Source organism: Plecotus auritus, assembly GCF_963455305.1.
Source record: "Plecotus auritus genome assembly, chromosome: 2".
In the NCBI taxonomy this organism is placed as follows: Eukaryota; Metazoa; Chordata; class Mammalia; order Chiroptera; family Vespertilionidae; genus Plecotus; species Plecotus auritus.
The window spans coordinates 188,077,157-188,221,335 of record NC_137771.1 but is presented as its reverse complement, the minus strand read 5'-3'; the positions used below and the strand labels follow the sequence as shown (position 1 = coordinate 188,221,335).

The 144,179-nt window shown below is 39.4% G+C and overlaps 2 protein-coding genes across 11 annotated transcripts; one reads left to right on the top strand and one right to left on the bottom strand.

Moving 5' to 3' along the window:
- Window positions 1–55,215: 55,215 nt before the first annotated feature.
- On the top strand, window positions 55,216–129,062 carry FXR1 (FMR1 autosomal homolog 1). Of its 6 annotated transcripts, XM_080651693.1 has the most exons (18): window positions 55,216–55,302; window positions 83,283–83,335; window positions 84,830–84,923; window positions 95,106–95,177; window positions 95,776–95,924; window positions 96,147–96,240; window positions 96,691–96,807; window positions 101,244–101,414; window positions 102,814–102,892; window positions 106,833–106,942; window positions 113,517–113,603; window positions 114,839–114,896; window positions 114,984–115,046; window positions 118,330–118,533; window positions 120,463–120,663; window positions 121,370–121,450; window positions 124,951–125,042; window positions 125,774–126,848. In XM_080651693.1, exons 1-18 carry the CDS (start codon window positions 55,252–55,254, stop codon window positions 125,942–125,944), a joined length of 1,947 nt encoding a protein of 648 aa, XP_080507819.1. In that variant the 5' UTR covers window positions 55,216–55,251; the 3' UTR covers window positions 125,945–126,848. The 6 variants fall into 6 exon arrangements, with proteins under 6 accessions (XP_080507819.1, XP_080507817.1, XP_080507820.1 ...); XM_080651691.1 differs by having other exon boundaries at window positions 114,839–115,046; window positions 125,774–127,462; XM_080651694.1 differs by lacking the exon at window positions 121,370–121,450.
- A 5,885-nt stretch (window positions 129,063–134,947) lies between these two features.
- On the bottom strand, window positions 134,948–141,228 carry DNAJC19 (DnaJ heat shock protein family (Hsp40) member C19). 5 transcript variants are annotated; one of them, XM_080651743.1, is made up of 7 exons: window positions 141,037–141,215; window positions 140,225–140,276; window positions 140,072–140,145; window positions 139,022–139,101; window positions 138,409–138,479; window positions 137,091–137,168; window positions 134,948–135,732 (listed from the first exon to the last, which is right to left on the bottom strand). In XM_080651743.1, exons 1-6 carry the CDS (start codon window positions 141,037–141,039, stop codon window positions 137,098–137,100), a joined length of 351 nt encoding a protein of 116 aa, XP_080507869.1. In that variant the 5' UTR covers window positions 141,040–141,215; the 3' UTR covers window positions 134,948–135,732; window positions 137,091–137,097. The 5 variants fall into 5 exon arrangements, with proteins under 5 accessions (XP_080507869.1, XP_080507868.1, XP_080507871.1 ...); XM_080651742.1 differs by having other exon boundaries at window positions 134,948–137,168; window positions 141,037–141,222; XM_080651745.1 differs by lacking the exon at window positions 140,225–140,276 and having other exon boundaries at window positions 141,037–141,168.
- Between the last annotated feature and the right edge of the window lie 2,951 nt (window positions 141,229–144,179).

Here is a 144,179-nt window from a genome sequence, read left to right as displayed (position 1 = left end):
ACCGGGCGAATATAATACTTTGCAATAGTACTGTACAACACTTATTAGTCTATCTACTATATATTTTATATATATATAAATATATATATGTATGTGTGTGTGTGTGTGTGTGTGTGTGTAGAAAAATATTGGAAGAAAATACATCACAATAATAATAATTATCTCCAAGTGATGGTAATACAATGATTATTCAATAATTTTCTGCATTTTCTACAACCAATATGTTATGTTAAAAATTTTAATCATGCAAAATGGCATTATACTAAAGTTGAGCAGGATCACTTCATGGGAAGGAAAATCCCTAAGCATATAAAGATAAATTACTTTGTCTATTTTCATGTTTTGATTTCCATTGCAGTGTTTTTTGCAAAGCCTGCTTCCTTCTCAAAGTTGCGAAGGGTTGTTCTTAGGCAGAAAAGAAATGCAGGCAGCACATTCCACCAAGGTGACACAAGGGGGTGCACAGGCCCTGCTTCCAAATGCTTCCCTTTGTCTTACAGGGAAAACAAAACAAAACAAAACAAAAAAACCCTTCATTGTATTTCATGACTAGTTAAAATGTTTTAATAGGCTTATATATACAGTCCTCAATGCATTTCTATCCTGAGAGATCTTTGAGGGCATGATCATCTGTGCAAAACAACTCTACTTCCCCACAGTTATTTCACAAGAAAAAATATTGCAGAAGAAAGAGAGGCCTGTTAAAGCACAATTAATAGAACTGGAGACAGTCTAAATGGCCTAGAAGAAGAGGTTGTTATGCAAAGTATGGTTCATCATAAACAAATTAGAAAATAACCATTAAAAATGATCCTATCTAATAAAAAAGTAGTATGCAAATTAACCATCACTCCACTATACCCACAAGCCATGCCCACCAGCCAATCAGGAGCGAGTATGAAAATTAACCCCGATCAAGATGGCTGTGGCCACAGAGAGAGCAGGAGGCTTGGGTTTCCCCGGCAATGGAGGAAGCCAAGCTTCCCACACACCCTGGCGGGCCCAGGCCTCCACTCAAGGCCTCAAAGTTTCAATAATAGAAGATAAATAAATCCCAACAAAAATGGTGGCAGCCACGGAGCGAGAGAAGGCTTAGCTCCACTCAAGGCTACAAAGTTTCAATTGTAGAAGATAAATAAATCCCAGATACCAGGGCCTCCACTTGGGTCACCAGGGGGCGTGGCCAGCCTGCAAACCACCACAGGCCCCTCACCCAGGTCACCTCATGCCCCAAGGGAACTCCCACCCTGATCCAGGACACCCTTCAGGGCAAACCAGCCAGCCCCCACCCATGCACCAGGCCTCTATCCTATCTAATAAAAGAGTAATATGCAAATTGACCATCACTCCAACACACAAGATGGCTGCCCCCATGTGGTCAAAGAGCCTGTCCCCATGTGGACACAAGATGGCCACCACAAGATGGCCAGCAGGGGAGGGACCAGGCCTGCAAGGGAGGGCAGTTGGGGGTGATCAAGCCTGCAGGAGAGGGCAGTTAGGGGTGACCAGGACAGCAGAGGAGGGAAGTTGGGGGGGGCCCAGGCCTGCAGGGGAGAGCAGTTGGGGGGACCATGACTGCAGGGGAGGGCAGTTAGGGGCAAACAGGCTGGCAGAGGAGCAGTTAGGCATCAATCAGGCTGGTAGGGGAGTGGTTAGGAGGTGATCAGGCTGGCAGGCAAAAGTGGTTAGGGGCAATCAGGCAGGCAGGCAGGCGAGCAGTTGGGAGCCAGCAGTCCTGGATTATGAGAGGGATGTCTGACTGCCCATTTAGGGCCAATCCCAGTAGGATCAGGCCTAAATGGGCAGTCAGACATCCCTGGAGGGGTCCCAGATTGAAGAGGGTTCAGCTGGGCTGAGGGACACCCCCACATGCATGAATTTTGTGCACTGGGCCTCTAGTATTGACATAAAAGGACATTAAAAAGCAATTTTTAAAAGGCAATTTATACAGTAACATGTACAATATGGTCTAGTTTTTAATTTAAATATATTGCATGCATAAATAGAAAAATCTTGAAAGATATATACCAAAATATTAAGTCATCATCCTTAAGAGGTGAGTGACAGGTGATTTTTGGATTGCCTTTTTGCAACATATTACATTTTATCATTTTTGTCTACAACAAATAAATATTAATTTTTAAAACAACAAGAATAAATGACTACTTCCAAATAAAAATACATTCTGGTTCTTGCGAACTTTGTTAATTAAATATGGATGTAAGTCACTACAAGTTACCCAGAGATATGGTAACATTACTGCCGGATTTGCTAAAGACATTTCCACTTTATGACTCTTTTTCTGGAATAATTATTAATAGCATCCCTTTCACTTTAAAAGTTTAAATAAGTTACTATACAGGTATGTTTTTAAATGTTTCCCAGGAAGTTAGCAAGACTTGCAGCTTTTCCTCTTAATGTCAGCAGAATGCTTCTAATCCAAAGAATCCTAATCCTTGTCTCTAGCAATGTGCTAAGATGCTAGGCTGGCCCAGAAACTCTGAAATTCCTTGGGCTGCATTAGGGTCAGGGTACATCTCATGACCCATCTGGTCAGTCAAGACAGAAAATCTTCTTGAGAACTAGCTTGATGCCTTGGTGGAAGTGCCCTCAAGATTGATTTATGCATCGAGCACCAGGAACCATCCATGGGACTGTGACGTGACACCCTACCATCACAACACCTCTGACATGTCTTTTGGGACAGAACCCTGGCACTACTAGGATAGATAGTATTTTCTTTTTTTTTTTTTTTATAACATATTTTATTGATTTTTTACAGAGAGGAAGGGAGAGGGACAGAGAGCTAGAAACATCGATGAGAGAGAAACATTGATCAGCTGCCTCCTGCACACCTCCCACTGGGGATGTGCCTGCAACCAAGGTACATGCCCTTGACCGGAATCGAACCCGGGACCCTTCAGTCCGCAGGCCGGCGCTCTATCCACTGAGCCAAACCGGTTAGGGCATAGATAGTATTTTCAAAAGAAGTAACAAACACCATTCAAATAACAAGCAAAACCGGAAAATGTTCTAAATTAATCTAAGGGTACTTCTGGTACTTAGAGCATAGAGCCCAGCCAAGCCACTCACAGGACCAGAGCCAAACCTGGAAAGTACAGTTTCTCTCTTTCTCTTTCCTGTTCTTTTTTCTTCTCATCCTCTTCCGTTCTGTGGGATTGCAAATCTCTGTTTCTCTGAGCACAGCATGTCATTTTTCTCACTCTACAGAAGTGCTTATTTTTCTACTCCATTCACACCGAAGATGGCCACCTTCAGTGCCCCTACATGTCCTCTCTGTTCTGGCAGCAACTAATTAGTGTCAGCAACTCTGGGTGCAAGTTCCCAATTCCCAAGGAACAGATTCTGATTGATTTCTATAAATTAATAGAGTCAGGTGTCCACTGTGGCTCAATCAATTATGGGTCGAATAACAGTACTAAAATGGCCCGCTTATATGGATTAGAGAAGAGGAATGTAGTCTGGGTAGACATTTCCAGGAGCATCTGCTAGTTTTCCCTCCTTCAGAGAACTTGGCAAGTTTCTCCTTTTCAATAACTTGCTCTGACTAAACAGGCAGAAAAGAAGGAGCTCTTAGTGACTCAAATCCACACCCCACGGGTACTGTGAGAAACTTCCAGTGACACTGTCAACCATGGTTTTCCCCCATAGCTGCTTCAGATTTTCTTAACTCTATTGCCAACTTCCAAGAGGACTAGGAACATAGTCCTTACCCACTTTCTTGCAAACCTTAAATCCTATGATGAGCAGTCAGGAAGAAGTCATGGGTCACCCATTTGAAGAGCAAACTCTTTATTCTTTTGCTTTTTCATCCGTTCACTCATGTAACAAACATTTATTGCATTGCTACCATATGTCAGGTCCTGTTCTCAGTACTGTGGGAAGAGATAAGATACAGTCCTTATTCACAGGCATTCACAATGTACTGAGAGAGTCAAACAGATAAAAGAATAATTATGTTACAATGTGATATGACCTACAACAGAAGTATAGACAAAGTGGGCTGAGTGCAGAGAGAAAGGGTTTAAATCACCCTTGGGGAAATCAAGAAAGGAGTCAAGCCTGGTCCATATGGCTCAGTGGTTGAGCATTGACCTATGAACCAGGAGGTCACGGTTCCATTCCTGGTCAGGGCATATGCCCGGGTTGTGTGCTCCACCTCCAGTGTGGGGTGTGCAAGAGGCAGCTGATCAATGATTCTCTCTCATCATGGATGTTTCTACCTCTCTCTCCCTTTCCCTTCCTCTCTGACATAAAAAAAATAATAGTTTAAAAAAACAACAACTCACTCCTAGAAATTTACCTTAAGGAAATAATTGAGAATTTAGGCAAAGTTAAAACTACAAGGATGGTCATCACCATATTGTTCATAGTAACAACCTATAATGTTCAACAATGTTGCCATAAAAATGATGATGTATATTTATTAAAAGGAAAGATGTCCATGATAAGTTTTCAAAATCAATATATAAGCAAAATATACAGAACAGTCTCAATTATGTTATATATATATATATATATATATATAACATTTACATTAATATCTAAATAAAAATATACATATATTTTAAATGTGTACAGGGTGAGGCAAAGTAGGTTTACAGTTGTGAGTATGCAAAACAGTTTATTCTTTTTTTTGTATTTTGTTTTTTTTAATAAATCTTTATTGTTCAGATTATTACAGGTGTTCCTCTTTTTTTTCCCCCCCATAACTCCCCTCCACCTGATTCCCCACCCCACCCCATGCCCTTACCCCCCGCCACTGTCTTCATCCATAGGTGTAAGCTTTTTGTCCAATCTCTTCCCGCACCCCTCACACCCCCTTCCCCCTGAGAATTGTCAGTCCACTCCCTTTCTATGTCCCTGATTCTATTAGTTTATTCTTGTATTATTATTTATTGTATTATTTTTCAAATTTTCCATGAATAACTGTAAACCTACTTTTGCCCCACACTTTAAATCTATGGATGTGTATGTTTTATTTTAATTAGGGATATATTGTATTTTTATATATATTTATATGAAACACTAGAAAGATATGCACCAAAATTTATCAGTGATTTCTCTAGCCAAGAACTTGAAGGTTGGATAATATTTCTTTTAGTTTAGCTCTCTTTTTGAATTGTTCTATAATAAGCTCATATTATTTGTGTAAGCAAAATAAAAATGAGAGTTTAAAATGCCATTTGTTATGATAATTGACCATTTAAGTACTTGTTTAAATTGACAAACCAAGAACAAGATCTCAAGGTGTGACATACATTCAACTTAAAATTACTTTGTCTTTATGTAGCAGTAATATCTCTGAAAGTTGTAAATTTTTATATCTTTGGACAATATTTTCATAGAGATTATTTACATATCCAAATTATCTCCTATTTCAACGAAGCTGAACAATCTAAAAAAGAGAAGCTCCAAGTCTGCCACTTACCAATAATTTGAGCTTTGCTAATTTAGTTAACCTCTGAGCCTCAGATTGATTATAAAACAAAAAAATTATAACCTCTCTTTCTATTTTAATAAGAACTGAATGAATGTACCTGTGCATACTTTATAAAACTTTATACTAATATTCAACAAATTTAACAAAGATCAGACATTAGATTCTTAAATTCTCCTTTTGGAGAATTTTTAGAACACCCAACATCTTTATAGACCACAAAGTTATGTGCAGTATGCTCTTTATTATTCAATCATATGCAACCCATGAAGCATTTCCAACTCAGGAAAACCATCTTGTTCTCATTAATAGGTTTGGCCACTGCTCTTACAGCTTTGGAGACCTACCATAAAGAAGAAATTTACCTTGCTAGTTGAAAACTGAAACTGATACAAGCTTCTTAACATACTTAGTTGCCCCTATAACAGCAATATGCTAAGCCTGACAAAATAGCCAATGATAATGCTCATGCTAATTTTTTTAAAGAAGAAAGCAGCTTTTTAAAAAAATATATGTTTTTATTGATTTCTGAGAGAGGAAGGGAGAGGAAGAGAAATATAGAAACATCAAAGATGAGATAGAATCATTGATTGGCTGCCTCCTGCATGCCCCTCACTGGGCATCGAGCCTGAAAGCCGAGCATATGCCCAGACCAGAAATTGAACTGTGACCTCCTGGTTCATAAGTCGACGCTCAACCACTGAGCCACACCAGCCAGGCTTCCCGGCACTTCTTGGAACATCATTATAATAGCTACTGTAAACACTTTGATAATTCCAACATATAAGTCATCTTGGCATCTGTTGATTGCCTTCCCTTTACAAGTTGAGAATTTCCTGGTTCTTTGTGTGCTGGGTAATTTTGTATTTTAACTGGAGCATTTTTTAATATTATATATGAGACTTTGGGTCTTCTTTCAATCCTAAGGAGAATGTTGACATTTTTGTTGTAGTAGGCAATCAACCTGTTCAGGTTGCAAGTTCCCATCTGCTTCCTATGAATTGTGGTTCCAATGTCAATTCCGTTTTCAAAGCCTTTGCAGTACTATTCTAACATGTTCCACATGTGCACTACCCAGTGGCCAGTCTGGGACCTGGGGTAGTGGCCGATTCCATAGTTCAGTTCTCAAAGCCTTTGATACTCTGTGTAAGGTCAGAGCAAATCATCATGGCCCATAGGTGAGCCCAGGAGTTCATACACCATTTTATAATATTATTCTCTTGAGCTCTCTTCTTTCCATAGACTCTGTGGCATTTTCCAGCTCACTGAGGTCCTTCTTTCTTGTCCTCTGTCCATAAAGCTAGGCCTTAGTTTTCTCAATTTTTTATGTACTCCCCATGATTATCCCTGCATCTGGGACCAAGCAGCAGGAGGACAGAGAAGAGAAATATGTGATGGAGATTTGCTGTCATGATCTTGGACCACATTTTCCCTAGGACTCCTCTCTTTCAGTGTTTCTGGCACCTGCCTCCCCACCACTAGTCAATGTAAAAGTAAATTGGTACTGAGCAAGGGCTTCTTTAAGAATTAATGTGTTTTAATAAAAAAAAAATTTGTACCATATTTTCAGTTGTATAATAGTCTTATTTATTATACAAAATCTCCAAATAATTTTTATATAACAATAAGAATTACTTTTATAATTACAAATAATAAATATTATTTAAAAATGAAATAGCTTTTCAGATTGTTAGGCGTTTTCTCCTAAATCTGTGATGCTGGTTTAATGTAATGCTGAAGTCACAGGCACATACCACCACTGTTCCCACACAGACACCTTCCTTCCTTCATAAGCTTGGAGCAACACATGGCTGAGCTCCAGCCAAAGCAAGGGAATCAAAGGAACCTTCTAACTTTGGGAAATTCCATGTTTTCTTTGTTCCTACACTTCGTGGCTGTTCACAGTGAGAGGTAAAAGGCTATGACTTCAGCTTTCAAAAAAACAACTTGGACAAATCAAGGTAAGTACAGTCCTAAACTCATCAACATGATGGAGTCCCTAGTCAATTCCTCCAGACAGAAGATGTCCTTGAGAAGAGTCGGGTATGAGCACAAAAAATATTATCATGAAATTCATGTCTAACTGCTTCTCTTTCCAATTTATTGTTGAAATTCAATGGGTTAGAGATATATAAACAGCTAATGGTTTCTTATGGAAACTAAATAATAAAAGTCTGCTTTTTGATAGAGAGGAAAATAATATCAGAAAATTGTCCTCCCTTTAAGAAAGGAGGTTTCTAGACGGTATGACGCTAAGTGAAATAAAATACCATATGATTTCACTTATATATGAAATATAAAGAATAAAATAAACAAACAAAAATAGAAACGGGCTCATAGTTGTCAGAGGGGAGGGTGATACGGGGACTGGGTGAAAAAGATGGAGGGATTAAGAGGTATAAATTGGTAGTTATAGGACAGACACAGAAATGTAAATTATAGCAAATGGAATATAGTCAATAATGGTCATGATAACTATGTATTGGGCATGTAGGTACTTGAAGCATCAGGGGAACCACTCTGTAAAGTACATGATTTTGTAACCACTTTGCTGTACATCTGAAACTAACACAGAATAATATTGAATGTAAACTGTACTTGAAAAAATAAAAATAAATTTAAAAAAAAATTTTAAAAAGCACCTGTAATCCAATCCCCATGTGACCACCTCAAGAGTTTATCCTATAATCCAAGCCTCGATTTCCTTTCTCCCATCTCCATGTAATCTTTCTCATGTTCCCTCCTTAATCCTAAATGCATAAAGGAAATTGCAAACTGTTATTCTGAGAAACATTTATCTCAGTTTGTTGAGATCTTCCCTTCCTGTTGTACCCTGTGTTTGGCTCAAATTAAATTTTTATAAAAATTCTCAAAAAAAAAAAAGGAGATTTAAATTAAAAGGAAACTGTAGAACAAAGCACTTGACTTAATAGTAGCTATTTTTTCCTGACACTTTGTTATAAGGCTCTGTGTTGATGAGTAAACTAAAAGGTATAGAATATTTATCATCTAAGGCAATAAATAAAAATATTTAGTCAATTCTGTATCTGCACAAGAGTAGTATTGTTATCTGAGGTTTTAGGTGATATCGACTGAGATAATATACATATGTGAAAAGTGACTAAACTAGAGGGACACTAAGTAATTTGGCATTGCCAGGGGCTGTGTGCTTGTAAGGGGCACAGCAAAATTTTTGGAGTGATGAAACTGTCCTATAATTTAATTGTGGTGTACTTTTGTGCATTTGTCAAAACTTGCATGAATATTACTTAGTAAACAATATTTTAAATGCCTGGCACATAGCCAACAAGAGAAATATAAAAAAAAAAGTTTTTGCTTTAGATAATGTATTATGTTCTAGAAAACGGAAGGAATGTGAGGGTCAGTGCATAAAGTTCATACTCAGATCTTGAAAGCCAACATGACCCATTTCACAAGCGTTTGGATGCCTATTTTCCCCCATTAATGAGCTACAGGAAAAGGGTTTTTAAGGGCAGACCCTGCCAGGTGTGTTTCCAGTTGGAAGGTAAAAAAAAAAAAAAATGAATTTTTCAAGTAAAATGACTCAGCAGAGTGTATTTAATGAGACTTTTTAAATTGAGGGCTGAGAGCTACAGAGTCATGACTCTGGGTCAATCACATTGGCCAGTGACATTTGAGTAAATGAAGAATGAGATTTTTCCACAGTTCTCGGGTACTTAGAAGGACATGCTCCCACAGATATGTGACTATGGAGAGGATAATCGAACATGAGGCATGTGGCAGCCACTGAGGTGAACAGTAATGAAATGGAGCCAAACAATAGAGCATTTTGCAAGCTTAAGTTTTTGAAATATTATAGGTTTATTCGATAAAAACTTAACATGTCTTGAATTCTTACATATAATTTTGTGAACTTTGCTAAGTGTTTTACATTTACTACTCAGAATAATCTATTACTATATTATGTAGGCTAAGAGGTTGAGTTACTTGCCCAAAGTCACAACATAAATGTGGCAGAGCTGAGATTTGAATCCAGTCTCTCATACTCCAAACTTTCTGCTCCTAATCACTCTCGTCCAATGAGTATTCGCTCAGTGGAAATTCCTTTGTTCAGGTCTTCTGATAGCAATATAATTTTTATTGAAGGAAAATATTCCTTTCGTTTATAAATTGTATATTGTAGAAAGACCTTATGAAGGAGGACAGATAGATGGAAAATTCAATGTATTTTAGATTTTTAAATAAGGGCCCAGGAGCTTATATCTTTAAATATGGCTTTTTTTTTTCTTTTTTCTAAGAGAAAGTAGCAAAACACTGGAGATTGGCTGCCTTCCCTTGAGGATCCTAAGGACTGTATTCCCAACATTAATACAGGGCACTCTGACCTTGCCCTGAAACTCAGGACAAGGCAGGAACCAAGGGTTGGAAAACTGAGCCTTGTAAAAATCAGATGGAACAAGCCAGAGCCTTGAAGGATAGCCGAGCAAATACTGAGGTCAGAAACCCTATGGGGAGACCTATTCTAAGTTCATGTCAACATCTGGAAATCAGACTCTCTATTTCTTACGACTAACAATGATCCTACACTTCTTGATGCCAATGTATGAGGTAATAAGGTGCCATAAGCATTCAGGACACAGAACCTTATTATTTATGCTCAATCTTGATTAAAGAAAAGTTCTGAAGAATCAGGCCTACTTTCCTTTGTTCAGGAAAAATTAGAGTTCATTTCTGTTCATTTCAGAGACTGCACTTTCTCTATTAAAGGAAACATGTTGAATTTGAACTTACCATGAATCATTCAATAAAATTGTTTTCACTTTCCTGAAAGGTAGTAGAAGTAGAGTCTATAGTCATTTTATTCCCTTCCTGATAACACATAGAACTTATTATTTGCACCACACACTCGCTCTTGAATATGCAGCTTAAATATCTCATTTATACTATTCTTTAATTTCCCATCTTTGTTAGTCTGGTTTTCTTAAGTCCTTTGTGGGAGCAAGAGTCAAATATTTATTCTGCAGTGAAATATATCAATATTTACATTAAGTGGAATAAATGGATTAAAAGTAGTCAGATCAAGTAAAATTTTACTACAAATTAGCTACAAAAAAGCCTTTTTTAAAAAAATTCCTTTTGGGTTTAGGAATTACAGATACCAGTTTATGGACTTATAACATGATACAAAGGAGTTTTATTTATTTACACTGAATAGTAGTTCTATTTTTAAATTAAATAAATTACAGCCCTAGGCTTAACAATATTCATATGCATATACACTTGTACAACTTGCAAACAGGTATTAAAATAATTTTCTATCTAAAGCCTTAAAAAGAGCATATATATATATATATATATATATATATATATATATTCACAACATTGGATCAGAGATTTGTTTTGAGAATGAATGTTGATACTGTTAGCAGGATAATAATCTATTATACCCGTATGTTACTTTATATTTTGTCAAACACTATTATATTTACTATCACATCAATCTTCACACCAATTCTGTAAAGTAAAAAAGTCAGCAATTATTGCTTTAAAAAAATCACCTCGATTTTTATCTGGTTACCAAAGGAAGACATTCTTGCAAATAATGTGAAAGATAACAGAAGAAAGAAAAAGTTAGGTCTTTCCCCTCATTTTACGGAAGAAACTTGAGAGTCAGAGAGGTTTAATGGCTGATTCTGGGTCTATCAGCTAGGAAGTGGTGTAGCTGGAGTTGAAATCTAATCTGACTCTATGGGTTTTATTCTTTCAACAATATCTAGTGAGCGCCAGCTGTGTCAGTCTCTCTAGTAATCATATTCACTACCCCACAGTGCCTCTCTGCTAAGAAACAAGAGAAAAGACACAAAACTTCACAGCTTAAAACACCTGCAGGAATCTAGATCTACAAATTTTTTTTTAATATATTTTATTGATTTTTTACAGAGAGGAAGGAAGAGGGATAGAGAGTTAGAAACATCGATGAGAGAGAAACATCGATCAGCTGCCTCCTGCACACCTCCTACTGGGGATGTGCCCGCAACCAAGGTATATGCCCTTGACTGGAATCGAACCTGGGACCTTTCAGTCCGCAGGCTGATGCTCTATCCACTGAGCCAAACCGGTTTTGGCTACAAATTTTAATAAGACCATAATGTTGGCAGAATGTTTATTTTCATTTTAAGGGAAATGTTTAATTTGCTAATTAAAGTAGAACTTTTCTTCCAAAAACTCTGTTTAAACTAGTTGGCAGGCACAATCATTTTAGTGATAGTTGGGGACCTGTGCCCTAACATAGATTGGAGCTACCTCAGGCCAGCCACTCCCATAAATGAACACACTTATTTTATAAGATGTGAACTTTAAGATGTGGAGCTGTTAGACCCTATTGATGGCTGAGGTGGGAAGAGATGAGTGTAAGCCAGTTTGGTGAATTACTGAGGGTATTTCCAAAGTCTTAGTCTTGTCCCTGATACTATGGAGAAATAGCTTTGATTAAACTTTTAGTTCCTGACTTTGGAAAACTGACTTTTAGTGAATTGACCTACAGACATTTGGTTCAGGTGTCAACTTGATGATGAAGGGCCTCAAATTTAGGTTTCAATGTAATTTCCAACTGAGTTATACATACAGTTTGTATTTGCTTTCCTGGGGCTGCCATAACAAAGTACCACAAATTGGGTGGCTGAAGCAACAGAAATTTAATTTTTCACAGGTTTGGAGGCCAGAAGTCTGGAATCAAAGTCTCAATAGAGTTGATTCCTTTAGAGGGCTGTAAGGAAGACTCTGCCCCATTCTTTTCTCCTAGCTTTTTTAAGTGCAGGTATTCCTTGGTTTATAAGTGGCATTCTCCCTGAATCTTCATATCATCTTCTCTCTGTGCATGTCTGTGTCCAAATTTCACATTTTGATAAGGACACCAATCATATTGGCTTAGGGCCCATTCTAATGACCTCCTTTTTATTTGATCACCTCTGTAAAAACGCTTTTTGCAAATAAAGTCACATTCTAGGGGTTAGGATGACTTCAACATATCTTTATTGGGGGTTGTGATGGTTAATTTTATGTGTCAGTTTGTAGGGTGTTTTTGAATGAGATTAACATTTAAATTGGTGAACTTTGAGTAAAGCAGACTGCTCTCCAAAACATGAGTGAGTCTCATCATATCAGTTGAAGGCCTGAACAGAACAAAAAGACAGACCTCTTTGAGCAAGAGGGAATTCCCCTATCCAATGCCTTTGGACTTCTTTTGCATTGTAGCCTCTTCATTTTGGAATTTATTTCTATTTTAATATTCTGGAAGCCTCAAAAACTGGAAATAGCTTAGGTCTTTCTCAGTCTCTGAGAGATTCTACCTAGTGTTCACTTCTACACTTAGTGCTTCTCCCACGTGCCAGGAAAGCCTTGCTAATTCTCCCCTATTGGTCTTATACTATCCTTCTACTTTCCCTACTCCAGGGCGTATTCATCACCTGCTCTAGGAATTCCTTCCAAATAAATGCCAGGCTTATTGAATCACTCTACAATTAATTGTACATATAATTCATGCTTGTGTAAGAAAATTTCCCTCTTTCTGTTTTCCACAGCATATTTCTCAGCCTCTTTTTACACTTAAGTGTGCCTTTGTGAAAAAGTTCTCTTTAATGGCCTATTGGTCAGTCTAAGGAATTTGAAGTCTAAAGTAAAAGGGGAGCCATTAAAGTATTAGAAGCAAGAGAATGAAATGATTCCATTTTTATTGGAAGAGTTCCTTTGGCTCTTCCATAGAAAATGGACCAGAAAAGGCAAAAATGGAGTGAGAAGACAAGACAGAAAATTCAAGTATTAATCCAGATGAGAGGATTTTAGCTTTAACTAGGATGGTTGCAATGGAGACTGAGAAAGAAAAAATAAATACTTGTTAATGGGTTAAAAATGAGGCAGGAAGGGGCTTTCAGTAACGACTTAGAGAAAGAGAAAGTTAAGCTCACCCAAAATAAGATAAATGCAAATGAGTTTATATAGTGAGATAACATTTCTCACTTTCTTGGGGGGAAATTCAAAATTTTGGTAACATACTCTGTTGGTGAGACTTGGGGAAACAAACACTACCATTTAATACTGGTGGGATAATGGAGGGATGAGGACACATATGTAATACCTTAATCAATAAAGAAAATTAAAAAAAAATACTGGTGGGAATGCCAACTGGCACCTCCTCTTTGGAGAAAAATTTAGCAAGATAAGCATTTATTCCTTGATTCAGTAATCCTATTTCTAAAAATCTATCCCAGAGATACACTGGCAAATATACAAAATTGACTCATGTACAAAGTTATTCATTCCAGCAACATTTGTCATAACAACCAATGAGTACACTGGAGCTGGCTTATACTGCTTACAAAAATTGATTGTTAAGTTTTCAGAAATTTTGCAAGGTATTTGTTAAACATAGTGGTTGTTTAAAAATAAATTTTATAAACTTATAATTAAATAAACTATATTTAAGAACAAAGGTAAAAAGTGCTCAGAATTCATCACTTATTATTTATCATACTTTATTATTATCTACTAGTAGCCTGGTGCACGGATTCATGCACATTGAAAGGAAATTAATTAGAAGAAATATTTTAATATCACTATTCACCCTTTCTCTATAATAGAAGTGTCAGAGATGAAAGAAAATTAGTAAAGTATATATGAAAATCCTATCTAATAAAAGGGTAATATGCAAATTAACTGTCACTCTGTCATAAATATGGCGGCGCCCATAGCCACAAGATGGCAATGCCCAGTCCCCTTAGCCTCGCCGGAGTCCCCCAGTCCTGGGGGGCTGCCGCTGAAAGTGGGCAGCGTAAGCGGGCTGACAGAATGCCTGCTTCATCGCCACAGCGACAGAGGGCCTCTGGGGGACAGGGGGCCGGCCTGCAGCCTCTGAGGCTGAGCACAGGCCCAGAGAGGAGACGGCAGCGTGGGTCCCTCCCAGCTCTGGTGGAAGCCATGTTCCCACCGGCTCCCAGGGAAGTGGTGAGCGGCCTACTGTGTGCGATATCGTGCGATGGGCTACTAGTAATATATAAATTGATTAATAAATAAACAATAACAACATGATATAACACCAACAAAGACATAATATAAAAACAACATTGATAAAAACAATGACTGACAAATTGATTAAAATTATTCTAATATCTCCCTGTATACCACATTAAGAGTAAAAACACTTTCAGAGTGCTTGACTAATTTCCCTTGTGATGAAGTATTTACAAGTTTAACTTCACATGCTCTTCAACCTTGAGAGAAAGCAACATATAATTGACCATGTCCAAAAACGGGTTCAAGTAGGAATATTCCTACTCTGGCTAGAGTTTGTCCTTGATTTATTAATAGTCATCACAAATGCTGTCATCACAGGAAACCAGCTTCGTTCAGCTTCAGAGGTTCATTGTGCCAATAGTTGGTCTTCAGACATATTCTGTCAATGACGCCACTTACTTTCAGCTTCAGAATGTCAACAAAAACAACCAAATTCATCCTATCTAATAAAGAGGGAATATGCTAATTGACCATCACTCCATCACAAAGATGACTGCACCCACAGCTGAGGCCAAGTTCCCATAAGGAGCCTTAATGAGCAATCAGCAGGGACCTGAGGCTATGCCCTCCCCCGCCCCCATGGGGCTAGATGGGACCTCAGGCCATGTCCCCCACCCGGCAGGGCTTGACAGGGGACATCAAAGTGCACTTCCCGTCCTGGTGCTGGGCTAGGAGACATCAGGCTGCTTCCCCAGCCCCAGTGCCAGGCCAGGGGACCTCGGGCCGCGCCCCCCACCAGGTGGGGCTTGACAGGGGACTTCAGGCCACACCCCCACTCGGCGGGGCTTGACAGGGGACCTCAAGGTGCTCTTCCTGTCCTAGTACTGGGCTAGGGGATCTCAGGCTGCTCCCCCCACCCCAGCACCAGGCCAGGGGACCTCAGACCGCACCCCCTGCCTGGCGGGGCTTGACAGGGGACCTCAGGCCATGCCCCCCACACAGTGGGGCTTGATGGGGGACTTCAAGGTGCACCCCCAGTGCTGGGTTGGGGGAACTCAGGCCGCACCCCCACCTGGTGGGGCTTAATGGAGGACCTCAAGGCACACCACCCACCCAGGTCTGGGCTAGGGGACCTCAGGCCACGCCCCCCATCCTGGCACTGGGCCAGGGGACCTGAGGCTATGCCCCCTGCCCGGCAGGGCTTGACAAGGGTGGGACTGGCTGGGTCTGGATCTAGCCCAATGCGGGGGGGGTGGCAGCTGGGTCTGGGTCTCACGCGATTTTGAGGTGCATGTGGGTGGGCAGGGACTTGACTCTGGGTCCCGTGGTGAGCCCCAGACTCTGACAGGAGGAAGGTTTTCATATACATTTTACTAATTTTCTTTCATCTCTGACACTTCTATTATAGAGAAGGGGCAAATAGCAATACTGAATTATTTCCTCTAATTAATCCCCTTTTAATGTGCACGAATTTCGTGCACCAGGTCGCTAGTGATCAATAATGACAGATGGAAACATGTGTGTGATTGGTGCCAGTGAGAGCTTTTATGTATCACACATGGGTGAGTCAACATTTATTTTTAAACTAGTCACCCGGTGCAGGAAATTCGTGCACATTAAAAGGGAATTAATTAGAGGAAATAATTTAATATTGCTATTTGCCTTTCTCTATAATGGAAGGGTCAGAGATGAAAGAAAATTAGTAAAATGTATATAAAAACCTTCCTCCTGTCAGAGTCTGGGGCAAACCACGGGACCCAGAGTCAAGTTTCCGCCCACCTACATGCGCCTCAAAATCTCGTGAGACCCAGACCCAGTCGGCCCCCGTCCCCATTGGGCTAGATCCAGACCTGGCCAGTCCCACCTTGTCAAGCCCCGCTGGGCAGGGGGCATGGCCTGAGGTCCCCCGTCAAGCCCTGCTGGGCGGAGGTGCAGTCTGAGGTTCCCCAGCCTGGTGCTGGGGTGGGGGGCACGGCCTGAGTTCCCCCGACCCAGCACTGGGGGTAGACCTTGAGGTCCTCTGTCAAGCCCTGCTGAGTGGGGAGCACGGCCTGAGGTCCCCTGTCAAGCCCAGCCAGGCAGGGGTGCTCAGCCTTAGGTCCCCTGGCCTGATGCTGGGGTGGGGGGCGCAGCCTGAGGTCCCCTGTCAAGCCCCACTGGGCAGGGGGTGCGGTCTGAGATCCCCCGGCCTGGTGCCAGGGTGCGGGGTGCGGCCTTAAGTTCCCTGTCAAGCCCCACTTGGTAGGGGGCATGGCCTCAGGTCCCCCAGCCTGATGCCAGGGCGGGGGGCGTGGTCTGAGGTCCCCTGTCAAGCCCTACAGGGGAGGGGTAGGGCGTAGCCTGAAGTTCCTGCTGATTGCCCATTAAGGCTCCTTATGGAAACTTGGCTTCAGCTGTGAGTGCAGCCATCTTTGTGACAGAGTGATGGTCAATTAGCATATTCCCTCTTTATTAGATAGGATTGCTAGTGCACGTCATATGTACCAGCCAGTCAGTTGGACGGTTGGATGGTCAGATGGACATACGGTTGGTCACTTAGCCTTTTATATATATTGATGTTCTTGAAGGTATTTACATGTATTATGTCTGAATGGCAGAAAAGCTATATAATGCTGTGCTATTGCACATCACTTCCAAACTTCACAGTCAGTGACATGATTTTAGTAGCTTGAAATCAGCCATGGTGGGAGTATTTACACCACATAGAAATTTGCAAATGCTCCAAATCAGAGCTTTTCCCCCTGGAGAAAGCTGAATGTTAAACCTTAACCAACACAGAACTGGAAAAATAATCAAACATCCATTAAAAGGGTTCTGATGAATAAACCATGACACAACTACTCAATAAAATACAACACAACTATAAAAGGAAATAGGGCTCTTTTAGCAGAGAGGCCACAATGCAAATAGGACTCTATAAAAGTGATCTTCATCCCTAATCAGTTGGGCTCAGTGGACAGAGAGTCAGCCAGGGACTGAAGGGTCTCCGGTTTGATTCCTGTCAAGGGCACCTACCTCAGTTGCAGGCTCCATCCCTGGCCCTGGTCAGGGTGCAACCAATCGATATGTCTCTCTCACATCGATGTTTCTCTCTGTGTGTCTCTCCCCTTCCCTTCCACTCTTTCTAGAAATCAAGGGGGAAAAATTCTCGGGTGAAGATTAACAACAACAAAAAGTGACCTTCAGAGTATATAGGCAAGTGAAAAAAACAAGTTGAAGAAAAGTAAATATAACATGCTACCTTTTATTAATATGCTACCTTCTATTACTAAAAAGAGGAAGGACACAATGACATGTATTTGCTAATTTTTTAAAAATAGAAGATTAAAGTAAACAAAATAAACTGATGAACAAAATAGAACCAGAGACACAGAAGCATGGAACAGACTGACAGATTTCAGAGGGAAGGTCGAGGTGGGGAGTGATTAACTGGGAACTTATATGCATATATGGATGGACAATAGAGTTCTAAAGGGCTGGGAGGGGCCGGTGCAGGGTGGAGGGGGCCAATGGGAAAAAAAACAAAGGGGACATCTGAAATACTTTCAACAATAAAGAAAAAAATGGCTGCATTTAGGGAGAGGGAAGAAAGGTTAAGAAAAACAGTAACAGATGATGGACTTCCTTGAATATACTTTGTTTGGTAGATTTTTTTGGCACCATATAAATGTCTTACATAATTTAAAATTACAATATTATTTAAAAAGAAATCCCTAAAAATCTGAAGCAAAATGAAACAAATCAATCTTGCAATGAGTTGCTGGGATAATCACATACAGAAGAATTATTTCAAATGAATTGAAAACACAATAATTCATTTGCTTAGTAGGATATAAACTAAGTAAGTAAATAAAGTATAAATTAAATAAAGTAAATAAAGTATAAAAAATATCTTGAACAATTTTCTGTAATCATATTGTTAATGATAACATTGGTTATGTTATTCTGAAACTATTTCATGCAATCTAGAGTAAGGAAAATTAGTAATTATGTTTATACTATTAAGAAACTATTTTTACAATAAAAATGACATAAATATAAAATAAAAGAAGTAAAAGCATTTAAATCTTAATTTTAAAATAATGTGAACTCATTTTCTTTTCAAAAATATTTATGTGTTTTCTAGCTCTGTACATTGAAGAAGCCTAGAAACAATACAACAGCAGTGAACACTCTTAAAATCCAGATTGTGGTCTCTAAATACTCCTTGAAGAAATGGATGATCTCAGTCCTGGAGCAAGAGATGTGTAAGACAATCTTAGAATATCTTAATATTCCAGAAAACAACCAGGCCACCAAAGACTGTTGAGGTTTGTTAAAAAGAGCCCTATATAGGTAGCTTAGTTGATTAGAGCATCGTTTCAATACACCAAGGTTGTGGGTTTGATCCTCAGTCAGGGCACATACAGGAGGCAACCAATAAATGCATAAATGGGTGGAACAACGAACCGATGCTTCTCTCTCTCAAATTAAATCAATAAAAAGGACTCAGGAGCTAAACTGAAAAAGCTTCTACTAGTCAAAGATGGCATAATTTAAGCACTAATAAAATAATTATTTCAATTAATTGAAACACATTAAAAACATTTTAAAAAGTTAATTGACCACCCATGGAGAATGATGCAGAATCAGTTCATTAGACTAACATCAGATAAACAAAGGAAAAAATAGAGTATTTTTTTCTTTCCTTTATGAAATATACTGCTGGGTAACAAAAGTTGTGAAAAAAACTTTCTCTTGGGATGTGGTAGAGTGGATAAGAGCATAAATAAAATAAGATTGGTCATGCTAATTGTCAAAACCAGGTATTCTCTTTATTTTTGTATATGTCATAAATTTTCCATATTAAAAATTTAAATTTTAAAAAATATGACTATGCAGTTTTTGTTTGAGCTGGGGAAATAAAGATGCCATTTGCTGACTTTACAAGGTGAGGCAAAAGTGGGTTTACAGTTGTGAGTACACAAAACAAAGGGTTTATTTCTGTATTTATTATTAATTAATTATCATATCATTTTCCGTTTAAGAAAGGGTTGGCCAATGGTATTGAACAGTGCTGAGAGGTCAAGGAAAATGCGTGCTGAAATTAATTCTATCACTGGTAGCAGGTTCCGCTCCTGACTCACATTACAGTTTGTTTCTGTCAGTATTCTTTTCAATAGAATGACTAATGGTGTGATTCAAAGTTGATAAATAATAGAGATATTTGCTTCTACTTTTACACATATAAATAAAAAACTTTACCTATAACATAGCTTGCCTTAAAATACATGAAATGTGCAAATCTCGACACTCAAAATATAATTTAGAGAGGACTTTTCTGTGGTTAGCAATAGAATTTCTTACTTAAATGATTCATCTTATGATTCTTTTATATGGTGATTTATCCTAACACATTAATGTGATTCAATTTTCAAAGCTGTCAGACATGACATTTTACAGACACATTTTCTGCATACCTTTACTATGATTTTTACATGTCACGGTGTTTGCTAAGATTAGGAAGTATTTAAACTTTCAGAAAGAATAAAGCTTAAAAGCTGTTAAGTACAAATTAGTGGCTTTTTTTTATTGCTCTAACATTATCTTCTTTACATTTTCAAATCTTATTTTCAGTTTCCACGAATAAAGTGTTAGCATTTATGTTCTTGGGTTCTTAGGGAGATTCTTCACCTTCCCAGGAAATTTACTTGTGATGTGGATAATAGTGAAGAACTCCATTTTCATCTGCATATTCACACTTTTTTAAATACACACTTCTTAAGAAATTTTCAAGTATGTTGCACATAGTGGAAAATGAGTTAGACATCTTCCTTTCAAATAATCTATTTGCAACTATCAGTGTAATGTTAGCTTAGGTTTTCACTTTGGTGAAAGAAATATATACCACCCAAAGTGTTTTTGGTTTAAATGCTTTAAACCTTAATAACAATACTAGAAAATGGGAAATGCCTACTTTCCCATCAATGTTTGTTTGATTTTAAATTTGACCTAGAGGTCAAGATACAATTATTAATAGTCTGACTCTAATCTGAAAAAAAAAAAAAACGTGAAAGAATAGAGGAAAATGACGTGTACTTGACATGAACTGCATAATCTAAGGAAGCCGAAGGAAGTGAAAGTACTACTTCTCTTTCCTAGGATCTTCAGGGAAAGAAAAGGAAAGAATAGATATATTGGAGCTGCCAACCACGAGCAGGTCCATCCTCTAGCACAGTGACAGTTACACAGTGGGTGTTCAGTAAATCAGTATAGAACAAACAAATGAATTTAAAAATGAATAGCAAATGAAGCTTGTGTTTGCACAAGTAATGAGGAGCAGGAGGCGGTGTGTTGAATAATAATAGCCAACTTGTACTGCATGGTTTTCATGTGCCCAGCATTGCAAATAATTTTAATAGCCAAGATGCATTACTATTTCCCATGTGCCCTACTACTGCTTGCCAGACTATTACTAATTGAAGCCGCAACAAGTAGCATTATTATCATCACCATCTCTCATTATTTCTTCTTACAAATGAGATCAATAAACCGCAGAGAGGTTAAGTAGTTTTCCCTAAATCACAAAGCTGGTAGGTGGTAATTCCAGGTTTGAACCGTTTGCATTCAAAGCCTGCTCTTTTAATCTCCAGGTCATGTTGTCTACTTTCTGTATCATTAAAAGCTGCCTATTCACTGCATTTGCTATAGTCCTTCCAATTCACCCAATTCCATTGGGTGCGCACTAGTACTAAACTTTCAAGGCTGTCTGAGAGCCCTATTTCTACTACCAGCAGCCTCATCTGCCACTCCTGGAATAGATTTGTCTTCCAGAATCACTGACTTTCGGAGCTGAATAGCAACACAGAGATCAGTGTAAGGTAGTAGCCAAGTATATGGGCTTTGGCCCCAGGCTAGATCCAAATCCGTGTACCAAGAATTTCTTAAAGTTCTGATTATAATCCCACATTGGAAAAATAGGCATGTATAGTGAGAAGAAAATAGTTGCATACTGGGTACCAGCTACTGACTACATTAGTTCAAGTTCCTAACGTTACTAAACTCTGGCCCAGTCAGCCAGACAGGGCAATCCTATCTAATAAAGAGGGAATATGCTAATTGACCATCACTCCATCACAAAGATGGCTGCACCCACAGCTGAGGCCAAGTTCCCTTAAGGAGCCTTAAGGAGCAATCAGCAGGGACCTGAGGCTATGCCCTCCCCCACCCCTGTGGGGCTTGACAGGGGACCTCAGGCCATACCTCCTGCCCCAGTGCCAGGCCAGGGGCCTGAGGCTATGCCCTCCCCGCCCCCATAGGGTTTGACAGGGGACCTCAAGGTGCTCTTCCTATCCTGGTGCTGGGCTAGGGGACCTCAGGCTGCTCCCCCCCCGCTCCAGTGCCAGGCGGGGGGTCCTCAGGCTGTGCCCCCCACCAGCTGGGGCTTGACAGGGGACCTCAGGCCATGCCCCCTGCCCAGCAGGGCTTGATGGGGGACCTCAAGGTGCACCCTCAGTGCTGGGTCGGGGGACCTGAGGCTGCACCCCCCTCCTGGTGCTGGGCTGGGGGACCTGAGGCTGTGCCCCCCAGCCTGGCGGGGCTTGACGGGGGACCTCAGGCCATGCCCCCCCCCAGGTCTGGGCTGGGGGACCTCAGGCCATGCCCCCCATACTGGCACCGGGCCAAGGGACCTGAGGCTATGCCCCCTGCCCAGCAGGGCTTGACAAGTGTAGGACTGGCAGGGTCTGGATCTAGCCCAATGATGGGGGGCAGCCGGGTCTGGGTCTCATGCAATTTTGAGGTGCATGTGGGTGGGCGGGGACTTGATTCTGGGTCCCGTGGTGAGCCCCAGACTCTGACAGGAGGAAGGTTTTCATATACATTTTACTAATTTTCTTTCATCTCTGACACTTCTATTATAGAGAAAGGGCAAATAGCAATATTAAATTATTTCCTCTAATTAATCCCCTTTTAATGTGCACGAATTTCGTGCACCAGGTCACTAGTCAATTCATAAAGCAGTGGATCCCTGTTCCTAATGAGTCAGCCTCGTTGTCAATGATTTCTTACTTCTGAAAGAGCAACTGTGTGGGAAATGGAGCAGTGAGAAGCTAGCTAGCCCATTCTCTAACAATAGGTGAAGGGGAAAAGTGAAGACCATAATACCACTGAACTTGGTCCAGCAGTTTTCTAAAGGCAATCTGCCTATTCCCGGGGTCTCCAAGATCCCTTCAGGAATCTGCACAACCAAAGCTAGATTTTTAATAAAACTAAGATGTTCTTTTTCTTCTTCACTATAATAATATTTACTGGTGGTGTAAAACCAATGGTGAATAAAACTGTTGGTCTCTCAGGAAGAAACAAGGCAGTTATACTGGTAGTTATATTCTTCACCATCATGCAGTCACAATAAAAAATAACATGTCCAGCCCTAAACAGTTTGGCTCAGTGGATAGAGCGTCGGCCTGTGGACTGAAGGGTACCAGGTTCGATTCCAGTCAAGGGCATGTATCTAGGTTGCGGGCACGTACCTTGGTTGCGGGCACATCCCCAGTAGGGGGTGTGCAGGAGGCAGCTGATGGGTGTTTCTCTCTCATCGATGTTTCTAACTCTCTATCCCTCTCTCTTCCTCTCTGTAAAAAATCAATAATAAAAAAAATAACATGTCTGGTTCACTTCAGAATATCCTTTATAAAGCAATAAAAATGGTTAACTTTACTAGATCTACACTTCTTGTAACTATTCTGTATGATGAAATGGAGACTATGCATAAAGCACTTGCTCAGCATACTGAGATACGATGGCTGTCTCTAGGAAAAGAACGTTATGCAGTTGAGTTACAAACAGAACCAACTTATGTTTTCATGGAACATCATTTTTACTAGAAAAAAATTCTGACAAATGATGAATTATCAGATTGGGTATTTGATCAACACTTTTTTAAGTGAACAAGTAAGCCTGTCACTACAAGGAAAACAACAGATGATATTTCTTGCCTCTCATTTGAGCCTTGAAGAGAATTTTGGAAAACTTGAGTTCACCACAGTGAACTTTATAATTTCTCAGCACTTAAAGGCTTTCTTGATGAGATTGGTGGTGATAGTAACAAAATTTTTTTTATATTGTATAATATAATGAGTCAACATTCAGGAGACCTAAATAAGTCAGTAAACCAATATATTTTTCCAATGATCAATGAATAATGTTACAAAACATGAATTAGGTAAAAGATCCATTTAAAGTTCAAAATAGATCAATAGATTTTAACACAACTGAGTGCACAAGGTTTATTTTATGGTTTCAGATTCTGCACTGCCATTAACCTTTAAGAAACTACCATCTGTAGTATTTGGTATAGTATAGTCGATAAGAAAATAGGAACAGACAGAATGAGCAAATTGCCTAATATCAGAAATAAGTTGCTGAGGGTCTGAGATTAGAAACTTGATTCCTAAATCCCTATCTCCCAAGAAAAGATTTCTAAAACTATTATCCCTGCTTTAGTGATAGTTAACATTATTAAGATTCTAAAGAAGGACATGGCCCCAACCTTATCCCTGATCACCAGAACTTAAAATTTAGAAATACTCCCCAAATTTTTAATGCTAAAACATTTTCAGGACTTTTACATTTAGTGTTTATATTTTAAGCATCTATTGACAAAATGCTACCAGGTATCATAGTCAGTCTTACTGGCAATATGTGGTATACATTTTGATTCAGGAGATTCCTTCCAAGGATCCAAATCCCACAAACTGGAATGCAAAGGTCTTTATCTAAAATTTAGGAAGAGCTAATAACAGAGGTAGCCATCAGATTCAGATCAACACAGAAGGCGATAATTGGCCCCACCAGTAGTGGAGAAATCTGAAGTGTGTGTGTGTGTGTGTGTGTGTGTGTGTGTGTGTGTGTGTGTGTGTGTGTGTGAAGTCTGCTTTTTCAAAATTTCTAGCAGCTTAGGTTTGGTGGGAGAAATGGGACTCAGTCTCATCTCCTTTGAGAAACTTGTACTGCTCTGGTTTTAACCTGTGTCTCACATATATCTTATTTCAACTCAGAGATGTAACAGCACCACGTTATTGCATTGCCAAGCCAAACCTAGATTTGAAGCAGACAGGAGCTGCAAAGTAAGAATGGCAATGTGTAGATATAAGGTGTTGTCAATGTCTGATCATATTTTGCCCAACATTTAGATGCAGAAAATTTCAGAGGAATCTTACACATCATCTAGCCAAGCCTTACTTTTCAAAGGTAAGGAAACTATAGCTCAGAAAAATGAAGTAGCTTGCTCGAATTTCTGCAGTGAGTTAATGCCAGAGATGGAACTGAAAACCATAGGCCTTCCTCTGTACCAGGACTTGATCACCTAATTACTGTTTTCCTTGATTGTCAGTTCCCTATCTCTAAACTTAGCTTGCCATTTTCCTAACCACAACATAAAGAATACAGCTTGTTAAATAGAATCAAGAAACCCTATTTAATTTCCAAAAGAGAGAAAGGCTTGTTAAATGCTAAGAAGTTTTATAATAGTCTAATCATTTGACACAGGTTCTTGGGTTTCAATTACAGGAAAATATTATTGCCAAAGTCTGCAAGTGCTATCCTAATTTATCAGATTACTTCCTTGGAAAGTGTGCTTTTGATTTGCTCTTCCGAAGAAGAACAAATGTGCAGACTTCAATGCTTAATAAAGTTGAAAGCTTCTCCCTGGGGTAACTGAAATTTCCATCAAAGGGGCAATGGACCTGGTGCAGCTGCAACAAAGAAGTGCCATATAAAGCCAAGTGGAAAGCAGTTATCCATCATTGGTGGTACAGGGTCATTGAACATGGTGATATTAATTGGAATCCATTGCACAGGACATTCCACTACATGCTGGGCAAATGACCCTGAAAGTTTTTAGTCTCTCTGGTGTGTAAAAAAAGTTCAGATGTAAAAATAATCATACGAATAGTGAATTCACTATCCTTGAATGAGCATAGCTACCCTGAAATCTAGGTGGCTGAAAAATTTCTTTTTAAAATAATGCCCTTTGAGTCCCATATATGCATCTTCTTTTACAATCATTTAAAATTTTTCTAATAATTTCACACAGAGCTTTAGGCATAGCAACATCCAAAAGAATAAAACCATGAAACATGGCAATTTTTACTTTTGTGCTTTGGGAAAACTCCGATTAAAAGATACAAGGCATTTCAAGTTGGAATTTCTTTATTGCTCCCAAAATGAATGACTTCTACTAATCTAACAGAAAAATTAGAGTGATTTAAGGCCAAGGTAGGATGAAACATGTTTCAGGTATGTTAGGTTGCAACCCTTATGCACTTATGATTTCAATTCTTATATCCTTAGATGCTAAGTTTGTTCCTGATTGCAGGTTGTGTGTAAAGAGCAATCACTGAATTTGTCTTTTAGACAACAGCCATCTCTGAATTTCATCACAGCCTCTTTATCTTACTCTTTAAACTAAATATTAAAAGAAAAGCCCACAATCCAAGATAATAAAAGCCTAATATGCTAAGTGTCCCATCGTCTGGTCATCCATTCAACCAATCAGAGTATAATATGCTAACGATATGCTAAGGCCGCTCATCCGCTCGCTATGACATGTACTGACCCAGGCGGCAGATGCTCTGATTGGTAGGTTAGCTTGCTGCTGGGGTCAATCCAATCAGGACTGAGCAAGATGGGCTGGACATGCCCTGGAGCCCTCCTGAGGTCTCTCCCCGGCTGATCAACCTCCCATATTCCTCCCCGGCCCTGATCATGCATCAGTGGGGTCCCTCAGCCTGGCCTGCACCCTCTCGCAATCTGGGACCCCTCAGGGAATGTTGGAGAGCCAGTTTAGGCCCGATCCCGCAGGCCAGGCCAAGGGACCCCATTGGTGCACGAATATGTGCACTGGGCCTCTACTATGTAATAATATCGATTAATAATAAACTTAAAATATCAGAAATATCATCAAGATATAGCCAACTGATGAGAATAATACCTTCATTGGATTCCCAAATTTTGTCCAATTTTATAAATAAATTTTCTGGAATAACAAATAATTGAAAATGTAAGCCCTAACTGCATGATGGCTGGAAGATGACTGTCCTTAAAAGTATTGTACTTCAAGCCAACTTTCATTTACTTGAAACTCAAAGCCTCAAAAATTTATGCACATCAATCTTTTCATCAAGCCATACAACACATGCTAAAGAGACGCTGAGTTTATATTATGTTCAAGTTCTGTTTTCTCCCAAGAGTCAACACATAATGGTGACTGGATTTTTTATTAACATGTTTATCTAAAACATAACATTCATAAGAAGTCCAAACATAGAAATCAACATATTTACAAACACATTTTCTTAAACTAATTAAAGCAAACAGAAGAACTATACTTTTTTCCTCTTCCATAACCATAACCACTAACCCCTCTATATTTACCTTTCTACCAACTGGTGAAATTTCAATGATATCTACCTTTCTCAAAACGATTACCTTTGAATCTGCTGGAGCCCCCAAAAGGTGGGCATTATTATTGCCAAGGAGAACAGGGAAGATATTCACAATCAGAGCTCATTCAATGTAGGAAAACTTGGATAGCCTACCTATTTCTTAAGGGTCAAATATCAATGAATATATTATTTAAGTAGAAGCAACATGACTTCTTGAGTCAAACTTCATTGGGCAGAATGGAATTGATGAAAGACAAATGACAGATGAAAGAGTATGACAGGCCACTGTGGGCCTTGCTTTCCAAGTAGTATCCTGCACTGAGCAACAAACAGAACAAGATTTAATGGAATTTACAAGATAGGCATGGTAAAACCTGCCAAACGCTTTATAATAAATAACTCTGGTCATCACTGGTTTCATTAATTATAACAGTAATAATCCAATGCAGTTATCACTGAAAAAGGATTAGCAGGGGAGAAACCAAGATGGCAGCATAGGTAAACACCTGAACTGCTGCCTCGCACAACAATTTCAAAACTACAACTAAAAGACAAAACGGACATCATCCAGAACCACAGGAAGGCTGGCTGAGTGAAAATTCTACAACTGGAAGGAAAGAGAAAATCACACTGAGACTCAGAGGAGCTGCAGAAGGCAGAGGTATGCAGGCGCACATGGAGAGGGCTGGCAACTGAGGACGCAGCTGTCTTTTTCAAGCGGGAGGGAGACAAAAGCTCCCAACTGCTCTGAACTCCAGTTCCGGGCGAGACTCTGGGGACCCAGGCTCATACGGGGAGAAACTGGACTGTCTGGAAGTGGGAAAAACTTGAGGGTGGCTTTCTCTCAGAGGTGCGTGTAGCAATTACCACGGGACACTGAGACCCAGGGGCCTCTTAGGGCAGGGCTGACAGGAAGCCATTGCTGTTTGCTCTGCCCTGAGACTCTGCCCCATCCAAGCTGAGCGCAGAGGCTTTTGCATATGAATGACCTGGTCCTTTGAATTCTAAACTTACCTATCAAATTGCAGCTGAGTCAGTGAGACCCAGAACATCCAAAAGAAGGACCAAGGCCCTGCAGCATCTTGCATTGCTTCACAGCTGGGCCTCATCTGGGCACCCCCAAAACCCAAACAAAGATGAGGAATCTGCAGTTCTCTTTGTAGCTCCTGCTGGGTGGCCTCAGGAAGAGGCTAAATTAGCACCTCCCTGGAGATCCAAGTGCTAGTGTACCCAGGGGTCAGAGTAGGACCATCCAGATTACAACTCCTCAGATCCATAAGGGACACACTCAGGGGCAGACTCAGTGAGCACCAAAGCCCCACTGAAGCAAGTCTTGTCTCATAAGGGTGTCTCTAGCACAGAAGTTCTCCCAGCATAGACACAGTTGATCCTCGCAGCAATTGGCCTGGAGGTCAATTCATCCCAGTGATACCAACAACAATCAAGGCTTAACTACAACAAGACTGTGAACACAGCCCACAACGGGGTACACCAAGAGTGTCTACCTCAGGTAACTGGGGAGGCTGAGCCACTGGGCCATATAGGAAACCTAGCACACAAAGCCAATACAGGGAAGCAGCCAAAATGCGGAGACAAAGAAACAGGTCACAAATGAAAGAAATGGAGGAAAGCAAACTACTGGATATAGAGTTCAAAGCCACAGTTATAAGGTTTTTCAAGAATTTTCTAGAAAGGGCCGATAAATGTAGCGAGACCCTTGAGGATATGAAAAAGGACCAACTAGAAATTAAGCATACATTGACTGAAATAAAAAATATTATACAGAGATCTGACAGCAGACTAATAGGATCCCAAGAATCAAGTCAAAGATTTGAAATACAAAGAAGCAAAAAACACCCAACTGGAAAAGCAAAAAGAAAAAAGAATCCAAAAATATGAAGATAGTGTAAGGAGCCTTTGGGACAACTTCGGATGTACCAACATCCGAATTATGGGGGTGCCAAAAGAAGAGAGAGAGCAAGATACTGAAAACCTATTTGAAGAAATAATGACTGAAAACTTCCCCCACCTGGTGAAAGAAATAGACTTACAAGACCAGGAAGCGCACAGAACCCCAAACAAGAGAAATCCAAAGAGGACCACACCAAGACACATCATAATTAAAATGCCAAGAGCAAAAGACAAAGAGAGAATATTAAAAGCAGCAAGAGAAAAATGGTTGATTACCTACAAGGGAGCACCCATACGATTGTCAGCTGATTTATCCACAGAAACTATGCAGGCCAGAAGAGAGTGGCAAGTAATATTCAAAGTGATGAACAGCAAGAACCTACAACCAAGATTACTCTACCCAGCAAAGCTATCATTCAGAATTGAAGGTCAGATAAAGAGCTTCACAGATAAGAAAAAGCTAAAGGAGTTCATCACCACCAAACCAGTATTATATGAAATGCTGAAAGGTATTCTTTAAGAAGAGGAAGAAGAAAAAGGTAAAGATAAAAATTATGAACAACAAATACATATCTATCAACAAGTGAATCTAAAAATCTAGTGAATAAAAAATCTGATGAACAGAATAAACTGGTGAATATAATAGAATCAGGGGCATAGAAAGGGAGTGGACTGACAATTCTCAGGGGCAAAGGGGTGTGGGGGGTGCGGGAAGAGACTGGACAAAAATCGTACACCTATGGATGAGGACAGTGGGGCAGGAGGTGGGTAAGGGCAGGGGGGGGGGTGGGAACCGGCTGGAGGGGAGCTATGGGGGAAAAAAGAGGAACAATTGTAATAATCTGAACAATAAAGATTTATTAACAAAAAAAAACTTTTATGAAAAAAAAAGGATTAGCAGGACATTAAATGAATCATTTTCATACCAAGTCATTATGTTGTCCATAGCACTTTATTCCACGGCTCTCTACTAAAATTTATGCGGCCATAATATTCTAGGAAGGGTGTGAGCAAGCATTATTCTATAAGTAGTCTAACTACAAAACACAACATTAGGTCAAAAGTTGTAATAGAAATCTCTTCCTAAGTTATCTACTTTCATAAATGTATATCACCTTGTATTCTCCAAACAGTTTATCTGTATGCACATTGGGTAATCAAAGTAGAGAATTTTCATCCCCAGACAGAGTACAAGGGTTTTAATACACTCATGTTATTACTGCTTTATTTTTCTTAGTGACTGATAAATTGTGACCACTTTACCCGCTCAAAATACTTACCAGAGAGATTTGAGGAACATTTGATGGTCCAACGATCTAAAAAATCAATGACTAATAATATAACATAGTAGGTTTAGAATCAGACAAATCTAATTTGAATTCAGACTACAGTACATATCAATTCTACAACTTAGATCCGGTTATATAAGTCTTCTAATCCTCAGTTTTTTAATTTTTAAAATGAAAATGATAATACTTTCAATATAGGGTTGCTATGATTAAATGTGATGACACATTTAAAACCTTTAACACCGTGTCAGACACATAGTAATTACAGAGATAAATGGTCGCTATCAGGACCTCCTCCAGACTTCATCGTTCTTTTGAATTAGAAAAAGACCTGAAGGTATCAAGTTGGAAGGCAGAGCATGAACTGAATTTTAGCCTTTCTTGGCCACCTCAGCCAGGTGCTTCTGTTCAGTGTACAAACTGCACAACTGTACTCAGAGGCCTTGGGAGCTACCATCAACTATAGCACCTGAAATTTCTATCCTTTAAATAATTCCTTGTTAATATGGTTTTTTCCCTCTCTGTAGGAAGCACCTACTATTTTGACATTCAATGAAAATAAGAAGGTGATGAGATGCATAGTTTCATACACATTATTTCAGGTGTCAAAAACAGAAAGATATCTGGAAAATTCTCCAAAATTTAGAAAGTAAGAACACACTTCTTAATGGATCAAAGAAATCAATATGGAAATTAGACAGTCTTTGCAACTGAAATAATAGAAATATAATATTTCAAAATTTATGGAATACACCTCAAGCAGTATTTAGAAGGGGAACTTATAGCATTAAACACTTACGTTAGGAAAAAAGAAAGGTTTCAAATTAATAACCTTAGGTTTAATCATAAGAAACTAGAAAAACAAGATCATATAAAGCTCAAAGTAAGCAGGCTAAAGGAAATAATAAGACCACAGCAGAAATCAATAAAATAGGAAACAGAAAAACATTAGGGATCAATAAAAAGAAAGGCTTGTTTTGTGAGAAGATCAATAAAATGACAAACCTATAGTCTGACTGATTGATCTGGAAAAATGAAAGAAGGCACAAATGACCAAGATTAGAAATGAGAGAGGTGAATTAACTTCAGATTCTACAGATATTAAAAGCATAATAAGGACATATTATGAACAACTCTATGCCATTAAGTTCAACAACCTAGATGAAATATTAAAATTCCTTGAAAGACACATACTACCAACGCATTTCTTTTGGAAATGTCATTTCTGCTCAGTAGGCAAAAGCAGGTTAGCATATAATGAAATAAAATAGAAGCAACATGGAAAATTACAGGGCATAGTCGTAATGATAGTTTTCAATACCTAGAAATTTTTAGTTCCTTTTTAATCAGTTCTTTAGCAAAAAAGCAATGGTAGAATCTGAGATTATAATTTTAAATATGTCAAAGATGTATTGGAAAGCATTGGACTTCATTAAAACCTAAAAAAGTCATTGAATTTTATATACTTTAATGTAAGATCTTAATTAAAAATAGTTTTAATGCGGTGAATAAGGCAAAGTAAATGATTTCTTGTATTCTCCAGAATTATCTTTTTATAAACTTGGATAAAATGACTATAATCTTCATAAATGACATGAAATAAATATCTATCCTATATAATAAAGAGGTAACATGCAAATTGACCCTCACGCCCTCACAAAGATGGCTGCCTACGACCAGGCTGGCAGGGGGGTTAGTGAGGGACAACCAAACGACTGAACAGCAGGCTGCATGGGGCAACCAGGACAGCAGGGGGGTGCAGTTGGGGGTGATTAGGCTGGCAGGGGGGGCAGTGAGGGGTGACTAGGACGGCAGGGGGGCAGTTGGGGGTGACCAGGCCAGTGGGGAGGGGCAGTTAGGGGCAACCAGGCCGGCAGGGGGGTGCAGTTGGGGGTGATTAGGCTGGCAGGGGGGGCAGTGAGGGGTGACTAGGACGGCAGGGGGGCAGTTGGGGGTGACCAGGCCGGCAGGGGGGCAGTTATGAATGACCAGGCCAGCAGGAGGGGACAGTTGGGGGAGATTTGGCTGGCAGCAGCGGGCAGTTAGGGGCAACCAGGCAGGCAGGCAGGTGAGCGATTAAGAGCCAATGGTCCAGGATTGTGAGAGGATGTCTGACTGCCAGACATTCTCCAAGGGGTCCTGGATTGGAGAGGGTGCAGGCAGGGCTGAGGGGACCCCCTCCCTGTGCACGAATTTTGTGCACCAGGCCTCTAGTATTATATAATGGGCTTCCACCAATTAACAAGAAAGATAAATGAGGCTGTAGAAAATGATCAAAGGATATGTATAGTGTGACAATTCAAAAGAAAAAAAATTAAAATGTCCATTAATTTAAAAATATTAAAATATTTCCAACTTTGCTAGTTATCAGAAACATACAAAGTAAAGCAATGAAATCCCATTTTTCACCTATTGCATTGACAAGTAAAAGACCTTATAAATAATAATTGCTAATAATGAGAAAATGAGAAGTTCCGTAATTTATTTTGTAAACATAAATTGCTATAGCTTGAGAAGAGCAACTTAGCATTATCAAGCAAAATTTGAAATGCACATATCCTGAAGAAAAGATAAAACCCATATGATCATCTCAATGGATGCAGAAAAGCATCTGACAAAATCAGATACCCTTTAAGACAAAAAATATTCAACAAACTAGAAGCAGAACAGAACTTCCTCTACCAAATAAAGGATATCTACAAATAAAATATATAGCTAATATCAACTTAATGGTGAAAGACTGAATGCTTTTCCTTAAAATTAGGAATAAACAATGTGTTTGCTTTCACCACTTCTATTTATCATTGTACTGGATGTTCTAGCTAGGGCAATTAGGCAAGGGGAAAAAAAAGACATCTGGATTAGAAAGAAAGACGCAAATGATCTATTTGAAAATGATACAATTTTGAATGAAAAAAAAAATTCTAAAGAATCCACTAAAAAACCACAAGCACTAATAAATTAGTTTAGTAAGTTTGCAAGATACAAGATCAATATATAAAAATCAATTGTATACACTAGCAATGAACAACCTAAAACAAAATTAATAAAATAATTTCATTTATAATAACATCAAAAAGAATAAAATACTAAGGAATAAACGACCAAAAATAGGAAGTCCAAGACTTGTACCCTGAAAATTACAAAACATTATTGAAAAAGATTAAAGAAGATCTAAATAAATGAAGACATATCCCATGATCATGGATTGGAAAACTTAATATAATTACGATGGCAATATTTTCCAAATTGATCTACAGATTCAAAATCCCAACTGCAGTTTTTGCAGAAATTAACAGGGTGATCTTAAAATTAATGAGGAAATTCAAGTGACCCACCCAAATCACCAAAACAGTTTTGGAAAAAAGAACAAAGTTGAAGGACTCACCCTTTTTTATTTCGAAACTTACTATACAAGCTACAATAATAATAAAAAAAAAAGTGTAGTACTTGAACAAGAATAGACATGTAGATTAATGGAATATAATTGACAGTGTGGAAATAAACCTTTACATATACAGTTGGTTGATTTTTGTCTAGCATGCTCCCCTACAGGTGATCAAACCAACACCCAGGTATGTGCCCTGACTGCATCAAACCTGTAACCTTTTGGCATACAGGACCACACTCCAATCAACTGAGCCACCAGACAGGGATCAGGCTGAGTCATTCTTAAAAATGGCTTTATGGTTCTTTAGAGACTATCCTTCCAACTGCAACTCCCATGACGTAAGTTATTATGTCTGTATTTATAGCTACTGATCCACCCTTAGCTGCTGCTGGATACAGCAGCCCACCTCTCAGAGTCTCTATTAGAGATCCACCACCTTCCCAGGCAATCTTCTTGGAAACATCTTGCTATGTGAAATTATACATTTTCCTTTTTGTTGAAGTCAATCGAGTCATAGTTTTAGGTTATCTGCAACCAAAGCACTTTTACTGATAATAGTGACTTAAAGGTTATTCTTCTCTTCATTGTATCCTGCTTATTTTGTGAAGTTACTGATAGTTTGTGCATTTGATTTCTCTTTAGGAAGTTTCAGTGGTCCTGTTTCAGATGCTCTAAGTTTAGTGCCTTCAGAGAATGCTGACAAAATTAATGAATTATAATTATGAATAAAAATTATAATAAAGAAGTATTTTTAAAAGTCTTAAGAGCCTATCCCAAAATAAAAGGCAACATCCCTAGACTTTTCTCCTTAAGCCTCAAGTAAATTATTTTTAATTGACATTTTATTTTTACTGTATTTTGAAAATTAGAATGCCCATATATTTAAAGCAATAACTATAATATACAGGTGTCCCCAAAAATGTAGACTCACTTTAACAGTTGATAGTTCAATTTTAATGTATTTTAATAAACACTGCTTTATAATTATTCAAAGTGTGTGTATACATCTTTGGGGACACTCTATATTTGCTTTAAAAACTGACAAGGAAACAAAAGAAGTAGAACAAAAAGCACTAATTTTGTACTCGGCTGCATGTTAAACAGACAATGAACCAATGTGAACCCAAATTTAACTGCTATTTTCAGATGTCTGTTTAATGCTATAAGTAACACATAAATATATTTTATTACAAAAGATTCAAACAGTCTCAAAGTAACTTTCCTTTTCATAAGTATTTGAATGCATACATACATATAAATTTAAGTAATTCACATAAATGGAGTCATTGTAAATATACTATTGTTCTGTGGCTTGCATTTTTATTTAATAATTAGAGGCTTGGTACACGAAATTCGTGCACAGGGGGTGTGTCCCTGGGCCTGGCTGGCGATTGAGGCATGAGTGTCTGGCGTGGAAGAGCAGGTCCCAGCTGACCTCTGGGCCCTGGGCAGCACCTGGGCCCCTGGGCTTCCACTCAACCCTCTCTGCCTGAGTCATCGGCCCCTACTCCCCTCTGCCACTGCTGGTTGCCTTCTACGGGGTGATCAGTGGGGTGATCGGGCTCTCACCTGGCTCCCTCAGCACCTGGGAGCCAGGCGGCAGCCCTGACCCCTGCTGCCACAGCTGGTCAACATCTGCGGGATGGTTGGTGGGGTGATTGGTGGGGTGATTGGGCCCTGCTCACACCTGCCTTGGCCTGGCGCTGCCCGGCTTACCTGCTCCAACATCCCACCACGGTCCCGCTCTCATCAGGGCCCACTGGGGCTGGCAGTGCCTCCACAGCCGCCTGCCGCCAGTGCTGCATTGCAGATGCCCGCCATGTTCTGTGCCACCCCCGGTGGTCAGTGCACATCATAGCAAGCAGTTGAGCTCCCAGTCAAGGGGACAATTTGCATATGAGGCTTTTATTATATAGAATTTGTTTTAAAATGTTTTCCAAGTCAGTATACAGAGCTCATTTTAACAACTGCATAATATTCAATAGTGGAGTGCATATAATTTATTTAACCATATCTATTAATTGATATTTAGGTTAATTCTAATTTTTGCTTATTACAAACAATGCTGCAACTATAAACATTCTTTTATTCATATTTTCCTATAGTATTTAAAAACTTAATTGAGACATATGTACCTGAAACAATAAAATATTCTCTGAATCAGTTCCATATGCTGCTCAAATTACATATAGACAATTGTGTAACAGGTTATAATAATGAATCATTTGAACAAACAGATCACTGCCTACATGGTCATTACCTAAAATAGTCTGCTTAATAAATGTCTCATGTCTCAAAATGGAACTGTAACACACAAGTTCATGAGCTGAGTAATCTAATTAGGAATGCCAGCTGACTTTAGGCATTGTTTGTTAGACCAAATTTTCTTCCTCCTTCCCCTTTTCTCCCTTCCTTCTTCTCACATTTGTGGATATCAGTTATTGATTAAATATTTTATATTATACCTTTTAAGTCTTGGTACTTCTATTACCCACTGAAGTATATCTGTATAATAATTATTATATATGGACAACTATTAAGAGGTGTTTCTAATTTTTACAACCTGTTAGAAGACTGAAAGATTGATTTTGAAAAGTAATCCTCTTTTAAGCAGTTACAGAAATATACTTGTCAAACTGTTCGTTTTTCATGATAAGGGAAGACTTGCATTACATTTTTATTGCCTAAAAGAAAACCCCGCCATGCTTTTCATGTAGTCTATATATAGATTTTTCTCATTCAGCAGAAAGGAACCAGATATTCTTTTTCACATAAGCTATCAAATACTCTTGTGGTTCATGGATCAACAAACCAAACAATGACACCAAATCTTCCTCACATATTACCACCTGCATTAGCAGTAATTCTTAGTTTAGCAACCTAAGAAGAATATTGTAACAGAATCAAGGTCTGGCGGTATCATAGGGTATTTTTAGATTATTGTGGGGTCATGATCTGCTCTGTTTAGGTGTGGATTTCATGTATTAAAATTCAATAACTAGTCTTCCCAACTTCATGAAGTCCTTAAGGCAAAATGCATAATGAAAATTTTTATGGGGTCTCAAGCAGTAACAAAGGATACATTTTAATTTTAATGCCAATGTAGTTTTCAGTAATTATTCAACTTGTTTACTATTGTGCCCTAGGTTTTCCTAGGCAGCCAGTTGTAAAAGGCTTCTGTGATTTGGCAGCATAAGAGCCCATAAAGTAATGAACACTAAGTCATTCCAATTAGCACACATGCCAGGTCAGATATCAGTCAAGTGCAGCAATAGATAACATTTCTTTAATGTGTAAGGAATTTCGTTAAACAAAACATCCTGCCAGGTTGAATTTAACTTAACTGTACTAAATAAAGAAAACTTTCAGAGACTTAGTAAATAGACTTCATATAAGGCAATAAATTTTACTTAAGTGTCTCAGTGGAGCCTTTTTAAAAAATCTTAATTATACTCTTTCAGCATTTTCATACTAACATCCAAAGGATTCTCTTCTTACTTTGACCAAAGATTGTTTTAAAATGTAATGAGTTATGCCCGACCGGCATGGCTCAGTGGTTGAACATCAACCTATGAACCAGGAGGTCACAGTTCAATTCCTAGTCAGGGCACATGCCCAGGTTGTGGGCTCAATCCCCAGTGTGAGCCATGCAAGAGGCAGCCGATCAATGATTTCCATCATTGACGTTTCTATCTCTCTCTCCTTCTCCCTTCCTCTCTGAAGTCAATAAAAATATATTAAAAAATAAAAGGCATCCAAATTGGAAAGGAGGAAGTAAAACTCTCAGTATTCACAGATGATATGGTATTTTACATAGAAAACCCTAAGGACTCCATCAAACAACTAGTAGATTTAATAAACGAATTTGACAATGTAGCACAACACCCAGAAATCAATGGCATTTTTATACACCAATAATGAATTATCAGAAAGAGAAACTAAACAAACAATCCCATTTACCATTGCAACAACAAAAAAAATTAAGATACTTAGAAATAAACTTAACCTAGGAGGTAAAAGACTTGTACTCAGAAAACTACAGGATGTTAAAAAAAGAGATAGAGGACGATGTAAAATAGTGGGAGAATATACTGTGTTCATGGATTGGTAGAATTAACATCATTAAAATGTTCACACTACCCAAAGCAATGCAATTCCTATTAAAATACCAACAGCATATTTCACAGAGCTAGAACAAATACACCAAAAATTTATATGGAACCAAAAAAAAACAAAAAAAAAAAACTGACCCCAAAAAGCTGCAGCAATCTTGAGGGAAAAAAAACAAAGTTGGAGGGATCACGATACCAGATATGAAATTATACTACAAAGCCACTGTAATCAAAACAGACTTGTACTGGCACAAGAACAGGCATATAGATCAATAGAACAGAACAGAGACTCCAGAAATCAACTCAAGCCATTATGCTTAATTAATATTTGACAAAGGAGGCAAGAGCATACAATGGAGTCAAAACAGTCTCTTCAATAAATGTGTTGGGAAAATTGGACAGATACATGCAAAAAAATGAAACTAGACCATCAACTTACACCATACACAAGAATAAACTCAAAAAGGTTAAAAGACTTAAATGTAAATTGTGAAACCATAAAAAACCTAGAAGAAACCATAGGCAGCAAAATTTCATACATCTCTCAAAGCAATATGTCTACAGATACATCTCCTAGGGCAGTGGTCGGCAAACTGCGGCTCGCGAGCCACATGTGGCTCTTTGGCCCCTTAAGTGTGGCTCTTCCACAAAATATCATGTGCGGGCGCGTACATACAGTGTGATTGAAACTTTGTGGCCCATGTGCAGAAGTTGGTTTTCGGCTCTCAAAAGAAATTTCAATCGTTGTACTGTTGATATTTGGCTCTGTTGACTAATGAGTTTGCCGACCACTGTCCTAGGGCAAAGGAAATTAAGGAGAAAATAAACAAATGGGACTACATCAAAATAAAAAGTTTCTGCATAGCAAAAGAAACCCTCAACAAAACAAAAAGTGAGCACACAGTAACAGGGGTGGGCAAACTTTTTGACTAGAGGGCCACAATGGGTTCTTAAACTGGACCGGAGGGCCAGAACAAAAGCATGGATGGAGTGTTTGTGTGAACTAATATAAATTCAAAGTAAAGGAGCGGAGGGGAGAGCAAGAGAACCAGATAGAACAGCCGGATCCAGCCCGCGGGCCGTAGTTTGCCCAAGGCTGGTATAGAAGAACATATTTGGAAATGATACATCTGATAAAGGATTAATATCCAAAATAATATTAAGGAACTCATACAACTTAACAAAAGGAAGTCCCATTAAAAAAATGGGCAAAGGACTTAAATATAGACACTTCTCCAAAGGGGACATACAGATGGCCAAGAGGCATAAAAAAAAAAATGCTCAAAGTCACTGATCATCAGAGAGACGCAAATGAAAATGACAATGGCCCTGACCTGTTTGGCTCAGTGGATAGAGCGTCGGCCTGCGGACTGAAGGGTCCCGGGTTCGATTCCGGTCAAGGGCATGTACCTTGGTTGCGGGCACATCCCCAGTACAGGGCATGCAGGAGGCAGCTGATCGATGTTTCTCTCTCATCAATGTTTCTGGCTCTCTATTCCTCTTCCTTCCTCTCTGTAAAAAATCAATAAAATAAATTTAAAAAAAAAAAGAAAATGACAATGATACCTGTCAGAATGGCAATCATCAACAAATCAACAAATGACAAGTGCTGGTGAGGATGTGGAGAAAAGGGAACCCTAGCACACTGCTGCTGGGAAAACAAACCGGTACAGCCATTATGGAAAACAGTATGGAGTTGTCTCAAAAAATTAAATTGGGAACTACCATTTGACCCAGTGATCCCATTTCTAGGACTATATATATACTAGTGGCCCAGTGCATGAAATTCGTGCACATTAAAAGGGGATTAATTAGCCCTAACTGGTTTGGCTCAGTGGAAAGAGCGTCGGCCTGCGGACTGAAGAGTCCCGGGTTCGATTCCAGTCAAGGGCACATGCCTGGGTTGCGGGCTTGATCTCCAGTAGGGGATGTGCAGGAGGCAGCCAATCAATGATTCTCTCATCATTGATGTTTCTATCTCTCTTTCCCTCTTCCTTCCTCTCTGAAATCAATAAAGATATATATTTAAAAAAAGGGGGGGGGATTAATTAGAGGAAATAATTTAATATTGCTATTTGCCCTTTCTCTATAATAGAAGTGTCAGAGATGAAAGAAAATTAATAAAATGTATATGAAAACCTTCCTCCTGTCAGAGTCTGGGGTGCACCACGGGACCCAGAGTCAAGTCCCCACCCACCCACATGCACCTCAAAATCTCGTGAGGCCCAGACCAGGCCACCCCCGCCCCATTGGGCTAGATCCAGACCTGGCCAGTCCCACCCTTATCAAGCCCTGCCGGGCAGGGGGCGTAGCCTCAGGTCCCCCGGCCTGGCACCGGGAGGGGGGCACAGCCTTAGGTCCCCCATCAAGCCCCACTGGCAGGGGGGCGCAGCCTCAGGTCCCCTGTCAAGCCCCCTGGGTGGGGGTGTAGCCTAAGTTCCCCCGAAACAGCACTGGGGTTATACCTTGAGGTCCCCTGTCAAGCCCCGCTGGGTGGGGAGCATGGCCTGAGGTCCCCTGTCAAGCCCCGCCAGGCAGGGGGGCGCAGCCTCAGGTCCCCTGGCCCGGTGCCGGGGTGGGGGGTGCGGCCTGAGGTCCCCTGGCCTGGTGCTGGGGTGGGGGGCATGGCCTGAAGTACCCTGTCAAGCCCCACCTGGTGGGGGGCGCAGCCTGAGGTCCCCTGGCTTGGTGCTGGGGCTGGGGGAGCAGCCTGAGATCCCCTAGCCCAGCACCAGGACAGGAAGTGCACCTTGAGGTCCCCCGTCAAGCCCCACCAGGCAGGGGGCATGGCCTCAGGTCCCCTGGACTGGTGCCGGGGCGGCGGGGCACAGCCTGAGGTCCCCCAGCCTGATGCCAGGGCAGGGGGTGCGGCCTGAGGTCCCCTGTCAAGCCCTGCCGTGTGGGGGGCACAGTCTGAGATCCCCTGTCAAGCCCCATGGGGGAGGGGGAGGGCATAGCCTCAGGTCCCTGTTGATTGCTCCTTAAGGCTCCTTATGGGAACTTGGCCTCAGCTATGGGTGCAGCCATCTTTGTGATGGAGTGATGGTCAATTAGCATATTCCCTCTTTATTAGATAGGATATCCTAAGAAGCCTGAAACACCAATCAGAAAGAACACATGCATACCTATGTTCATAGCAGCATTATTTACAATAGCTAAGATCTGGAAACAGCCCAAATGCCCATCAGTAGATGAGTGGATAAAAAAGCAGTGCTGCATTTACACCATGGAACACTGTGCAGCAGTAAAAAAAAAAAAAAAAAAAAAAAAAAAAGGATCTCTTACCCTTTGAGACAGCATGGAGGGACCTGGAGAGTATTGTGCTAAGCAAAATAAGCCTGTCAGAGAAAGACAAGTATCACATGATCTCACTGATTTGTGGAATCTAATGAACAAAATAAACTAATGAACAAAATAGGTCCAGAGACATAGAATCTCAGAGGGAAGGCGGGGGGGGGGGGGGGGGTAGGGGGGTGGGAGAGAAGAGATCAACCAAAGAACTTGTATGCACATATGCATAACCCATAAACACAGACAATAGGGTGGTGAAGGCCTAGGGTGGGGGTTGGGGGCAGGCTAGAAGGGGCCAATGAAGGGGAAAGGGGGACATATGTAATACTATCAACAATAAATATTTTTTAAATAAATAAATAAAATATAATGAGTTAAAATCAAATTTGCATTAGTACTTCCGAAAGCACTTACAAATTAAGGAAAACAATTTTAATTGCATTAGTATAGCACGGGAGGTTTTCATTCTAATTCTGATTCACTCTAAATAATCTTAAGTATTTCATACCATTTATTTATGCATAAGTATTCATGCATAAGTATTTCATACCATTTATTTAATAAACGCTTTCTCAAATTTTAATTGTATGATAACATAGTGTTTCATTATTTTTCAAGTTTTTGAAGTGTGAATTTTAAATGATTGTATTAATTACATATAAAAATAAATGACTATTCTATTCTTTTAATTTTACAGCATATGCAATTTATTTGATTCCTGCTTGGTGGTAGCATGGGACTAGATCATCAAAGGGAGAGATTCCATTCATTATTCATTTCAATGACCAAGGTTTGCCAAATATTCATCACTAACCCCTTAGCTGCTCCATTTTATAGTCAAGACATATGAGGCATGAAGATGTTGAGTAAGTTTCCAAAGCTCACATAATCTATTTATATAAAAGGTTAATATGCAAATTGTCCCCTTGGGAGTTCGACCGGGAGACTGGGAGTTTGATCACTTGCTATGATGTGCGCTGACCACCAGGGGGCGGCACAAAATGAAGGAAGGCCCTGGCCAGCAGTCGGAAGGCCCTGGCCAGCAGTCAGAAGGCCCCTATCGGCCCTGATCGCCAGCCAGGCCTAGGGACCCTACCCATGCACGAATTTCATGCACTGGGTCTCTAGTATTTTAGTAAACAAATCAGAATTAGATTTCTGGAAATTTCAGGATGTGACAATTTGCCAAAAGATCTTAAAATATCAATGCAATTACTGAAGACAGGAATGAATTATAGCTGATGCCATACAGCAGTAGTGCAGAAGCTCATTATATTTCACATGTGTCCTATGAGGGGAAAAAGGGCAAAGTATATAAACAGAATAAGAATACAAATAGCCTATTACAGTGGTCACGAGCCGCGGTTTGCCGCTCTGTTGACTAATGAGTTTGCCAACCACTGGACTAGACTAAATGTTACCGTGTAGTTGGAAGCTGTGAGGATTAGGCAATTGTGGCATATTGTGTGCAAAGAGGTAAAGGGTAGTATATGACAGTGGTCGGCAAACTCATTAGTTGCAGGGGTCCTCAAACTTTTTAAACAGGGGGCCAGTTCACTGTCCCTCAGACCGTTGGAGGACCGGGCTATAGTTTTAAAAAAAAACTATGAACAAATTCCTATGCGCATTGCGCGCCCGAGACGAGTCGGCTGCTAAGCAGGACAGGCAGCAGCACCCGGCGGGCCGGATAAATGTCCTCGGCGGGCCGCATGTGGCCCGCAGGCCGTAGTTTGAGGATGCCTGGAACAGAGTGGCAAACCACGGCTCGTGAGCCGCATGTGGCTCGCGAGCCGCGGTTTGCCGACCACTGGCCTATTAACATATAAAGTATGTACCCTCACTAAGAACTAAAAAAAAGTAGATATACTTAGGAATATGTGTACAAGGACACACACTCCCAACAGTAGTTACTTTGGGGAATCAGGATTATGGGAGGAAAGACTTTTCTTTCAAATGTAAATATTTTTGTTTTGTTTTATTTTTGTTACAACAAAAACTATGATAGTCAACAAATATTTACTAAACTTCTACAGTGTATGGGTACTGTATTTGAAATATATCAGTGAACAAAACAAAATTTCCTCTTGCTATGGAGCTTACATTCAACTTCTGTTCATTGAATTAAAAAAACCAGCTGAAGCACCTTTAAGCTTAATTCAAAAGCCACAGCAGAAAAATTTAACAGAGAATTGCTGTCTCAAACAATATAGGTGACATTGAAATGTATTTGTTTTGTTTGTTTTTTATTTTTAATGGCTACGAGAGAAAAAGACCTAAATGGAAAAAAGGGACAAAATAAACAAATAAAAACAGAATTTAGTAATAGGTAATATTGCAATATCTACACTATTTTTATCTTTAATACTAGTCATGTTTTATTTTTTTAAATATATTTTTATTAATTTCAGAGAGGAAGGGAAAGGGAGAAAGAGAAACATCACTGATGAGAGAGAATCATTGATTGGCTTGCCTCCTGCACGCCCCCTACTGGGGATCAAGCCTGTAACTCGAGCATGTGCCCTTGACTGGAATCAAACCCAGATCCTTCAGTCTGCAGGCCGACGCTCTATCCACCGAGCCAAACCAGCTAGGGCTGTTTTATGTTTTTAAAAAGTTATCTAAAGCACAAATCACAAAACTTAAAGTAAACCAAGAATAGGAGTTAGCCGAAACCGGTTTGGCTCAGTGGATAGAGCGGGCCTGCGGACTGAAAGGTCCCAGGTTCGATTCCGGTCAAGGGCATGTACTTTGGTTGCAGGCACATCCCCAGCAGGAGGTGTGCAGGAGGCAGCTGATCGATGTTTCTCTCTCATCGATGTTTCTAACTCTCTATCCCTCTCCCTTCCTCTCTGTAAAATATCAATAAAAATATATTTAAAAAAAAAAGAATAGGAGTTAGAGTTTGATTTCTGTATCTCACATTTGAGAGACCTTTTAGCTTTTCATAACTTGGATGTCAGATGACAGGAGGAAGAAATCTGTGAAGGAAATGAGAGTACATCAAAATACAATCTGAATTGGGGCTTTGAGTCTTAGCCCACTAGTTCAGCTAATTTGCTGAACAAGGTATTGTTAATATTCCAGAGCAGGGGCATTTACTGATTTGGAGCGGAATAAACCAAGAGGCCAAGTGACTGCTTCAAAATCTCCCTTTAATTAAAAATTGATTCCCTTCTTACAAGGGTGACTCATATATTTTATTTAATATTTTCCATTATCAAAAAGGTGGCTTGTGTTGTTCCACACATAGAAGGCACTGATTTTTATTTATGAGCACATACATATTTTTCAAATGTCTTTCAGATATGTACATGAAACACTGTACCATTCATGGTATGGTTTCAATCAGCTTTTATTTTTAAATGTTCTTAAATTTATACTTGAAGATTTTTTTCTGCTACAGGATACATTTCACTTGCATTTGATTTTGGATGGTACAATGAAGTTTTCAGAATGCTGTATATACCTTGTAGTTTGTCAGTTATACTGAAGAAAACACAAATTTCTAAGTACTCACCCATAACAACCATAGCTATATTCCTATTGAATACAATAAGTTATGCTATAGAGAACTATTGCACATATTAAGGTAAATTCTGACATACATTCATTCAACTTTCATTCTGCTAATCTTGGATTCTGAAATATATTCTTGTATATATTTATATAATATATGTTAAAATATATTATATATACCTATATAACACATATTTCCTTTGTACATTGCATGTATGTGGTTTTTTCTTAATTTATTTAACTACAAAAAAGAAAAAGTCAAAATAACACTGGTGAAGAATGAATTCTTAATTATTAGAATAAAGCAATCAATATTCTTGGTATTTAATATTGTTATTTTTTAAATGTTAATACTTGCCAGTTAAGCATTCCACATTTTAAAATCACATTTTCCTGGAACTAAGGAAATATTTTAAAGTGAATCAAAATGCTCTTGATTCTTTTACACATGATTCTTCTAAAAGTTTCCTGGTAGCCCTGACTGATTTGGCTCAGTGGATAGAGCGTCCGCCTGCAGACTGAAGGGTCCCAGGTTCGATTCCGGTCAAGGGCATGTACTTTGGTTGCAGGCACATCCCCAGTAGGGGGTGTGCAGGGGGCAGCTGATCAATGTTTGTTTCTAACTCTCTATCCCTCTCCCTTCCTCTCTGTAAAAAATCAATAAAATATATATTTTAAAGAAATAAAAGTTTCTTGGTAAAATCAAATAGTCATCCAAGAATAGTTGACACGTTTTTTGGAATTCTCTATATTTTTATTAAGTTGACTTTTGTTTTTATCTTCTCAAACCAGAAGTTCTATTTTATGATTTATGAAAATTGATATTGAAAATCTTGAATTCATGCCTAAAACTCTGAATTTATGCAACATAGGCGCATTAGGGCAGGTTAGAATGATTAATTTTGCTGTGGTGTTAGGTGTCAGAAAGAGTAGGTTTTTTCGGTGGCCAAGACATGGAGGCAACCAAAGTGTCCTTCCATAGAGGACTGGATAAAGATGTGGTACATATGTACAAGGAAATACTACTCAGCCCGCAAGAAAAGATGAAATACTGCCATTTGCAACAACGTGATGGACCTTGAGAATATTATGCTAAGTGAAATAAGTCAGGAAGAAAAAGCTAAGAACCACATGATTTCATTCATATGTGAGGTATAAAACTGAAACTCATGGAAATAAACAGCCATGCGGTGGTTGCCAGAGGGAAGGGGGTGGGGGGCTGGGGGTGAAGGAGACTGAATATATGGTGACAGAAGATGATTTGACTTTTGGTGGTGGGCACGCAGTGCAATATACAGATCTTGCAACATATAAATCTGCACCTGAAACCTATGTGATCCTATTAACCATTGTCACCCCAATACATTTAATTTAAAAAAAGAAAAAAAGGAAGAGTAGGTTTTGATTCTCTTTTAATTCTAAATTAATCCACTGTCAATGAAAATACACACAAAATAGTTACATGTTGTTTTAATAGTAGAAAGGAAAAAAGAAATAAGTAAAATTAGTGAGGACCTAAATTTGCCAGGAATTTATACGTGTTTTTGTTTTAATCCTTAGAACAGTATTATGATGTAGGAAATGTTATTTTCAACAATATAAAGATGCAGAAAAGTAACCTTTTTTAGTGCCACACAATTAGTAAGTGGTTGTGTGGTTCAACCCAGGATTTGTGACTTCAGAAGCTCAGTCTTGAACAACTATAACCTGCTGCCTGTTTGATTGGTTTTAATTTCCTTTGTCTCCTATTTTACTATTAATTTCCCATTTTCATCCTTCTTTCTTTTCTCCTCTCCCTCCTTTCTTTTTTTCCTTTTCCAATACAAATGGAGAAATACAAGAAAACAGTAAATATTACTTCCTTGTATTAAGAAAACTACATTATGGTTATCTTAGATATTTTACCTTATTTATTTTTAAAATTTTTAGGGTCAAAAACAGCAGAGTTCTAAAGGGCTCTGACACTTAGGAACTGGCAGGAAATAGGTGGCATACTCAAATTGGATAACTTGAGAGTTTTATTTTTTAAAATATATTTTTATTGATTTCAGAGAGGAAGGAAGAGGGAGAGAGAGATAGAAACATCAATGGTGAATGAATCATTGATCAGCTGCCTCCTAGGAGCACGCCCCACACTGGGGATTGAGCCCACAACCTGGGCATGTGCCCTGACCACGGAATCGAACCGTGACCTCCTGGTTCATAGGTTGACACTCAACCACTGAGCCATGCCAGCTGGGTGAGAAGAGTTTTAAAAAGACACTGTTAATAAGAAGAGGGTCATCTGACAGGTAACTTCGATCTTCAGTCAATAGATGCAAACAGATGTCAGATAGTGGAACCAGCTCCTATGGCTCTCTGCCCTCCTACCATCTCCTGAGAAGGCTCTCTATAGATGGCATCCATCAAAGCTAGAAGGCAAAAAAGCCTGCTCGTGTGGTCTGTGCAGTCAGTCTCCCAGGGCATGGAGAAAGCTGGAGAAGAGGGGAAAGAGGACTTAGAGAACCAAACGGAAGGTGTCCAGCACAAAGTGAAACTTGTGGTGAAAAGAGGAGGTGCAGCTACTCTAGCTAGACTATTTCCTTGTCTTCCAAAAGCTTTCATTTTTGCCAATATAAAAAAAAAAAAATAGCTTTCCTTGATTAATCCCATTGGAATTCATGTAATGTCTTCATACAAATGTCAAGGACATTCAACATTTTATCTGTGCCTGATTATCATATCTTTCATACATATCATTGTTCCTAAATTTCTGCAACATGTGCATGTTATGTATGTTACTACTGAGTCAGAGAAACAGCAGGCCTAGGGCCTCCTAGGTCAGATGGGTAGGCCCTGATACTAGGGTACCCAAGGTTGACTTAGCTGATCCCTCATCTAAAATGCCTTGAACCAACCACTTTCTCTCTCTCTGTCTCCTGCTCTGTTCTGTTTCATTTAATGCCACTTTGTTTTCCCTGCTCCTAGGGACAATATTTTTCATCATTCTTGTTCCCACAGTTCTCTAGTTAACTTTGCCTAGTTCACATTTAGGACACTGGATTATTCTCTCTAGAAGCCTGTAGCTTTATTTTTATTCCTATCAAACAATTTCTGCCTTATACAAAATGATTGCCTTAGATTAGTCATTTTATAACTTTTGTGGATCCAAAAAGTGAAAGCATAGAAGGCATGTTATCATAGATAAATAAAGAATATTATTAGCAACCTAACAACCTCAGTGTTTTCCAAACTGCAGGCCATGACCCATATGAGTCATCAACTAAATTTTGTTGGTAAATTCCAGAATTTTTTAAATTAAATAAAATACAATGAAATAAGAAGGAATAAGAAAAATATAGCCTAGTCGGTGTGGCTCAGTGGTTGAGCATTGACCCATGAACCAGGAGGTCACAGTTCGATTCCCAGTCGGGCATATGCCTGGGCTGCAGGCTCAATCCTCAGTCAAGGGCATGCAGAAGGCAGCCAATCAATGATTCTCTCTCATCATTGACGGTTCTATCTCTCCCTCTCCCTTCCTCTCTGAAATCAATAAAAATATATTTTAAAAAATAAAATGTAGAAGAGATAAAAGCAGAGCTGATCATGGAGAGAATAATTATGACAGAGCAACTAACTCCCTTCCCTACCCAACAGTATCCAATTGTTATATGACTGGAAATAATTCAGTAGGGAAGATATTCCTTTATTACTTTATTATTTATAAGGCACTAGTCCCAGCCCGCAGCAAGCAGGAGAAAGTTGTAGGAGAGTAAACTTAAACAGCCTTTAGGAGTTTACAAAGCACACTGTTATATTTCTTTTTCTCACTATAATCCTGTGTGGTGGGTTCCAGCAGAGATTTTAGACAACTTGGCCAGAATTGTGTAGTTTCAACCCATTTTTTAAAAATTCATTTTCCTTCAGGGGCACTCATACAAGTGACTTTATAAATGTATTCTTAAAATAACTGAAATACAGGATTCCTTAGCAATGCCAAAAATCACTTGCTTTTTATCTCAGAAAAATAATATAGTTGATTAGTGATGGTGAAATGAGTCTATACTTTTTCATTGTCCTATTCAGTATGCTTTGAGATTTCCTGGATACTGAACAAATTACATGCTTGTTTCTCTTGATTTTAAATTAACATGCAAGAAAGGCTTAAACTTTTTATTTCAACAATTATATATTTACCCCCCCCCCTTTTTTTTTTAATATGCCTAAACTTGATATACACTGATTCAAGGGATTAGAACAGGGGTGGGCAAACTTTTTGACTCGAAGTCCACAATGGGTTCTTAAACTGGACTGGAGGGCCGGAACAATAGCATGGATGGAGTGTTTGTGTGAACTAATATAAATTCAAAGTAAAGGAGCGGAGGGGAGAGCAAGAGAACCCTCTGCTCTTTCGGCTCCGCGGGCCGGATAGAACAGTCGAACGGGCCGGATCCGGCCGGTGGGCCGTAGTTTGCCCACGGCTGGATTAGAATCTCAGTTATACCTTACCATCTTTAACATGTTTCCTCTTCTTTAAAGTGGGGCTGGATTTGCCTGCTTAATGATCATTTGTTTATAAATTAGTTTATAAAGTTAATTACCTGTCAAATGTGAAGCTTATGAAAGTTTATGGATATATCTTTAAGAATTATCATTATAATTTCCATATATCCCTACTATAGATGCATAGTGTAATTTCTTATTGTAAAATCTCATTTAAACCTCACTTCCTCCAGGAAATAGTGCATTGCCCTCCTGTGTGATTATGTTATGACTAGAGGCCCAGTGCACCAAATTCGTGCACTGGTGGGGGATAGGCGGGTCCCTCAGCCCGGCCTGCATCCTATTCCAGTCGGGGAGCCCTCACTCCTTACTGCCTGCTTGCTCACTGCTCCTTAGCACTGCCACGGAGGCAGGAGAGGCTCCCGCCAACGCTGCTGTACTCGCCAGCTGTGAGTCCAGCTTCTGGCTGAGCAGTGCTCCCCCTGTGGGAGCGTACTGACCACCAGGGGGCAGCTCCTGCATTGAGTGTCTGCCCCCTGGTGGTCAGTGTGCATCATAGCAACCGATCGCTCTGGTCGTTCCGCAGTAATGGTCGCTTAGGCTTTTATTATATAGACTAGGGGCCCAGTGCACGAATTTGTGCACCTTGAAAAGAACTGTGGGCTGCGAGGATGTGGTGGGCACAAGGGGCGGGGCTTGACCCATCCTCTGCGCCCCCGCCCGGCCCCTCCCATCACAGCCCCTGGTCCCCTCTCTGCTGGCAGCCCCGTTCCCACCACTGTCGCTCCCATGTGCTGCCAGCCATGATTGCCTCTTAGGAGCAGGGGGAGGTGGAGCAGGCCTCTGGGGCGATCGGGGCCAGCAGCCACTGCTCACACTTGTGGATGGCGCCAAGCAATTTGGGCCGGCACCAGGCACTGGCAGCAGATGCAAGCAGCGGCTTCGGTGCCAGAAGCCGGTGCGAGCGCTGGGCAGGACTGCGGCACACAGGAGCAAAGAATTTTCAGTAACCACCAGAGGCTTGCCCCGATGACAGCGACTGGCATCCCCCTTGGTCTAGCGCCCCCGCTCACCTGCTCCACCATCCCACCGCGGCTGATGCCTGCCATGTCCCACGCGCACCCCCTGGTGGTCAGCGCATGTCATAGCATCCAGTTTTTCGGTTGTTCCGCCATTCAGTCTATTTGCATATTAGGGTTTTATATATATAGATACTCTGTTCTGGGCTCTAAAAGAACCAAGTCGTTTTCCCCATCTGGAACCTTTTCCCCATTTATTGTAATTGCTGGTTCAGTCACCTTCATTGTCTGATAAAATGAAAGATCTTAGAGAACAAGGATTTTTTCTCACCATTATATCCCACATGTGCCTAGGAAAACAGTAAAGGTCTAATAAATCCTTGTAGAATGAAGGAAAAGTCAAAGCTAGAGCTTTTTCTCCATTTTACTGAAGTTCATTTTCATTACTGAGTATTATTACTTAAAAAATGAATTTTATCCTCATTTGCCATATAAGCAACCCAGACATACTCTCTCTCTCTCTCACTCTCTCTCAACTGGCCCACCCCTCGTTTGGAATATATCTTCAATAAACCCCATTTTGCTTTACTTAAAAAAACCCCACATAAATATGAACATTTTGCATAGAAAATGCAATAATAATAATAACAATGAAACAATATCATTAAAATGCCTCCATGATATATTTGCCTAGAAAACCAGTGTCTTTGAATGAAGATCATCAAGAAGATAAACTTCAGAGTTATCACACATGTTGAGTTGTTGTTAGTTACATATTATTCTCCAAAGATGTCATCTTACCAAAGACAGCCTTTCCCTAAGAAGGGACTCCTTACTTAAAGAAGCAAAAAATATGTCTATTTTCTGGCCTTGGTAGAAAAGGAATTTACAAGGCAGGATCAGAAAAGGAAGTAAAACAAATCTATAAGAAAATTTATAATAAAATATCAAGACTGCTTGGGTGCATTAATAATTTTTTTCAAATTCTCAAGGTTTCCTAAGTGAAGTCAGATATAATTTGGTCTTTCTCATGATGAATGCCAAGCCAATTTTCATTTAAACAAACAATATGATTTGTGAATAAGTTTTATGGTTACTATCTTGACACTAAAGCTTATGCACAATTTAATTAGTAAATTGGGGAATTCAAAGGAAATTGAGGATCCAAGCATTATCTCCCTTTTCTCCCACACTTCACTTCCTGGGAGAAGATGGGGAATTCATATAATTTTTAAATTTTTACTCAACATATACCCATCTACAGAATTTGAGGTTTAAAAATATTGACCATGACTTTTTGTGCTCTTTATGTACTGAGCATTTAGGAAATACTTAATATGTTGTGTATATTCCAGAAATGTTTAATTGATGAATGAGCGAAAAACCATTTTTATAAGTATCAGTTATATTTGAAATCACACTACACTTTTCAAAAATCTTACTCTCCTTACAAATATGTATTTGGTTTACCAATATATCTAATAATACCTAGCAGAGGAAAATAAACCTTATTTATGGATAAGAACCTAGCTTTTTTTCAGTGGATTGAATCCAATGCACCCTCCTTGTCATCTCCTGCTCTTATGGTTTTTCTTTTCTTTTAATTTTTTAAAAATACATTTTCAGTAATTTTTTATGGAGAGAAGAAGGAAGAGGGGGAGAGAGGGAGAGAGGGAGAGAGGGAGAGAGAGAGAAATTGATGTGTGAGAGAAACGTAAACCAGTTTCCAGTTGGGGACAAAACCCACAATCTGTGACCTGACTGGGAATCAAATTGGTGACCTTTGGTGGATGGGACAACACTCAACCGAGCCACACTGGCCAGGGAACTTATGGTTTCTTTGCAGCAGTGTGTCATTAGTATTATTACTGAAACTCCTTTTAAAAAAATCGTTAGTTTCTTTATGAGGAACAAAATGAAAAACAAAAGAAAAACAAATCTAAGAACAAAGAGTTCAATCTACCCTCAATTAGAGCAGATGTCTTCTTTCCCATATTTGCCCAATTGCATCTACCTGATTTAATGCTCTTTATACAGAACTATCTTCCTCTCAATATCACCAAGTATAGATTCAAAGCAAAACAATTTTAATCAAATTCACAGGCAGATTATAGTCTCCTCGCCACTTCCTCTTATCACAATTGACCAGAACTGTGGTAATGCTGTGCTTTACAGAGCTTTAGAATAATTTTCTTTGATGCACGTTTCATATCATTTTGAAATGATATGGCCTGTTTAAAAATATGTTTTATAAAATCAATTCTTTCTCCTGTCTTAATAACTCGAGAATATTGGACAGTACAATTTTTTAAAGTTATTTATTTCCATCTTTTTGCCTTTGAAATTTCCTTTATATTGTAATTTGGAGAAAACACTATTAATTTTCATCTGTGTTTCAAAGTAACTTTACTTATCCCAAATATATTTAAAACATACTACAAAGTATATATCATCTGCAGTCATCTTTCAAAATGCCTCCTAGAAATAGTCAAAATTAGCAAAAGCAGTTAATCCAAAATACAAAGAATTTTATAGTAAAATTGAAAATGTTGATTTTTTTTTAAAGTTTGCAAATAATCTTAAAAAATTTTAAGGTATAACATGTACTCAAAAAGCATATAAAAATTAGGCAGTCTAGACAAGAATAATAATAATAATAGAATGAACACCCATTAGCTTAATATATAAAATATTATCAGTGTCTTAGAAACTATTTTAATATCCCTGCTAGCTGGAAAACTTTCTTTTTCCCATCCCAGGAAGTAACTGCTATTTCCTTGCTTTTCTTTATAAATTGTATTATTTATCCCTTAGCAGTTTCACACTTATTGTTTAGTTTTGAAAACCTAAATGATAAATCCAGACCTTGGTATGTGGTAGGCAGTTAGGCAGACATGAGCAGAGCAAGGATGATGGGCCAGGTACAGAAGGTCACCAGGGTGGAAAGCCCCAGGTGCCTAGCAGAGGACAATTGTAGGATGGGTCCTCCCCCCAGGGTTGACCTTGGTCATGAGGTTTGGACCCCCTGACCTTTCCTCCCTAGAGATAACATCTAGGCTCAGTTGCATTTCAGCTCTAGGCCTGGAAAAACAGCAAAATCAGTCGAGAGACCCCATGACTGACCTCAGGACCAGCTGCATTGACTAATGACCCACTGCCCTGGTGCTGACGAATCAATCAATGGAGACCTAGATCCTGAAAGGATACATGTGGAAAGCTGCTGAATGTTCTATTAAGATCTTCCCCTGGGCCCTAGCCGGTTTGGCTCAGTGGACAGAGCATCAGCCTGAGGACTGAAGGGTACCGGGTTTGATTCCTGTCAAGGGCACAGGCCCAGGTTGTGGGCTCAATCCCCAGTAGGGGGCGTGCAGGAGGCAGCTTATCAATGATTCTCATCATTGATGTTTCTCTCTCTCTCTCCCTCTCCCTTCCTCTCTGAAATCAATAAAAATAATAAAAATAAAGCTTCCCCTGAGACCTTCCCTAAAATCTCCATCCTTAAAACCCTTAGGACAGAGAACCCAGTGCGCCCTCCCTCCCGGGAGCAGGTCCATCCCTTTCCCTCCATCCGCCCCCCGCCCCCCCATCCCTCCATTACCATTACATTCCTCACTCCCAAGCTCCAAGGGCCCTTTATTTCTATAACTGGTTTCCTAAGCCCATTTCTTCTAGGAATTACTTCTTCTACTTCTGTGATTTACCAAATAAATGTTCTCTTATAGTTTGGGTCTTGGCTCTGAATTCTTTCCTGGCCAGAACCCAAGTACCAAGGTTGCTGAACCCAGATCCAGACCAACCCCACCCGTAGCACACCTAGTGCCTTTCCAGCCGCCTAGGACAGATAATGTACAGAAAGGACTATGTTGCCAATGTTACATATACCTTCCAAGGAGAACAGAAACTGAACAGAATTTGTACGAATTGCTTCAGTTTCCCTGAGACTTTTATTATTAATCCTTACCCAAGGATATGCTCTTGCTTCATTTTAGTCTTATTGGAATTTACAGTTTAAATAGATCAATTGTATGGTATGTGAATTATATCTCAATAAGGCTGTTGGGGGAAAAAGCAAACTAGAACATTATAATTCTGAAGGATCATAATAGGATGGTATTTAATTTGATTGCTTTCTTCACCATGACCAACATTTTTAAAAACATTCTGTATATAGCAATACAATATTGAGCACTTTTGCAGCCACCATTTTCTTTCAGAACTTTTGGAGATTAGAAGTGTTGATCAAATATTAGGTACATATTTTTTTTAGGAGCACCCTCTTATCCCCCCAGAAAGACTGGGCCAGTGGGCATTTCCTTGAGAGTATAGAGGGCCAGGAAAGCATCCTTTTTAGAAATTTTCTGTCAAAATGACAATACAACATACACATAAAAGAGCCCTAGTATTAGTTCTAAAGATCTCGTTTTGGAAGTTTTTAAATTGTTAAACTATTCCAAGTAGCTCCATCATAATGCTTACAGTATTGGTGTAGGTTCTGGTAGACAAGCCTAACCAGTTGATTCTGCTTGGACCCTATTTGTGGACGTCCCCAAAGCATTGCGGCAGGGGGAAACGTGGTCCCCGCTCTCTGAAAAGTTTCTGACTACTTCCAACAATGGCTATTAACCCTAGTGCTGGGGCAGGTTGTGGACACATCTAACTTGAACTGAAAGTAAGTTTTACACAGCTCAAGTGCTAGCACGTGGGGAGAGGGCTGGGCCGAACTGTGCAGGTATGGAACTGGGGAATCTGACTCAGGAGCAGCCCACCGACTTTTTTTTTTTTTTTTTTTTTTTTTTTTTTAAGAGATAGGCGAAAGAATTTGGAGCACATAGTATGTGCATTTTTAGGCTTTCTTCTCCCCTCGAAAGTTTGTGTCAGTGGGCAAGTGGAGCGCCCAGTGTCGCTCTTCCCTCGGTGAGGCAAACTGCTCCAGGCTACCAGCACTTGCACACAAGTTGTGGGGCAAGATTAGAGAGAGTAGTGGGACCAAGATGAAAGGGGCAGGCGGCGTCCCGGTAGCTCATTTCCCGGGGCTGCAGGGAGGGACTGGCTGGGGTGGGCGACCCGCGGGAGCGGGGGGCGGGGACGCATGGGCGGGTCAACAAAGGTCGGCGATTGTTCCGGGAGGAAAACCGGGCGTGGGCGGCGGCGCGCAGAGCCCTGGACGGGTGATGTAAGGAGTCGAGGGATCTCACGGGGAGAGTCGGGGCAGCGCGGTGAGACCCCAGGGGTGTGGGGCGGGGTATTCCAGTCCCCGCCCTATTTCCCCGCCCCTCCCCCCGCCTCCTGCACGCCCCTCCCCCGCCTCCCCGCTGGTTGGAAAGTTTCTAGAATCTCTTCCCAGCGGCCTTTGCGGTTCCAACATGGCGGAGCTGACGGTGGAGGTTCGCGGCTCCAACGGGGCTTTCTACAAGGTACCCTCCTGCAGCTTTGTCGGGTCTTCTGGCGGCTGGGGCAGGTTTGGGGGAGGCTTGGTGGTACCGGAGAATGAGGTTTGGAGTCGACAAGGGTGGCCAGACAAACGCCCAAGGCCACGGGGTTCCTTGCTTCTCCCCCCTCCACCCGCGGTTTAACGGTCTCGGGGTCCGGGCTCCGTTATGTTTTGAAACAAACGTCGGACACGGCTTGCGTTTTCCTCCTCGTGAACCTTTTTCTTGGATGCTAGTGCGGGCCTCGGCCGGCCGGTGAGGAGGAGCCGAGTCTCTGCCGGGCGGCGGGAGCTCCCTGGGAGGGAGCAGGCCCGAGCGCCGCGAGGTGGGGGAGTCTGAGAGGAGGTGGTGGGATTGTGTGGTCACAGCCGCTCTCCCGCCCCTCGGACGGGCTGAGCGGGAGCGCCGCGCCGGCCGCGCCGACCCCTCCCCACCCTTTCGGGGGGGCGCGTCGCGGAATCTTAGGAATTCACCTTTGTCCTAGGATTTGGGGCTAATAAACTTGAGTGTCTGAAGGAGAAGCGAGTACTCAATTTGAGGGTTAGAATCGAAGAGAGAAAACTAGAATAGCTTGAAATGTGGCGGGCTGAAATCTTTTTTTTTTTGCGGCCTGGGAAATTGGGCGGCGCCTGAGCCCCTCTAGTAAGGAAGAAAAGGCGAGACTTCCCGGCTTTAAAGTATGATTTAAAATGTGAAATGGGAAACAGGTAGGGAAGTGACCATTTTCTTTATGGCAGTACCCAGTGGTTTTGGAAGGTGTTGAGTTTTGTGGGTTTTTTTCCCCCCCACGAGGGTTTTTTTGTTTGTTTCCATTGGGAGGAAGGAGATTCATTACTGCGGGATTAGAGCTGGGAAACGGAAGAGGAATTCGAGAGTAGAAGAACTTAGTAGGGGCTTCGAGTGTAGGGGGTCACGTAGCTGAAAATGAAATCCTTGCAGTTTAGTTCTGCCATTGTAACGGTCTCCCCCCGAATCTCCCTTTCTCCCAAAGTATGCCAAGATGTTACAAGATCAATACAAAATCTCCCCAGCTGTTGTCTGTCAGTCAGTCTCACTAAGCCAGCATCTCAAATGTTTGAGAGCTCTGGCTATTTTTATGAAGGGGCCTTCTCCTAATACAGGAGTATGGTGCATACGCAGGACTTACTCTCACCACGTTTCATTTCAGCGACCCTTTTATCCCACGGAATTTTTTTTTTTTTTCTCCTTTCCTGGTTTACTGATTAGCTATGTAGATTTGGTTTTAACTGTCACCTGTAATAGCATAGTGGGAAATCACAGTTGGCGTCTAAAGGATCTCCCTATGCTTTTGACAACTTTAAATCGCCTTAGGTGATCAACAAAGTAAAAATGGTGTGATGGGAAGAAATTTTAATGCATGACTAGTTATATTAGCAGTCTAGGTTTAACACTTGGTGTCAGACAGGCCCGGGCTGGGTAGCTAAGTTGGGTTGAGGGTCCTCCCAAACTTGCCAGGGTTGCTGGTTCCATCCTGGGTCAGGGCATATACAAGAACCAACCTACGAATGCGTAAATAAATGGAATAACGAATTGATGTTTTCCTCTCTTTCTTAAACCAATCAGTGAAGAAACAAACTTTAGTGTCAGACAAAGGGACCTAAGTAAAATTTGAGTAGATACTTCATTGACTTGTGTTCTTATTGAAACCTAGAGGTTGCCTCTGTGAATGAGTGCAGGCACAATGCACAAAGAATGGGCTTACCATACTTTTTCTGTCAAGGGTAAATAAGGTTGGTAAGCTTTGCCTCAATACTCCCTCACCCATGGAAAAGTTTAATTTCTCACTATTTGATTACACAGATTCTTGTGTAATGGAGGCATGCTTATTTTTTGGTCATACTGAAAAGGACTATTTTGTCTTAAATTATTTTGCAGCATGTAGATGGTAGAACATTGCTTTTTGGCTAAGTATACTTTATGTTGATTGCTACACAAGATAGCCTTCATTTCTTTTTTCTACAACTCATTAATGATCCTCATTGAAAGTTTTAATAAAGACTGTTTACAGTCTTACTTTGGCTTCTCAGTATAGTCACAATAAGTCAAATGTCCCTATTTTGGAACTCTGAAGGTACCTATTATTGATCCTTAACCACCTATCTGCTAGATTCTACTTAGACTTTGATTCAGTTACTCGGTGTTACCTAACAAAGAAGTGGTTCTTTGGCAAAGGTTGGGAAGGACTCCCTAGCCACGTTTTTATGTACTAAAATAATTGCATTTGAACATTTGAATTTTACTCTTGCCATAATCCACTGGTACATGCATTTTGTGGAAATTTGGTCTAAAAAAAACTCTAGAAGAGAGAATGGTGAAGTAGAAGGACATCCTGGATTTGAAGTTAAATAGATGGGAATTCTTAGGTCTGTACTTCAGCTTACCATTATTTAGGAATGGACCCTGAACAGACCTACCTCTCTGCGTCTGTTTTCTTTTGTGTAAAACGAAGGGATTGAAAGAGCTCAGGGTCCCCAATATTTTTTTCTCCTACTTCGAAAAATTGGCTTAACACACAAGCACTTTTTTATTTTTAACTATGTAAATTTAGATTAATTTGAATATAGTAAAATTCACCTTTTTTGAAACACAATTTTATGAGCTTTGATAAATGCTCACAATTGTGTAACCATCACCAGGATGAAGCGATAGAATAGTTTCACCATCCCCAAAATTTCCTTTATTCCCCTTTGTAGTCAACTTCTCTCTTAGGTTGTTTTCTGTTCCCATAGTTTTGCATTTTTCAGAATGTCCTATTTGTAGAATCATACACCTTATAGCATTTTGAGTATGGCTTCTTTCATTTAGTGTAGCAGCAATTTAAAGTATTTTTTTCTAATTTAAATAATGCATGGTTAGTTAGGGAATTTAGGAAACTGATCAGAAATTGCCTTGAGAATAACAGCTAACATTTTTGGTGTATTTTTTCTTTCAGTTGTGTTTTTCAATGTATAGTTGATTGATTTTCCCTTTTCTCCCCTTCCGTCCATATGCACAGACACACACTTGGATCTAAATGTGAATTGCCAGTGGCCCTGGCTAGTTTGCTCAGTGGTTAGAGCATGGGCCCGCGGTCCAAAGGGTCAACGTTTTGATTCCTGGTCTAGGGCGTGTACCTGGGTTGTGGGTTCCCTGACTGGTCTGGGCTCTTGCAGGAGGCAACCAATTGATGTTTCTCTCTTTTTCTCTCTATCCTTCCCCCCCTCTCTCCCCTCTTTCCACTCTGTCTGAAAATCAATAAAAAAAATATCCTTGGTTGAGGATTAGATGTGAATTGCCAGTGAAGAATTTCAGTCATGGGATTAGTAGTAATATCATTCTGCCTTGAAGCAGTGCTCTGTAGACTTTGATTAAAGGTTTCCTCCAGGAACCGAAACTTCATTTCACAAATTATTGGAACCAGTGAGTATCTAAAGATTTGACAAAAAATTAGGATATCCTCCCTCCCCCCGCAAAAAAAAAATATTTATGCAAATGATAGCATGTTCTGTATCTTTTTTATTTTTTATTTTTTTGAGGGAGGGAGAGAGAGAATCATCGATTTGTTATCCCACTTATTTACTCATTCATTGGTTGCTTCTTATATGTGCCCTGAGCAGAGGTGGAACCTGAAACCTTGAGGTATCTGGAGGATGCACTAAGCAACTGAGCTACCTTGTCAGGGCTGTGTCTTATTATAAATTAACAGTAGATCTATAGTTAGAGATAAAGACTTGATATTTTGTTTGCAGCCTTATAAATCTATGGGGATCGGAACAAATGGGAGATATGTTAACTAAGCGCTTGATAGGAGATGTCATTTTTATATGGAAATTTGCTTTTATAGCCTTTTCTACCTGGAGCATGGCATTTTAGTGTTTATACTACTAGCCATTTAAGATGCCTTTTTTTTTTTTTTTAAAGCTGTGAGTTAGAATTTACAATCTATGATTGTTAAGAGTATTTACAGCGTTGTGTAACCGTTACCACAATCTTATTTTAGAACATTTCCCTTACCCTCCTGCCCCCAAAAACCTTGGGCCTATTTGGGGTCATTAAAATGCTTTTTAACTGGTGTACCTGATATTAAGCTTTGTAATAACATTGAAACTTGCCTAACTATGGGCAGGATATAATTTTAAATGTAAGTTGAAAGTCACTCAATTTCTGGCTGGTATAGAGGAAAGTTTCCATGGTGTTCCAAGGAAATGTGTAAATCTCTAAGATGGTTGAATGCAATATTAGGCCTTCTCTATAGAAAATAGAACTAAATACTTCTAGAGTTTTGTGACTTCTTCTTTGACTATATAATTGACTACAAAACAAATTTTAAAGTATATTTTCAAAATCTTAACTTAGCTTAATTTAATATTAAAATGAAATTTGATAATAATTAAGTTATACAGGTTTAGCATCACTAATGATGATGACCTATGGAGTAATAGTGAAGGAGTTGTATTCTCAGAGTGTAATGATTTCAAAGTTAGTATACGTTAGTGTTGATTTCTTTGTGGAGATTAGTTGATGAAAAAGTGGTGGCTGTCAATAATACTAGAGACACTTAAATTAAAAACATACAATTCCAGGTATTTTAAAGATAGTTTCAGATGTTTAAAATGTGATTGTTATAAAAATGTAAAAGAACTAAGACTTAACTAAATGAATAGGCCAACTAGCAATTTTTAAAAATTAAATTTAAATACTTTTCCTGTAGTTTTGTTTTTATATTATAAGAACAGCACGATTATGAAAACTCTGAAAAAAGTTAATAAAACTATCTAGAGATATATTGCCAAGGCCTTGGCTTTATTTACTTACGGAAAGCATGCTTTTTTCCATATTTTTACTTTTTTGCAGCAGCATATTTCCAATACCATATTTGTGTGCTTTCTGTGATTTAGGTAATAGTTTTCTATGAGTGACTGTTACTGACTAGATCAGGGGTGGGCAAACTTTTTGACTCGAGGGTCACAATGGGTTCTTAAACTGGACCGGAGGGCCGGAACAAAAGCATGGATGGAGTGTTTGTGTGAACTAATATAAATTCAAAGTCAAGGAGCGGAGGGGAGAGCAAGAGAACCCTCCGCTCTTTCGGCTCTGTGGGCCAGATAGAACAGCTAAACGGGTCGGATCCGGCCCGCGGGCCGTAGTTTGCCCACGGCTGGACTAGATATTCTATGCACTTACACATGTATTTCCTGATTTTCTCTCAAGGATCCCATGAGGTATGTGGTATCCCCATTTTACATTTTAGGAAACTGACATGATTAACTTGTCCAAGGTAACACTATAGCTGAAGTGAGATTTAACTCTAGGGCTTCTCACTTCCAATTGCCTTGTTGAGCATAATATTAGTTCTTCAAAGGAAATTTTAGAGTAGTGAGCTTACATTTCAGTTGTGAATACAGGGCAGACATGTGACTGGATAACAACTCCAGAAGTGAGTTCTCTACCGCAATGTTAAAGATGTAGCAAACTAGTTTTTGTTGTGTTTTTTTGTTGTTGTTTGTTTGTTTGTTTGTTTAGTGGGAAGAGCAATATGCCTTCCATCTTCCATGTCTGACCCCTAATTCTTGTACTGGCTGGTTGTGAGACCTTGATTCTTTTCATTTGCAGTATAAGACTGTTGGAGTGGTGGAATCTGCTAGGTTCTGTTCACATCTAGCTCTAACAACAATAACACCTATTATTTATTGAGCATGCAAACTATCAGATGGTTCAGGTACTTTACATGAATTTATCTCAGTCCTTTTATTCACAATGAAGGGGAGATCATGTTATCAATTAAGGAAACTGAGGCTATAAGTCAGGGGTCCTCAAACTTTTTAACAGGGGGCCAGTTCACTGTCCCTCAGACCGTTGGAGGGCCGGACTATAGTTTTAAAAAAAAACAATGAACAAGTTCCTATGCGCACTGCAGGCCCGGGACGAGTCGGCTGCTAAACAGGACAGGCAGCGGCACCCGGCAGGCCGGATAAATGTCCTCTCCTCGGCGGGTTGCACGTGGCCCGTTGGCCGTAGTTTGAGGACCCCTGCTATAAGTGAATGTAGGTCCATAAAATTAATAGGAGGCTGATTCAAGATTCAGCCTGATCTCTCAGACTCTAGAGAGCCTGATGTCTGTCATCACTTCAGTATGTTTTTTTTGGAAGTACAAGTATTACATGGTTTATCCAATTATTTTTAACCAGAGGCACAGTGCATGAATTTGTGCACGGCTGGGGTCTGGCTGGCTCACCCCAATGGGGGCCCATTGGGCCCGGCTGGTGGGAGGGAGGGGCCATGGGCAGTTGGCCAGCTGACCCCACCCCCAATTGGGGTGTTGGGGGCCGGGCCAGCCAGGGGGAGAGGGGGCCGATTGGGGCCCTGGATCAGACTGGTTGTCTACCGCAGTGCACATCATAGCCACCGGTGTTTCCGGTCATTCTGATCGTTCAGCCCTCTGGTCTCTGGGCTTTTACATATATAGATTATAAATTACTAATTAATACAGTGGAAGTCAGGAGGACTGAATTGTGAGGATTCCTGAAAAAATGATTTGAGCTATGTCTTCACTTTACAAAAATCTACTTTTTAGCCACATCACTGTGGTTCAGTGGTTGAGCATTGACATATGAACCAGGAGGTCACAGTTCAGTTCCTGGTCAGAGCACATGCCCAGGTTTTGGGCTCAATCCCCAGGAGAAGGCATGCAGGAAGCAGCTGATTGATGATTCTCTCTCATTGATGTTTCTATCTCTCCCTATTCCTTCCTCTCTGGAATCAATAAAAACTTTTTTTTTTTAATCTACTCTTCACAACAAGCATGTCACACTCAAAGGCTAACATGGGCCAAATAAATAAGGTTTAAGTTGATGTGGGCCACAAAAAAACAAAAGCTTCAATTTTCATAGAAACGTAGGTTTATTTTGATAGAGACATGCTGAATACAAAGGGCTGAAATAAATGAGTAATCGTTAAAATAATAGAACATTTTAACAAAATTATTTTTTCTTGAACATTAACTTACCAGACATTGAATAACTGCACAAATTAATAAGCGTAATGCAAATAAACCTATTTTTCTTGTTCTCCAAAAGCAAAATATTTCCTGTTGCGCACACCAAATAAGTCAGCACAAGACTAATGACGTGGCAGTCAGCTGCTAAAATATCCGCTGCTAGTATTAGTGAAGAGAAATGGTGTGCCTGCGCATAAGGGAAACGAATGCAACACGATAATAGTAATCAGTCATTAGTGAACATTGTAGTTCTGAGTTGAGGTGTGCTTTAGCTGTACAATCCATACTAGATTTCAGAGACTTAGTATGAAAAAAATCATACGTATCATAATTTTAAAATACTGATTACATGTTGAAATATTTTGGATACGTTGGATTAAATTATAAAATTTTTACCTGTTTTTATCTTAATGTGGCTACTAGAGATTTTAAAACTTGATATGTGGGTTAAATTATAATTTGTGCTGGGTATAACTATTCACGTTTTTATATCATCCTCAATTGTTAGCTTTATATTGTGTAAGGTATTTGGGAAAATATTTGAAATACCCTATATAATAAAAGCCTAATATGCAAATTGTCCCCTCGGGCAGTCGTTTGACCGGGAGTTCTACCGCTTGCTATGACGTACGCTGACCACCAGGGGGTGATACAGAACATGGCGGGCGTCGGTGACGTGCTGTGACCTCTCACTGGCTACCCGGGGGTGGGGGTGATGGGTCGGAGTTGCAGTGAGAATGCGGTGTGTCTACCGAGCTCACTCTCACTTCTGCTACCCTCCCCCGGGACACCAGGGCTTGTGCGCCAGCAAAGCCCCTGTGCTCAGGTGCCGGGCGCCTGCAAGGAGCCCACTCTGCACATGTGCGGCCTCTTCTGGGTGAGCCAGGCCACAGCCGCCGGGACCGCAGGGGCCAGGCTGGGAGAGAGCATGCTGCCCCCCCCCGGATTTCATGCTGCGCCCTGGGCCGCAGCATCCGGCCACGCTCACTGCATCTCCGCATGGGGACTCAGGTACCGTGACTCAGGTGGAAGAGGGTGCACGGGGGCCTGGGGGCCCAGGTGTTGCCCAGGGCCGAGAGGTCAGCTGGGACCTGCCTTTTCCACCCCAGATGCTTGTGCTTCGATTGCTAGCCAGGCCTAGGGACTGCACCCTTGCACAAGTTTCATGCACTGGGCCTCTAGTTTTATATATGCATACGTAGTATGAAACTTTTTTTAATAATGTGGCATTTCTTGGTGGTAATTGTGCCACGTAACATTTTTTTTTTTTTTTTTAGGGTGCCAAGCTTTTCTAACAAAAGTTTTATTTCCAATTACAGTAGATGTACCATACTATATTAGTTTCAGGTGTGCTACAGTGTTTAGATATTTATATACCTTCTGAAGTGATAATGCCATAAGTCTAGTGCTCATCTGACAGCATTCATAGATATTGCAATATTATTGACTGTGTTTAGAAGATTCTTTGGCAGATCTTTAGCAAATAGTAAAACTGTTTTGATGGTTATTAAATTTTCTAGGACCAAATCTTCAAAAATAAATTAAAAAAACAACTCAAGCAAAACAAAAGCAATACTAGGTATTACTTTGTTACTCTGAGCATGTATATTTAGATGTATAACAATCCCTTTATTATTTTAAAGAGGCCAACAGAATGGCAAAAATTGAACCAACATTAAATCTGAGTTAAATACCAATTGTTTTGTGTCTCATACTGTAGCTTTAACACCTGTTGCTTAGTTTTTTTGGAGGATGAGTCTCTCCCAGTAATAACTAATGGAGTTTATAGATATTGTTGGCAAATATAGATATTGTTGGCAAAGGAACATGCATTCCCCTGGCAAGATTTCTTCAGGATAATTAGTCATATTAAAACTTTTCTTCCTTTCCCATGTTATAACTGTTTGGTCTTATAGTTTTTCAGGTTATTTTCAAGCCTCAGGTTTTCCAATAACTTGATGTGTGTACTTAGTAATAGTAAGCCTTCAATACATATTGAATGAACCAATGAGTCAGTTATTCTTGACTTTTGGACACTTGTCTGATATATTGTTAGACTTATACATTATAGCATTGCATGTATATAAAACTACATCATTTTAAATTTTTGATTCAAACTTAAATTGGCTTTTTTTTTTAAAGGGGTTATCTATTAATTCTGGTCAAATTCAGATATTGTAACAACTTCATGCATACAGAAAGAACTATTGGGGACTTCAACTCTTTGCAATAGGAAAGTCATAATAGTTTTGGGTGGCCATTTGGAACCACTAAATCATTCCATTTTAAGGTGAACTGTTGGATGTTACAAACTTGTGAAATTAACAGGCAAAGAACATTACTGGTATGCAAGCATTAGTAGTTACTTATGCATTCTTATGAAATTTTCATACCTTCATTGTCATTTTATTTAGAACACTTAAATGTTCAATACTAAAGAATGCTGAAAGCTTACCTTGAATAACTTTTTTCCTTAATATAACTTTTTCCATAAAGATGTAATAATTTATATATAACATGATTAGTAAATTTGCAGATTTTTTTTATTTGTGGGATGTGTCCATTGATTTAATAATTTGTAGATTAGTTTGTCTTTTAAAAAGTGTATTGTTTGAAGCTACTTTTTTTTAAAAAAGAGATTTGCAAAGTTTATTTGAAAATTCATAATTATAACAGGACATTTTAACATTTTTTCTCAGGGAATGAAAAACAATATTTGGTAGAATATAACAGCTGAGAGAACAGTTAATAAAATATTTTTTATGAAATACCTACAGAAGTATTCATTTGACTACCCCCCAAAATACATGTACTTTTAATCATAGCCAGTCAAACAGTTGAAAATATATTGAGGGAATGCCCACAGTCTTCCTGACAGGAGGAAGGTGCTTATTCTCACACGTAAGGACCAGGTCAGTGCAGCAGTGCACATGCAGCTGAGAAACAAATGCCAATGTACTTTTTGACTGCACCATTGTAGAGGTAATGGCGAATCAGGAAAGCATACTCACTGGCACTGTTAACTGCAGAAGGTGTTTCCTATACAAATTAGACCATATCTACATATATAAAAGCCTAAGCAACCGAAGGACCAGTCAACCAGTCGGTATGACGTGCATTGACTACCAGGAGGCAGATGCTCAGTGCAGGAGCTGCCCTCTGGTGGTCATTGCACTCCTACAGTGGGAGTGCTGCTCAGCTGGCCACCCATCCCAGTGGTCCACCAGCCCAGCAGCAGCCACTCACTACTCAATATTCCTGCAGGTCCAATCTCCAGAGAACGGGCCAGGCACTGACAGACTGGCACTGCCGGCCTCCTGGAAATCGGCCTTGGGCACCATGGCCACTTCCCCTCCCTAGATGCTCCGCAAGGAAGAAACGATATAAAAGCGGCCGCCAGGTGGTTCCCAACAACCGGGGCGAACGTCAGCGGAATGGATCTGGATCCCGGGCCTGCAAGGGTGTCCCACCACCCGCCCAGAGGGCTGATTGCGTCCTGGCCACACCCCCACCCTCCTCGGGACTGGCGCCAGACGCAGGGCTCACAGCTGGCCAGTGCTGCTTTGGTGACGTGGCCTCCTCTGATTAGGACTGACTGGGTGCAAGCCTGTGGTGGGCGCAGAGGCTGGGATGAGCGGGAGTGGCAGGCAGGAGCGGCAGTTGGCGTTGGACTGCCAGTTTCGGCCCAATCCCCGAAGGCCGTGCTGCGGGACCCCACCCATGCGGATTTGTGCACCGGGCCTCTAGTACAGATATAATCTAGAGAAGAGGGGAATTAAACACGGGAGCTTGAATCAGTTACCTGGTGAAGTTAAGACTTTTTTTTTAATTGCAGCAGCAGTCTTGAATGTTCGTGCTTGTTATTGGAATCAAATTACAGCTTAGATCTTTTAAGTGTTGTAAACATAAAACAAGTTTGTTAATTTAAAAGTAGATTTGAGGTCCCTAGAGATAGAAAAATTAAGAAAGATGTGCGGAGTAGTAATGTATATACTATATGCTGTAAGGAAAAAATGCTGACTTAAGATCTAAACCCTAAAAATATTTATACATACATATACATACGTATGATTTTACACATGCATAAGTATATTGCTTTATTGTAATTTTTAAAAATACGTTTTTTTGTGTTTGTTTTTTTTTAATTTCCGAGAGAGGAAGGGAGAGGGATACAGGGATAGAAACAACAGTGATGAGAAAGAATCATTGATCAACTTCCTCCTGCACACCCCCTACTGGGGATAGAGCCCAAAACCTGGGCATGTGCCCTGACCAGGAATCAAACCTTGATCCTCCTGTTCATGGGTTGACACTCAACCACTGAGCCACACCAGCTGGGTGCTTTATTGTCATTTTTTTTCCCTCCACTTGGCTTCCTTTCACCACTAGATATCCTTTCTTCCCCATTTCATTTTAGGTAATCCATTTATAGCCAAGTATACATCATACCTGATTTGTCTACATACTCAGTAGAATAGTATATAGATACACATTCAGATACTCATGTATGTTTTTCCATACTCTATAAAAAGATTACTTATATCTTGGCTCTTTTCACTTGGAATGTAATTATGTTTTAACTAGAGGCCTGGTGCACAAAATTTGTGCATGGGGCGTGTCTCTCAGCCCAGCCTGTGCCCTCTCACTATCCGGAACCCCTCAGGTAGGGGCCCTAGGCCTAGCCAGTGATCAGTGCCTATTGGGGCTTTCATTCCCCCGGCTGCTGGCAGATGGCCCTGCTCCCGCCACTGCCACTGTTTGCCATCTGTGTGGCACTGCCTCTCCTTCCCCACCACCAGTTGCCTCCCTCTGCGGGTGACAGGTGTGGGGTGCGATCACTTGGCTGGCCTGGGCCTTCCTCTGTGAGGCATCGCTGGCCAGCCCCGCACACCCACCACAGTGTCACTGGCTGGTGGCCTGGGCCTCCATCTGTGGGGCGATTGATCGCAGGGCCCCCAGATGGATTGTCCCACAGAAGGAGGCCCAGCACACCTGTCGCAGCACTGCTGGCCGGGTAACCTTGGCCTCCCTCTTTGGGGTGATCGATCATGGGGCTACACAATCAATCACCCAGCAGAGGGAGGCTACGCCCACCTGACCAGGGCTCTGTGATCGATCACTACGCAGAGGGTGGCCTGGGCCTCCCTCTGTGGGGAGATTGTGGAGCAATGGCAGGGCCCCCCTATCAATTGCATCACACCCACCTTGGCTGGCCTGGCACCAGTGCGTGTCATAGCATGGTCGTCCGGAAGGTCGCCTGGACAGTTGTTCTGCTGTTCCATTGTTCAGTCAATTTGCATATTACGCTTTTATTATTATAGACTAGAGGCCCAGTGCACGAAATTCGAGCATGGGGGGGGTGTCCCTCAGCCCAGCCTTCACCCTCTCCAATCTGGGACCCCTCAGTAGGATCGGGCCTAAACGGGCAGTCGGACATCCCTCTCACAGTCCAGTACTGCTGGCTCCCAACTGCTTGCCTGCCTGCCTTCCTGATTGCCCTCCCCTGCAGGCATTGTCAACCCTAACTGCCCTCTCCTGCAGGCCTGTTCACCCCTAACTGCTCTCCCCTGCAGGCCTGGTCCCCCCTAACTGCTCTCCCCTGCAGGCCTGGTCCCCCCTAACTGCTCTCCCCTGCAGGCCTGGTCCCCCCTAACTGCTCTCCCCTGCAGGCCTGGTTCCCCCCAACTACCCTCCCCTGCAGGCCTGGTCACCCCTAACTGCCCTCCCCTGCAGGCCTGGTCCCCCCCCCAACTGCTCTCCCCTGCAGGCCTGGGTCCCCCGCAACTGCCCTTCCCTGCAGGCCCGGTCGTCGCCAACTTCCCTCCTCTGCCGGCCTGGTCACCCCTAACTGCCCTCCCCTGTTGGCCATCTTGTGGCAGCCATCTTGTGTCCACATAGGGACAGCCATCTTGTGTGTTGGAGTGATGGTCAATTTGCATATTACTCTTTTATTAGATAGGATAAAGGCCTGGTGCACAGGTGGGGTCCTGCTGGTTTACCCTGAAGAGTGTCCCTGATCAGGGTGGGGGTTCCCTTGGGGCGTGGGGTGGTCTGGGAGAGGGGCCTGTGGTGGTTTGCAGGCTGGCCACACCCCCCGGTGACCCAAGCGGAGGCCCTGGTATCTGGGATTTATTTATCTTCTGTAATTGAAACTTTGTAGCCTTGAGCGGAGGCCACAGCAGGCCAGGTCAGGCAGGAAGCCTGGCTTCCTCCATCACTGGGGGCAACCCAAGCCTCCTGCTTGCTCCAGCTCCGTGGCCACCACCATATTTGTTGGGTTAATTTGCATACTCACTCCTGATTGCCTGGTGGGCGTGGCTGGTAGGCGTAGCAGAGGTACGGTCAATTTGCATGTTTCTCTTTTATTAGATAGGATGGTTATGTAATGTTTCACAGTAAGAATTACCATGAAATTCAGTCATTCCCCAGTTAGTAGACACTTGGTTCTCATTTTTTTGCTACTCCACATACCTGTTTACATTGGATAGATTTCAGAGTGGGATAGCTTGTAGAAGGGAACTTTTTTTTTTAACTCTAATAAATGTTAACAGATTAAATTTCCAAAAAGGCTTAGCACTTCCTTTTCTTCCATCAGTGAATGTCAGCTCTTTACATCCTCCAGGAATGGGTTTTATAATCTTTGATCTTTGCCTGTCGGATGTAAAGGATTATCTCATTGGAACTTTGACTTGCAGATCCCCACTTCTGAATTTTAATATTTGTTGGCCACTTGGATTTACTTTTCCATAAGTTGTCTGTCATTTGCCCATTTGCTTATTGGAATGTCATTTGTCCCTTTTTGAGATTGCTTAAGAGTCATTTATTGTAAGAGTTCCCCTCCACATCTATTATCTGTTGACATTCTGGTATCCCTGGCCATAGAGAACTTTTAACTTTTTTTTTTTTTATATACTAGTATGAACTATTATTTCCCTGTTAAGGCTTCAGGGTTTCCAGTCCTGGTTAAGACATCCTATGTTCAGACTATACATAACATTTCTTAGGTTTTCTTATAAGTGTTTCATTCATTCATTTTATATTTACTACATCAAAACTTATTTTTGAATATTTATAGGCAGTTGTATTAGCACCATGTATTAATGGGGAGTGGGGAGATGTGGGGGAATTGGTATTTGCTCTCGTTAGCCAAATCTTCCTCAATTCTAGGTTTGGGATGGGAGGAGGATGTCCAACTCCCAAGAAAGCTGGGTCTCATTCAAAGTTTATAGAATCTGACAGTTGCCCCAAAAAGTCTCTTAGGTGCTTTGGGAAGACCATAGAGTCCTGAAGTGGGACATTGTGATTTGCTTTTGGGCAAATAAGTGAGTTAGGAGTCTTATTTTCCTTATCTTACTGTCCTGGGCCCTGTCTTTCGTTTTACCTACCACATAGTAAATAGTGGATTTGAGCCCCATCTTAATAGTGAAACCCCACTATTCTATAGTGTCTTTTAAATAGATTTTCTTCCCCTTTCCCTATTGATGAGTTATTTCTATATGTGTTAACTGTATACATAGTTCAGAAACATATTGCTTTATTATAAGTTATTTCAATTGTGTGACATAAAAGCTCCAGGAAGATTTACCATGGTATTTATTGGGGGTTCGGGAGAGGGGTAGCTTTAAATACCTCTAGCATACCTTTAAGTGCCTGGGAATACCTTCGTTTAAGGTGCTTCAACTGTTTGCAAATTGAGACTCATATAAAACTAGGATTCATGCACCAGTGGGTTCCCTCGGCCTGGCCTGCACCCTCTCACAATCCAGGGGATGTGGGAGAGCCGGTTTTGGCCCGATCCTCGCAGGCAGGCCCAGGGACCCCACCTCGTGCACCTGGCCTCTAGTATGCTATATACTAGTAAGATCTTTGGTTAATCTCTTCCTGCCCTCCCCCCTCTTCCCTTCCCTCTGAGATTCATCAGTCTGTTCCATGTTTTCATGCCTGTGGTTTCCCCTCTTGCATTGAGCGTCTACCCCAGTCGTGAGCAAACTATGGCCCACGGGCCGGATCTGGCACGTTCGGCTGTTCTATCCGGCCCGCGGAGCCGAAAGAGCAGAGGGTTCTCTTGCTCTCCCCTCCGCTCCTTTACTTTGAATTTATATTAGTTCACACAAACACTCCATCCATGCTTTTGTTCCGGCCCTCCGGTCCAGTTTAAGAACCCATTGTGGCCCTCGAGTCAAAAAGTTTGCCCACCCCTGGTCTACCCCCTGGTGGTCAGTGCGCATCATAGCTACCGGCTGGTTGCTTAAGCTTTTATATATATAGATTGCTTAGGTTATGATGACCACTTATATCTGGGAAGCCCCCATTAGTTTTCTCAACCTAATAGTTTCTCATCTGAATTAAAAAACACACTCTTCTCAAATTTTCAAAGATGGTGCATAGCTACTGCCATTCTATATGCATGGGAGAGAAGTTTAATTTATTATGGACAATTAATGCCTTAATGATTGGGCTCTTAGAGACCTGTTGTGCTATATTCAGTTTTCTCTTTTTAATCCTGTAAATCGGATTATATGTGTGTAGAGTGCAAAGTAGGACATCAGATGATTCTGATTGTTGGCATGTTGATTGGAGGTGTAAAAGTAAGCCAAAGGTAGAGATGCCTCTAGTTGGAAATTGGGTTTAGAGTCCAAGTACTAGGTTATTTTTCCATTTGGGAAGTTAGTGGAAGATCCATACAACTTCATTTTATCGAAAATGGCATCAGGTGTAAGAGGCATTAAGTGGGAATTTTGCCAATTAACCTGAGAGGTAGTGTTCTTTATCTTTTAGAATTTTGTTGTATACTTATTGAAAGGTCATCTTTAAACAACTTGCATACATAAAATGGAAAATATAAGCGTTACATTTAAACCAGTTAAATTTAATTTGGTTAAAACACCTTTACAGTGATTGTGTTCCTTCTTACAATATCTTCTTCAGTACCATGGAGAGCATTGATGTTGCAAGTAAACTTTAAAAGAGCTTTCCTCAATTATCTCCAGGATTTTCTTCCAAGAGTTTTTACCCACTCTTACAACTTTCAGTGCTGGTGCTTTCTTGATTTTATCAGAAGGTGTCAGCAGAACAATCTTCTGGTAAGAAACCTCAGTCTTTCCTAGAATGGTCCTTCATTGGTTTGCTCAATGAAATGTCAAGGTGTTGTCAAGTGTCAAAGGAAATTACAGGCAAACCAAGTTTGAGCATACTTTTTTTTTTTTTTAATTGATTTTAGAGAAAGAAGAAGGGGGAGAGAGAGAAACATTGATTTGCTTTTCCACTTATTTATGCATTCATTGGTTGATTCTTGTATGTGCCCTGACCAGGAATCGAACCTGAAATCTTGATATATCAGTACGATGCTCTAACCAAGTGGTCGGCAAACTCATTAGTCAACAGAGTGAAATATCAACAGTACAACGATTGAAATTTCTTTTGAGAGCCAAATTTTTTGAACTTCTTCTAATACCACTTCTTCAGAATAGACTCGCCCAGGCCGTGGTATTTTGTGGAAGAGCCACACTCAAGGGGCCAAAGAGCCGCATGTGGCTCGTGAGCCACGGTTTGCCGACCACTGCTCTAACCAATTGAACTCCTGGCCAGGGCTTTGAGCAGACTTAAACAGTAACACTTATATTAAATCCTGACTGCCATATGGCTGTCAGCTATTCTAAGATGCCATTTATCATTGTAAGAAGCATTCTGATTTCAGAGATATTAAATCATTAGTATTGATGGGCTGAGAAGGTAGACTTATGGTCAGAGGATGAATCATTAAATAAACTGATAATTGATCAAAGGGTAACAAGTGATAAATCCATTGTGGCCATTCTTGGAAAACAAAAACCTGAGGCAAATTTTGTATAAATTATGCTATTAAACTTTTCATTTTTCACAGTTATGCTTTATAATCACATGTATCCACAACAGTAAACTTTACCTAATGTAGTTGGGGAAAATGGAGACTTAACCCAGTCAGATAGGCCCTATATAGGACCAGATATATAGAGAATTTATTCTAATCAGTTTGTTTGTAGATTACAGTAATTAATCACCTTTGCTTCCGTAATTAAGCCGCCAACTAATATTTGGAGAAGGCATAAAAAATATGGGTACTTCACTGTTGTGCCAAATAAGTGGAAAAATAAGGTCTCTGAATTTCACAACAGTGATCCTGAGAAAGTGTAAGAAGAGTTTTGGATCTGGGCTTCCACTTAACCTTTAAGAATTCATGCTGTCCAGTTTCTGTTAGTAGTTTGCTGAGTAGTAAGGTTTTAAAGTTTCTGTTTCCTTATAAGGAATGTAAGTTTAGGGTTGTAATGAATTACAATTGTAAGAAGTAACTGGATTTTTAAAAAATCTAAAGTAATGGGCGGATTTGAAATAATTGCTTTCTAGTCAAAGGAATTTTTCTAGACTATTATGATACGTTCTTAATGAAGTTGGTAGAGATGTTCTCAGAGGGATTCATGCATTTCTGCAGATTTCTAAGCCACAACAAGCAATCTCTGATAAATTGATCCACACTTTAAACATTAAAATTTTACTTTAACTTACATTTATGTTTTGGACAACAGAGCTGCCTCTCCAGTTGTGATCTAGATTTTGATGTTTTGTTCTGGAACTTTGGCTTAAATAGGCTTTTAGGGAAAGGTGCCTTATTTCTTCACATTAGTATTGCTAACAGTCTTAACCTTTTGGAGTTTAAAAATATGAATTAGCAAAAGCATTTTATCATATGATTGATCATGATTTAATGAAAAGAGCTCCAGACAGAAAAAGAGGGTTTTTTGTTTTAAGTATTTTGGATTGATTTCAGAGAGGAAGGGAGGAGAGATAGATAGAAACGTCAGTGATGAGAAAGAATCATTGATCTGCTGCCTCCTGCATGCCCCACACGGAGGACCGAGCTGACCAACCGGGCATGTGCCTGACTGGGAATCAGATCGTGACCTCCTGGTTCATAGGTCGATGCTCAACCACTGAGCCATATTGGCTTGGCAGAAGAAGTTTTAAATTTAGTAATTATAATGGAAACTTTGGAGCTATGTATATGTGTATGGTTTCAACTTTTCTCTGAGAAAACTGAAAGGTGTATAAGAGAAATTTTGTCCATCTTCAGCGTCATTAGCTAGAGTCCATAACTCACCCCTTCTTATTTTTGACTATATATCTCAATCTTTGAATTCCTATAGGAATTCCATCTTGCTTTCTGTGTAACCAATAAGATTTCCTTCCCCATGAGTACTTACTAAGTTGAAAAACCTGTTTTCCAGTTGTGGTGTTCTGTAACTTCAAAAATGTATTCTTATGTTAAGCAGATGCCCTGTGCTCCTTGTACCACAGACCATTTAAGCTCCCACCCCAAAATTGCCATATACCTTATGCAAATGTTTAAAAAATAAAATCGATTTTTATGTTCTGATGAGAAAGGATCTACAAGATATAAAGTGGGAAGAGAAAAGCAAAGTTCAAAACAAATTGTAGTAAATGTGTAATACTTTAAAGAGGATTTATACATTACTAAAATTACAACTTATTTTTTTGTGAATTGCCCATTTACATAATTAATACCCATTCTACTCTTAATCAGCTTATTTCAGCTTGTTCTTACTAAATCGGCAAAGAATATTATAAATTGGGATTTTAACTGTTGTTTCACTTTCCTTTTCTTTCTTTTTTTGTAGTGGTATTGTTTGCTTATCATCTTTTAGCTTTTAGGTAGTATAAGTGTATCAAACTTTTTGTTTGTGGCTCTGTTTTTTGTTTGTTTTGTTTTGGGTACTTGTCTTGGGCTTTCTCCTAAAATCTTTATTGATTTTTAAAGAAGTTTGAAACATTCATCCATTGATTTTTTTTTTGTGTGTGTGAAGAAATCCATTTTTTTCTGTTTTTAGTTTTCTAGATGACTTAAACCTATTTTTTGGAATCTGTCGGTCTCGATTAATGTAGCTTTAAAATAAACTTTAATATTTGGATAGAGGTAGTGTATTGTAGTTAACTCCTACTCCCATTTAAAAGTTTCCTTTTTGAATACTTTCTTGTTTTGGTGCAATTTTATTAGGAATAACCCATTTTCCTCCAACAGAATCAGACCATATACTCCCTTAGTATTTTAATGGGATCCCAGTTAGGGATATATTGAAATTTTTATAATATCAAGACCCTCTATAAGAATGTGATGTGGCTTACATTTTCCTAAACCTTCTATTTATATTTATTAGTCAAGTTTCTAAGATTTCTGCACATTATGCACTTTTTTGTTTTTGAGGGCATTTCTATGGTTTTATTTTTTTTAATGGGCTGTTAGAATATTTTTTGTCTTTTATTTTCCAGCTGCTTGTTATTTTTATCTAGAAAGCTGATTATTGGTTAACTTGCCACCTTACTGAATATTTAAAAATGAATTTATTTTAGGCTAGATTGCATTTGAAAAATAATTTCTTAAAATAGTGCTTCCACTGCTTACGGAATTCTGCTGTTCCCTTTGAAACCAAAAATGTGAGTCCAATTCCTGTCTCATCAAAATAAAAAAAAGGAAGTCAAGGCAAAAAAAACCATTAATGGAACCAAATTTTATTGGCAGAAGCCAGTCCTGGAAAAGGTGCAGTTAGGGTTCTAGGAGCAGGCCAGTGTCTAGAACAGGGGTGGGCAAACTTTTTGACTCGAGGGCCACAATGGATTCTTAAACTGGACCGGAGGGCTGGAACAAAAGCATGGATGGAGTGTTTGTGTGAACTAATATAAATTCAAAGTAAAGGAGCGGAGGGGAGAGCAAGAGAACCCTCTGCTCTTTCGGCTCCGCGGGCCGGATAGAACAGCCGAACGGGCCGGATCCGGCCCGCGGGCCGTAGTTTGCCCACAGCTGGTCTAGAACTTCCTTTCATGTTACAGTCGGGAGTAGTTTAGTATCCAAGCTAATTAAAGTCTCTAAAAGTCCATGTGTGGAGGGCCACATGGCCAGAAGCCATGTGGGCTCAGGGGATGTGCTCCCCCTGCAACCGGAATGTTAGGCATCCATTGTGCACCGCACCAGGGGAGAAGGGAAGGGAGTGCTAGCTCTTTTGTATAGTATATGCTTGCCTCACAGCCTTGTGATTGGTTATCTGCACGCTGTCTTTGTGATAGCCATACATTTTAAAGTTAATGCCTCTGGCGCTCTTGCTTGCACGCATCCTTCCTTCCCACCCCAATTGGGGTGTCCTAATAACTTTGCCTAGCTGGGTTCCTGGTTTCACTTCTCCCTCCTATTGTCCCGCCCCTACCTAGCTAACTTTTTTCTGTCTCACCTTCTCCTCCCTTACCCACAATTTAAACATAATTTATGACATTCTTGGGTTTTTACTATACGATGGTCTGTTTATTTCTTCTGGGAGAATATTCTAAGATATTTTGATGACATGTAAGATGTGTTACAGTGTCTTGTTTTACTTACGGATGATTAAACTATAGTTAAGAGTTTCAAATGTAGACATTTTGGACTGTTTGAACAGATTAAAGGACTATTTTATAAAGCTGCCTTGGAATCTTCCATGTTTGCATATGTATGCAAAGATGAAAAGGAAATGTGAAAAGTTCTGTTCTGAGAAATAATGGTTCCTGGAGCAGATGAGTGTGAATAGGAAGAGAGAGATTAAAAATCCCCAAATGTTGGAGTACCAGGAGGAAGACAAAGTTATAGAGACTTAAAGTCATAAAGCCCTCCCCCCGCCTCCCCCCCGCCATATGCAGTGTGCCAACAAATGTGGCTATTGTTATTTGGTGACCCTTTATTCAAAAATTTTGGCAAAGATCCAACTCTGCTGTTTAGGGTCTCCTTAGTATAAAGCAGCAGTCGGCAAACGAGCTGCTGTTTGCTGCTCTGTTGACTAATGAGTTTGCCAACCACTGGTATAAAGGGACCCACCATTATTCTGGTGACTTGGAGAGTACAAAATGTCTTGAAAAGTATTGACTTTGTTCTGTACCAAATGGACACAATTTAATAGAGATCTAGCCACTAAAGTATCTTATCCTTAGCATCTAGGTTTTGGGAGATGGGACATATTTCCTAAGTGTTCACTACAGTCCAAATGCACTTTAAGGACTGGCTGTCAGGTCCTTAATCCATTTAAACTTATGACTGAAGGATTTAAACAATAAGAATAGGTGTCCAGAGCTTTATTTTTTTCTTAAAGTTTGTGAAAACTGTGCATCCAAACAAAGCTGATACTCATGTGCTGGAAGTAAAGTGGGGGTGGGGTGGGGACAGGTATAAGTACTGATTTTTAGATAGAAAAGGATTTCCCAGTGACTTGGAGCTCTGATTTGAACTAATCCACATTATACAGAAACTAGAGGCCCGGTGCATGAAAATTCATGCACTTGAGGGGGGTCCCTCAGCCCTCCCTGCCCCCTCTCACAGTCCGGGAGCCCTCAGGAGTGGGAGGCGACCTGGTGATCAGGGGAAGGTGACGCCCCTATCACACCTCTGCTGCTGCCACTGCCAGCAATGCTATCCTAGGCCGGCCCTGGTTACCTGAGCCTTGGGCGGCCCTGGGCAGCTGGGCAGCCGTCATCTGAGGCTTGCCTGCACCTTGGGCTGGCCCTGGGCGGCTGGGGGTTGAGGGGACTAGGGGACTTGGGAGGTAGGCGTGCGGAGTGGCTGGACCCACCTGGGGGTGGGCCCAGCCGTGCTGCGCACCTGCTGCCCCGGTGGGGCTGAGGGGACTGGGCGCCACCATCTTGTGACTGGGCACCACCATTTTTGAGGGCGTGGAAGTCAATTAGCATATTCCCTCCTTATTGGCTGTGGGTGCCTCCATCTTTGTGAGGGCATGATGGTCAATTAGCATATTCCCTCTTTATTAGATAGGATGATAAGGATTGACATTATGGAACATTCCAAATTCTGAAAGTTGTTTGTGAAGGACTAGAAAATAGAAAACGTCAAAGTTGAAAGTATGACTGACCTCTGATGGTAAGATATGTTTTACTCTAATATTCATGAACTTGAAAATTCTAAGTTTCTGAAACATTACTTAGAAATTGCAAGAGTATAATAGAAATGGATGTGCTGGTAACATAACTATAAAAGTGCTCACCAAAAAATGATTGCTGAAAGTACATGAATGGATGAAGTACTAGGACTAGAGAAACAGACCAGGGTATCATTAATATAGTATGGTCAGATAATCAGAGCTTGTACTAGAATGGCAATTCTTAATTTTTAGCTTTGGGAGGAGAGGAATTAAAAAATGAGTCCAGCCAAAACCGGTTTGGCTCAGTGGATAGAGCATCGGCCTGCGGACTGAAGGGTCCCAGGTTTGATTCCGGTCAAGGGCATGTACCTTGGTTGCGGGCACATCCCCAGTAGGGGGTGTGCAGGAGGCAGCTGATCAATGTTTCTCTCTCATCGATGTTTCTAACTCTCTATCCCTCTCCCTTCCTCTCTGTAAAAACTCAGTAAAATATATTTTAAAAAATGAGTCCAGAATTGCAAGACAGGAACCATTATAGCACTCTTGAAAGGAAAGTACACTAAGTTCTCACTTAACATCATCCATAGGTTCTTGGAAACTGGAACTTTAAGCAAAACTACCTATAAGAAAACCAAGTTTACCATAGGCTAATCCTATATAATAAAAGGGTAATATGCAAATTGTCCCCTCCACTGGGAGTTCCACCAGGGGGTGGGGCCAGCCTGCCAACTGCCCAGGGCCCTTCCCCCTGCCAGCCTGGCCCGGTGGACCCCGATCAGGGCAGCTGGCTGGACCCCACCCGTGCATGAATTCGTGCACAGGGCCTCTAGTTGATATATAAACATTCCTAAAGCATATTTCTGATCACAAAAATGTCACCAGACTTCTAAATAAACTAGAGGCCTGGTGCACGAAATTCGTGCACGGGGAGTGGGGAGGCTCAATCCAGCCTGCACCCTCTCCAATCCGGGACCCCTCACAGAATGTCCAACTGCCGGTTTGTTTCTGCACTTTTAACATATGACAGCTCCATTGTTGTTTCTTTCTTTTCATGCTTAAACCCATTGGAATAAGAAGGTATTCAAAGTGTGTATACATTTTGGGGGGACACCCTGTATATCTCTAGTCAGCGGTGAAAGGAACCAATGGCGGATTTGGAACCCTCAGACAGGGAACCTTGCTCACTCTCTGCATGTCTCCCCACTCCACTTTCTTCCTTCGTGGGCAGCGGGAGAATCAATGTTTTTTCTCATTAACTCGGAAAAGCACATGCTGTCACCTGTTGCCTGGCAGGAGTGCACTAGGCTCCGAGCGAGCGAGGCTCAGTCAGGGCAGCCTTCGCTCATGGGTGCTGGCACCCAAAGTGCACATTTCTCCTCTGCAGTCGCCCTGACTATCCCACCATTTCACTGAGAGGACAGAACGCCTCGCCTCCTCTGGGTTCCCGATCTTGAACGCTGACCAAAGACACCTCAGTGAGGGCCGCCCGTGCTCACCAGGTGTGTCTGTCCACACCTGCTCCCGCCTCAGCACCTGCATTAGCCCCACAGAGGTGATTTTGTCACTGCACTAGCTCCACGGGAACAGGGCATCACCACTCCGCCCTCTCACTGTCATCTCACAGGCGCCTACCCTCAGCACCCAGGACACCCAGACACTCTCCAAAGGATGTGAGCATGCCGGAGGGGACGTGTGCACGTCCTGTGGGGGATGTAGGCATGCTGAGGTTGATGGAAGTGCGGTGGAGGGGAACTTGCGCACTCCATGGTCCAGAACTATTGCAGGCGCGTGTGGGTGACAGCTCGCTGGGGGATGTTCGCACGCCGGGGGGGGGAAGGAGAGGATGTGTGCACCAGAGGCCTGCGGCAGCGCAGATCCGCAAACCCCCATAGCGCAGCCAGGAAGACATTAATCTGGCCCGCCACGGAGGCTGTCCCTGCAATCACACACCTTCTGGGCCAGGAGGTGGGACTTGCGTGGCCACTCCTTGGCGCTAATGCCCTGCAGGCTGCTACTTCAGCTCGGCCCGCAGGCTCCGCTTGGTGTGCTCACGGCTGCCACCGGCCGCTCTGCGCCTGTGCGTGCTGCCCACCAGCTGCTCTGTGCTTGTGCGTGCCGCCCACTAGCCCGGAATGTCCTGCCCCCAACCCCCCCTCCAGCCGCTCCACAACTGTGCAGTGCCCACAGGTCTTCCGCGGGCGGGGCCGAATGCCTGCGTCGTCGCCATGGCGACGACACAAGCATTTAGTCCCGGCCACTGCCATCTTTGTCTCAGAGTGACCCTCAATTTGCATATTCCCTCTTTATTGGCTGTGTGCGTCATCATCTTTGTCATGAAGTTACGGTCAATTTGCATATTCACTATTAGTTAGGACAGTAGTCGGCAAACTGCGGCTCGTGAGCCACATGTGGCTCTTCCACAAAATACCACGTGCGTGCGCGCACATACAGTGCGATTGAAACTTCGTGGCCCATGTGCAGAAGTCGGTTTTTGGCTCTCAAAAGAAATTTCAATCGTTGTACTGTTGATATTTGGCTCTGTTGAGTAATGAGTTTGCCGACCACTGAGTTAGGATATTTAAAACACATTTAACATTAGACATTGAAATTTGAGTTACACGGAATTTAAGAAAGATTAATAAAAACAGTTTTTCAACCTGCTTCCAGTTCAGGATTGGGGTGGGGGGAGAGAGGATTGGAGCCTATTCTGGCAACTTGGTGTGCCAATCATGAACCAGCCCTTGACAGGAATCCCTTCTATCTCAGGGCACACTCCTCCCCACATTCACTCAGACTGGGCCATTCACCTCATGTGCACATCTTCAGGATGTGGGAGGAAACTGGAGTACCTAGAGAAAACGAACACAGATACGGGGTGAATGTGCCAACTCCACACAGGACGGGAATATATTTTTTTCTTCTCAACATTAAAATGAAACAGTACTATTGGGAACCTCCTGTATCCTGACTTTCAGGCCTCAAAAAATGTTTGCATTGAAATAACCCATAACACACAAATAAATCAGGTTTTAGGCTTTTAAAGCTGGAGAGCGATCAGGGTCAAATTACAAATCATAAAATTGAGTAGCAGATGTGGGAGGAGGGTACTGAGAGATGAATTATAGTTATCTACATTCTGTGAATGGTGATTTTTTTTGTTTTTAATCCTCACCCAAGGATATTTTTTTCCATTGATTTTTGGAGAGAGTGGAAGGGAGGGGGGAAACAGGAGGGGAAAAAAATCCACATGAGAGAGAGACATCAGTTGGTTGCCTACCTGCATTCCCCTTACAACCCCTACTGGAGGTGGGGAATCTGCAACTCAGGTACTCACTCTTGACAGGGAATCCTGTGACCAGGTCTGAGGGTAGAAGGCCATGGCCAGCGCTCTAACCAAACCATCCTGGAGCCAAACCAGCCATGGTGGTGATTTCTGTATTATTGAAGAAAATGAAATATTTTTTTCGGCCCCCATTTGTTAACCTCTTCTAAGTTCCAAAGATTTTTCTGGAGTGGTATTGCTGATCTTGCTGTTTGCTTTTTCCACTGCCAGTTTGTTTCATAGTTTTTGGTTTGCTGATTTACTTAGAAGAATGTCTCAGGAATAGTATTCAAGTAGTTGTTACTTTTTTTTGAAATTGGTTAGGCTTCTCCATCTATTTTGTGAGTTTATTAAATTTTGTTGCTTTTTTAAAAAAATATATATTTTATTGATTTTTTTACAGAGAGGAAGGGAGAGGGATAGAGAGTTAGAAACATCGATGAGAGAGAAACATCGATCAGCTGCCTCCTGCACACCTCCTACTGGGGATGTGCCCGCAACCAAGGTACATGCCCTTGACCAGAATCGAACCTGGGACCTTTCAGTCCACAGGCCGACGCTCTATCCACTGAGGCAAACTGGTTAGGGCTTGTTGCATTTTTTTTGTGTGTGTTTCTTTTGTGTGTGTGTGTGGTTGGAGGTAGGGGTTATGCCTAAAAATCTTTTTGGTGTTTAATGGACTCCTGATAAGAAGAAGAGATAAACAGATATATGCTCATTTCTGCCATGTTTTAAGCAGGAACTGAAAATGTGTGTTTATTTAGCTAGTTTTAGTGCATCTTAGGAAGTTTAGTCTGATCTTTGTTTTTAAAAAAATATTTAAGTAGTGTTTCAAAGTGTGTGTATGCATTTGACTAAGATTGAGAACTTTGCGTTTCTGATCGACAGAAATATAAAGTGTCATTTAATGTCAGTTGTAATTATACCAGGTACCAAGGACTGCTTGCCCAAGGTTAAACAGTGGTAGAACCAAAGATTTAAACAACAGTTGTTCTGTACCCGAGTCCTTTGCTCTTTCTTGAGCATGTCAGGTCTAATGATTTCTTTATCAAATGAAGATAGAGTAATTTTAAGGCTAGAAAGTGACTACTGATTTTTATTGAGAATCCTATATAATAAAAGGCTAATATGCAAATTGACCAAATGGCAGAACAACAGGTCGCTATGACGCACACTGACCACCAGGGGGCAGACACTCAATGCAGGAGCTGCCCCTTGGTGGTCAGTACGCTCCCACAGGGAGAGCGCTGCTCAGCCAGAAGCCGGGCTCAAGGCTGGTGAGCACAGTGGTGGTGGCGGGAACCTCTCCTGTCTCCGTGGCAGCGCTAAGGATGTCTGACTGCTGATAGGCCAGCATTCAGACATCCCCCAAGGGCTTCCGGACTGCAAGAGGGCGCAGGCTGGGCTGAGGGACCCCCCCCTGAGTTGCACAAATTTTGTGCACCGGGCCTCTAGTCTATATATATAAAAGCCTGGTTGACCAGTTGATGAGTCACTATGACGTGCACTGACCACCAGGGGACAGACACTCAACGCATGAGCTGCCCCCTGGTGGTCAGTGTGCTCCCACAGTGGGAGTGCTGCTCAGCTGACCAATGGGCGCCAGACGCCAGGCTCACGGCTGGTAAGCGCAGCTGCGGCAGCGGGAGGCTCTCCCACGGACAATCCCCTTGTGGGTCCCTCTCCCATCCAGACCAGGATTGGGACTGACTGGGCATGAGCCCGCGACCGCTTCTCAGTCATGGGCACACCGGTATCGCCCTAGGATGGGTCTGTAGAGACCACAGCGGAGCGGCATCAAGCCTACCGAGCGGCAGCAGCGGCAGGCACAGCAGGACTGCGATGAGCAGGAGCGGCGCAGCACCTGGACCAGACTCGGGCTCCTCCCTGGCTGCCTGCTGCTTGGCACACTACTACATCCCTCAGGGAATGTTGGGCTGCCGGTTTTGGCCCGATCCCCGCAGGCTATGCCAAGGGACCCTACTGGTGCACGAAACTGTGCACCAGGCCTCAAGTCTATTTATATTCATTCCAAAATGGTTTGGAGGCAATGCACTCACCATACCCCCCCCCCCCTTTTTTTAAGCAAAGAAGGAAGAGAAGTTGTAGGAAAAATAAGATTAGGTTAATGGTAAGGTTAGTATTCAGACTGTGGTCTTGTCTGTTATTAAAGGTGGGCTATAATTTAATATTTATAACTAATATTTATAATAAATTTGAGTTTTTTCCTCCATGCCAAGTACTGTGGTAAACATTAGTTATTTTACTTGATTCTCAGTTACATGAGGTATGATACCTCACTAAAGAATGTATAAGTGATAGAGAGCCTGGCATGTGAATATGGAAGCCTGACCCTATAGCCTGAACTATTTATTAGTCACAGTACTAAAAACTGCCTCACTTAGTTTGAGTATTGACTAATACCTATGATATTTCAGGCTTTTTACTAATTTCAAGGTAGGTATTTGAAACTCAGGTTATAGTATTGTGTGAAAACAGGTTCAGAGAGTTTAAGTAAATTCCAAGATCATACTTTTCACAAATGATGAGATGGAAATCAAACCCAGATTTGCCTAATTCTAGCTCTGTGTTCTTTTCAGTACTCCATATTTTCTTTATATGTCTAGTATTATTGCCTTTTAGAGTTAATATAATGTTTAATTGAATATTGATATACTTTAAATGTTTTTGGCTTTTGCAGGGATTTATTAAAGATGTTCATGAAGACTCCCTCACAGTTGTTTTTGAGAACAAGTAAGTTGTTTTTTTATTGATAGAGATCTTATTTTTAAAGATGGGTAGTGCCAACGGTTTGCTTTTGGTTCTTCCTATTGCCAGTGAAAAATGACTTTGCTTTTGGACAGGCTTTTTGATAGCTCGATCATCTTACGAATTTAAATAATTCTAGTTTTGATAACTCTTCGCCTGTTTTTCTGCCCACCATTTACTCATTACTTTTTTTCATGACCGCTTTCTTTGCCAAAACACATGTGAACATGAATCAGTAAGTAGTTTTTGCAAAAATACATGGGATTTTAATTCTTAAAAAAGCACAGATGTTAAAATAATGTTGTAGGAAACCTTCCAAGTGGCTACTGGTAGTCATTTTCAAACTGTTTGAATATTAAGGAATTTCAGTTTATAGATATTGTAACAGCTAGGTAATGTTTAAAATATGAAAGACAGTATGCTGGCCTTGTCTAATTACTTTTCTCTTTCTGTTGGCAATGGCTGTGTATAACTGAAGGTCAGAAAAGAACTGTTCAACTTTCACTTTTAAGCTGCTCTGGAACTGCCTGAAAAGATATCTGCCCAACAGCTGTTTCATGTAGAAACAAGTGTTGTGATGATTTCTGTCTTTGAGCAGCTGCCATTTAGATAGTAATGGTGAAAAGAAAGCACTCAAAAATCTTTTACTTGCCTTCGTGTGTGTGTGTGTGTGTGTGTGTGTGTGTGTGTGTGAGTGAGAGTGATGCATCCCATGCAGATAGATGCTAAAAGAACATTTTATGTGCTGGTATACCACATATGAATGACCTATTAGAACTTAAAGTTATTCATCAACTCAGCTTATAAAATACAACATAAAAAATGTCAGTTAAACAATAGCTAAATTAGTAACTTTGATATATATTTGCTACAAACATTAAAACTAAGCTTTTACTGGTTTTAATTATGTTTGTGTTCATTGTTGAAAAGATAATTTTTATGTGAGGAAATTGAACCTTATGTAACTCAGTTATTCAAAATAATTAATTTTCTGTGTTTCTGTGAACATGTACACTAAAACGGAATTATGCCGTTTATATTGTTTTATAATCTCTGGAATTATGTCTCATCCAGTTATAAATATGTTTGAAGTTGATTCCATTGCTGTTATTAGGCAGTGATGTTGATGGGATGTTATTTTGAATCTACTAGTAAGTTACTATTATGAATGTAGCCCATATCATTTGCAGAATAATGGATGTACTGTTCCCTTAAGATGAGTAATTTGGCAGGTAATATGTAATTATTTTCAATGATGTTAATTATTTATAAACTTTATCAAGAATCATGCAAAATCTGTTCTACCTCAACAAACTAATTACTTGGAAAATATATAATACAACAGTTGTTTTTCTTAGGGAAAACTAAATGATTAATTTGAAAAATATACAGCACTAAGCATAGATTATATAGCTTCCATATTAGGGGGTATTGAGATAATGTATTTTGAAGTTGTTTATGTCTTTTCTAATCCTTCAGTTGGCAACCAGAACGTCAAGTTCCATTTAATGAAGTTAGATTACCACCACCACCTGATATAAAAAAAGAAATTAGTGAAGGAGATGAAGTAGAGGTATGTATTTGTAAGTTTATTTTCTTATATGCCTATTATTTTGTTTTAAATAAATATTCTTATAGGAAAATCTGTTTAACTGATGGAGAATAAATCTTAATTCCTTTTCTCTTTCTATTGGCAATGGCTGTGTAAGTAGCAATACTTTAGTTTGGAGTCAGAACTGGGATTCATGTCTCAGCTCTACAATTTTTAGCTTAGTAGCTTGGTCAAGTTTCTTTATCACTAAAATGAAATAATGTGAGAGTTAAGGATGATAGTGCATTTGAATTGCTTTGTGTGGAATCTGGCACAGGGTACTAACCATGTTGGTTGCTGGTTTCCTTCTTTTTTCTAATTATTTTAAAACTAGAGGCCCAGCGCACGAATTCGTGCATCAGTGGGGTCCCTCGGCCTTGCTTGCAGGATCGGGCCAAAACCAGCTCTCTGACATCCCCCGAAGGCCCCAGATTGCGAGAGGGCACAGGCCAGGCTGAGGGACCCCACTGGTGCGCTATCAGGCCTGGGGAGGGACATGATGAGAGGTTGGGAGATACCACAGGAGGGCTCTAGGGCGTGTCTGGCCCATCTCGCTCAGTCCCAATCGGCCAGACCCCAGCAGCTAGCTAACCTACCAGTCAGTGTGTCTGCCCCCCTGGTGGTCAGTGCACGTCATAGCTAGTGGTTGAGCGGCTGTAGCATATCATTAGCATATTATGCTTTGATTGGTTGAACGGCCGACTGGACGACCGGACACAGCATAGTAGGCTTTTATTATATAGAATAGGATAGGATTTGTCTTGTGCTTTCTTCCTCAGTATTTTTGTAAAATACTAATTATCACCCTTTATTATAGTGATCATTAACATAGTTTATATGTAATGTGAAATATTGTAATTAATATACTGCCTTGTTGAATATTCTAGAAATGTCTGGAACTTTTTTGAAGTATAGGGAAAATTCATGTTCATTTAAAAATTCTGCCTAGATTTTAACTACTTGCTCTAAGTTTCCTGTGTATTCTTGCTTTTGCTAAATCAAAAAGCATGCTATAACTTAATTGTGTCAGGGCACCACACCATGAGCCCACTCCCTAATAATGTTATAGCTTTTCACTTTACTCACCTTTTTCTTTTTTAGTTGACTTGACCAAAAGTGGTGGGTACTAAGAACTTTTTTTGTATGGAGACCTGTAAATGTAGTTTCAGTGTGGTGTGTATTTGTGTCTGAGTAGGTGGGTCCTATGGGTTGTAGCAGTAATGCTGCTGATTACTACTGTACTATGTTCACTTGGACATTAGACTCCAGTAAAAAAGTTGTGTGTTTTTTTCTTCTTTTTTCTAAACGGAAGCAAACTTTTATTTAGAAAGTTCCCAGAGGTAGAAGAAGTGAGCCAGCTGGGCTGCATGGGCTCAGGAAACAAATTGCAGAAGCAAAAGAAAAGCCTTTGGAGCTTAGGAAAAAGAAAGGCAAAGAAAATTCATCCAGGGGAAGGAGAGGAGAGAAAGGCAGGGCCCTGCTTCAGAGAGCAAGAGAGCCCTGGAGAAAGGGGTGTGGAAAAGCAGGTGTCCTCAAGAGAGAGAAAGAACAAAGAGTGAACTTGTATTCTTTTCTAATTAACACCTTTCTGTGACGATTGATAGAAGAGCTTATTTGCTTTCATTTAGAAAAATATGTTTTAGAAGGTTTTTTTTTTTTCTCCCCTGAATTCTTAGTTTTGTTCTAGAATTAGAAAGATGTGGTGGCCAATTCTGAGCATAGTGCAGAATTATTGTTTAGACACTTATTGGTAGTTTAAAGGCTCAGATGAAAGGAAAAACTTGGTAGTGTGCTGAGGATGTTAACTGTGCTTTTCCCAGTCTCAGACAAGGGAGGCCTTATCCATTTCTTGGACCACCTTTGTTGTTCATTTGGAAATTGATTGCCGAGTGTTTTATTTCAGTTTATTTTTTGTTTTCGTCTTAGTGAAATTTGCCCCTTATAGTGTGAGAGTCTGTCTGTACCTGAAATTAAGATGTTGTTGTCATTTTTTCACTTGAAAGTTTTGAAAATTTACATGAGAAAGAAGCTTAAACTTATTCTTGACACCTTCCCCCCACCCGCCACCCCCCTTTGGTCACTAGTACTTAGGAATCTCTCCATATGACCTGGAATGTTTAGGAATTATGGTTGTTAGACTTTATATTTTGAACCAAATAACTTTTTGAAAGCCCCCCCCCATACCCTTTAAATTTAAAATAATAAAAGATTGATGTAATAAAATAGTAGAGAATTAACATAAAATGGGAATTTTCCCTCTTAGTGTGGTTGTGTAAGTGTGCTTGTTGCCCACCCCAGTTTTAATCTCATTTACCAGAGTTGAGTGTCTCTTCAGATTTTTTTTTTACATTTATAAAGAATATGTGTGTTCGTTACAAAAACTGAGACTACATTATATATTTGTGACTTTTGTTTTCAGTTAATTAGGATACTGTAAACATTTTCATGTCTGAACATACAGATTACGTCACTTTTTCTAAGCATTTTAAATATTCCTTAGTTCTAGAAGACATTGAAATTAACAAAATTTTTTGCTATAACAAAAAAACTAGAATTAGTTAATGGTCTCTTATATAAACATCTTCTGGTAATACAGTTCTAAGTGGTTCAGTTGCTGAATCAAAAGGCATGTTTAAAATTTTGATAGTATCAAAATGTATCATTTTGTCTTCTAAAAATGCTTTTTTGAATTACCACTTCATAACACCTGAAGGTGTTTGTTTCCTCATTGATTGACTGGCTGGATTATTATTAATCTGTAAAGTTTTAAAAACCCAATAGAAGGAAGCTTATGTCTGCTCATTCTTCATTTCCTTGATTATGGAGTGGTTTTTAAATTAGCTTATTGGCTGTTGACCTTTTGTTCTGTGACTTGTCTTTATTTTTTGTTATAATCAGGCAGGCAGGCGAGTGTTTAGGGATGATCAGGCAGGTAGGCAGAGGCGGTTAGGGGTGATCAGGCAGGCAGGCGAGCAGTTTGGAGCGATCAGGCAGGCAGGTGAGCAGTTCGGAGCGATCAGGCAGGCAGGCGAGAAGTTAGGGGCATCAGGCAGGCAGCAGGCAAGTGGTTAGGGGCGATCAGGCAGGCAGGCAAGCAAGCGATTAGGAGCCAGCGATCCCAGATAGGGAGAGGGATATCCAACAGCTGGACATCCCCAGAGGGGTCCCCAATTGTGAGAGGGTGCAGGCCAGGCTGATGGACCTCCCCCCCCCCCCTGCTACCCCCATGCACGAATTTCGTGCGTTAGGACTCTAGTATGATTTATAGTAGAAAGTTGGTTTTGAAAGGTCTAAAATTGAAAGATTTATTTTGTAACCTAATTAGTGGCTTTTATTTAACTTTAAAAAGTGGTGGCATAGCCTGGCCAGCATAGCTCAGTGGTTGAGCATCGACCTGTGAACCAGAAGGTCTGGGTTTGATTTCTGGTCAGGGCCAGTGCCAGGGTTTCGGGCTCAATCCCCAGTGGGGGATGTGCAGGAGGCAGCCGATCAATGATTCTCTATCATCATTGATGTTTCTGTCTCTCCCCCTCTTCCTTCCTCTCTGAAATCAATAAAAATATATTTTTTTAAAAAAGTGGTGGCATATATTTTTAAATATAATTAAAATTTTTGGTAAGTATTTGCTTAATGGTTTTCGTTACTAAAGATTGCTAAGAAAATGCTCAGCTTTAAAAAGTTGGATGTAAAGGGAAAATGAAGAGTATCTTAGATTCTCATAAGCTGGTTATCTATATCATAAAAAGCCTGTGGTCATGACACTGTGACGGTGTCACGACCAACTACCAGACTCACCAGGAGGTGCATTGATGGGTTCTGCAGCGGCTGCGGCATGCGGGACCTCTGGGTCCCGCGGGATGCAGGACTTCTGGAGTGTCGTGGGGCACTGGCAGTGTCTGAGGAGCGTCTCGGGCTGCCGGCAGCATCCGCACAGCGTGTGAGGTTTCGCGGGGTGGCGGACATGGCCTTGATGGCAGGTTAGGCCTAGGGTACCCTACACGTGCACAATTTAATTGTGTGCTGGGCCTCTAGTATAATATCATAATGTTCTGGGATATTGATTGCACATGAAGTGAAGTCAATAGATACTTGCATTGTTTAGCAAATTAGTACACACTACATAGAAAACCTTACATCTCAAGCTAATGTATAATTTAACACGGGCTTTCAAAATTTTCTTACTGGATTTTATTATTTTGTAATAAAAGTTTATTTTTGAAGTTTTCTGGTTGAAATAAGAATTGGCAAGTTTTGTTTCTTACCTTACAATTTTTTTTTTTTAAATATATTTTATTGATATTTTACAGAGAGGAAGGGAGAGGGATAGAGAGTTAGAAACATCGATGAGAGAGAAACATCGATCAGCTGCCTCCTGCACACCTCCTACTGGAGATGTGCCCGCAACCAAGGTACATGCCCTTGACCAGAATCGAACCCGGGACCCTTCAGTCCGCAGGCCGACGCTCTATCCACTGAGCCAAACCGGTTTTGGCCTTACAATTTCTTAATCCAATATTTGATTTATACAAAAGTTAAGTGTATGTGTATTGTTAACATACTACCTTTAAAAATGTTTTCTATTTGATTCTTGCGACCAATCTGAAAATTTCAGCTGTCTGTATTTAGTCTTTCTCATAATACCAAGTCCGTTGTTAGTCTTAGTGCTTGGGAAATGTTCAAACATTAAAATAAGAGGTGAACATATTTTTATTATATCTTTGTCTTGGAAAATGGCGTTTTTTTTTAAGACATATGAAACCCACTTGTTAGAGTAACAGTCACAAATAATGAATGAGATAATATTGTACAGGTAAATTAGTGTGTTCTAGATGTTAAGCTTGCTTTTTCTAATTTTTTTCCTTCCTAGATTGTAATGAGATGAAATGGTGAATACAAGGGAACGATAAATGTTTCTCGTATAGTTGTAAAATGGGTCATTATGATTAAACTAGGGGCCTTGTGCAGGAATTCGTGCACCTTTAAAGGAACTGTGGGGTGCGAGGCTGTGGTAGGCACAGGGGCGGGTTTGGCCCATTCTCCGTGACCCTGCCTGGCTCCTCCCACCGTGTCCCCGGTCCCCTGTCTGCTGGCAGCCTCTCTCCCACCACCGCCATTCCCACATGCTGTCGGCGCCAGCCCCGCTCATAACCCGCTGACAGCATGGAGTGATTGGGGCTGGCGCCAGCAGCGGGTGCAAGTGGTGGCTACTGCCCCGATTGCCCCTCAGGAGCAGGGGGAGGTGGAGAAGCCCTCAGGTGCGCTCGCACCAGCTGATGGTGCTCAGTGATCGGGACCGGTGCCAGGCACTGGCAGCGGGTGCGAGCGGCAGCTCTGGTGCTGGCTGCGGGTGCGAGCGGGACCGGCACTGGCAGTGGGTGCGAGCGGGACCGGCACTGGCGCAAGTGCCAGGCTGGACCGCGGCGCGTGGGAGCAAAGAAATTTCAGTAACCACCAGAAGCTTGCCCCAATAACAGCGACCAGCTCCCCACCTTGGTCTGGCGCCCCCGCTCACCTGCTCCACCATCCTGCCACGGCCAATGCTCACCATGTTCCACACACGCCCCCTTGTGGTCAGCACACATCATAGCGACCGATTATTTGGTTGGTCCACCATTCGGTCTCTTTGCATATTAGCCTTTTATTATACAGGATTATTATATAGGATAATCAGTTTAGTACTTAACATTAGGAATTTTCTTTATAGTTCGGTGAAAACTGGTAAAAAATTTTCTACCTCTAGTGTTTATTATCTCTGTTTGGTTGAGACTTTCAAAGGCATAGTTGAAAATTATTAACTTAAAATGAAAAGTTAGCAACATCAGCCTAGAATTCCATTTTAAATCACAATTTGGTGTGTGTTAGATACAGTTTGGAAACCATTTTATAATAGGGTTTGACTTGGAGTCATTTGTTAGAAAGAATCCTTAAATGGGCTTTTGGAATTTGATTCTTCATTTTCCATCTTTCACTTCAACCTTTAATCTGAGTACTATTATGTTTTTAGGTCTCCCATGGGCACTCCTTAGTTTCCTGCTTTTTTGAGCCTTTTTTTTATTTTTTATTTTATTTTTTTTTTATTTGAAGAAATTTAGTGTTAAAAGCAAGGAGTAGCCGTAGCTTTAGAGTGTGAATTGCTCCCTTGAAACAGTTTGGAGATTTAAGTGAAATCTGAAGAAGGAGAATTTCTATGAGGTGCTCTTATTCCAATGACATAGTTGTAAATAAATTTAGTAATCGACATTTGGAACATAGTACACTAGGGTACAGTTTTAATTCTGGGTTATTAAAGTGATTTTTTTTCCCCATTGTATGAGATACAGTACATCTTATCAAGGATGTGATTTGACCCACAGCACTCAAGTGGAGCCAGACTCATTGCTGGCTTTGTGACAGTGGCCTTGTCTTTCAGGGATAAAGTTATTAATGAGATTTACAGAGATGGATGTAAGTGTAAAATGGGATACAGCATTTCATTGTTCAATGAGAAGTAAAGCCTCAAAGCAGTCCAAAATGGTTTATTCTCTGTTTTAGTAGGTAAGCTTACATATAGCAAGCCAGATTCCTAGAAGGTTATAATCACTTTGGTAAAAATTGAAATAAAATAATGGCAGTTTTAAGACCCGTTTTTTACAGCACTTGAGCTTGAGGCATCCATTCACTATAGATCACTAAAAGATACTTCATCTAGCTGAACTGTCTTCCTGAGATAGTGCTTGGAATTGGTAAGAATTTTCTGTTTTTAGTATTTTCTTTTTGTTTTTAATACTCAGTATGCGAGGGAAAATAGTTATCATTTATCATTTGGAGCCAATAATCCATATTTACTGGTTTTAAAAATATTTTAAGTCATTTTACATAAATTTTTTCAGAAGTAAAAATGAAAGGATGGCAGTAGTCAACATTTAAGATAACTTGGTAAGCATTTAAACATAGCAAATCCAACTTTATATTCCACATTTTCTTGGTTTTGATAATACATAGTCCTAAAATGAGTAAAGTTCCCGAAATATTTCTGCTCATCAGCTATTATACATAAACCCAAAACATTATATAAATACTGATAGCAAATTTAAAATGCATTTCTAATAAAATTTAGTTTATTTCTTCTGGTTCATTTGGCACATGAATTATCAGGATGTAATACTTTAAGAATATTTGGAACTGTTGGTGGCTTCTAATTTTATTGAACAAAGCATAGTCATCTTTGTGCTATAATTACACATTTTAAAAAATTGCACTATTTTCATATTTAACCAATTGGGTTGACTAATCCACTGAATATTTTGCATTTTTTCATCATCTGTTTCTTTCTAGTCATTTTTGTATATACATCTACCTGTGGCATTTGGCCACTTACTGACTGAATCAAGTATATTTTATTGTGCAGACAAAAAAGATGAAACAATACTGTTAGGTGTCCTTGTAGAAAAACAAGAATGGTTCAGCTGCTTGTTGCAGGATTTTGTATAATGGAGTCCCAGTTGAATGATTAACTGGGTGAGAATACTAAATTTCCGTTCTCCTTAGAAATGTATTGTTTGGGGAATATTGATTTAGGATATTGTCATTTGAAGACTTCATAGTCTGAGTTTCTACTTAGGAGATAAATTCATATTGATCATTAGAATTTGGAGTGCTATTGGCTCTTTACATCAGTCTTATTCCTCTAATAATTGTGAAAGTCCTCTGTAAAGTTTTTTCTCTTTGTAATTATAGTTTGAAAATAATAATTATGAATTCTTAACTGTTCAGCAATATCCAAAAGAAGACTATAAGAATGGTGTTTCTAGTCTTTATTTTCCTGAAAGATAATGCAATAAACTAGAGGGTGATACAGTAGTAATGATATATTTCATTGTTATATCCTTCCAAGTAATACCATAATTTTTCTGTTTTCTTTATATTTTAAAAAAACCATAGTTGGAAATAATTGAATGATGATGAAATAGCAAATTGTTTCAAGATAGAGGAAAAATATGATCACTAGATTCCACCTTAGATATATAAAAGGGGCCACAGGATTCATATACTAATTTCAAGATAGAGTAATTTTTATTCTGTTTTTAAAAAGTTCTTATTTTTTTTTGGAAGACCAATGAGAAAGGATAAAAGTCATAAAGTAGTTAGATTTGCTCATTAAAGAAATGCAAAAGCTAAAATTGAGTCCCCTGGAGCCTAATTGGTACAAAGGCTTTTTTTTTTTCCTTAAAGTTTTTTTCTAATTCTAATGTATACAATAAAGTTGATCATAAGGTTTTGGCTTACTCATTTACAGGTTCGATTTTCCATTGCTTCCAAAATCATTCAGATTATCTTGAGAGAAGCTTCAAGCTTTTCAAAACTATTTATGTATCAATAGTATGCATTTATCTCACAGATAGCTGTTAATACATATTGATAGATTTCTCTAGCCACCTCTGTAGGAGTAACCTTAGTTTAGTCTTCTCTTCTCAGCCCCCCAGTTTTCCATGTATTGAAAATACATTTAAAAAGCTGCAGTATTGCCCTAGCTGGTTTGGCTCAGTGGATAGAGTATCAGGCTTCGATTCAGATCAAGGGCATGTACCTTGGTTGCAGGCTTGATCCCCGAGCCCTCGGTGTGTGTGAGAGACAACCAATGGATGTATCTCACATTGATGTGATATTTCTCTCCTTCTGTCTCTCTCTCAAAATCATTGGGAAGTGGGGGGTCAATTGGGGGGAAAGGAGAAATATGTAAAACTTTAGACAATTAAATAAAAAACACCTCCACAAAAAAAAAAAATCAATGGGAAAATATCTTTGGGTGAGGCTTAGCAAGATAAAAATAAAATAAAAAGTTGCTGTATCATCTATATCTATAAAAGCCTAAGTGACCGCTGAAACCGGTTTGGCTCGGTGGATAGAGCGTCAGCCTGCGGACTGAAGGGTCCCAGGTTCGATTCCGGTCAAGGGCACGTACCTTGGTTGCGGGCACATCCCCAGTAGGAGGTGTGCAGGAGGCAGCTGATCGATGTTTCTCTCTCATCGATGTTTCTAGCTCTCTATCTCTCTCCCTTCCTCTCTGTAAAAAATCAATAAAGTATAAAAAAAAAAAAGCCTAAGTGACCGAATGACCGGTGGACCGGTTGCTATGATGCACACTGACCACCAAGGGATGGACACTCAATGCAGGAGTTGCCCCCTGGTGGTCAGTGCTCTCCCACAGCCAACCTCCCCCCATGGGCCATCCTCCTGCGGCCCCTCCCCCTACCTGGCCAGGCTGAGGGACCCCACCTATGCACAAATTTGTGCACCAGGCCTCTAGTAAGACATGACTACAATCCCTGATGGAAACTTTTAAAATGTATAATGTTAAAAAATACCTGGTAATTACAGATACAGAACATATACACTTTTTTTTTTTTTAGATAGGTGTTGTAATATATTTATGTACTCTGCTAGATGTATTCATATGTGTAATTTTTTTATTCACCTAACGATTTAGTTCATGTGATCTAGGTTCCTCAGCAAGGGATCTAAATGTCATATCCTTGAAGGAATTTTAAAGTTTAGAAACTTTTTTTAAATGTGTTTTTATTGATTTTTTTTTTTTTAAGAGAGGAAGGGAGATGGATAGAGAGATAGAAACATTGATGCCTGCAACCTGGGCATGTGCCCTGACTGGGAATTGAATTGATGACCTCTTGATTTCTGGGTTGATGCTCAACCGCTGAGCCGCACAGGCTAGGCTATGGTTTTTCACTTCTGAAAATAATTATTAATTTGAGCATTTTATACTGACATCAGATTTATAATACACCTCAATAAGTTCTAGCTTATCCTTCTGCTACTTGAACCATCAAAATGCAATGTTTGAAGATGAATAATGGTAACAGAAACTGTTGTTTTACACTGTGTAAAACTACCTTGTAAGAAGCATTTAATATTTGTTTAGTAAACCCTCATGAATTTGAATTTGATTTTCAAGGGGCTAAATTGCCAAGAAAAGTTGTTTTATTTTTTCAGCAGTAAAATTTAGGTTTACGTAAGTCTTTATTAAACTGTTTAGTATACCAGTTTCAATACAATAGTATTTTTGATTCTTAAGTTTAAAGGGACTCGGTGTTTATAATAAGTTATTATTTAAAATACTGGAAATCTTTTAGGATCAATGGTTGAGGGCATTTTTTTTTTCCTTCTCAGGTATATTCAAGAGCAAATGACCAAGAACCTTGTGGATGGTGGTTGGCTAAAGTTCGAATGATGAAAGGAGAAGTAAGTGATGTTAACTCTTGGTTCCTATAAATGTTACTCCAACTTCATTGTGTTTTTAAAAGCCTACTTTAGAAATAATTGGTCACACATTTTAAATATTCATCACCATTAATTTCTGTTTGTATTCTGAATTTGCAAACACCAAGGCTGCTCTCCAGAAGTACACCCTAAGCAAGTGAGGACTACCAAGGTTCTTGCTTGTGAAAACCTGTAATCTACTTTAGGCAAATCAATTTGATGTAACTAAGCCAGGGGTGGGCAAACTTTTTGACTCGAGGGCCACAATGGGTTCTTAAACTGGACCGGAGGGCCGGAACAAAAGCATGGATGGAGTGTTTGTGTGAACTAATATAAATTCAAAGTAAACATTATTACATAAAAGGGTACGGTCTTTCGGCTCCGCGGGCCGGATAGAACAGCCGAACGGGCTGGATCTGGCCCGAGGGCCGTAGTTTGCCCAGGGCTGAACTAAGCTGTTCTTAGTATTTGTGCCACAAGGGGGCGGGTCTACTGTTTAAACTGAGCAAGGTAATTAGAACTTCATTTAAAGCTTAGTTTTGTTCAGATGGGATTTTTAAAGTATTTTGATGTCTTTTAGTTTTATGTCATTGAATATGCTGCTTGCGATGCCACTTACAATGAAATAGTCACATTTGAACGACTTCGGCCTGTCAATCAAAATAAAACTGTCAAAAAAAATACCTTCTTTAAATGCACAGTGGATGTTCCCGAAGATTTGAGAGAGGCGTGAGTAATTTTGTTTACTATTACTTTGTGAATTAGGAATTTTTAAGTGCTACAAAATTCTTTTTTCCCCAAATACCCAATCAAAAACTTCTGATAGAACATCTTTTTAATGAATAAAAGTTTTAATGGGTGGTGGTAAAATGAGATACTGGGTTTGTATTTTATTTGCCTCTAAATTTAATCTATTATTTAGGTCTTACACATGAATTAATTTCTCCATAGGTGTGCTAATGAAAATGCACATAAAGATTTTAAGAAAGCAGTAGGAGCATGCAGGATTTTTTACCATCCAGAAACCACACAGCTAATGATACTGGTAAGATAACTCCAGAGTTTAGGTAGTTAATAGATATTGCAGGAATTTTGTAATTAAATGTTCAAAAAAAAAAAAATAAAAGCTAACTTGGTGTATAGTGAATTTGTTAATACAGTGTGGGAGAAAAAATTTTTTGTAGTCATAGAATGTTAAATTTTTATCTTTTCTGAAGTAAGGAGGAAAAGTTTTCATGTGACATTCTTAACATCAGACAATTAATTCTTAATGTATGGTGTGTTGGAACCTCTCACCCCCATCATAATGTGAATAGCAGAATTAAGTAACATGGGAATTCAGGAAGGAAAGTACGGTTACTCTGGGAAGAGGGGTGAATGTTAGGTGAGTAGAGAAGTGTAGTTGATGAGAATCATGGAAGACTTTATTATGAACGTCCTGTTTGTATTATCTTGAAAAGTGATTGTTTTGAGTTATTAACTTGTTTGTTTATAGTCTGCCAGTGAAGCAACTGTGAAGAGAGTAAATATTTTAAGTGACATGCATTTGCGAAGTATTCGTACGAAGTTGATGCTTATGTCCAGAAATGAAGAGGCCACTAAGCATTTAGAAGTAAGTGAATTTATTCATAAAAGGTATGTTGTGTGTCCCAGTTTCATTAGTATATACAAGCTCCCTGGCTCAAAATCACTTACTTGACTGTTAGGTAAGGTAACTTGGGACCTATTTTGTGGCTAATACCTAGAGTCATTGTGTCCTTGAGGAATTGCTAATTTTTATTTACTCTGTTCTTAACTTTTTTTTTTTTACTTCCCTGTCAGTCACAACACACTTCCATTAGTAACTAGATTATTATAACCGCTAGAGGCCCTCGGCCCAGCCTGTGCCCTCTCCCAGTCCGGGAGCCCTGGGGGGATGTCTGACTGACGGCCATCAGTTGGACATGCTTAGCACTGCCGCGGAGGTGGGAGAGGCACCAGCCAGCTGTGAGCCTGGCTTCTGGCTGAGCGGCACTCCCCCTGTGGGAGTGCATTGACCACCAAGGGGCAGCTCCTGTGTTGGAGTGTCTGCCCTCTGGTGGTCAGTGCGCATCATAGCAACCTGTCATTCTCCCATTTGTTTGGTTTGCATATTAGCATTTTATTATATAGGACTAGTGGCCTGGTGCATGAAATTCGTGCACATTAAAAGGGAATTAATTAGAGGAAATATTTTAGTATTGCTATTTGCCCTTTATAATAGAAGTGTGAGAGATGAAATTAGTAAAATGTATATGAAAATAATATATAAATTCATTAATAAACAGTAACAAAAAAGATATAACAGAGGCATAATATAAAAACAACCAAAACATGATATAAAAACAACAGTGATGCAAACAATGACTGATAAAGTGATTAAACTTATTCCAATATCTTCCTGTACACCACATTAAGAGTGAAAACACTTTCAGAGTGCTTGACTAATTTCCCTTGTGATGAAGTATTTAGAACTTTAACTTTAATGTCACTTGCTTTTCGAACTTGAGAGAAAGCAACATATAACTGACCATGTGCGAAAATGGGTTCAGGTAGGAATATTCCTCCTCTGTCTAGAGTTTGTCCTTGTGATTTATTAATAGTCATCGCAAATGCTGGCATCACGGGAAACTGTCATCAAATCAATTTAAATGGGAGGCCAGTGTCAGATGGGGACAAATCAATTCTTGGAATCAGAACAACCTCTCCTTCTGCAGATCCTGTTAATACTTCAGCTTCGATAATGTTAGGTCATAATCTTTTGATAATAAATCTGGTACCATTACAAAGAACCCATTTACTCTTAAGATTTCTCAATAGCATGATGATTGCATCCACTTTCAATTTTAATTTATGACACGGCATTCCCGAAGGGGTAATACTGTTAAGAAATTCGATGGCAAAATTTTCCTTTCCAGCATCACCTGTTGAGTCTATGGAATCATCACTCAAATATGTGTGAAAATCTCCATCGAGTATATCCAAAATTTCTTCATTTAATTTTTGAATGTGCTCATTTTTTGGACAAAGAATCTCATGTTTAGATATATTTTTAATAATATCTATATACTATTTCCAAAGGTAGCTTCACTAATAGATCCATTACAAATCATTTCACAGGGGATTTCAATAATATCCATTCCTAAATGAAAACTGCTATCAGGTTTGCCATCTCCAAGTTTTACTAACCATTCACTATAAGCAGAATCCTGATCTCATATTTGTTGTAAGAGACAACTTTCTGAAGCATACCCAAACAGTACAGTACTTTAAACTCATTTGTACTATGGCCGATCGCATAGCATGCGGTATAATACTGAGACATTGTCGAAAATCCCCTCCAAGAAGGAGAACTTTCCCACCAAATACAACAAACATATTCATAATTTCTCTTAGTAATCTGTCTATGGCATTTATAGCATGACTGGATGCCATGGTGCATTCATCAATAATGAGAAGTTGGGCCTTTTTAATAGTTTTAGCAACTTCACTACAGAGTCTAGAAATTGCAGTTTCATTTAATGGAATTGGTAATTTATATTGGGAATTAAAGGTTCTTCCACCGAGAAGTAAATTTGCAGCAATTCTTTTTTTTTTTTTTTTTAATATATTTTATTGATTTTTTTACAGAGAGGAAGGAAGAGGGATAGATAGTTAGAAACATCCATGAGAGAGAAACATCAATCAGCTGCCTCCTGCACACCTCCTACTGGGGATGTGCCCACAACCAAGGTACATGCCCTTGACTAGAATCGAACCTGGGACCTTTCTGTCCGCAGGCCAACGCTCTATCCACTGAGCCAAACCGGTAAGGGCTGCAGCAATTCTTGTAGACGCTGTGGGTAAAACAGTACCACCATGACCTTTAATATAATGTATTAAAACTTTATACAGAAGTGGGGAGCAGCTACCGTGTTTGGACAGGTTCAAACCTTGGACTGATGAGAGGGCACAGTCCTCTCATTGCCACGTGCAAGTCCCAGCTTGGAGAGCAGGGCCCTCCCAGCACAATTACAGCTAAGAGCTATGGTTGTGGGCTTGAACCTATGGTCCGAACACATGCCTAAGTGATGTGGGCTTGATAGAGTTCAGATGCATGTAGTTGAGTAGGGTTGAAACCCACGAGAATGTTGTAAACATCTTGATCACGCCCTTACTTTGCCTGGTGGCATCTGCTATAAAATAAAGACACGGCTTGTGGACGCGGTCATTGTCTCTCAGAGAAGCAGCGTCCTACCGAGACCCAGCTTTCATTCTCTTGTCTGTCTTTTCTAAGCCTTTCACCACCCCCACTCAGGGTCATCCTTGGCCGTGCCGGCACGGCACATACAGGTATGCAGGTGAATAGGATTCCTAGCTGGCAGGCCCCTGACAGCAAGCTGGTCACCTGTCGATTCCGTGAGGAATGGGGCTCCCTCCTCCCTCCTGTCAGGGTCCAGGGTGCAGGTGAATGGGGTTCCTGGCTGGCAGGCCACTGACAGCAAGCTATCCAACAGTGGATTCTGTGAGGAATGGAGCTCCCTCCTCCTCCTGTCAGGGTCTGGTTTGAAGACCGGCCACGCTCCCTGTTGGGCCAGACCCAGAGTTCTACCACGCTGTGGCCTCCGCCTTGGCAACCCGGGACTGAGGGACTGACTGCCGGGACTGAGGGACTGACTGCCGCTGGGCACTCCTGGCCCTCTGAGGGTGGGTTCTTCTCTCAGGCCTCGAGGGAAACAGCTCCGGGAGGGTGCAGCCATTGCCATGGCGACCCAGGACCCAGTGCCTCCATGCTCCGAGGACTGGTTCCTGCCTCAAACCTCGCCCTCAGCGGGAACAGCTCGGGGAGGGCGAAGCCATTGCCAAGGCGACCCCTGCAGGACTGACTTCCTTCCGGTTGGTCGAACTTTTGCCGTGATGGTGTTACACCCATGGGTTTTTATATAAATAGATAGGATTCTTGTGTAAGAGAAGAGTAGGACACACGGCATATAATTTTTAAAAGAGCATATCATTGCTTTTCTATCCTGTCCTAAAATACTCCTGTTCATCACTGGGAAACTTGCAAATACACACTGTCTAGAAATATTGAGACAACTTTATCTTTAAGACAACTTTGAATGCCCTTATAAATTTAAAAGTTACAAATAGGATATGGGGATGAGTTTGAAACATAAATCATCTGAATTAGAGAACTGCTTGTATCAATTATTCTGGAAAATTGTTTTAGAATTACTCTTTTCTGTGGCCATGACTAAGTAGACTCATCAAACCATTTTTTCCCCTTCCATTATATGACCCAAATGAGTTTCCTTTATTCCTTTTTTTGTTCTTTTTATTTTTATTCATATTGTAAAATTGACATAACATAAAATTTACCATCTTAACTATTTTAAGTGCAGTTCAGTAGTGTTAGGTGTATTTAGATTGTTGATCAATCCCCATAAATTTTTCATCTTACAAAACTGAAACTCTACCAGGGTTGGGCAAACTTTTTGACTCGAGGGCCACAATGGGTTCTTAAACTGGACCGGAGGGCTGGAACAAAAGCATGGATGGAGTGTTTGTGTGAACTAATATAAATTCAAAGTAAAGGAGCGGAGGGGAGAGCAAGAGAACCCTCCGCTCTTTTGGCTCCGCGGGCCGGATGGAACAGCCAAACGGGCCGGATCCGGCCCGCGGGCCGTAGTTTGCCCACGGCTGCACCCATTAAACAACTTCAGCCCCTTGCAATATCCATTCTGCTTTCTGTTTCTATATGTTTGACACATATAATTGGAATCATACAGCATTAGTCTTTTTGTGACTTGTTTATTTCACTAAGCACAATGCCTTCGATGTTTATCCACATTGTAATGCCAGCATTCTCTTTTTAAGACTGAATAATTTGCATTGTATGAATAGATCACATTTTTTTCATCCATCAATCTGCATATTTAGTTTTGCTTCCAGTTTTTGACTCTTGTGAATAATGCTGTGAACATGGTTTTACAGAAAACCATTTGTATTTTTGATCTTTTATAATAAATTCTAATTTACCTCTTCTACTAGTGCACAAAACAACTTGCAGCAGCTTTTCATGAGGAATTTGTTGTGAGAGAAGATTTGATGGGCCTGGCAATAGGAACACATGGTAGTAACATACAGCAAGCTAGGAAGGTTCCTGGAGTTACAGCTATTGAACTAGACGAAGATACTGGAACATTTAGAATCTATGGAGAGGTAAGCTGTTTTCTGTCCCTTACCTAGGATAACTTTGCTAAAACATTGATCACACTTATTTGGAATTTCAGCTTCCCAGTGAAAACACTTTAAAATCAGTCAGCCTAGTAATCATACATATATGTGTGTAGATCGAAGATGACATTGTATTATATGGAGCAGTGAAAGATTTTTGAGTAATGTGTACTATTTTCAGAGGTTTCTTAACCAGCTGCTTCTGGGTTTAACTCAGTTTTCTGTGCATTACAAAAAATTTATTCAAATATTTTTTGCATGCTTACTATGTGTCGGGCACTGGCAGTTGTAAATAACATAATAAAACAGCTTTGGTAGAACTTGAATTTAGGTAATATTTTGTAACTAAAAATGAAATTTGTGTGGATAGGAAAATAATCTGAGAAATAAATAATTCAAGTTTTTAATTGAGACCATGTTTCACATTAAAATATATGGATAAGGTGTTTTTTGGGGTGATAATTTCAAGTCTTAGCATTTCATAAATCTGATTAGAGACCTGATTTTTATTCCTGAAGCCTTTAGACTTGGGCATTATAACAGAGTAATTAAGATGAAAGGCTTTGGAGTCATAGTGGCTGAATTAGAATTCTATGTTTACCCCTTTGAGTGGGCTTGGAGAATGTTACTTAATCTCCCTGTATAATTTTCTTCATTGTAAATAGAGGTATAAGAGTGCTTATTTTATAATCTATGAGGATTAAATACATTTTTAAAATAGTTATTGTATGTGGTGTATGACATGAGTACACAATACAATTGATCTATGGTTATTAAAGAACAAACAGTAAAAGTGGAAGTTAACTGTTACTGAGAACTGTGAATTCCTTTAGGGAACCCCCCTCTCTTCCATCCTTCAGTCTTTTAAAATTGTACCCAGGAGAAATTAGGAATTTAATGATGTTACTGATAGGTACTTTTTTCTAATGCATCTCTGCAAAACCAGCTTAGTAAATCATTTTGAGAATGAAAAAAAAAAAAATGCTGACAGTATAGACAATGTGAACAATTTATTTTTAATACTCCCCTGGAGATATTCAGCATGGGAAAATGGACCAAATAAATATATTTTCCTAGGTTTAAATTTGGCAAACATAAGTAAGTTAATTTCTTGCTAATTTTCTCAGAAGCTTAAAAGGGACATTAGAGATGACTAACATGTTTTTGTTCTAATAGTACTTTTTCCATAGCCTTTTAATTACTGCTTTTTAAAAAAAAGTACTTAATGAATTATTTGACCTGAAAGGTCACTCTAGTGGGCTGAGCTTATTACTAGAATGTCATAATTCAGATTTTGCTCATTTCTTATATTTTTGTTTTGGACTATGGGGTTTATTCAGGGTTTATTTCATGTTTGTTTGTCTCTCCCTTCCTACTCTCCCAGAGTGCTGATGCTGTAAAAAAGGCTAGAGGTTTCTTGGAATTTGTGGAGGATTTTATTCAGGTTCCTAGGAATCTTGTTGGTAGGTATTTCTTCTACATGTTAAAGAAGTTAAATGTTATTTAATTATAGTGAACTAATTGAAAATTAGTCTTGTCTGATATTTTACTTATAGGTAAGTATTTTGATAACCATACTTACTTTCATTATTTTAGTAATAACATTGTATGTGACTTGTATTCATTATGATAAAAAGTAAAGATAATCTTCTTCTGTACAGGGTAACCCACTAATAAGACCCATGGTTTTTATAACAGTTTACCATTACAATTTTTCTTAAGCCAATTTAGACCTTGGGCTCTTTCTTACTATTTTCATTCACTTAATATCTTTTTATTATTCATGTTTATCAAAATTGTAAGTACTTTTGAAAATGTATGATAAATTTTTTTATTTATTTAGTGCAAAAGAGAAAGTAAGAATGAATTGACAATATGGTAGTAAATAGTAAAACTTTTACATGGTAGACCCTGAATAAATAATGATTGGTTTTTGCAAAGGTATATGAGCAGGAGAGGTTTCACTGTTAAGTGTTTGATGCCATTAATGAAAACTATTGTGCCCGTGAGTTATAAATTGTGACAAATTTTGAAGCTGGAGTTAAGTGAGCATTATAACTTGGAGTGAGTTGTTGAATAGCTTTGTTATTAATATCCTGTAGATTGGTGCTGTCTGTCCTTTTAAATGCTAATTGAGACAAATGGGAAAGCTTTTGTCACATGTTAAATACTCATGGATTATCCTAGAAGTTTAATATAAAAATAAACATTACCATAAGGTAGTGAAATTTACTGATTTACTAGGAGAGATGAATTTTCATCACCTATCTGATTTTTTACCTTGTTGAAATAGTTAGAGCCCTTTGGGCTCCATTTTATAATTAGGCCTATTCAGCCTTTAAGAAATGTTGTTGTTGTTTTTTATTATTTTATTTTATTTTTTTTTGCTATCAGTGTTTTATTTGTCAAATTCTATAAAACAAACACTGGGAGAAAAATTAAAAAAAAACTCCCACTACATAAAGATGTTTTTCTGGCCTATGATAACTAGAATATTCTGGTACAAGAGTCTACATACAACAGAAGAATTTGGATTTTCTTAATACTCAGCTATTATATAAAAAGCTTTTCAATTTTGCCTGAACATTTGGGTAGTTATGACATACTGCCAATTAAGCAAGCTCTACTTTATCTGTTCTTGGAAATCACTGTCCTCTGTAGAATAATTTTAATAAATGTTTTGATACGAAGTGTTTATTGTCAAATGAAATCACTGTAGACAAGAAAGCTGCTTTTGAAAATGATCCCCATTTTGTTTAAATTCTACTCAGTTATTGACATCTATCAGTACTAACATTGGTTTGCTGCTTTACAGAGTGTAATTTAACTTAGGTTTCTTCAGTTGTAAAAATGATTTGATGTATGTACTAGAGCAGTGGTTCTCAACATTCCTAATGCCGTGACCCTTTAATACAGTTCCTCATGTTGTGGTGACCCCCAACCATAAAATTATTTTCGTTGCTACTTCATAACTGTTATTTTGCTACTGTTAATGAATCGTAATGTAAATATCTGTGTTTTCTGATGGTCTTAGGCGACCAGGGTCGGAAAACACAGATATTTACATTACGATTCATTAACAGTAGCAAAATAACAGTTATGAAGTAGCAACGAAAATAATTTTATGGTTGGGGGTCACCACAACATGAGGAACTGTATTAAAGGGTCGCGGCATTAGGAATGTTGAGAACCACTGTACTAGAGAGAGAATCGGTTCTATTCCAATTCATCAATTCTATAATAGATAGCCTTGATCTTAAAAGAGTTTGTGGTAGTGTTAATTTTGAGTAAAAAGTCCAGATATTTCAGAAGTGAGGAAATTGGATATATTTGTAGCTTTCTGATTCTTTATTTTGTGCAACAATGTCTGTGCCTGTCATGTCTCTTTTTTTCCTCTACCTGTCTTGGTTGGCTTTGATTTGGGTTATTTGTGTACTCTTTAGGAAATATACATTAGCAACAACTATTGTACGTTGGTGAAATTTTCAGAAGAAGTATAAAGATTTCAATTGGTTATTGTGTATAATAATACTACATTTTCCTCCAAAATGTTTTATGGGTGAAGCAGACTTTTGAAAAGTAATACATTCTTAGTCCAAGTGAAAGAGGAAAAGAGGACTGAGGAGTAAAAGGGAATGAGGACTACTTGGTGGGTAAGTTCCAGAGAGGATTCCTTTACACATTCAGGTTCCCAAGAGTTCTAGAACTTGACCATTCCCACCCCTTCCAAATCAAAAGAAAAAATACTATGTGAACATGGATTTGAAAATGAGTTGAAATCTTTATCCTCCTAGAAGCCTTCCTTAATCACTTCTCTACTCTGTCCCTTCAGCATTTTTGCTCAGTACTCAATTTATACTACAGGTCTGCTTCAGTTTATGAGTATGCTTTGGAGTTTAAACTGTGGAAATGATCAGTTAAAATTTTGACGGTCTCTGATGGGACTAAATAAAACTTGCAGGTAGGTCCTTGCCACGGACCCCAGAAGGGTGATGGATGTTCACTCACCACTGATACAGTTCACAAGAAGAAAGGGGCACTAAGATTGGGGTGGGAGGGTTATGATATATCATCCTGACTTTTGTCATTTCGAAAAGATATTTGCTTATTTTTAGCAGGGTCAAGGATGGAGTTGCTGCTTGAGCTTCACTGTGTTAAAAATGAAGGTTGCTTTTATATGCTGCTGCTAGAGCTAAGAGAAGACATGTGACTTCCCTGACCTCTTATTTTTTTGCCTGTTGAATCACTGTTGCTTTTAAATTTAGGGTTATTAATGGGGAAGGAGGCTTGAGAATAGGGACAGAAAATCCTATAATAGTGGCTTTGCTGTATTGACTGGCTTACTGTTACCATTGTTCCCTTACTTATTCTTTAATGAAAACTGTTCTCTCAAGCATTCAGTAGGAAAATTTTCATTTTCACCCCTTTCAACCAAAATTAATTTATTGTGGAAATAGATTGCTGAGTTAGCAATAAAAAAATTATTGGGGATTTGGACTTAAATAACATGGACTTATTTAATAACAAATATGGTGTTGCTGTGAATTTTATGAGATACATTGTTTCATATAGGGAAGGTTACCTAAATATACTGTTCCCAGGTAACAGTACGCAGTATTGGTTTGTTATTTTATGTGAATGGATGTTGTAACTAATAAGTTCCTAAGGGGAAGAGAAATCTTCATGCTTATTTTTAGGTTGTCCTTTAATTATTGGGTACTGCTGTTTGACAGACTTAGAGGTTAAGAGTAGAGAAGGTAAATAATTTGGATTTAATGTAATTTATAGTATTTCATATCTAGGAAGACAGCGTACCATACACATGTTGTATGTATTTGTATAGCTGTGGAGTACTTTTTAAAAACATACTGGTGTGAAATGTTATACTTGTTAAATGTTAACATTTAATTTTTACGAAGGGAATATTTTAAAACTTACGTCTTCAAGTCACAGGTATCTTTTGAATAAATATAAACTTTAAAATAAAGATTGAATTTGTTAATTGTTTGAATAATTATATATGATATATAATGAACATAAACAAATTGATCTGATTAATGCTAAGATAAGGGTTTTTTTTTGCCTCCGTATATAAGAAATGTGTTGGACTTGATATTTTAAAAATATAAAAATGATGTAGAACATCTTAAAAGTTTATTTAGACTTTGAGAATGTTTTCCATGTGAGCAGCATTGTCAACCCAGTTAATGATAGCCTGCTGGAGAGAAGGGAATTTCAGACCAACAATAAAACTTCTTAGTAGCCTTTAGGGGTGAGTTAATGAGAGTACAAAGATAGAACATCTCTTGGTTTTTATAAATTGATAGCAAGTTATAAATTATTTGGAAAGGATAGCGGTATTGGTGTTTAACTTACCATTATATTTGTTTTCTCTTACTAAAGGAAAAGTAATTGGGAAAAATGGCAAAGTTATTCAAGAAATAGTGGACAAGTCTGGTGTGGTTCGGGTGAGAATTGAAGGAGACAATGAAAATAAACTACCGAGAGAAGATGTGAGTATTTAAAATGTAATTTAATTGGCCTGTTTGTGTGTGTGTGTGTGTGTGTGTTTTGTTGTGTGTTTTTTCATATTCTTTTCTTAGCTGACTTAATATTATTTTGTATTTTGGAAATTGTTTTATGAAATTATATCTAGTGAGCTACTTAGACTTTTCTTTTTTTTTTAAAGTTCTGTTCCCTATAATATTTCTTTTGCATACTTAGAAGTCTACTTTTCATCATGGGCCCTGGGTTCTTGGTTGGTTTCTCAGTACTTGAGTAAAATGCCAATCCTATCTAATAAAAGGGTAATATGCAAATTAACTGTCACAAAGATGGCGGCACTCATAGCCACAAGATGGCAGCGCCCAGTCCCCTCAGCCTCGCCGGAGTCCCCCAATCCTGGGGGGGGCTGCTGCTGAGAGCGGGCAGTGTGAGCGGCCTGACGGAATGCTTGCTTGCATTGTTGCCGCGGCGACGGAGGGCCCCTGGGCAGCGGGCACGGCCCTGGCCATGGAGGGTCTCTGGAGGACAGGGGGCCTGGCCCGCAGCCTCTGCAGCCTAGTGCAGGCCCAGAGAGGAGACGGCAGGCCCACCTCCCGCGGAAGCAGCGCGGCTCCTGGCGGCACATTTTGGTTCCCGCCGGCTCCCACAGAAGTGGCCTATTACACGAGATAACGCGCGATGGACTACTAGTTTGTTTTGTTTTTTAAAATATATTTTATTGATTTTTTACAGAGAGGAAGGGAGAGGAATAGAGAGTCAGAAACATCGATGGGAGAGAAACACCGATCAGCTGCCTCCTGCACACCCCCCACCGGGGACGTGCCCGCAACCAAGGCACATGCCCTTGACCGGAATCGAACCTGGGACCCTTCAGTCCGCAGGCCGACGCTCTATCCACTGAGCCAAACTGGCCAGGGCGGGCTGCTAGTTTTTTAATAAAAGTCTTCAATTTGATCATTTTAACAGTCCCTTTTTGTACTTAGAATGTAAAGCTGTTCAATTTGATACTAAACAATACAGTCTTTTATAAAGGAATTCTTGAGAACACTCTCCCTAGCATTTTTATAGAATCTGAAGGCACTGACTCTTAATTGAAATCTTTAAGGTTTTCTGTTGCTATTTTGATATGAACTTTCTGAAATTTCTTATCAGTCCTACTTCTCACATGTTGATATTTTGTCTACATTGGTGTTCTTTGCTTTCATATATCACTTTCAGGATCTCTTTATTTTGTGGCTTCAGTAGTCCACACTGTATAGTTGACTTAAACTTTGTATGTTTGAATATAAGGCAAGAATCTTCCTACAAATTATCTTCCAGCAATACACTCATACATAACTTCTTCAGTTTTGCACAGTAGATAACTGTTTGGAGAGTTTGTTAGCCTATTGGATAGAATCAGTCTCATAAAACAAAAAGCTGTAGATATTTAGCGTAAGTAAATAGCTTCACATTAAGGATAGTGTAACGATGCCTATCAAAGATGGTCACTTGATTCATTTTTTCTTTTTTCACTTTTTTAAAAATAAATCTTTACTTTTCAGATTATTATAGTTGTTCCTCTTTTTCCCCCCCCCATAGCTCCGCTCCACCCGGTTCCCACCCCACCCCATGCCCTTACCCCCTCCCCCGCCCCCCCCCCGCTCCCACTGTTCTCGTCCACAGGTGTACGATTTTTGTCCAGTCTCTTCCCGCACCCCCTTTCTATGTCCCTGATTCTATTATATTCACCAGTTTATTCTGTTTATCAGATTTTTTTGATTCACTTGATTTTTTGATTCACTTGTTGATAGATATGATTTGTTGTCACTTTGTTGTTCATAATTTTTATCTTTACCTTTTTCTTCTTCTTCCTCTTCTTAAAGAATCCCTTTCAGGGTTTCATATAATATTGGTTTGGCGGTGATGAACTCCTTTAGCTTTTTCTTATCTGTGAAGCTCTTTATCTGCCCTTCAATTCTGAATGATAGCTTTGCTGGGTAGAGTAATCTTGGTTGTAGGTTCTTGCTATTCATCACTTTGAATATTTCTTGCCACTCCCATCTGGCCTGCATAGTTTCTGTTGAGAAATCAGCTGACACTTGTATGGGTACTCCCTTGTAGGTAACTAACTGTTTTTCTTTTGCTGCTTTTAAGATTCTCTCTTTGTCTTTTGCCCTTGGCATTTTAATTATGATGTGTCTTGGTGTGGTCCTCTTTGGATTCCTTTTGTTTGGTGTTCTGTGTGCTTCCTGGACTTGTAAGTCTATTTCTTTCACCAGATGGGGGAAGTTTTCTGTCATTATTTCTTCAAATAGGTTTTCAATACCTTGCTCTCTCTCTTCTTCTGGCACTCTTATAATTCGGATGTTGGTATGCTTGAAGTTGTCCCAGAGGCTCCTTACACTGTCTTCATATTTTTGGATTCTTTTTTCTTTTTGCTTTTCCAGTTGGATATTTTTTGCTTCTTCATATTTCAAATCTTTGACTTGATTCTTGGGATCCTCTAGTCTGCTGTTGGATTTCTGTGTATTATTCTTTATTTCAGTCAGTGTATGCTTAATTTCTAGTTGGTCCTTTTTCATATCCTTGAGGGTCTTACTAAATTTCTCGGAGGTTTCTGGACGATTCTTCAGTAACCTTATAACCGTGGTTTTGAACTCTATATCCAGTAGTTTGCTTTCCTCCATTTTTTTCATTTGTGACATGTTTGTTTCCGCATTTTGGCTGCTTCCCTGTGTTGATAGAGTGGCCTTGTGCTAGGTGTCCTATAGGGCACAGAGGCTCAGCCTCCCCAATCACCTGAGGTGGACACTCTCGGTGCACCCCTTTGTGTGCTGTGTGCACAGTCTTGTTGTAGTTAAGCCTTGATTGCTGTTGGTATCACTGGGAGGAATTGACCTCGAGGCCAATTGGCTGTGAGGACCAGCTGTGTCTACAGTGGAAGAACTGCTGTGCTGGAGACACCCTTATGGGGCAGGACTTGCTTCAGTGGGGCTTTGGTGCTCACTGAGTCTGCCCCTTGAGTGTGTCGCTTATGGATGTGAAGAGTTGTAGTCTGGTATGGTCTCACACTTACCACTGGGTACACTGGCTTTTGTATCTCCAAGGAGGTGCAAAGTCAGCCACTGCCTTAGGTCACCCAGCAGGAGCTACAGAGAGATCTTTAGATTCCTCCTCTTTGTTTGGGTTTTGGAAGTGCCAGATGAGGCCCAGCTGTGAAGCAAGGCAGGCTGCTGCTGCCGGGCCTTGGGCCTTCTTTTGGAAGCTTTGTAGCTCTCTGATTCAGCTGCAGTTTGTTAGGTTTTAGGCTGCAAAAGGACAGACCATTCATATGCAAATGCCGCTACGAACAGCTTGGGTGGGGTTGTAAATTGGGTGGGGCGGGGTCTCAGGGTGGAGCAAACAGCAATGGCTGCCAGTCAGCCCTGCCCTGGAGAGGCCCCCCCCCCCCCCCCCCCCAGTCTCTGCTGTGTCCCATGCCCCGTGCAGGAACAATGATTGCTGAGAGACTGCCCTCCCCACCCCCCACCCCAAGAAAGCCGCCCTCACATTCCAATTTCTCCCCGTATGAGTCTGGGTCCCCAAAGTCTCGCCCAGACCTGGAGTTAGAGCAATGGGGAGCTTGTATCTCCCTCCCGATTGGAAAACAACAACAACAAAAAAAAACAACAGCGCACCCAATTGCCAGCTTGTGTCACGGGAGCCTCTGCACCTCTGAACCTCCACACCTCCTACCAGTCTCAATGTGCTTTTTTTTTTCCTTCTAGTTGTAGAACTTCCACTCAGCCAGCTTTCCTGTGGTTCTGGATGATATTTGTTTTGTCTTTTAGTTGTAGTTTTGATGTGGTTGTGAGAGGCAGCAAGTACAGGTGTTTAACTATGCTGCCATCTTGGTTCGGTATTTCACTTTTGATCACATAGTTGGAAGTTTTAGAATTCTTAGAGGTGCTCGCAGCTATCATTGTTCCTGCACGCGGGACACGGAGAACCAGGGACCTCTCCGGTTCAGAGCAGCCATTGCTTATTCATTTTAATTAGTTAACAATGTGGAGGAAAAACAAATGACTTAGTATTATACATGTGAGTACTTGTAGCTCAGATTGATTTCAATTTGCACGGTTTTGAAAATTGCTATAAGTCACAAATAACTTATTCTTAAGCAACCCCTCCTTCCCTTCCCACCATTTTTCCATGACTTTAAGATGCCTTTGAGATAAGGAATAAAATTAAGTATCATAGTATTATGGGCACTTTCCCTCTTTATGCTTAATATATAAGATAATGGAGATCTATTGGTATATTACCACTATTTAAAATTAGTTGGAATTCAAGATGTTTATAAATTTCTTGGCTTGATACTAATAACTCATCTTCCCTTACCTTGATTTATCCCAATTGCTTTTTAATATTTACCATCTTGTTGTAAGTGAATTCTAGGTTCTTCAAATAAAAAAATTTATCCTTTTCAATTTGTAGTATTGGTCAGTTGTTCTATTTCTGTGCTAGGTTAAATTTAAATGCTTACAGAAACCAAGAAAATCATGTAAATGATTAAGCGGGTTGAGATTTACAAGATAGGGATGGGAGGGCACCAAATAACTTTCTGTAAAAGAAACATGCTGCTCAGTTTTAATTTGATTGACATGTGGGAATGCTGCATTGTGTTGCTAGATCTTCTGATATTTTTTAAGAGAAGCTGAAAACCTATAATACTATAAAGAATTTTTTCAATTTCCTAAACATTTCATGTTAAAATGAATCTGAAGGTTGGTAGTAGTTTATTTTGGGCCACCATTCCACATTGTAAGCCATCTAAATGCCCTGGAGAGTGTTTATAACTTGCTTTCTCCAAAATCTTTGGTGACTCATCTCTGGTCTGAGATGACCTTTGTATTTGTAGTAATTACTGTTGGTATACTAGGGTATGTAATGATTTTCTTTTATATTTTCTGGTTTATCTTGTATCTCCAAGCCAGGTAATAAACTCCTTGATGTCAAGAAATCAAATCTGAATTCTCCTTTTTTTTTTTCTCTTCATTTTCCCCCTATCACAATGAATTTTATAGATTAGGCACTTGATATTTTAAATCAGTTAATTAAGTTTTTTGGTTTTTTTTTTTAAGATTAAGAGTTCCCGCCTAACCAGTTTTGCCAGATTTTTTCTCAGTGGATAGAGTGTCAGCCCACCAACTGAATGGTCCCAGGTTCAATTCCTCCTGGTCAGGGGCATGTACCTTGGTTGCGGGCTTGATCCCCAGTGGGAGTTGTGCAGGAGACGAGCTGATCAATCTTTCTCTCTCATCAATGTTTCTAACTCCCTTCCTCTGTAAAAATCAATACAATATATTTTTAAAAAAAGATTGAGAGTTCCCCAGTCCCGGTAGGGGTTGTGCGGGAGGCAGCCAATCCATGTGTCTCTCTGAAATGGATGTTTCTCTCTCTTCCTTCTCCCTCCCTTCCTTCTCTCTCTCCCTCCTCCATCCCTTCCACTCTTTCTAGAAGTCAATGGGAAAAATATCCTTGGGTGAGGATTAAAAATAAATAAATCAATAATTCACCACTTAAATTGTTAAAAAGTCAGTTTGAAAATAAGCCATAGAGTAATTTCTTACACAGAATCAAAAGTTCTTAAGCTACACTTAGTTCCATAAGGAACTATTCTATAAAATCAAGAAAATGGGAAGAGACACTGAAACCCATTGGATCACTTTATTTAGGCTATACTCATTCTCCTTAGACAATAGTATGCTAGAAATGTATTTCTTTTATTTTTATTGATTTCAGAGAGGAAAGGAGAGGGAGAGATAGAAACATCAGTGATGAGAATCATTGATCGGCTGCTTCCTGCATGCCCCCTACTGGGGATTGAGACTGCAACCCAGGCATGTGCCCGTGACTGGAATTGAACCTGGGACCCTTCAGTCCGCAGGCAGACGCTCTATCCACTAAGCCAAACCAGCTCGGGCTAGAAGTGCATTTCTTTAAAGAAAAAACATCATCAATTAATTCTCTTCCTTCTACTTTTTAAAAACCTTCCTCCTTTAAAATGCATCAAGGTAAACCAGGTCTATGTTAATCTTTTGACTTGCTTTTAAACCTGTGACAAATATATGCCTCTACCAATAATTCCTTATTTTACTTTGTGTAAATATTTATACTCTGTTGGTGATACTTATATTAACAATTGGGAAGCATTCCCTCCAACACAGACTTCGAAGATTTCGTTATCTGAAGATGCTCTCAGTGTCACTAATTATCAGAGTAATGCAAAATTAAAACCACAATGAGATAGCATTTCACACCTGTCAGAATGGCTATTATTAATAAATAAACGGGGCGGGGGATGGACCAAAAAACCTGATATTTAAAAACTTAATTTTTTAAATGCTAAGTTGTAGTGCAAGTATGACAAATTTTGGAAAATCTCAATATTTCAAATTACATTGATATTTTTAGCAGTATATTTTTAAATCTTGACGTTTAATAGCTATAAATTGCTATATGTTTTATAAAAGTTTTCCAAATTATATATTGGTATGTCAAATTTAGGCTAGAACTTTGTTAAAATATTAAATGCTTGAGGACGTTGTTTTCTTACAGGGGATGGTTCCATTTGTATTTGTTGGCACTAAAGAAAGCATCGGAAATGTGCAAGTTCTTTTAGAGTATCATATTGCTTATCTAAAGGTTTGTATACTATTCACATTTATATCATTGTTGCTCCCCACATTAAGCTTAATTAATTTGATGTTTGTAGTAAATTTTAGATATTTATGTATTTTTAATTTAGGTTCAGTTGTGGCCTGTTTTTATGAGAATTTATAAATAAAACATCTTTTGCCATAATAAAATGATTTGCCTCGTGCACATTGTTTCTCTTTCCCTCTGAACTTTTACATTTCTTCCCTTACTGTTATCACTTAATGTACCTACATATTCTGTACTGGAACTATTTTGTTTTTACTTGATCTTTTACATGCAAACAAGACACAGAATCAGCAGTGAAGACAGGCTTTCTTTGTAACTGGTATTATCTGAATCAGATGCCATTTGATAATTCTTAACCATTGCTTATAATGTAGTCTGTTTGAGTTCATAAATAGAGCAAGGCCTTTAGAAAAGAAATGCCTCATAAATTATTAAAAGTTGTATTTATTATTTTCTACTATTCCTCTTTTATTCCTATGTTTCTTTTGTTTAGAGTATAGTAATATCCTCAACTGCTCTGTCTAGTTAGTATGTTTTCCTTTTAGTCATATCATTGCTGCTGTTTTAGTATTTTGAAAGTACCCCTGATAATCTCATTCCATTCTTCTAAAAGCTTATCTTTATATAAGTCTCAATTCAATCTGGCATTCTAAGCCCATGTTTTACCTTTCAGTACTCTACTAACTTTTATAAAGCCAAGAGCTTTGTTTAGATACCCTACCTTCAGATCCTGTAATGACCTCAATTTCTGAATTACCAAGCCTACTAGTTCATCTAGGTCACAACTCAGTTGTCATTATTTTGATAGGAAAGTAGGTTAATGGTACCTCTCATTGATGCTACCTACCTGAACCTCATTTAGCAGAGTTTTAACTCATTCAGAGCTAAATCTGGTAACACTGTATAATTATTAGCTATTTAATAAATGGGTTATTTTAATGCTTGTCAAACATCCCCTAAAAGAGGAGAGTCCTGGTCTTTTTTACATTGCATGCCTGTAGCACTTAGCATGACTGGCACACTTATTGGGCATCAGTAAATGTTTGGTGAATTGAAACAGCAAATGACCTTGCAGGTTGTGTTCAGGAACACAACTATACTTGACCAAAGGCCCATGATGCTTCTTTCATTGGTAGGGAGTATAGCTCTAGCTTTATACTTGAAGAAGACAAAAAGTTTCAAATAAGATTTACCCTTTATTGTTTTGATTATAGGAAGTAGAACAACTAAGAATGGAACGCCTACAGATTGATGAACAGCTACGACAGATTGGTATGGGTTTCAGACCTTCTTCCACCAGAGGGCCTGAAAAAGAGAAAGGATATGCCACTGATGAAAGTACCGTCTCTTCTGTACAAGGTTCTAGGTCTTATAGTGGAAGAGGCAGAGGTCGTCGGGGCCCTAATTACACCTCCGGTTATGGTAAAAAAAAACTTTTTTTTTTTTTTACTAGTTCTAGTTTAGGTGCTCCAATACATTTTGCTTAATATTATTTAGTTAGTTCTTTATCTTATTTTGCCTTTGAGGGCAGTAGATAGTTCTGAGGTATATATTAGTAATAGTGATGGCACACTTTATATTAATGACAATAAAAGGTATGCAATTACAGTTGTGTAATGAAATAAAACGTTTTTCTTAAGTTGATGGTTAATGATCATATTTATTATTAAATAGATATGAAACTTGTTTTCCAAATATTCCCCCTGTACAATTGTACACATTTTCTAATAAAAGCCTAATAATGCTGGTTATACTACTAGGAATCATTTTTGCTTACTCTCTGGGGAAAGTAAAAAGGAGAAATATGCTAACCACTATGCCAAGATTGCATATAACAAATATATACTAGCTTTTAAAATATACTTTATTGGCTCATTCAGCAGTTCTGAATATTAATATCTCTGGAATTATTTTATGAAATACAGCATTTCACTAAAGTGAGGGCTTTAAAAATTAGAACCTAATTAATATTTTTGTAAAATGTATTTATTTTACTCTGAGAATGGGGCCTAACCCATATAGCAAGGGGCCAGTGGATTGTGGTGGTCAGTAATTCTCTAATCCTAAATTCTCACTTGTTCTTCTTCAGCTTTGTGGAGTTTTCCAATTTTCTACATTTGGACTTGGATCTTAGCAGTGACCTGGTTATTTTTTTTCCTTCATTCTTTCCTTTCTCTTTTCTTCTTCTCTACTCCCCTATGCTAATTCTAACTGCTTTTATAATTCCTAAAATAAAAGGCATTTAGGGAAAATAGGAATATATGAAAGCATACAGTGTGCAGATTACACATCCAAATTTCATGTCATGTTTGACTGAAGAATCATTTAATGTTGCCAATTATGTTAAATTCGTACTATTTTTTATTTGTTGTAGAGTTGAAAGATTAATTTTCCCTTCCTTTTCATATCCTCATTTCTTTTAATTTTTAAAGTTAACCCTATATTGAAAAATGAAAAACAAATTCCAATAAAGTAAAACTGTTTAGCATGTGAAAGGCTGAGAATTGTGGACAATTATTATATTCCTGAAAACACATTTAATACAAAAGAAAAGCAGTAATTAAATAGAAATTAAGTATATACCGAATGATTTCAGAGGTGTACAAATTACTAGTATAAATAATCACATTTGACTTTTTGGATGATGAGGATTATAAGCCTCTATGGGAAGTCAAGTGAAATTATAGACGAGAGATTATTTTTTTGCAAAATGCTTTTGTTGAGGGTAGATAATAAATTTACCTGAGAAAGGTAGAGGAATATCATTGGGGCTGAAGAAAGCTCTGCCAATTGTTCAGTAGATGGCACTCTTACCTCTGAATCTTTACAGCCGGTGTAACATTGTATTTTTTTAAAAAACCATGGAACTTAAATGGGCTTGAAAGAAATAAAGTCATTTCAATTTGGTTATAGATCTTGTCCACTTAATATCAGAAGGATTTTTTAAGGAGATAATACATATAAACTGTATAAGAAACATTTTCTCTATAACATCCCTGAAGTTGGTATGTGTTTTATAATGGATGATGTCTTATAACTTTCATTGGCAATATTTGTTGAATGACACACAAAAGTATGTCTTAGGATGAATGAGTGGCATGTGGATTTGATAAAATGTACTTAACTATTAAGTTTAGTATACACAAGCATTGAAAAGGATGTGAATCATCTTCAGGGATGATTTTCTGATTTAAAATTGTGTTAAAAACAGGTCTTTTAATTTGTTGGAGTCATTAAAAATTGAATCAGTTTTATGAATTTTAAAGCTTTTAAAAAAATGTGTAAGTTCAGAAGGTCTTATACATTCCAAAGGTTTTCTTCACTATTCATGAAATGATAAATAAGTGTTTGGGAGATTCAAGGAGAAAGGAAGTTGGTAGGCTCCTTCATTTGTTAAACTTCACATTTTATTTCCTATACTTAGTCCTTCTAACTTTTGTATCTGAAGAGCTCTTGTGTTTTGGCTTTTATCATCAAATGACAGTGGCATTTAAATGTAGGGAATTTATAGTGTAGCATGGAATCACTCTTATTTGGGAGTTTTAGCAAAGGAACTTCAAAATCATGCAGCAGATTTACTTAACAACAGAAAATGGTTCATTGGTAGGCGTCTGGGAGCAGTTAAAGGTATGAGACAGTGCTGCATGCACCCTTTACATTTATCATAGCCCAAGTGAGAAGTAGATCCAAAAGGGGTTAAATATAGAAAACATTCGGCAACACTGCATGACAGGTATACATTGCTTCTAAGAAAATAAGAGGAGAGGAGAGGTCTGTTTTCATTCACATTGGTCTGAACCTAGAAATTGAACTGGGCTTTGAAAAAAATGTTTGGTTATATGATAAAAGGAAAAGGTGGAAGAGACATCCCAGAACTACCTAAGAATAGAGGTGGAAATGAGTGTGATAGTGATTGGGTTACATAAATCTAATGTAATGGTGATATTGTAAGGCTTCTATAGAGTATTTGCAGTATTTAAATTTTTAAAGCGTCATTATTAAAATAGGTCATTTGAAAGTCAGAAATGGTCTAAACTTTTAAAGTCAGGCTGAATTTTTGTCTCATGGATCATGGCTTTAATTCTGTTGTTGGTTTGAAGTTGTCTTTTCTCAGAATAACCCTCTTAAAATTTGTTCAGTAATTTTAAATACTGTATTCTAATTTAAGACACTTGCTCATAAAACAGCTATTTTATGTACAGCCACTAAAAATACACTCCCAGTTTTAAAAAGACCATTAGTTATCAGAAACATCCTGATTTCAGAGATATTAAAATGTGAAAAAAAATGGTAAAATACACTATATAACTTTATTTTTCTAAATATAATTGAAGTTGCTTTTAAATATTGGGTAGCAGTTATATTTACTAATTTGATATTAAACCTAAAAATGGGCAAAATTTTAAAAATATTTTCCCATTTAGTGCATTTTTATATTTGTATATGTAATGTTTTATATGTTTTCTGTAATATTCTATTCTATTGGCTGTAAAACAATTCAGGTTTTAACTTCTGAAGAGTAGATACTATATTATTAGTATAATATTAATATTTATTTATTAGTTAAGAAATTTTGAAATCAGTGTTTTCATTTAGTGTTTTTGAAGCAGCCAAATAGCAGTTATTTAAACAATGATTTGCAGGAAATTTTAAATTTTTCTTTCATTCCTATAAAAAATTGGTTTATGTTCTCTTCTTTCCCAAGGTACAAACTCTGAGCTGTCTAACCCCTCTGAAACAGAATCTGAGCGTAAAGACGAGCTGAGTGATTGGTCATTGGCAGGAGAAGACGATCGAGAGAGCCGACATCAACGTGACAGTAGGAGACGCCCAGGAGGAAGAGGCCGGAGTGTCTCAGGGGGTCGAGGTCGTGGTGGACCACGTGGTGGCAAATCCTCCATCAGTTCTGGTAGTCTTTTATATACTATGTCAGCATCCTTTCTTTGTAAACATTGTGACTTTATACAAATTAGTTTATTTTCCGGGGCCACTGATTTTTGGAAGTTTCTCTTGCTACTCACTGAGGAAAATAATACAACATAACAGTATAAGGAAAAGCCCTTAGAGTGTTTTATCAGTGAAGGTTAACTAGAATATTTGGGTCAGAAAAATGGTCAGATGTTTATCCCTTCAATTTTGAGGGGCTTATGTAATTAGAGTGTTTTTTTCTCTAGAACTTTTGATTGTTAACGTATTTGTTGACCAGACAGACCCAGAGAATTCTTATGGTCAGAAAGATCTAAATTCCTTTGTGTACTTAATATTGAAAAGTAACTGAAAAGCATTTTTTGCTACACTAAGCACTACTTTGGGAACAGGAAAAAATTGTGTAGTCAATTTAAATATTTTTAAATTATTTTACTGTTTGAGGAATTAAGCTGTAAAGAGAAATGTTCAGAAGACTGAGATTTGAGGTGTGCAAGCAACTTTTTACTCATGTGTTTTTGAAGATTTTAAATGCTATAACTTCAGTGGAGTTGTAGAGTTTCCAGAATGTTTTTGCTTAGCATAATAGGGCTGGGGGGAGAATTGTCAGGGATACTTGGACTAGATTATATCAGGGAAATAACCATAACGTATTGAAAACCACTTTAAGAAAACCACTCTTAATGTTATACAATGCCCTAAGAAAGTTTATATAGTATTTTAAATGTTATACAACTATATATTTATATATATACATATGTGTGTGTGTGTGTGTGTGTGTGTGTGTGTGTGTGTGTGTGTGTATATAAAATTAAATATATACCAGATGTGCTTACAAGTTAGAAAAAACTGGAACAAATCACAAAATTTAGGGACTTTTGAAAGGTACTCTCTAGTTCCAGTGAAGCTCTTTAATACCTAAAATGTAGTTTATAGGCTTTCAGATAAATAGTTTTTATATATTACTACATTGTTCACTATTACCAAGGTTTATATTATAATATGCTGAATTGCAAAATAAATGTACTTAGTGTTTATGATTAATGGATAAACTTAGTGTCTTTTGCAAAGATGCTAGCTTGCTAGCTGTTACCAAAGGAAACTTAGAAATGAAAAGTCGTGATTAGGTGAATTTCTTCTATAATTTGATTGGTGGAGGCAGTAAATGCACATAGGTAAGATGGGCATTTTTTTCTTACAAATTATATCTTAAAACTTTACTTTTCCCACCCTCACCCCACCTTATCCCACCTTCACTTTTTGTTTGTAGAGATGGGAGTACTAGTCAACACTCATTTCCACATTTTGCTATAACCAGTTAGAATTTCAACTTTTTAGTTTTTTTTTTCTTTGTGTTTGTGTAGACTTGTTTTGATTGCTTCAGTTTATAGTAACGGATTTCTGGTAAGTCGTGGAGTGCAGGTGTTGAGTATTATTTGGAAATAGTCCATTAATATTAGCAAAAAGAAGCAACAGTCACCTCGAACTCAGTAAAGGTGACAAAAACTCTTTCTACAAATTAATTCATAATAGCTGAATATTTATTTTTCCTTGTTTTTATTTTTCTAACCTCTGGTCAGGTTTAGCTAGGAATGTGAATGTCAGAAATAGCATGTATAATGTGCTATATACATCCTAACATTTTCAAAACAAGTCAAAGTGAAACAGTAGGAAGCTGAGGTGTCTGCTCATCTTTTGCTTTAATTTTTCATTGCCATTTCAAGTTTTTTTATCTTTAGTACTTTCCAGGTAAAATAGTGATAAAGAAAACATTTGAAGACAAAATATATTTTTATTGGGGGAAAATTCAAGTTTCTTAATTATTAATTAATATAGCTTAATATAGATCAAAACATTCCTATTAACTGCAGCTCTCTTAAACGAATATTTCTTGCCTCTGACATGCATATAGTGCTCAAAGATCCAGACAGCAATCCATACAGCTTACTTGATAATACAGAATCAGATCAGACTGCAGACACTGATGCCAGCGAATCTCATCACAGTACTAACCGTCGTAGGCGGTCTCGTAGACGAAGGACTGATGAAGATGCTGTTCTGATGGATGGAATGACTGAATCTGATACAGCTTCAGTTAATGAAAATGGGCTAGGTATGTAAGCACTTAGGGAAAAGATATGTATTGTATAATACTGTTAATGTATTATGCTTTTTTCACATAAAAAAACAAAACCCAAAAATATGCAATTTGAAAATTGGAGTTTTTAGTGCTTTTTCAAAGTAGATAGCTTTGTATCTATCTTAAATATCCAGTTTTCAGATTTATATAGTCAAATTATTTGAAACTGAGAGGGTTTATTAAAGTGCCCTTTGATGCCATTGCATAACACAAATATACAAACTGCAAGGCACTTAATACTCTTATTGTACCTAAACCAAAATTGTGCTTTCAGCTTACCTCTTTAAACATTACTATAAATGACACTAATGAAAATGTGTATATTGAATAGGCATTAATTTGCAAAGGGCTAAACTGTCATTAACTTTGGTTAATAAATAAACTGTATTGGAGAGGAAAAGTTTGATCTCCCTGAATGATGGCATTTTAAAAATTAAGTCTGAAAGTTTGTTTAATTAAGAGTTAAAACCCTCTTATTTTCCAGATGATAATTCCATTTTGTAAATCTATTTGGAATGCTTAAAACTACAAAAGTTATTTTCCTGTCAGTAATTTATGTTTTGTCTTCCCTATTTAACTGAAAGTTTCTCTTTCCCTTTCCTTGAATCTTTGAAGGAACAAAGTTTTTGTCTTGTTTTGTTTTTATCAGAATAGTTCATGGTAAATTTTGCAATTACAGATGATAGTGAAAAAAAACCCCAGCGACGCAATCGTAGCCGCAGGCGTCGTTTCAGGGGTCAGGCAGAAGATAGACAGCCAGGTAACTTGAGTGGACCTGTTGACAACACCAGGTCATAAGCATGAAAAAAAAAATGTCATGTGTCTGCTTTCTAAATATATTATACTTACATATACACGTGTGCATATATATTCAAGATGTGCATTGCATAAATTGTTTACTCAACTAATAAGACTACTACTCTTAAGTAAATGCATTCTTCCTTGACACCGTAAATGTTTAGTAACCTGTCTAATTGAACTAATATGACTCAATTTTTTTCTTGGAAATACTGTTGAGAAGGCCATTATTTTGTCCACTTGGCAGATTCCTCACACTTGAGTTGGGGCCTGCCATCCCAGGGGACTATGTTGTTAGATTATGATTGAGGTTGATTGGCAAAACTGGAGAGCTTTTGCATGGTGCCTGCTTACTCTTATCTGCATTAGCACCTCATTTTTGTGGGAATTTTATAATACCCACATTTTTTTAAAAAAGTGTAAATGAGAAAAATACTTGAAAATGTCTTTTTCCTAATAAGAGGAATGCATGTTATGTTTTTGTTTATTGTAGTGTGATGTTTTTTCCCTACACCTACTAACTATTCAAATTAATAGTACTTACTTATTAGCTTTAGAATGTTAATTTTTAAGTAGTCATGTTTTAGTAACTTCAAAGAAAACTTGTTGTGTCTATATTATTTTGAACATAATCCCATTTCCTGTGTAAGAGAATCACATGTATATTCACAAATAAACCCCTTTTAAACTAATCAATTTTGCATTCTTTCCAGAGCAAATTCTTTCATGTGTTTTCCCCAACTAAGAAATATAAATTCCATTTAGTATTTTAAGTTAAGTGATTATAGAGACATTTGGGAAAACCCATTAAGGCTATTAGTTCCTATTCTTGAAAAAAAAAATTTATGCTTTAAAGATATTTGTAAATTTAAAAGGAATTAAATATTGTCAAAGATAGAAAGTTACCAGAAAATATTTGTTTTCCCCTTTCATCTTTAGTCACTGCCTTTAGTGTTAGAGATGTTTTAGATCAAGAAATCGTATTTCATTTTTTTTAAGCTGGCACAGCAGTGAATATAGTATCTGGCCATACTTTATAAGAAAATTCAAGCTATCAGTATGGGAGCTTATCATAGGATAAATTACAATGTAATTTATTAACTAAATGGATGGTGATTTATTACTAAGTCAATGGACATAAAAGGAATAATGTAGTGGTTTTGTTAACGAAGAGGCAGAGATTTCTGCATGGTATTAATTGAAACGAGTAATTTGGAATTTTTAATAACTTGTGTTCCATATTGCATTTATTCTTATTTTACTCTGTTCTTTGGAAAACTGCTTTTCATCTTTAGAATTCTTTGCTTTCCCTAGCCTATTCCTGCCCTACTCCCTCTTCATTCCCCCCTAAAAAAACAAACAAACCCAAAACTCAAAATAAGATAGAACAAGCACACATTTTCTCATTGCCCTGCAGCAGTTCTAGGAAAGCAGCCTCTATCTAAAGAATATCAACATTCTTTTAAACACACAATTATTTAATGTGTTCCCATTTGCTTAAAATTTCTTGTCCTTAATGTTAATTAAACAGTGAATATTCTTTACTAAGAATGTGACAATACAGTGGTGTCCAGTTGATTAACTTGGACCTCTAAGAGGAAATTCTAGAGTCCAAATTACGTTGCACAAATTGCCTGGGTTTTTTTTTTTTCCTAGATGTTTTAAATATGTATTAATCTGTATTGAACTTCTAAGTGGCTTGTATTTTAAAGACTGACTATAGATAGGGGTTTTGTTTGTTTTTTTTAATCAACTGAATTTGTTTTGGTTTTACCTCCCCTTATGGGAAAGGAGGGGCACTGGTAAGTTTTTACCTTTCCAACTAAGTGCCTCTTAACTTAATTGATAAACTATATTAAAGTATATTATTCTATGTCTGTACCTAATTGTCAGGGTTTCCAAGTAGATGAGTTCTTCAAGTATCACTGAGGACTGAATTATAGAAACATAATGGATTTAATTATTAAGGTGCTTCCCAAATTAGAATAATTCCTAGAATGGTTTTATCACCAGGTACGTAGACATAACAGTGAAGTGGATTTGATAGTATCCCCCTCCCCAATTTTGGAAACCATTGTTAAATGTATTTATAAATCATTAACAGTGAATTTAAATTATTTTTAAAGCTCCAAAATGAGTACACTGAGTTTCTTCTAATTTGGAAGAAGCAGTTTTAGACAAGAAACATCTTTAGTGGTATTTCTAATAAATGATATGTATTAGTTCTGAATTACGTTGTTTCTTTGAGCTTTTAAAAAATTCATCTAATACTTTTAGACAGTTCTTGGATCTTATAAAAGTATTAGCATGTCAATTTATGATTAAGAAAAAATGAATTGTAAATAAATGCAGTTTTATATTACATCAAAATGATTTATTTTCATAAAATTTGAAACCGATGAACCAATTCTCCTCCTAACTAGTGACTAATTAGACATTTACTTGATTTTTCATTCTTTACATAATTAATTTGCTCCCATAATTTAAAATACACTATATTTCACATAATCAGGGATTTTTCTTCACCAGTTTCTGATAGAAAATAATTCTTCCAAAGAAAGAGAATGATTATTTTGTTACTTCAAATATGTGAATTCTAAGTTGCAAGCCTTCAGAGAGAGAGGATTGAGACATGAAGTTGGACTAGCCCAGAGTACCTGTAGACAAGAGGTCAATTGTGGCACTGGGTTGGCAGTAAGTAGGACGTGAGGTTGGATTAATCTTTTCCCTAGATCACTGCTGCCATCCACCTACTTGCAAACACACACGCACACCTCAATTAGTCCCTCAAAAGATTGAAAGATTGGCAAAGTGAGGAGGGAGTGGTTAGTAAATTTATGGTGGCCTTTCTCTCACCATGATCAGTGTTTACATTTTTAGGGTGGCTTTCTGTCATCTTTAGTTTGCTTTGTAGTTTTTTATTGTTGATCACTCAGAATGGTTTCTAGTGTGGAATGTTTAAAAAGAACTATAAAATACCACACTTGGATTTCTTGTGTTTTTTAAAAAATAAGAGAGCTAATATTTGAGTAACTTTTTACATCTTTTATGAAATTTTCAAATTAAAGTACACCACCCCATGATTTATACCAAACTTGCCCCATTTTTCCCCCCAAGTACTGTCTGGGCTTAGAATACTGCTTTTCTATTCTTGGTTGTGGATTTCTGTATCAAACTTATGCCACAGCCATAGACTCAACCGGAAGCAAATGGCTGGATTCCTGTGAAAGAGGACATTAATCTAGGCTTCCTCGATCTCCAGCTTAAAACTTTTTATTGTTATTGCTAAGTTGCAGGCACATTTTTCAAGCTGTTTTTGGTTGGAGGTGTTACCCAGCTTAAGAAAAACTTGAAATTGGGTAACCCACCATTAGTTTATTTTAAAAGTAAAATTACTCTTTATCCATAAATAAACTTTAAACATATTTTCAACACCTGTAATTTTTTTCTCATCTTCAACAGTCACAGTTGCAGATTATATTTCTAGAGCTGAGTCTCAGAGCAGACAAAGAAACCTCCCAAGGGAAACTTTGGCTAAAAACAAGAAAGAAATGGTAAGGAGAATTTAAACTGTAGGTTTTGTTGCTTTTTTTTCCCCCCCGGTATGGTTTAGCGCTATTTTTACTTAACTTTCTGTATGATCGCTTGTTCCCCCCAACTAAACAAATACTATTTTAGTTAAAGATTACTATTGAGTTTGTTGTTGGCCCAGGTAACTGAAGATAGAATGCATGCTTGAGCCTGAAATACTTTTCCGTTAGAACTCTAAATAGCATTTGTAAAGCTCAGTCTGCCCAAAGATATTGGGCATAAAGACTATTGCTTAATTTAGGGAGCAATAGGCTACATATCTCTTCTCAGTGATGGATCTAGACCTTTAAGTTTCAATTCTTTTAATGCTTTAAAGGATTTATATGTAACTGAGTTTTTAAAAAGGTGAGTAAAATAGGCGATTATTTGCTTTACTTAGGGTATTAACTATATCTTTTACATGGTGAGCTTTCAACTGGTTAAAATAAAATTAGGTACAAATTTTCAGTAATCAAGTACATATTACATATTCAGTAATCTAGGTACCTCTAGGTACTAGAAACAAAGAGTTGAAATACCCAGAGAGGTAGAGTATATTGGTATTTGTTTTGAACTTTAAGAATATTTGAATTATTTGATCCATTGTATCAAATTCAAATTATTTATTAGCTAATTATTGTTTATGTAGCTATTTTCCTCCTCAGCTATAGATTTTATTTATAAAGAAGTTGAAAAAGTTGTCTCCCTTTGGCAGGCAAAAGATGTGATTGAAGAGCATGGTCCTTCAGAAAAGGCAATAAATGGCCCAACTAGTGCTTCTGGCGATGAAATTTCTAAGCTACAGCGTACTCCAGGAGAAGAAAAGATTAATACCTTAAAAGAAGAAAACACTCAAGAAGCAGCAGTCCTGAATGGTGTTTCATAAACTGAAGAAGTTCCTAGTTTACAGTTCTTTTACATTACATTTTACAATAGTGCTTGTACAGCTTGCCAAAGATAGAATATGGATCGCCAGTCTTTACATCGCACTTTCAGTTCCTCCATTTGGAATTCAGAAAGGGGAGGGATCCTGAAGAAATCATATGTTAAACATACTTTGACACCTACTGTGTTATAAAATATATCATCAGATGTGCCTTGAGAATAGTATATGTAACATTAAAAAAAGTTGCTGGCTATAGGAAATGTTATTTTGTTTTCAAAATATGGCAGAGATGGGGGGAGGTGGGTGGGGTGGGATCCCTGACATAATATTCTTTATGAAAGCATTAGCTGCTTTTGTTACATTTTTAATATGCAACCACTTCTTCACCTGAGGAAAACTAGAGTTGAAATGCAGTCTAAAATATTTTGCACTGAATTGTAATTTCTTCATTAGTTTAGTCTGGAAACTGGTCTGTTTTGATGTGTGTTTAAAATGCTGTATGTAGAGGAAAATCTGCAGACCACTGGAATACATTTGTTAAACTCTCATCTGCAGGGACACTGGGTGATATTGGCAGTGACTGTTCTATATTGAGGCTTTGTTTGGTTTATTTATTAAAGTGTACAGTATTTAAAAATCAAACATAGCTTTAGTTAAAACACTAAGGTGAATTAGTCATGTCCATTCAGACATAACCTGAACTACTGAAAAAGATCACTTTCCAGAAGGTTTATTCTGTATAAATTACATGTTAGTCTTCAGTAGAATATCTTTTCCTTTTCTTATTTTTTTTCTTTTCCCCCCCGTTTTTCTTTTTCCTTTTTTTTTTTTTTATTTTGGTTGTTTGATGTGCAATATGTTTTTGTATGCAGGTAGTAAATAAACTTTGATCTTCCATTTGCTGATTTTTAACTTTCTACTTTTTATACCCACTGTTGCAAAGTAGTTGGAGCTACTTAGAGGCCTAGAATAGTATCCTGATTGCTTTTTAAAAAGCATTTATACTTGCTCATAAATAATACCAAACTATTAATTGGTCAGTTAATCATTTTGTGATGAATCCTCTGAAGTCTTAGCAATTAAAATTTAATCTGTTAGAATAGAATAGCTTAGGGAATTGAATCATACATTTGATTTAGGAAAACCTTTGGAACATAAAATTGTAATCAAAGAAATTTGGAGGGCAGTGGGGTAAAATCTAGAATTTTTTGCCTTTATTTAAAATTATTTTTATAAAGAAGTATGAACAATTTTAAAATATGGAATAAGCCACTGGCTTGATTTTTGATTCTCATGGAAATAGTTTTGAAGATTCTCATATGAATGATTGTATTTTTTGTATGTATTTTAGCCAGAAGGCTTAATTTAGGAAGATGAAGACTTTCACACTAAGTGTGCTGTAAAAAGTAACAATTTATGAAGCTAACTGTGAGGTCATATACAACAATTGGTGGATTTATGGGAAAGTTTGGCTCCACAATATTCTGTAGATCACTGAGCAAGAAAGCCCTTTTTGTCATTTGGTGTCTTGTTTTTATGTGCATAACTTGTGTTAATTTTTTATGTGCATAAAAATGTACTTTTAGTTTATAAGTGTTGAAGGAGAATTCAGGGTATAGTTAAAATTGTAGTAATTGCCAGGTCAGTGTACATAACCCTAGCACTTAAACCTATTGTTGAGGATAAGATGTGAAGTTACTAAGTGCTCTTTTATAAAACCCTAACAGATTTTTTAAAGTAAGGTGTGTTGTGAATAGTCGGTCCTTGCACATTAAATAGCAATATGAAGTAATTTCATATCCTAGTTTTTAAACATTTACCCACAAATGTATTTTTATCCATCACTGTTAGAAACAAGTAAAATTGTTGGAAGATTTTTCATTTTCTTTCACGTAGAACAGATTTACTAAAGTCCTTCCATAAAGATTGTTTCCATGGGAAAGGAAGAAAGATGAGACCACCTTAAAAAGTGGGTATAGCTAGCCTAAGCAGTGCTTTAGAGTAGAACTGATAACCATGTTCAAGGAAATAGGTAATAAGATTTCATCATAAGTGACTAAACCCAATGTTTTGTCCTTTAAAAATATATGTGTTAAAGAATCCTGATAGGCTTTTCGGGGGGTAAATAGTACATGCTCAGGTTCAGAAATGAAAAGCCCACTCACCAAAGAGAACCATTGTTGGTTCAGGTAGCATTCCAAACTTATTTTGAGAGGGGTGCATCTTTTTAGGCTATTAAATTAGATGTTGGTTGCTATGGGAGAACTTAACTATTCACATTAAACCGATACTCAAGCAAGAAACTATTCTAAAGGTCTTGTGCAGCTCAAATACTGTGCCAGCACACGTGAAATCTGAACTAAATCATGAAGTGGGAGCTGAGATTATGTGGAGGCAAAAATGGTCTGCTTTTCCCAAAACCTTGGAAAGCCTAGGATTCATGGGTTTGGCATTACCTTTTTTAATGTGAAGTTAAGGGAAATAGCACATCAAACTGCTGGTGACTTTATGGAAACTTACCTGAGACATTGCTGAAGATAAGCCTAAGGAAGGTTGTTTAAATGTTTTTTTTTTTTTTTTAAAAAGTACAGGTATAGGCAAGCAAACTAAAGAACAGGGAAAACTTATGTATAGGCAAGCACAAAGAACAGGGAAACGCTAAACTAGTGAGAAAGGAGGCAAAAGTAACTGGTGGTTTACTCTTGTATTATGGATCTCTATTTCAGCCATTCTTTTGGCTGTGATCCATCACCTTTATGTCTGGTATTTTTATAGCCAAGAGTCTAGTGTTTAACCGAAGAAGGGTCTTTTGCAAAGTTGGCATGTTAACTGAATGTTGCAGTTAGATTGGGAAATAGTATCATTTGTGTCCTCTGTAAATAGATTTACAGCTTTTTTGTTTTGTTTTTTTGAGGTTAAAAGATACCATTCTCATAGGCTGTGCCTACAATGAGCTCACTCTAAGGACAGATGAATAGAAAACTGGCCATAATGCATTAAGTCCTATGTCAGATGATTGGGTGTGTAAAGGAAAGTTACTTTTACACTCTAATTTTTCTAGAAGACCTCCAGGAACGTGAACTGGTTATCTGTAGGTTTGACAAAATTATTAAAGGCCAAAAAAAGGATGTTGTGAAGTTCCATTCAGTCTTCCTATCTTTACTATTATGGTTTGGATCCCCTGTACCCTTTTATAAGGTTATCTGGCATTTGTTGACCCTTATTTTTAAAATTTTAGTTCTTTATTAGGATGTGCGCTTGAATGCATAGTAGTAACTTATAATCCATGATAAACCTAAACTTTTGACAAGTGGTTAAGTATAATCATTTACTCTAGAAATCCAATCAAGAGTAGTCTAATCAAAACCCCAAATTCCTGGATGACAGTGGTACATACTAGTATAACCTTATAAGGAAATATGTATTAATTTTGTCTTTAAAAAGGGTTATTAGTGGAACACTTCATAGTCTGATTCATCTGCATTATTATTTCAAGTAACAAAATATGGTGCATAATGATGCTTCTTGATAAACTATAATGCAGCTTTTTATAAGAGGAATTCTGTCAGTTTGCTTACCTATTTCTTTGAGAGTTTGAAAAGATGCTGTATATGTAAGTACAGAATGGGATTTACTGTCTTCTAACTTTTTCTGTATTTCATCTTAGAAAGGGCTGGACTACCTAATCTCCTAAGTTTTTTTCCAATATGAATGTAACTTGAGTTTATTCATATGTGTGACTAGTCTATTCATATGTGTGACACTTAACCATTTTCCCAAGTACTCTCAATAATTAGTATAGCAAATTAAAATGGTGTTTTTTATGTGTCCATCCCAGACATTTCCAACTATGCTGGTATGCAATCTAAAGGCTATCAAAAGCAAGGTCAAAATTATTTTTCGCTGACATTCCCAGTCATGCAGTTCCAGTATTAGTGTTTCAGGGATTGAAAGGATTTTTTAGGGAATAAAATCACAGGGATATTTTCTGAATGTTTTATACCCTTGTTATTTTATTGTCAAATGTAACTATTTTCTACTTTAGAGACTATTACAAAAATTTTTTTATACTTTTTCTGGTAAAATCATTTTATACTTAATTGTTACCTGGAGCTTATGCCTCAACTTCTTTGAGCTCCATTTTTCAACTTGCTGTTTTCAGGTTAAGAAAAATGTCACATAAGTATTATATTTGAAATTCCATTAATTGACACCACTAAGGTAACAGCAAGTGTTAACATGTTCCAGATTATACCTTAACACCAGACTATGTCTTCATTGGGTGAGGAATAATAAGTAACACAGGATAGAAGCTCTTCCTTCCTATATGCTGTTGCTAAGGCAACAGTTGGCTCCAAGCAGATATACAGCACTCTGAACAGTAACACAGAGCAGCTTATAAGCATTTAAGTTTCCTGGTACCCAAGGTTACCTTCAATTCAGGGTTTTTTATATAACCAAAAAAACTAGCATTCTAAATAATGTTACATGAAAATAGGTGGAATACAAGTATTTTCATGTAAGTTCTCAACTGTTTGTTGAATGGTTTGAGTCTTCTGGAATAACTCAACTTTTTCTTATTAAATGCTTCTATAGGTACCCATTATTTGGAAAATACTTGAAGGCAAAGAATTTGCTTGAAATTCTAGGAGTGGGAAAAGATTTATATTTGAGGACCACTTCATTACAACCCACTTTCAACACCAGTTTTTATAAAAAGTGTAATGCAGGGGTCATCTAATGTCAATGCAGAGGCCCAGTGAAGGCTAAAATATCTATTAAGAACCAAATTACTAATGAACACAATCAGAGTAGATACTTAAGGGCTTAATTATAGTTTTGCTAGCTGTGTTACCTCAAATATTTACTCTGGCTTTTTCCCTATCCATAAAATGTGGGGGGATCCTCATACTTTTCAAGTTGGCCATTATTTTTTTTCCTCTTAACAGATGAGGAAGCAGAGCCTTAAGCACACAGATGGCTTGCTCAAAGTTGCCTGCCTATTATTGCAGAAGTTTGACTCGAACCCTGCACCTCTTATTCTTGTTAGTGTTGTACTCAACTAAGTATTCCTTCCTCCCCTTAATACCATCTTACAAAAAGGCCCCAAGCTAGATGTGTAATGACAAGTATCAGACTCACCTCTCTAATACCAAGGAAAACATCTGGGTTATCAGATTTGTGAAAGGTACCACACTGCTGAGGTTTAACAGCATGGAACCTTGAGAAAAATCAGCGTTCTCAGCATGCTGCTTTTGGGGCAAGTTACTTAACCTCACTAAACTTCACTTTCCTTACTTCTAAAATGTACTAAAGTACTTTTGGGGTACAGTAGGTCCTTAATGTTTGGTTTAATGTTATAGTGATAAGATGCAACAGGAACTCAACTCTTGTTTATATCAATAGCCTATGGTAAAATTAGTTTTGTTTCAATTAAAAGTTGGGGAACTTCTCGAGGACTTTAGGTGAGGACCTTTACTGGGAAAATGCTGGCTCATTGTAAGTAGCTAATGTTAATATTTCACATCAAATTTTTGTAAGAAAACACCATTAAAAAGATACAGATTATACTTCCATCAGTTTACCCGATATAATCTAGAGCAGTAGTCGCCAACCTTCCGGACTTCTGTCCGTGGACCAGTGGTTGCCAACCTTTGGACTTCACGGACCACTACTGGTCCATGGACCACTGGTTGGCGACCGCTGATCTAGAGCCTACGTAGATGACACTATTCCCCCAAGAAAAAAAGTAGAGGTTTGCCTAATAGCCTTCAATGAAATATGGATTCTTCTACTTGATAAAGGTAAGTATAGAGAAAACAAAGCTGGCTGATATGAAAGAAAAACGTGCTGTTCTTAGTATTAAAGTGGTTCCTACTGTCTTAATACTTGTCTTAAAACAGGTATGCTATTTACATTACTCAAAAGGCATATACCTACTATATGAAGTTTTCCTTTTTACAGTTCATGCTTGATTGCCTGTTGGCATATTATTACACTTTATACTTGTCTTTTAAAAATTTGCGTTTAAATTTTAATTGATACTCTTTAAAGCTCTTGGTCCTAGAAACTTTTTTTTTTTTTAGTAGTCCAAAGGTTTGAAATAAAGGGTTAGCAATCCAAAATATAGTTGATTCTCATTACTAGCAGATTCCTCATTTGCACATTCACCTACTCACTAAAATTTGTTACCCCAAAATCAACACTTGATGTGCTTCCCTGGTCATTTGTGGACACGCAGAGTGGTGAAAATTTTGAAACACCTGATACACACAAAAAGCCTTGTTTTCATACTGTGAACAAGTATTCTTTTAATGCCTTAGTGCCTAATTTTTTTCAATCTTTGTGTTTTTTATTGGTGATTTCCCTGTTTAAGATGACACCCAAGCTTAGGGAAGTGCTGCCTAATGTTGCCAAACACAAGAAAACTGATATACCTCCATGAGTGGTATTGGCTGTGAGTTAAATGTTAAGGAATCAACAATATATCACATAAGGTGTCTTTAAACACACACACAAAACAAGGTTTTACATTAACTGGTTGACTAAAATGTGACTAGAGGCTTACTAGGAACCAGTATTTCCCCTAGGAACAATGTTTCATTATTTTTAGTGACTTTCTAGAACATAGCTACTACAAATAACAAATCAACTGTACTTTCATAACCCCTCTGGGAGTAACAAAAGATTTATCCTACACAAAAAGCCATGGCTGCCTTATTATACTCTTAAGAAATAACAAATACTTGATTAGATTTTAAACAAGATGGAAAATAAACCAAAAGCAGATATACCCCAACTTTGAAATTCCCCTAAACACATTCCAACACTAAATATTACCTCCATTATTTTGACCTTGAAAGTTTATATTCTCCATTAATAAGAACTTTAAGATGACTTAATTTAGATGGTAGGTAGCATACATTATTATCTTAAAGCTAAACGTAAGTACTTCTAGAGACCACAGACTAGCTATTTCCCTTGGGTGTTAATATAGAAGTCCTTTGGTTAACGTTATTACATATGTTAGACCAATAGCCATTTGCCCTCAAATGTCATCTGTACTAATAAAAGGGTAAAATGCTAGTTAGACCAGATCGACAAGATGTCCTTCCAGATAAAAGCCAGGGCCCGGCCCGGGTGAAGCCTCCTGCAGTCCTGGTCCCAAGTCACAGAAGCCACCTGGGTTCCGAGTGCCTGTGACCAGCCAGAGGGGAGAAGCCTGGGTCCTGGGTGTGGGGCCAGAGGCAGTTAGGGGCATCAGGCATGCAGGCAGGTGAGCAGTTAGGAGCCAGTGGTCCTGGATTGCAAGAGGGATGTCCGACTGCCAATTTAGGCAGTTGGACATCCCCCGAGGGGTCTGAGAATGCAGGCCGGGCTGAAGGACCCCACCCACCTGGGTCCATCACATCCGCAACGACCGGGAGGCTCAACCACTGTCAGTCCTGCAGTCACGGTGACCCAGCACTGACTGCTGAGGGAGCTGCAAATCGGGCCCAGAGAGAGGCCTGAAGAGAGAAGCAGAGTCTGATCCGTAGCCTCTGTGGCAGCTGTTGATCAGCACTTGCCTCTCTCTTTAGCTCCAGGCCTGGTTAGCAGCCGTGCCTCCATTTCTCTCCAGGCCCTGACCAGGGCTGCTGATCAGCCCCACCTTTCTGATAAGGCCCTGTTGGTAGGCTGAGAAATGCTAACTGGCATAGAAACCAGCCAATCAGAACCAAATTGGCCGGCAGAGGAGGGCAGTTGGGGGCAAGATCAGGCTTGCAGGGGAGGGCAGGCAGGGGAGGGCAGTTAGGGGCGATCAGGCCGGCAGGGGAGGGCAGTTGGGGAAGAGATCAGACCGGCAGAGGAGGGCAGTAGTGGGGGACCAGGCCGGCAGGGGAGGGCCATTGGCGAGATCAGGCTGACAGGGGAGGGCAGTTGGGGGCGATCAGGCTGGCAGTTAGGGGCAAGATCAGGCCGGCAGGGGAGGGCCGTTGGCAAGATCAGGCCGGCAGGGGAGGGCCGTTGGCAAGATCAGGCTGGCAGGGGAGGGCAGTTGGGGGCGATCAGGCCGACAGAGGAAGGCAGTTGGGGGGTGGAACAGGCCTACAGGTGAGGGCAGTTGGAGGCCATCAGGCCGGCAGGGGAGGGCAGTTGGGGGCCATCAGGCCAGCAGGGGAAGGCAGTTGGGGGCAAGATCAGGCCAGCAGGGGAGGGCAATTGGGGGTGAGATCAGGCTGGCAGGGGAGGGCAGTTGGGCCAGCAGGGTAGCTGTTAGGTGTTAGGCTGGCAGGGGAGCGGTTAGGAAGTGATCAGGCATACAGGCAGAAGCGGTTAGGGGCAATCAGGCAGGCAGGCAGGTGAGCTGTTAGGAGCCAGCAGTCCCTGATTGTGACTGCCGGTTTAGTCCCGATCTCTGTGGAATCTGGCCCAAACTGGCAGTCAGACATCCCCCAAGGGGTCCCAGGTTGGAGAGGGTGCCAGCTGGGCTGAGGGACAACCCGCCCCCCCCCCAGTGCATGAATTTCGTGCACCAGGCCTCTAGTCTATATAATAAAAGCCTAAGCAACCATTATGGGGGAACGACCAGAAAGACTGGTTGCTATGATGTGCACCGACCACCACGGGGCAGATGCTCAATGCAGGAGGTCAGTGTGCTCCCACAGGGGGAGCACCACTCAGCCAGAAGCCAAGCTCAAGGCTTGTCAAGCGCAACAGTGATGGTGGGAGCCTCTCCTGCCTCCTCTGCAGGCGGGAGGTAAGGAGCGAGGAGTCCTGGACTGTGAGAGGGCACAGGCTGGACTGAGGGACAATACCCTCCTCCCCCAGTGCACAAATTTCATGCACCAGGCCTCTAGATTAAATATATCACTGTATAAATTCTCAGAGTCCAAGGTAAGTATTTTGATATCAGGGCATCTGTTTAGTTAATCGTGTTTAAGCTTGATCACAACAAATGCAAAACTTGATTATATAAAAATTATTTTTACGAATGGTCAGTTTCTTAAAGACGCTAGCTGAATACACTGAAAATATTTTCTTGATTAGAAACGACACTCCTCTTTTATCGAGTTTTTAATGTAGGAAATCTGAATTCTGCCCATGATATACATGACATCAATTTTTTTAAGTCAAAGTTGTGGCTAAACTCACTTTTAAATTCACAGTCTTAAGCAACTGAACCAGCTCTCTGTACCTTGAAAATCTTTCCTCCTAACTACTATAACAACCTGTACTAATTCCATCATAATATGTACCATATTGCATTTTAATTACTAGTGTATGGGTCTCATCAGATTGGGGATCCTTGAGAGCAGACTTTCATGTACACTTTGCCTTGAAGTAAATACCAAATTATTTACTAAATGATTAATGATAGAACAGTATTTCTATTCAAATGGTATGAATCCATAATTATTGAGCATTAATTTCCAAATCCTATCTAATAAAAGAGTAATATGCAAATTGACAGTACCTTCGCTACAACCACAAGCTACACCCATCAGCCAATCAGGTGCAAGTATGAAAATTAACCCAACCAAGATGGCTGCAGCCATGGAGAGAGCAGGAGGCTTGGGTTTCCCTGGCAATGGAGGAAGCCAAGCTTTCTGCCTGGCCTGCCTTGGCCTCCGCTTAAGGCTACAAAGTTTCAATTATGGAAGATAAATAAATCCCAACAAAAATGGTGGCAGCCACGGAGCTGGAGAGAGCAGGAGGCTTGAGTTGCCCCCGGCGATGGAGGAAGCCAAGTTTCCACAGCCCTGGTCTGTCTTGGCCTCCGCTTAAGGCTACAAAGTTTCAATTATCTACACCAATAAAAGAGAAACATGCAAATTGACCATTACTTCACGGCCCACCAGCCAATCAGGAGTGAGTATACAAATTAACCTGACAAAGATGGAAGCGGCCCCACCCCCCAGCCGCTCCGGGCCTCTGGACAGCACACATGCAGGCGAGGAGCAGCAGGGCAGGACAGGACACCTGCTATGAGGGTATGGGCGGGGGGGGACGAAGGGAGCTACAGGAGCGGCACTCCGGCCAGAGCGAAGGCCTGATTCCCGGGTGCCGGAGGAAAACCAGTGCCAGCAGCCAGGGGAAGGAAGGCCTATTGCACGAATCTTCGTGCAACGGGCCTCTAGTAGAAGATAAATAAATCCCAGATACCAGGGCCTCCGCTTGCGTCACCGGGGGGTGTGGCTGGCCTGCAAACCACCATAGGCCCCTCGCCCAGACTGCCCCACGGGAACCCCCACCCTGATCTGGGACACCCTTCAGGGCAAACCAGCTAGTCCCCACCCGTGCACCAGGCCTCTCCTATCTAATGAAAGAATAATATGCAAATTGACCATCACTCCAACACACAACATGGCTGTCCCCAAGTGGTCAAAGATGACTCCATGTGGACACAAGATGGCCACCACAAGATGGCCAGCAGGGGAGGGCAGTTGGGAGGGACCAGGTCTGCAAGGCGGGGCAGTTGTGGGCAATTGGGCCAGCAGGGGAGCATAGTTGGGAGGGACCAGGCCTGCAAGGGAGGGCAGTTGGGGGCAATCAAGCCTGCAGGGGAGGGCAGTAAGGGGTGACCAGGCCAGCAGAGGAGGGAAGTTGGGGGCGACCGGGCCTACAGGGAAGGGCAGTTGGGGGGGGGGGGGACCCAGGCCTGCAGGGGAGAGCAGTTGGGGGGGACCAGGCCTGTAGGGGAGGGCAGTTAGGGGCAAACAGGCTGGCAGGGGAGCAGTTAAGCATCAATCAGGCTGGCAGGGGAGTGGTTAGGGGGTGATCAGGCTTGCAGGCAGAAGCAGTTAGGGGCAATCAGGCAGACACACAGGTGAGCAGTTGAGAGCCAGCAGTCCTGGATTGTGAGAGGGATGTCTGACTGCCCGTTTATCGGGCCTAAATGGGCAGTTGGACATCCCTCGAGGGGTGCCAGATTGGAGACGGTACAGGCTGGGCTTCGTGACACACAACCCCGTGCACGAATTTCATGCACCGGGCCTCTAGTATTCTATAATTTGATTTAGAACCTTCAAATTTAAATAAGAAACGTATATCAAGGCTTTAACATAGTTTGTGCTAAATCATTTTTAAAATGTGTAGCTTTGGGACATTTTATTACAAAAAGCTGTTTTTATATACGTGACTAACAACTTAAAATTCACCATACATTTACTTCATTTTTTAGCTTGACCGTCTAGTAAATCTTTAGCTTCATTGATTTTGGCTGCTATATAAGGAGATCCTCCTATAAGAAAAAAGAAAAAATATGGAGTCTCAGTTTCTGCTTGATGAAAAGCTATTCTTGTTTCAAGGATCCTTATGCTTTATCTGAGATATGCAATTAGCAGAAATAGTATTCCAAAATATAATTATGATACTGCAACTGGATAACCACATATATGGCAATATAATTGACCAATGGGAAGTGAGATTTCACAAAAACAGCACCTTTTAAAGACGTTTAAACTGATGATGAATAGAATTTCACAAAACCTATATAGACTTACATAACTTTGAAATAATGTAAGTTACCTACCAATACTGATGATTACAAGTCATAAATGAACAGAAATTTAGTATACTCTGTTATTTTAAAACCTTGAAATTCTCAGGGGCTTCTGAGCTTTGTTGGAAAGGGCTCACTTTGCTTTAGATCCTTTTTTTGCCCTTCATATTTTTTCTTTTCCTGTTACTGTCCCTTTACAATGTTATATACAGTCTTTTTCCTACTAATCTGCTGGAGCAGTGATTCTCAAAGTGTGGTCCTTAGATCAACAAGCATCAGCATCAATAAGGAGACTGGTAGAAATGTGAATTTATGGGCTCCACCCTAGACTTTAGTCAGAAGCCTTCCAGTTAATACAAACTAAATTTCATAAAAGAGACTATGCAGTCAGATACCAAAAAATTGCAACTGTGTTTTAACTCAAAGCCCTCTTAATGAAAGGCCTCTCCTTATAAAAGGAGTTGAGCACTATAATGTAGATTTTATGGTCTATGTTTTGGCATTCCAAGGAATTACTTCAGCACAGTTAAAGCTTCTTAGAAGTGTATCAGAAAGTGATAAATACATTCTATAGGTTTCTAACTACGTAATCTCAAGTTCAAAGGTCTAAAGAAATAAAATTATACTTTTGGTTTCATTAACTGAAATTGAATATTTCCTTTAAGAATGTAGTCCAAACCCCAGGAGAATTTGACTATTAGAAATCAAATTTTATCACAATTGCAGATCCTCAAAACATTGTTAATGCTTATCACTACTTCCAAATTCTAGTAATTAGATATCTACTCATTATTGTATAAGTAAATTTTTCACTCAGAATTTATTCTTTTAAGACAAATGGATCCAGCCTGGGAGACAGTGCTCACACAGATTTAGGCACTTCCTTTATTATAAGACAAGAATTAGATATAAATTATCCCATTAATAACAATTACAAAGTCACTACAACATGCCTATGAAGAGTTTAATGACTACTTACCCTTGTCTGGGTGATTTAACAACATAATTCGTCGGTGAGCATCTCTTATTTTTCCTTTATTGGCAGTAGGGCTAATTTAAAAAGGAAAAGGTATTATTTCAGACTACTTCTGGATCACATAAAAAACTGTACATACCATAAAGGGCAATTACTGGTAAAGATGCAAAACTGGAATAAGTCAACACAACAGTGTGAAACTCTGTTTAGGAACCTCTTCCCTATCACACAAGATGAATATTTTGAATCAGAAGTAAACAGTTCCTTAGAAAAATTAGAATTCTCAAAAATTTAATAGAGCTTGATAATATTTATTTCAACAGTCCTTTTATTGGAAAGAATGTTTAAGTATCTGGGAATGAAGGCAGAATTCTGCCACAAAAACTTATAGAAAACAACACTGAGTATTGTTATTATCTGTTACACATTTATCTTTCAAGGAATTAAAAGTGCTTATGTGCCAGTGTGTCTTCTCATTGGAATTCTGTAGAGAGTGTTTAGATGTTAAAATAGACATGATACAAATAATTCCTTCCTAATGAAGGAAGGTCTTTCTTACATTTACTAATAGCTCTAGAGTTGTAGAAAATATAAAAATTATTAGAAGTTATTTTACCTTACACCTAGTATTAATGCTGCTTCTCGTTTTGTCATTTTGGGTTCAAACCCACCTCTGTAATAGCCACCACTGAAGGCCTGAAAGAGGAGATGCATTAATAAGAAAAGATTATTAGAATAAACTGAGAGTTGCTAAAAAATGTCTGTAAATGTCCACAGAATTAGCAGGAAAACTAAGACATTTCCGATAACTTGTATTTTAGCTTTATAAGTAGCAACAAATATTTTAATGATCATTAAATATCCTTTTTTTTTCTACAAACCTAAACTGTCTTGAAAATAGAAGACAAAAGAACAGTGCCTCAAAGCCAGTTTTTTTCTGGGAGTGAAGGGAAGATTCCAAAAGTTAGCCATGTTCGACATAAAAATTTCATCTCATAGTATGACTATGTTGTAGAACAAGTCCCTCAAGAGGATTTAGAGATCTTTAAGACAAGTGGTTCAGATTAAGCTATATATGGAGAAAAATCAGGCTATTAGGTCTTCTGACCTTGTTATGTAAGAAATATTTGTAAAGCCTACCATCACCCTCTTTTCAATCATGATGCTCAGCAAGCTGTCACAGCCATATTCATTCTGATCTGTGACCACAGAAGGTATGATCGTTACATCCCATCCAGTCATCTTCTATAGCCTAGTAAACTGCAGTGCTTCCCAAGTATGTCAGGGAGTGCCAGGACCACCCAGTAAAAACAGATCAACCTTCAGAGCCCTAGATTCCTGTGTGTGTGATGCAAGGGGGCAGGAGGGATGTGGACAGATAATGCTGAAGTTAATAATGTTTCAACAATAAAGTGATATTAACTTCCATGACGCCAGAATTGTTAACACCTCTGTCCCAATTCTGCTACACACAAAATTTGACTTTTTAGGGTAGCACCTACAAAGTTCAGAACTTCTAAACTCTCCTTGTAGAAAGCAAAAGAGGGACCCTCAAAGTAATCACTTAGAATGTCATAGATGTTTGGAAATTTACCCTCTTTAAATGTAATTCTAGTTTTCATATACAGGCAGCAAAGAATTAGCAAAGATGTTTAGGAAGTCTTACAGATTTTGGTAGACTTTGAAAAACTTGTTTTACTTGAGGCTCCATATGCTTCATGGCTTGCAAAACATAACGGCCTAAAAACAAAAGTAATAGAATAATTAGAAAGTCCTCAACCTCCCCTACTTCATTTCCATCCCCAAACCACAAACCAACCTGCAAATCCTGCAGCAGCAATGGTCAATCCAACTGCTACCACTGTACTGGCCTGGTAAGGGGAAGCAGAGTAAATATTTTACTTCTCTAATTCCCACCCTTCCCTATCACACCCATTCTCCCATCCCAACTCTTCACAAGTTTTACTTCAACGGGAGAAACACCTTTTAGGGTGAAAATATTCTGCCCAATAATCCTTTAAAACCACTACAACTTTTACATCCAAGGCACTGCGAAATTTCACCACGTTAGAAAAAAAAAAGGATGATTTCCCTCGCTTAGCAAACCTCTCTCACCTCAGAGCAAATGAAGTTACATTAAAGTTCAAAGCAAAAGGAAAACAAAGCTGCTGCTGAGAAACCGTCTACGGATGGTTCCTGTAAGATTCTCATAATGCGCTTCCACGCTAAACGTCGCCTTAACGAGGAGCCTAGCTTTTCACAGCACTTTTGGCAGCGTCCCGCCTCAAGGCTGAGACAGAGAGGCGCAAAGAGGTTTCAGCAAGGCCAAGAGGACAGAGGGCAAAGTGGAGCAAGCACTGCGAGGACGTGCTGCGGAAGGCAGGAGGATCCGATGCATTTCCACCACGAGCGGGGGGGGGGCGGAAAGGCGGCGGGCCGGGGGCTCGTGCCCCCGCAGGGGGGCCGTGGAGGAGCACAGGCTCGGGCGGGGCGAGCCCAGCTTTGCATCCTGGACAGTGAGACTCCGAGGCCCACAGTCGCACCAGGGACACACCGCGGCTCCTCTCCCAGCCGCGAGCTGAGGTTGAGATCTGGCCCGGCATCGCCCAGGACCCGCAAGGCCGCACTCACCATGGCTCCGGCTCGGCTCCCCTGCCTCCGCCGAGAGCGCGGTTCATCCCAGCCCAAAGGCCGCGGCCACCAGCTCCCCGCCGCTACCAGAAAGCAAGGGCGCCGCCAGCGGGGACCAAAGGTCCGCACACGGGCACCCAGAACACTCGGCAGTGGTGCCACAACCTGGGCCGGAAAACTGTCGTAAAAGGTGAAAGCGGGCGGGAGGCAAGGTTGCTCACCAGGGGGCAGACGGGGAACGCGACTTCCGATTGGTGGGTGAGAGGGAGGACTCCGCCCCCCGGGGCTCAGGGGTGGGGCTTCTCGGAGTTTCGGGGTTTGCTCTCCGGCCCAGGGCGTTTGGGAATTCCTTCGGGGAAGATAATGGCATGGACCAGCCTGAGGAAATACTGTGCAGCTGTGCTCTGAATTTCCCTTCCTCCCAGAATCTCCAGTTGCAATTTTTTGTGGTTGTTGTTGCTATTTATTTATTTATTTATTTTGTTTCCTTATTGCATTACTTTTATTTTTTATTATTTATCAGAAATGGTTTTCTTTTATATTTACTGTTGAAAGTATTACAGATGTCCCCTTCGTGTTTGTATTTTTTTCCATTGACCCCCCTCCTCCACCCCGTACCCGCCCCTCCCAGGCCTTCACCATTCTATTGTCTGTGTCCAAGGGTTATGCAAATATGCATATAAATTCCCTGGTTAATCACTCCCCTCCCACCCCCTCACCGCGCCTTCCCTCTGAAATTCGTCAGTTTGTTCCATGCTTCTATGTCTCTGGTTCTATTTTATTCATCATATTTTTTTTTCATTAGATTCTACATTCAGCTATTTTTTAAAGTTATTTTTATTGTTAAGAGTATTACAGATGTCCCCCATTTCCTCCCCTTGCCCCCTTCCATCTGCTTCCCGGCGCCTCCTCCCATCCCCCTTCACCGCACTATTGTCTGTGTCCGTGGGCTATGCATATATACATAAAAGTTCTTTGGGTAATCTCTTCCCCTCCCTTGTACCTCCTCCCCTCAGATCTGTCCGTCTCTTCCATGCGTCCATGTCTCTGGACCTATTATGTTCATCAGTTTATTTTGTTCATTAGATTCCACATATAAGTGAGATCATGCCATTTATTTTGTTTATAATTGTCAAGAGTAATGTTATCTTAAACATGTCATCATGAAGCCAAATGAATAGGTAGTAACCCGGAATAGCAAACTTGAAGCTGTTCCAGAAAGCCAAAGGGTGTTTCAGGGGTTGCTTGGTATTTATTTTATTTTATTTTATTTATTTATTTATTTATTTATTTTTTCATCACTAAAAGGGATTTATTCAGGGGAAAAAAAGGATTGCAATTCAGAACTTGCAGACTTGGTGAGCCATGTGCAAATTCTCTTTATTTTATTAAAATTTTTTATTAAGTATGTGACTTGACAATACCTTGTGTCAATGTTTGGGGTTTTATTTTGTAGAATGGGATTACCCCTTCAAAGACAGCTAATATTCTGATCATGGGATATCAAAATCCCCACAACTAAAAAATGCTACTTACAATTTCTATTCACAGCTCTCTCCCTCTCCTAAAATAAAAAGCAGGGTGTGGTTTTGCCCTTTCAGTGCATCAGTTTCATATATGCCTACATAAATGCTTGAGAAGAGAAAAACAATGGAAGTTTTACAATGCAATCTTTGGATGAGTATTAGAAATCTGTTTACATTGCAATGAAATTCTGCTTTGATGAGCTCGTTGGTTATTCGACAAATATGCAAATATATCGGCTTTGTTTTCTTCATCTGTAAAAAGATTCTGCATTTGTATCTCTAAGAGCTTTTCTAACCCTTAGAATTCAGGGGTCCTCAAACTATGGCCCGCCGAGGACATTTATCCGGCCCGCCGGGTGCTGCTACCTGTCCTGCTTAGCAGCCGACTCGTCCCAGGCCCGCAGTGCGCATAGGAATATGTTCATAGTTTTTTTTTAAACTATAGTCTGGCCCTCCAACTGTCTGAGGGACAGTGAACTGGCCCCCTGTTTAAAAAGTTTGAGGACCCCTGCTTAGATTTTTGTAAATGTAATTTATTGTCAACAAATGATTCAGCACAGAGACATTGGAGTTCAGTGTACATCTTACTTTCTTGCCTCTCATTTCTCTAGCTTTTACCCAACAACCACAAAAGAAATAATCAAGTGATGCATAAGACCTTGGACCAAATTGGCTTTCTGAAAAAAAAGATTATTATTATGTATTATGCATTTTTTTTTTTGTATGTACAAACTATGGCATGCAGCTTGCTTAAGGAACAGGTTACCATACAGAAGCCCAGCCTCAAGAAGCCAGGGATGGGCAATGCAGGGGGCACATTAAATGGAGATAGCTCTCTTTTTTGGAGGCAAATCAAACTAGATGTTCAACCTGGCTGTGTCACTTACTAGTTGTGTGAGCCAGACAAGTTATTTTTAACCCTGACTTTTCTCATTTATAAAACAAGGGCAATGATGACTACCTTGCTGAATTTTTGTGAGGATAGAGATTAAATAAAAGTGTGTCCTGCACATAATTATACCTCAGTGTGTGGCTGTTGTTATCAGGAGGGAAGTCAGAGTACAGATGGTTGTGCAGAGGCCTTTCCAATTCTCATGACACCTTGTCTCATGGATGTAAATCTGCTATTCCCTTCCCTACCCACAAAACAGGGGACTAGTAGGCACAAGAGAAAGGAACCAAGCACATCTGCTCAGTTTTTCCTCTCACATTTGTCAATAAGTAAGTCACTTCTTGGGGAGGAATAAATGAGAAGCAAGAAGGCATAGCCAGAGTGTTCTTACATTGTGGCTTTCAAATAGTTTTTGATCATGATTCTTTATAAGAAATGTATGTTACATAATGACTCAGGGAATGAATATATACTTGAACATACTCATAAACACACACATGCACGTATAAGTTACACATTGAGTTTAACATGTATTTAAATGTAATTTAATTGAAAGTAATGTTTTTGAGGCAACATGTTTTCTTACTTCATTAAATGCATGCTGGTCTATTCTATTTCTTAAAAAAAAAAAATGCTGAGAAACCCATTAAATTCACAGCCCCTAACTGATCATGGAAGGAGGTGAAGATATGATCATAAGACATCTCTTTCAAGGAATTTTGCTG

What these genes read in the sequence shown, in the direction of transcription:
- FXR1 (XM_080651691.1), top strand. Translation starts at nt 55,252, where the DNA reads ATGGCGGAGCTGACGGTGGAGGTTCGCGGCTCCAACGGGGCTTTCTAC. An exon ending in CCAACGGGGCTTTCTACAAG is followed by an intron (nt 55,303 to 83,282) that starts GTACCCTCCTGC and finishes TGGCTTTTGCAG; the next exon opens with GGATTTATTAAAGATGTTCA. An exon ending in TTCGAATGATGAAAGGAGAA is followed by an intron (nt 95,178 to 95,775) that starts GTAAGTGATGTT and finishes GATGTCTTTTAG; the next exon opens with TTTTATGTCATTGAATATGC.
- DNAJC19 (XM_080651741.1), bottom strand. Translation starts at nt 141,083, where the DNA reads ATGAACCGCGCTCTCGGCGGAGGCAGGGGAGCCGAGCCGGAGCCATG. An exon ending in TTCAAAGTCTACCAAAATCT is followed by an intron (nt 139,605 to 140,071) that starts GTAAGACTTCCT and finishes CTGTGGTCACAG; the next exon opens with ATCAGAATGAATATGGCTGT. An exon ending in TGATTGAAAAGAGGGTGATG is followed by an intron (nt 139,102 to 139,545) that starts GTAGGCTTTACA and finishes CTCCTCTTTCAG; the next exon opens with GCCTTCAGTGGTGGCTATTA.